The sequence below is a fragment of the Cynocephalus volans genome, chromosome X (genome assembly GCF_027409185.1).
Source record: "Cynocephalus volans isolate mCynVol1 chromosome X, mCynVol1.pri, whole genome shotgun sequence".
Classification (NCBI taxonomy): domain Eukaryota; kingdom Metazoa; phylum Chordata; class Mammalia; order Dermoptera; family Cynocephalidae; genus Cynocephalus; species Cynocephalus volans.
The window spans coordinates 17,619,938-17,764,116 of NC_084478.1; the positions used below are offsets into that span (position 1 = coordinate 17,619,938).

The window sequence follows — 144,179 nt, forward strand, 5'->3', positions numbered from 1 at the left end:
CCTTCAACATGATTTCCATTCCTCTGGGTATATACCCAGAAGAGGCAATGCTGGATCGCATGGAAGATCTATCTGTAGTTGTTTGAGAAACCTCCATACTGTTTTCCATAGTGGTTGTACTAATTTAGTCCCACCAACAGTGTAGGAGTGTTCCCTTCTCTCTACACCCTCATCAGCATTTGTTATTCACTGTCTTTTTGATTATAGCCAGTCTAACTGGGGTGAGGTGGTATCTCAATGTAGTTTTAATTTGTTTCCCTGATGACTAGTGATGTTGAAATTATACTACAAAGCTGTTGTAGCCAAAACAGCATGGTACTGGTATAAAAGTAGACATTCAGACCAGTGGAGTAGAATTGAGAACCCAAAAAATCACCCCTCAGGCTTATAGCCATCTGATATTGGACAAAGGCAACAAAAATCTACATTGGGGAAAAGACTGCCTCTCAACAAGTGGTGCTGGGAAAACTGGATATCCATATGCAGAAGAATGAAACTAGATGTGCATCTCTCACCATACACTAAAATCAACTCAAAATGGATTAAAGACTTAAGTATAAGACCCGAAACTGTAAAATTACTAAGGGAAAATATGGGTGAAACACTTCAGCAATTAGGTCTGCACACAGGCTTTATGAACATGAGCCCAAAAGCAGAAGCAGCAAAAAAGAAAAACAAATGGGACTATATCAAAATAAAAAGCTTCTGCACAGCAAAGGAAACAAGAGAGTGAAAGGACAACCTACAGAGTGGGAGGAAATTTTTGCTAACTATGCATCTGACAAGGGATCAATATCCAGAATATACATAGAACTCAAGCAATTATACAGTAAAAAAACAAATAACCCAATCGAAAAATGGGCAAAGGAGCTAAATAGACATTTTTCAAAGGAAGACATACAAATGGCCAACAGATAAATGAAAAAATGCTCAACATCACTGGACTTTGTTTTTTAAAATCAAAAGTGTACCGTCTTGTAACTTGCTCTTTTCTCTTTATATATCTGGACATATGTCTACTATAGTAGACCTTCCTCATTTATTAGCCATATAGATGTCTAGCTATTTATTCAAACCATTCTCTGTGTAAATTGATCTAGCAGTAGTATATATGAAAGTGCCAGTTTCCCACACCTTGATCAACAAGGGGTATTAGGAAAATTTTTATTTTCTAGTTAACTTTTTGAATAGTTACTTGGTTCGAAATTATAAGGTACAAGGGACAAATATCTCTACCCTAGCCACCCAGTTCTTGTCCTTGGAAACAGCCATGTATCAGTTTCTTGTGTATTCATCTAGATATGTAGTATATAAGGAAAGCATACTGTATTAGTTTGCTAGGGCTTCTGTAACAAAATACAGATTGAGTGGCTTAAACAATAGAAAAATTTTTTTCCTTATAGTTCTGGAGACTGGAAGCCCAAGATCAAGGTGTCAGCAGGTTTGGTTTCTTCTGAGACCTTTCCTTGGCTCACAGATAGCCACCTTCTCCCCATTTCCTCAAGGTCTTTCCTCTGTGCATGTCCAAATCCTTCTAATGAGGACACCAGTCAGATTAGATTAGAGCCCATCGTAATGGCTTAATTTTAACCTAATCCCCTCTTAAAGGCCCTGTCTCCAAATATAGTCCCATTCTGAGGTACTGGAGGTTCACTTAATCCTTAGCTTACTGTCTGAAGGAAAGGAAATATAAGAACATAAGGTGACAGAAGCAACACATTTCACTGTGGCCCATAACTTTAGTCCCAGTCTCATTTTATAAACATGGATCCAGGATTCTAGAATTATGGCAGGATCACTGTTCTCATTCTCTGACAGAGGCAGGCATATGACATTTAGCACGCAAAAGCTGTTTTTCTTTGGCTTCTCGGGTAGTGCTGTGTATAATGCCTATAAATTTTTTTTTAAATTTTAATTTATCAATATACAATGTAGTTGATTTTTGTGTTCCTTTACCAATTCCTCTTTCCCCCCTTCCCTCTCCCCCATCAACATCATATCTGTTCACTTGTCTTATTAACAAGTTCAAGGAATTGTTGTCTTCTTCCCTGCCCCCCCCCATTTGTTTGTATATTTATTTTTGGCTCCCACAAATAAGTGAGAACATGTGGTATTTCTCTTTCTGTGCCTGGCTTATTACACTTAATATAATTTTCTCTAAGTCCATCCATGTTGCTGCAAATGGTAGTATTTCATTCTTTTTTATAGCAGAGTAGTATTCCATCGTGTAGGTATACCGCAGTTTCCTTATCCACTCATCTGATGATGGACATTTGGGCTGGTTCCAACTCTTGGCTATTATAAATAGTGCTCCAATAAACATGGGAGTACAGGTATCCTTTCGACATGATGATTTCCATTCCCCTGGGTATATTTCCAGCAGTGGAATAGCTGGGTCGTATGGTAGATGTATCTGTAATTGTTTGAGGAACCTAAATTTTTATAACAACATTTCTAAATGTATAAATAGGCAATGTATGTGCTACCAATTTCATTCCCTACTGCAGAATCCTTTAGTTTTAAATGTGTTACCAAATCTTGACTATGACATTTGATTCTAGATTGTTATATCAAGAGCAAGCTATCTGAATTAGGAAAATGGAAGGCCTAATTCTCAACTTTTTAAATAAAAATATTTCAAGATTACTGATAAAGAACTTTTTATAAATAAAACTGTTCACAGGCAAATACTGATCTGTTGTTAAGCAACATGAAACGGAATGTACCACTTTTAAATATAAAAGGAATTTCATTAGGTTTATATAAATTGAGACCACAAATAAAAAAGTTTTCCAGGCTATTTAATCATGTTACTTACAATGAACACATTTCTGAGTATACCCCACTGTGGTGACACTTTATTTCGGAATTTTTCTGCATTCAGCTTAAAAGGTGTTTCTTCCCAAGAAACTGAACTTTTCTGTCAAATGCGCTTGATCGAATAGGAGAATTGGGTTCATAAAATGGATTCATTGCAAACTAGGAAAGAAGAAGGTATTAGAGAGCTTGGCAAAGCAAAAAGGCTGACAAATCATAGGTCTCTAAATGGAAATTATTTGAGTTTTAAATTAAAAACAAAGAAATTCAATACAAAGTCTGAAGACCACATTTTTAAGTTTCACTGAAAACACTCCATTGTTAAATACTAGTGTCCCCTTTAGGAAATTTTTGGTTTTGTGTTTTAGTTTTGAGAAGTACCTATGGCAAAATTAATGGTAGTATGGTGTGTGTTGCCTATATAAAGCTAAATTAACTTTCAGGATTCATCCTGTGTGTGAAATATTAATCTACTTGTATTAATTATAAATATATGGATTCATCTTTAAGTCCTTTTGGCTACATAAAACAAGTGAAAAATCTGATATAAGCTCAGAGTTAAAAAAAAAAAAAAAAAAAAGAGTCATACCACACTGCTATTAAAAGGTACTCTTGGGCTGGCTGGTTAGCTCAGCTGGTTAGAGTGTAGCCTTATAACCCCAAGGTGACAGGTTCAGATCCCCGTACCAGCCAGCTACCAAAAAAAAAAGGTATTCTTTGAGGTAACTTTTTTTTAACAATCACATTTTTAATACCCTCCTGTAACGCAAGGCTAAATGATCAGTTTCTCAGCTATACGTGAGTGAAAATTACTCATATTAAAGGGGAATCACTAACGAGAAAAGGAGTTACTGATTTTTACACCTTAATAACTTGATACTGTCCATCTTTATAAGAGTGCTTAATATTCTTGCTACCTCTGACTAGGAATATTGATTGTTAAATTTTATTACTGTGCTGATATGCAAGAAATCCTGTCCAAATACAGAACACATTTAAATTATTAAGAATACACTATTGTTAGCACTGCAGTTTAACCATGACGTCCTATTACGATTTTATTTTTCAATTCAATATCAAGAAATGCAGGTAGCACCACTGTCCTTGAATGACTATTTGATAATATAAGAACTACTTCTTGCCAGTTTATAATCTATATTCATTGCATTGCAACTTATTTGTAAAGTAGATGGAAAACATAAGATTAAATTACAAAGCAATTTTCCTTTATGTAGGCTGCTTCCTTTATCTTTTTAGGGTTCCTAATAAAATCAACTATATGCACCAAAAGGGGAAGAATGAAACCAATTTACCGTCACAATCAATTAAAAATAACTACCACGAGTTGTTTTCCTAAATATGAGGGTACTTCAAAATGTTTGTGCAAAATGGAATTAAAAAATAATGTGAATCCCTCCATGAACTTTTTGAAGTACTCTTGTACATATTAACTTGGTGGTGAAGAGTGGCCTGCTGAAGGAGTTTCCAGAGATAGTACTGATTGGGGAAAAGTTAGTCTGAAATGAAAACTGTACAGCATAAGGGAGTTACTTTGATAGGCCAGTTTCCTGTTGATGTTATCCTTTTTATAATCAGATTTTAAGAATTATAGAATATACCATACCTTTATATATAAATCATAGACATCAGTAAAGAAGTTCTTTATTCCATCTTCTTGTCTTATGTCATGAAGCATAATAAACCTCATATGTAGAATAATTAAGGCATAATCTTTCGTAGAAATGAAAAATGAAAAGCAGTCACTTGATACAATATTCTTCAAATTAGCCACATGCAGTATATTTTGCAATGGAAAAGCTGAATACATAAGCTGGGTTTAAAATCAGTATAGTTTTATCTTAAAGAGAACATAATCTAAAGTTAGAAAATAACTATAAAATTAAGTACAATCATCCTCAATATGGTTCAGATAAATCTTGGTTTTATATACGAGACTTAGTTTTAAATTATCTGTTCAACAAAAGTAGCCTCATACTCTTTGAAGTCTACAGTCTCAGAGCCTGGCATCTATGTTCCATGCTCTTCTAGTCTGTTAAACCAACCTTTAGTTAGGTATCTACTAAAAACGTAAGGATATGTCCTGCGGTGACAAATGCTGACACAAACCACTCGTTGAACTTGTCCACAGTTTTCAAGTACATGTTGTTTGACAGCCACATGTTCTCATCTACTAGGTCAAGAGCAGCATGAGCTATGAACTGGTTCAGATGACGATGATCGTCCTGGAAGACAGAGAGCAGCAACAGATAAACATTTCCATATGGCATCAAGAATGCTGACACTTCATTCTGTAAATTCTATATATGGTTTTCTTTTGGGGAAGAAACATAAAAGTCTGCTTTTACTTCATCTGTAATTGTCATGAGACATACATCTTCAATGTTTTTATATACTGTATTTTTAAAATTTGATATGTAAAAATCAACAAGAAGAATAGCCAATTACTTAATAAATGTAATGTGTTCAAGAAACTATACAGAAAATTATTTTTTAAATGTTGCAAGATGCTGTGACCATTTTGTAACCACTTAGGCACGTGAAAAAAGAATACATTTAAGCAGACAAACAAAAAAAAAGGTAAATCCTGCTTTTAAGAAGCTCACATCTTATTAGAGGAAAAGACATGGAAAAAAATGTGTAAGTGCATGCAGATCAAGGAGAGCACTTTGGGCAGACCAGGGCTAAAGAGGCAGTGAAGGACAGTCGTTTGCACCAGGCCTCAAGGTCACGAGGAAGATAGCGCCAGGTAAGCAGTAGAGACAACTGAGGAGGTTTCAGCCCCAGCTGTGAGCAGTCACCTATGTTAAGAGTAGGAGATGGTCCTGTCAGAGCTGGGAGTGTCCTTTTTGTGGACTGAAATGGCTTAACTGGAAAAAAAGTGGGACTGTCCCACCATAATGTAGAGAGGAAATTCACAACTTGGAATGCAGACTTAACTCCTGTGGAATTCTTTCTCACAAAATTCATTTGTCAAAGAATACCTCTGTTATGTTGAATTATGTCCTCCCCAAAATTCATATGTTGAAGTCCTAAGCCCCAGTTCCTCAGAATGGAAAAAGGGTCACTGCAGATGTGGTTACTTAAGATGAGGTTATCCTGGAGTAAGCTGGGCCTCTAATCCAGCATGACTGGTGTATTTATAAAAAGGGGAGATTTGGAGACAGACACACAGGGAGAATACCATGTAAAAATAGGAATTCTGCTGTCATAGCCAAGGAACATCCCGGAGCTAGGAGGCCTGGAACAGATCCTTCCCCAGCACCTTCAGAGGGAGCGTGGCCCTGCCAACACGTTGATTTCAGACCTATGGCCCCCAGATCTGTGAGACAAATTTCTGTTGTTCTCAGCCACTCAGGTTTTGGTACTTTGTTACAACAGCCACAGAAAACTAATACAACCTCCTTGCCAGGAGGTTGTTCCCATGAGTGGTCTGGAGGAAGGTTGCCAGTTGCCCTGGAATCCCTCACACAGCTACACTGTTTACTTCACTTACGTTGCCATGGCAAAGCTAACTGAATCCTTAAAGAAATGGATGTATTTTGTGTCTGGCTCACAGTAATGTTTTCCTTTACACCGACAATAAATCTTCAGTGATTAGGAGCAAACTGTTGAAATGCTTTAAGAAGGTGAATGGTAGCAGGAGAAAGAACTAAGATCAGGTTACATGACAAAGCATTTTTATATGCTTATATGCTATTTTTATATGCTTATATGCTATTTTTATATGCTGCTTTGCCCACCACAAGGCCATTGGAGTGCACAGAAACTATATTTAAGTAGCCATATCCCACAAAGCAACTATTGCTACAGAGATACCTCAAAACAAAGTTTTTTTTTGTTGTTTTTTTTTAAAAGATGACCGGTAAGGGGATCTTAACCCTTGACTTGGTGTTGTCAGCACCACGCTCACCCAGTGAGCAACCGGCCATCCCTATATAGGATCCGAACCTGTGGCCTTGGTGTTATCAGCACCACACTCTCCCGAGTGAGCCACGGGCCGGCCCTCAAAACAAAGTTTTAATGAGCAATGTTATCATAACAATGTGGGAAAATAGTGTAGTAACACCATTTCTATTTCTACCTATTTGTGGTAGATAATACCTTAAATTTCTATCTTATTTTTGTGGCAAGATCTGAATAGTTGAAGAGTATCATACACTGAACATTATGCATTACAATTGATTTTAAAAATCAATTCCTTGTCTTAACAGACATTACAGCCTATTTTTGGAGTCAGGAGAAACAGAGCATCCTTGTCAGCAATTTATTAGGAACAAAGACTAGTACAAAAAGATGGAGGGAACCAGGCTATTCTCATCTGAAGACTCTATGGCTCTGTTTACTCTGAATGGCAACATGTTCTTAAACCAAGCTTGCTTTTCTGGAACCATCCTTGGCAACAAGAAAGTTGTATGGCATCACCTCTGGTGCTGCTTTCGAGTTTCCTGCACATAGCCAGGGCGTCACTGGGGAGGACAGCACACAGTCACCACCCAGCCAGGAAATGTTCTAGAAGGCAACTCAGGACAAGGTGCTATATACCCATTTGCAGCAGAAGGACATGGAAGTAAGGGTCTCTTTTAACCCTCGCAAGTATAAATTGATCTACTACGTATGTCCTGACGAAAAATGTGATTCAATGAAACAGAATAGACTTTCATGGCATTTCAATGCAGAAATGACTATTCTTCCAGACCCACTACAGGTAGATTCTGCTTCTATGTGCTTTCACAGTGGGTGGCACAGTGAACTGAATGTCATGGGAAAGAGACCCAGAGCATCACGCTTGTCCGTGTGACGAAAGTGTGTGCTAAATTAAAGGATGAATAAACAACTCCAAGGACATTCCCTGGCTGGCTTCTATCAGTCTGTGGGACTCCAGAGCGAGCCTCATTTAATTGTGGTGGATTTCAGTCACCTGATCTGTCCAGATCTCTTCCAGTTCTAAAATCATATTATACCATATCATTACAACGGCATAAAAATTCTTATGGAATTTAAGTTTCCATACGCACTTTGGATTCCGCTTTCCCAGCTGGCAAAAACTCCATTTCAAAAACAGGATTATCATGGTGGCCAACAATTACAAAGTAGAAGCTTCCAGACATCGTCTTCAATATATGGCTCCTAATTAAATAAAAAATAACACACATTTTTAGTATTCAATACTGAAATCCAAAAATGACTAACAGGAAGTCTAGAATTCATTTTTTTTTTTAACTTAAACCTTACATCACAGAGGAGGATGCCACTAAGCTTGGCATGCCTTCCAGTATACTACCATAGTTATATGGCTTTTGGACTGTACAAATTATATACTGTGATATGTCCTGTAGAATACAATGTACTGTATTTTCATAGAGAAATTGGAAGACCTCTAATATGAAATCATAAAAACAACATTCTTGCTCCAAAAGTTTGGAACATTCAGCTCAAGGGTCCCTGTGTCTGGTGGAGTAAGCCAGGCTTAGCTTGGACTGGACCAGTTAGCACTAGCAATAACATCTGGAAAGATTGATAGAGGGTGCTGATTAATTAAATACAATACAGAGTGGTGAAAAGGCAAAGGAAATAATTAGCTTGCCGTAGAAATTTCCAGGAGGCATCCTTCTATGGAAGCTAAAAACAACTGTACCTCATGTCATTTACACAGGAGAGACACTGTAGCATTCGTCTGCAGACTGTGTGCTGTGTTTGTCTTCTTCCTACCTGAAGAATGTGTGCTACAGATGTTAAGTCTCCGCAAATGCAAGAGCTTATGATATCCCTCTTTGTACACCAACTTATAAGGAAGGAAAACACAGTTTTGTATTCTAGAAAAGATAGAAGAAATAATCCAAAAAGGAAGACATTCAGAGGTATTGAGAGATCTTAGGCTGGCTAAAAAAACTAACAGAAACGGGGGGGGGGGGGGGAATAGTGATTCCATGGCTTCTAGCACAGATAATTGAAATCTGGATGGAGAGATGGGTGGGTGGATGGATGATGGGTGGGTTTACGTATGCATGTATTTTTAGCACAAGGGCCTTGGAGTCAGACAAAGCTACGTTCTAGTCTAGCTCTGCCACTTACTAGCAATGTGACCACAGGCAGTCCTTAATCTCCCAAAGTCTGTTTCCTCATCCGTGAAATAGAGGTAACATTGTAGCTACCTTAAGGTATACTTATAAGGCTTATACAATCTAATGCACATAAAGCACCTGGCATGGTGTCTGGCTCACAGTACACGGTCAATAAATGTTATCTAGAATAACATGCAGGAGCATAAGCACAGCAGGATGTGGGGGCTAGTGACTTGTCAACATGGGGTGGAAATCTAGTTACCTGGGAGTGTCCAGTCTCCCAGAATATACAACTGACATGTGTTAGAGCCCACGACTCATCAAGCCTCACTGTTCTGCTGATTCACACACAACATGCAATGAAATCAGAAGAAATCTGAAATATACTTCCTAATGAATGCAACATTTTGTAAAGGAAACCAGGGCACAGCTGACACTTTTAACTCTAGAATCAGAAGGCTATCACTGCAGAAGAAAATTCAGATAGGAGACTTTTCTGGCATGATGAAGTACTATTTAAAATGTTATCTGGGCAGGGGCCAGCACAGTACAGACTGCAGGCCCAACCTAGCCTCACCTGTCCTCTACTGTCTAAGGCTGCTTTGGCCCTTCAATGGCAGAGCTGAGCACCTGGGAAAGAGACCATCTGGCCCTTTACAGAAAAAGTTTGCCCCTGTTTTAGGGGAAAGATGAGAAAAAGATCCAAATAGTAAAACTGGATAACAAAGATAAGAGGGATAATACAAATGCTATGCAAAACTGGGAGAATTGGCAATAATTCTCCAGAACAAGTGAGGGGAAGAGGGATGGGAAATTGAAATTTCAACAAAGTAAACAATGATATCATAAATCTTTGCTGAAATAGGTTTCAGAGCTGGGATTTGCCAAGAGAAGTGCTTACTTTCTTCAGCACACTCAGGCAGCAGCATAAAAAAAAAAAAAAAAAAATTATGCAGCAGAGAAGAAATATATGTGTAAAGAAGATAACCCGCTCTCCCCACCCCACCCCCACTCATCCCTATATGGAAATCCATGAATGAGAAGCCTAGTGCTAAGTACAGTGTGAAGATAAACAGAAAGGGTACTCAAAGAAAGACTGCATAAGGGTTCTGTTACAAACTACCCAGCTGGGCAGAAGAGGAGACAGAGCTTGCTTTATATACATTCTGTCCTTGACTTGAGCTGCCAACAATTTGATTTTCGTAAACAGCTGAAGAAGCAAGAAGGGCTGTAACTCTCCATTCAATTCTGCCAAGGAAAAACTGACAGGTGAAGTGGAAGAACTGAAAACCCTGGGAGAAAATAACTCCATTGTCTCTGGAAGGGAACGCCTGTAATCATTTAGCAAATACTTGAAGGCTTACTACACGCTGGGTATCGGGCCAAGGTGAGGCACACTCATAAATTCTGCACTGATATGGCAATTTAAAATGTGGCTAGTGTGATTGTGCAACTGAATTTAAATTTTTTTTTAAATTTTAATTAATTTAAACACAAATAGCCACATGTGGCTAGTGGCTACAGTATTGGACACTGCGGCTCCAGATCAATGATTCCAAACTTTTTTTTTTTTTTTTTATATAAAAGTTTTGCAACCTCCTCCACCTTCCCTCCACCCACAAAGCACGTATTACTTAGAATTCCAATATCTAATACAAATAATACAAATAAAGCAACCACTGTGGTTGAAGTGCCTGTGTTGGCATGACTCTATGTCTGCTCAGTTTTCCCACCACTTTAAATAGGGGACCTTGAGGCAATACGAGCAAAGGCTAGGTCTGGAGGTGCTGAGGAGGGAGCTACCCAGAACTTGGGGATAGATTAAACTGAGAAAAAGAGAAGAATTTAGGATGGTTTCCAAATGTCTGGCAAAGGTGAACAAGCAATGCCCCCTCTCCCAAGATGTCTCCAGAACCTGTGAATATGTTAGGGTTCGTGGCAAAGAGGAAATACGGTTGCTCATCAGCTGACCTTAAAATAGGGAGATGATCCTGGATCATCCAGGTGGGCACAATGCAATTAGAAGGATCCTTAAAAGTGGAAGAGGAAGGCAAAAGAGGGAAGTCAAGGGGAAATCTGACTATGGAAGGATGGTCACAGAGATGCAACATTGATGGCTTTGAAAATGAAGGGGCCACAGCCAAGGAATGCAGGAAGCTTCTAGAAGCTGCAAAGCACCAGGAAACAGATTCTCCCCTAAAGCCTCCAAAAGGAACACAACTCTGCTGACACTTTGATTTTAGCCCAGTGATACATATGTCGGACTTCTATGCTACAGAACTGTAAGGTAATAAATTGGCAATGTATTAACCCATTAAATTTGTGGCAATGTGTGAACGGCAGCAGTAAGAAACTAACACACATGTCAAAGCTGAAAAACCTGCGGGTGTGAGAAAAAGGAAATCCTCAAGAACTGTCAGCAAATGGGTAAAAGGCACATTCTATGAAGTGACTGTGGACAAAAAAGAGTTCATTTACGTCTGGTTACAGCAATAGCTACGCTAATTGTCTGGTTGGGGTTCTTGTTGGACTCCTGCCAACGTAGCCAATTGACTTGTTGGGCTAGGAGCTCACAGATGCTTCAAACTTGTTGTACAGACTGGGTCACCAGACCCCTCACACGCAGGTCCACGAGCTAGGTAACAGGGAAAGATCCCAGGAGCCGTTGGCAGATGACATAAGCTCAGTCCTCAGCTTCTTCAGCAGTCACAGCAGAAGCAGCAGTAGCCTCTCTGAGGGTCCCAGGGACCCTGGCAGCAACAGCCTCCAGCAGCACTAATGGCCTCCCCATGGCCCCCCAAGGAGTATCCCAGGGGCGGGGGGGAGGGGCACCATAGATCAGAGCCACTCATCCTTCATAGTTAAGTCCATAGCCCAAGACACCTAAGTGCACATGCACAATTACATCAGACAATAACCAAGTAACACCTGAGCACACATGTATATTTACATCAAATGCTCTGCAAAATTCTGAACATCTGAGGGGCTCTGACCATTTTCCTATATTTTCCCTACAACCTACCCCTTCAGGGTCCCTTGCTGTACAGTCTATGCATTCAGAATCTTCCACAGTGTTCCCTTAGTAAGGATAACTGACCCTTGCATTCACATATTACATATTCCATCCCAACAGCCTTTAGCTTGTTCCAGCACCAACTCAAAAGTCCAAAGTCTCATCTGAGACTAAAGACAAAACTCCTTTCAGCTGAGTACCTGCAAAAAGATCAAAAACAAGTTTATCTACTTCCAAGACACAGTGGTGGGACAGACATTGGGTACACATTCCCATTCTAAAAGGGAGGAATAGACAAGAAAGGAAAAACAGGCCCCAAACAAATCCGAAACCCACCAGGGCAGACATTAAGCACACTGAGGCATCCGGGTTCCCAAAGCATTGGGCAACCTCACTCCTACAGCTCCACCAGGTGCAGCCCATTGAGCTGCCCTTATGCCTGCAGCTTTTCCAGGCTGTTCCAAGTTGCCAGCAGCCTCACAGTTCTGGGTTCCTGGCGGCAGTCCCGCCATCCTGACTCCACTAGACATTTCCCCAGTGGGGGATCTCTGTGGGGCCCCAACCCCACTTTTCTTATTATTTTTTTTTTTAAAGATGACCGGTAAGGGGATTTTAACCCTTGACTTGGTGTTTTCAGCACCACGGTCTCCCAAGTGAGCGAACCGGCTGTTGGGAAATATAGGAAAAATGGTCAGGGCCCCTCAGATGTTCAGAATCTTGCTGAGCATTTAATATAAATAGGCATATGCGCTCAGGTGTTCCTTGGTTACAGTCTAGTGTAAGTGCACATGTGCACCCAGGTGTCCTGGGTTATGGACTTTATAAGGATGAGTGACGCTGGTCCACGGCGCCTCCCAGCCCTGGGATGCCCCCCCGTGGGGGGAGGGGAATGGGGAGGCCACTACTGCTGCTGCTGGAGGCTGCTGCTGCTAGTGCCCCTGGGACCCCCTGTAAGGCCACTGCCACTGCTGGACCTGTAAGCTGATGCCGCTGAGGAAGCTGAGGGCTGAGCTCATGTCATCTGCCAACAGCTCCTGGAATCTTTCCCAATTACCTAGCATGGACCTGCGTGTGAGGAATCTGGGGACCCAGCCTGGCATGTGAGGGGTCTGGTGACCCAGTCTATACAATGGGTTTGGAGGGTCTGAGTCCTAGCTCTGAGAATATAAATGGAAACTTAGTACAACTAAAATAATGAAACATTTTGGCTTTAGTTATGATTTGCCTTACTTTACACCAGCCATCCCTATATAGGGACCCGAACCCGTGGCCTTGGTGTTATCAGCATCACTCTCCCAAGTAAGCCATGGGCCGGCCCTCCAGCCCCACCTTCCTGCTCCACTTTGCTCCACAGAGGACCTCCGCAGCGGCTCCACCCCTCCAGTAGGTCTCTGCCTGAGTCCCCCAGCTTTTTCATACATCTTCTGAAATCTGGGTGGAGGCTGCCACACCTCCACTGCTCTCAAGTTCAGCCTACAAAACTTAACATGACGTGCTCTCCAGAGCTGCTGGGGCAGGGTTGCTCCAGCCAGTGCAGCCGGAGTGCAGAGAGCAGTTTGCTAAGGGCAATGATGCCTCAGATCTGTCCTCCGGAAAAACTCAGTTCTCCTAGGCCTTGGGGCTGTGATGGCAGGGGTGCTCTCCCAAACTTCTGAAGTGCCCTCAAGGCCTTTCTCCCATTATATTGGCTATTAGCATCTAGCTGCCCCATCTGTGGCTCCTGAATTACTTGAATCAGCTCGGCATACGCCCACCATTCACTCAGTCTCAGGCAGTTCTCCAGTGTTCTGCCCACACAGCGCGAACAGCTGCATTCACCCACTCCATCAAGGAGTGGCTGCCCTGCCCCTGTGCATATCTGCAGCGATTCTGTAACCACTGCCACAGAGACAGGCACGTGGTAATGGAGGCAAACTTTACCAGCTGAAGACATACTTGAAATTCTGCAGGGGCACCTGTCTTCAGGTCATCTGCCCATTTGCATCGGCACTCTTGGCACCCAGCGAGCCATCTGCTTTCTCGGGTTTATACGGCACCAGGTGAACCATCGGGTTTAAGTGACACCCTGCAAGCCGTTGGGTTTCTCGGGTTTATGTGGCACCCTCCAAGCCTTCTCAGGTTTAAGTAGCACCCGGTGAACCATCTGCATGTCGGACAAACGTCACATGCATTTACTACATCGTCTCGAGCATATTACACCATCCACCCCTAGGTCCCATAACTGCAGCAGCCAGGAGCTCTCCCTGTTTCTGCCGCTTTACTGTTTCCCCAAGCCAACCAATTTGACCAGGGTATATGGGACATAGATAGTGAACTGGGTCACCTGAGGGTTGCCTACAGGTCCGCCCGGTCCCATAGGCTGCTCATGCTTCACTTTCTGATGAGCAACAGGTCATTCCAGAAAATGCACAGTACCCCCCAGCTCACCATCGGGTTTGTCATCGTCCCAGGTGTAGGAAGCAGGAATGACCTGTTGCTGTACTTCAGCCTCCGGGGCATGTATTGCGTTTTCAACCTGTCTGCTTTCTGCTACAAATCTCAAAACTGTGCCGCTTCATGGGGCTTCTGGTCCATGTTGGCTCGCAGTACAGCGAGCAACAGCCAGACTCCGGTCAACAAGAAAGGGGCCACTGAGCACCACGCACTCAAGGGTAGCCACATCTCCTCTCCCTCCCAAGGGGCTTTCTGCTTCTTAGCCTGCTTGGCATCCTACCCATATCGACAATTGCTGGGCTCTTTTACCTGCCCAGAATCCTGTTATGACTACACCAATTGTCTGGTTACAGCAATAGCTACACTAATTGTCCGGTAGGGGTTACTGTTGGACTCCTGCCAACATAGCCAATTGTTTTGTCAGGGTAGGGCTCACAGACCCTTCAAACCCGTTATACAGGCAGAGTCACCAGACCCCTCACACACCTGGCTGGGTCATCAGACCCCTCACATGTAGGTCCACGAGCTAGGTAATTTGGAAAGATCCCGGGAGCCACTGGCAGATGACACGAGCTCAGTCCTCAGTTTCTTCAGCAGCAGCAGCGACCTCTCAGAGGGTCCCGGGGGCCCTGGCAGCAACACCCTCCAGCAGCAGTACCAGCCTCCCCGTGGTCCCCCAGGAGCACCCAAGGGGCGGGGGCACCGTGGATCACAGCCATTTGTCCTTTATACTTAAGCCCATAACCCAGAACACCTGGTTGCACACGCGCAATTAGACAATAACCAATGAACACCTGGGTGCACGTGCGTATTTACATCAAATGCTCAGCAAGATTCTGAACATCTGAGGGGCCCTGACCATTGTCCTCCACTTTCCCTACAATGTACCATGGGGCATGGGTTTCAAATCACTGCAGAAAAGGTGTCGGGGAGGTAATGAGGCATCAAGGTGAAGCTATCTGGAGCAATACGGGGACAAGGATGTGGAAAAGAGCAGGCGCTGTGTTTTTTCCAGCATGTATCCCCAATGCCCAGCACAGAGCCTGGTGCATAATAAATAAGTGCATAATAAATAAGTGCTTGCTCAACGTTTGCAGAATGGAACTGCAGGAAGGGAGCTGTAATTTGGACAATGTTGGCAGATGATACTAGAATGCTGGAATGAGATACAGGGGGGAATTTCAGTGTTAAGTAGCCTCAACACTGAAAAGGACCTTCTGAAAGCTCTAGTGCTGAGGTCCGACAATGAAGTTTGTGTTCAGGTGGTCAACAGCACTTTCGTGAGAAGGTGCTGAAGTTTGCTAAGGTACCTATGAAGATATCCTCCATGACAAGGGACTAAACTCGGTGGCTGATGAGAGGGGAACAGAATTCTCACTTGTGAAAACAGCAGCTGTCCCCAGTGGCTATGATGACTTGGGCTCCCTTTGTGAGGGAAAGAAAGCAATTTGGTGACCCAAGGAGTTCTCTGACCACCTTAAATAGGACACATATAAGATGTACTAACTAGTAAGGCACATAAAAATAGTACCACAAATTTGTGAGGCTAGGAAGGGCAAAAGCCCACAAGGTGTGTGAAATATGTTAGGGAAAAACAAAGCCTTTTTAGGCTATGATCAGGAAAAAGCAGGGAAGAAACGTTAACTGCTTCAAGCGCTTGGTACACACTGAAATAACAGGATGTAGATCTGCTTAACTTCATTTTCCCTGTTACAGGCAATGACTTTCAAACAGTGAGTGTGGAAGAAACCAGGTTAGGCAGGCTGCAAAACTCAAGATAGGCATGTTAAGAAAATATACAGACATTTCAATAAATCCAGGTCTTCAGATCCTGGCAAATTACATATCTTGGATTAACAAATGTGATTATATAACTACCAATAAGTGACATTTGAGAAACTGCAAGAACAGTGTTGGAAAAATAGAATAATTTGGTCAGGCCCCCTCACCTCAGTCCGGTTGGGTGTGATGGAGCACATTCTTTGTAAACAAAGTGTGCGTGGGTGGAGTTAGTGCACATGTGCACCAACGTATCTTTTTAGTTCTGTTGCTATTCTTGTGTTCTTGAGAGTGTGTGAAGCAGTGGCCCTGAACTGCTAGCTGGCAGAGAGCTTGCATCTAAAAAAGAGAGCATGTTTACTTTGCTGGCAGCTGCTCAATTTTTCTTTGGACTTTGCCGGTAGCAGTTGAGTTTTGAGTTTCTTTTTGGACTGCCTAGCTCTCAGACGTGTGTGTGCGTGTGCGTGTGTGTGTGTGTGTGTGTGTGCGTGCACGCACACAATAAAGACTACTCTTTCTTCAACCAGGGCTCCAAGGACCTTTTTTCCAGTTACATAGCTCATAGACCTGTGTTTCAAGGGTTTGTGACCCAGTCCGGACAATGGGCTTGAGGGGTCTGTGAGCTCCAGGACCCAGCCCTAGCTCTATAAACACAAAAGTACCATACCATCAGAAAGAGGTAAATGTTATTCCTATTTTCAGAAATAGGAAAAGGGCTTATCTTCTAGTCTATAACTGGGTACATTCAAAGAGACTAAAACACCAACAGAAATATGTATTAAATGCCTGTTTTCAGTCAGACACCATGCTAGGAGCTACTCATTTAATGTGAATCCCTAGACAAAAATAGAGGTTATTATTTATTCATATACTCATGGTTATACTAAGAACAAGTCAGGCTGAACTTACATTTTCTGTTTTAGAAGGGAAATACCATAGGTAGACAGTAAGTCATTTTATGAAGTGTTTTGGTATCTACCTAAGAACAAACTGGAGATCTGAAGCCTCAGCAATAATTCAGTCTTGCTAGAATGGTGCCCTCCACGAAAGGAAATACATTGTTCATCTTGTTCACTGTGGTATCCTCAGAACCATAACAGTGCCAGGGTCCAGTAAGCACTCATTGTTTGCTGAATAAGGTACAACTCATAGCTGACTTCAGTGTCAATACTCGAAGAACACTGAGTGCTCCATGTCAATTTATGGCATGGTCTGTTCACAATAGCCAAGATATGGAACCAACCTAAATGTCCATGGATGGATGACTGGATGAGGAAACTGTGGTATATATACACCATGGAATACTACTATGCCACAAAAAAGAACGAAATTCTCCCATCTGCAACAACATAGATGAGCTTGGAAAAACTTATGTTGAGTGAAATAAGCAAAGCAAGGAGGAACAAATACCATATGTACTCTCTCATAAGTGGGAGCTAAGAGATAAAGAAAGGGGTTCCAGTCAAGATGGGGGAATAGACGGTTCCCAGCGTCACTCTCTTCCACAAATCAACCAATTTACAACTATAAAAATGTACATCAACCAAGATGTGGCCACTGGCACTCACGGGAAGAGGAGGAGAGACCTACAGAGTTCATGAAGGCAGGAGATACCATAATGAGAGAAAGAAAAAACTGCTCTGAGTGTTTCGGGCCACGGCCGCTTTAATGGTAAAACTGCAGAGCACATGGAGCAGGAGCCGGCAAAAGCCACAGCTGTGCCCTTTGGATGGAGTTACTTGGAGTCAGCAGGGGCGAACAGAGCCTTGGCCGCCCCCAGGACAGCAAGACCACTAGTAGGGTTCCCGTGGACCCACGCAGGAGTGAGGAGCCAGAACAGCTGAAAAAAGGGAGCCATTCAGAGGCTGGTGAGTCATTGCAAGGGACCGGTGCTGGGCCCGTCCCATGGGAACTGTTTGGAGCACGGGCAGTGGGGAAGATGGGCCCACCAGGAGAACACTGGGACACAGCAAGGACAGCTGGTCTGCCCCCCAATCAGCATAGGACCACTCAGAGGAGACTGGTCGGGAATGCAGAATTGCATGGGGTGCAGTTTGATGAAAAAACTCAGGCCCAGATCAGAGATTCTATACAACCCAGATCCACCAGGTCTCTGGAGAGCTGGAAGTACCTATAAGATCAGCTATTAAACCCTGAGCTGCACAAAAAGCCTTCCCTAAACAGCAGCAAAGCAGCAATTTAGCTCAATCACACAGCTCAAGTACTGGTTCCCACAGGAAGTTCCCCCATTTTAGAAGTAAGCAAAGGGCAAAAAATTAGTTCTGGCCCTGGCACACCACCAGCATCTTGGGCCTGCCTGGAAACCGGAGGCTTGGAGCTGAGGACCAGACCCCACTCCCACAACCAGGCACACCATGCCAGCACCTCAGGGCCCTCCCAGGGAGCCAAGGCCTGGAGAACGGGACCAGACCCCCCTCCCACAACCAGGCACACCACACCAGTGCCTTGGGTTCCTCCCAGAGACCCAAGGCATTGAGAAGGTGACCAGACCTCACTCCCAAATCCAGGCACAGCACCAGTGCCTTGGGGCCCCACCCAGGGGACAAGGGCATGGAGAAGGGGACCAGACCCCCCTCTCATAACCAGGCACACTGCACCAGTGCCCCTGGCCTGCCTGGGGACCCAAGACACAGAAAAGGGGACCGGACCCCCCTCCCACAACCAGGCACACCACCAGTGCCAAGGAGCTTGCCAAAAACTTCACCTCCATGTGGGTGGCCCACTACAGCCACCACAATAACCACAGTTGCTGCAAAAGCAGCTAGATGCCACAACCACCATGCGGGTGGTCCAACAACCACTGGAGTGCATTGACACAAGGAGAGTCACCAGCAGAGATAAAGAAGAGAATGTCTCTCTCCACAAAGCCCATTTCAGAGTGACAGAAAAAGCATCTCGTCTATGATAATACTGGGGGACCTGATCACACCTCTCAGCATTGCACAGATCATCTAGGCAACAAATCAACAGAGTAACCATTATCTTTTCACAAGGAGAGAAGAAATCTAGGGTAGAGGGGGGAAGGGGGAGGGAGAGGAGGATGGGGAGAGATTGGACAAGGGGCATAAAGAATAATTATGATTTGTAACAATATATACGCTAGTAATACTGATTTGATCAACATATCTCAATATTGAACCCCCAAAATATGTATAATCAATTTTGATTCAATAAATAAAGTTAAAAAAAGAAAAAAAAGAAGACGAAGAAAGGAAGGAAAGACCACAGTGGTACACTGGACTTGCAGAGGGAGAGAACATACCTAGGGATACAAAGTGGAGTAGGGAAAGGGGGATGGGAGGGGAGGTCAGGGATAATTGAGAGGATAACTGGGTGGGGGACACAGGGTATAATCACAATTTGTGGTAATGGACATGCTGCCAGTATAGATATGGCCATCATATCTTAGGCATGAATGGTGGCAATTTGCTTTGTACCCCATGAATATTCATAACCAATAAAATAAAAAAATAAACAATTGATGGCATGGGGTCTCTAGGGAGGCTTTCAGGTTGAACTTAACCTAGTCTAGCTCAGCATTTGAATCAGTAATTTGGATGAAGACAATTTATCATATTTACAGATAATGCTAAAGTTAGGATTCAAAAAGATCTACACAGCTAGGAGAGTTAAGTGAAATTAGCAAGATAGAATTAAGAGGATGAGAAATAAAGCCCTGTATTTTATAAAGAATCAACGGCACAACAATAGGATGAGGGAAACCTAGATTAAGAGTAGTTCATCTACATGAACCCAGAAGTTCTAATTTGTTGCAAGCTCAGCAAGAGGCAGCAGTCTGATATGATGTTCAAAAAAACTAATGCAGTTCTAGTCTGCATTAAGAGAAACACGATATCCAAGCAAGGTCGAGAAAGTGCCAATGTCCTCCTTACTAATAATATCATCTTTGGGAAGGCACTCAGTTCTGGGAATCACATTTTAAAAAGATCAATAACACAGAACTGTGTGTGTTGGGGAGAGTAAGAACTGGCAAGGGAATGCTCTAGAAACAAGACAAGAGCAACTGAAGGAACTGAGGATGTTTAAACTGGAGAGGAAAAAAGACCTTTCCGGGGCTAGAGGGAGTGGGGTACCGCACAACACTATCTTTAAATACGATATGCTGTCTAACAGAAAAGGGATTTGACTAGGGATGGTAAATGAGTTTCTCCTTGTGAATGAATTCTAGTTAGCTGGTAGTGACTGCCAGGAACTGGTACTGAGAACGATTCTGAGACTGAGTGTGGTCAGCAGGAAAGATGGCTGTTATCAATTATCCATGTCTGGGGAACTGCCTGACAGAACCCCCGCTGTGTGTGTATGTGTTTGTTCCCTATCCAGGAGAGCAGCCGCCTGCTCACCCATCTCTTGGAATCTCTTTTCACCCTGCGTCCTGCAGGGGAGGAAAGGGCAATCCCTTTGGCCCTAACCCTCTAGGGAAAGGAAAAACCTATTGGGGTCCCGTGTGGCCACTGGAGACAACCAACAGCTGGTGCCCCGTGTGAGGACGGTGCCTCATACCACTTTCACCTTTTCCTTTCCATGCGATGGCCAAAAATGCTGCACGATCCTGAAAGACGGATGACAAAGAGGCCCCGACCTACAGTGCGGAGCTTCAGAAAGAAGGACGACGTTCAAGAGACATCTGCTATCGGGGTGAGTACCAATGGCCTCAAGGTCGTATCTTTCCTTTTTCCTTTTCCTTTCATTTCTTTCTCTGTCTTCTCCTTTTTAGTTTTCGGCCATGGGGAATTCTCAAGAGAAACCCAGCAATCCAGCCTTGAGGCTCTAAAGTATTTGTTAAACAGTCGGGGGTTAGAGCTTTCAGACGCTACTGCTGCCACAACTCGGGCGGCTGTTCTATCTATAGCACCTTGGGCGCTCTCGGCTGATTTGTTCTCATATGATACCTGGGACCCTATTCAGGCCCTGGCTCAGAAGAGAGAAGTCCACCAGGGAGTTGAGCCACCCTTAGGCTTTTATCCCACTGTATCCACCCTTAAACTATGTTTTAAGCCTAGCACTACAGACGACTTAGACTCCCCGCATACAGAGTGCATTTGGACAGCTTTTGCTGAGGAGGGAGCACAGGACAATACAATTAGTGAAAAGGGTTATCAACAGCCTGAGCCAACGGCCAATGGGGCCCCTTGTGCAAAGCTCTATTCCGACCTTTCCCCTTTTGGTGATAGGGTAGAAGAAAAGCAGGGTCATAAGACTCTGCTCCAAAATACCAATTGGGCTAAATTTGAAAGCCCACCCCCGCCTTTTTCCGAACAACCCCAAGCTTTCCTGGTTTCAGCTCCTCTTTTCAGTAAACCTGAACCACTTGAAGATACATGGGGAAATCCCATAGATCAACTAAAACCTTCATTTCAAGCCTACCCTGTTAATGTTAATCCGGGGGGCAACAGACCAGCCCCTTGGAATCCTTGGGAAGCCCAAGATTCAAAAGAACTAAAAAAGGCTATTGCCGAGGATGGCCCTAATTCTCCATGGGCAGAAACTATCCTTCAGGGACTAGCCCATCAGCCCTGCACCACCCAGGACTGGAAGATATTATGTAAGGCAGTTCTCTCCCGAAATTTGTTTATTAAGTTCTGTGCCTTTTATAAGGAGGAGTGCCATGCCCAAGCGGAAAGGAATCAAGCAGCCAATCCTGTCATCCCAGTTACCTTTGGCATGTTGTCCGGAACTGCAGATCAATATAGTACAGGAATCCAACAGGTGGCAATCCCGCCTCCTTACCAAGACCAGGTCAGGGCTGCCGCCTTAGCTTCCTGGACAAAGCTCGCAGAGGGCCCCATGGAGCCCCCAATTGCTGGAATAACCCAGAAGCCCAATGAAGACCTCCCTTCCTTTATTGTTAGGGTAGAGCAAAATATACAAAGAACCCCCCCACACACACTGGCCCACTCAGAGATCAGTTTGTTAAGATGCTTGTATGGGATGGAATGACCACCGATCATAAGTTGGCTTGCACAGGTTTAAGGGACCGATCCATGGAAAAGTGGGTTATCGCTTCCAAGGAGGTACAGAGTCAACATTTTCAAGCCAAGACTTTATCCACAGCCTTGCAGGCTCAAACACAAAACTTAACCAAAGCCTTCAAGGCTTTTACCACCCTGATCCCCTCGGGAAACAATACTTCCCCGCCCTTCAAGGGACAATGACTTTGTTGTGGAAGACAAGTCCATTTTAAAAGCCAATGTCCCAAGGATAAAGGCAAAAAAACCTCTACCACACCTTGCCCCTGATATAAAAAAGATTACATTGGAAAAAGGACTGTAGGCCCAAAGTTGACAAAGATGGCAATCCTTTAAACTAAGCCAGGGGCAACCCCTAGCCCTGTCATCCCAAGGGGGTCATAAAAGTAACCAGCCGAGCCCGTGGCGCACTCGGTAGCGTGCTGCGCTGGGAGCGCGGCGACGCTCCCGCCGCGGGTTCGGATCCTATATAGGAATGACCAGTGCACTCACTGGCTGAGTGCCGGTCACGAAAAAAGAAAAAAAAAAAAAAAAAAAAAAAGTAACCAGCCAAAAGGGCCCAGGGCTAATTGGACAGTCCCTATAGTCCCCGGAGTAAGGCCAAAAATGGACATCACCATCGAAGTTCTGATGCTTAATTGATACAGGGGCAGATAGAACTGTCCTCCACCAAGGGGAAGTGCCTCCTAGCTGGGATGTCATCCCTGGGCCTCAAATCCTTGGGGTAGGAGGTGAAACACCATCTTTTGAAACAAAAGGATGGTTAAAATGGAGAGATGCAGATGGCACCACTGGGGAGGTGAAGCCCCTCATTGCTTCCGGACTTAATGCTAATCTTTTAGGACAAGACGTCCTTAACCAGGTCTTTTATGATGAGCAAGAATACCAACAACAGTTCAACACCCGCTGTCACCCTAATTACAAAATGCGAGCTCAACAACCCCTCCCCAGAATCAGGGTTCTGTAAGAACCCAAACGCCCCCAAGGGATCACACCGAGGAATGTAAGAACCCAAATGCCCCAAGGGATCACACCCTGATCACATAAGTCCTTCTCAGCCACACCCCATCATGGCGCTGGTTGCCCTTCTCTTCCGTACTCTCCTTCCTGCCGGCATGAATCGCACACCAATCAGCTCACCCCAAGCCGCATGCGGTATGCTAAGTAGGGATTGTATTTTAAGCCAATCAGCCTTCCCTAAAAGCCCTATATATTTGTGTGTGCCACCTAATAAACGAGCTCTCTCCGGTGGATCATCAACTGGTGTCGACTCATCCTTTCAGATTCACCCCCAATTCTAGAGGCCACTGCTCCCCTGGTCCCCCAGATTAAATGGAGAGACGGACCTCCAATATGGATGGAGCAGTGGCCACTCCCTTCTCACAAACTACAGGCTTTAAGAGATATTATCCAAGAACAACTTAGATTGGGACACATTTGATCCTCTGTCAGCCCTTGGAACACGCCTGTTTTTGTAATAAAAAAGGCTTCAAGAAAATGGAGAATGCTCCAAGATCTTAGAGAGATAACCAAAAGGATGATTATTATGGGAGCTCCTTTGCGGGGCCTACCTTGGGCCCCTGCCATCCCCAGCCACTTGCATCTCATGATCATTGATCTCAAGGACTGCTTGTTTTTCCATCTCTCTCCATCCACTTGATTGTGAAAGATTCGCCTTTCGGTCCCATCTACCAACTTCCAAGGGCCTGATGAACAGTATGAATGGGTGGTATTGCCCCAAGGAATGGTCAATAGTCCTTCTTTTTGCCAAAACTTAACTCATGTTAACTGGAGAGGGCTTCAAGCCTGATTCCCACAAATCCCAGTTTCACGGTTAAAAAGAATTGTTCATACCTGTAAATCTTGCATACTGTATTTACAGGTACTGCCTTTATAACCCCCCGGTGTAAACCCTAAGGGGCTCAAATCTAATGTTTTATGGCAAACTGATGTCACTCATTATCCAGTACTTGGAAAATTAAAATATATTTTCATGTCTATTGACACTGATTCTCATGCCTGTTGGGCTACAGCCCACACTGGGGAAAAGGCTAAACATGCACAAAGTCATTTACTACAATGTTTTGCCACACTAGGCCTCCCCAGTCAACTTAAAACAGATAATGGCCCTTGCTTTGTTAGCAAAGCCTTCCAAGATTTTTTATCCACTTGGAACATACGCCACTCCACTGGCATCCCTTACAATCCTCAGGGACAAGCCATAATAGAACGTCACCATCAGAATCTAAAAAACCAACTTTTAAAACAAAAAGGGGGAATTATCAGCCCCCACCAACAGTTAGGAATGGCATTATTTACCTTAATTATTTTAAATTTTCCAAAACATGAGCCAATAACTGCTTTCCAAAAACACTGGTCAACCTAATCCCCATGTCCTGCCATTCAGGTGTGATGGAAAGATCCCCTTTCAGGACAGTGGAGAGGCCCCGACCCGCTCTTAACCATGGGCAGAGGATTTGGATGTATTTTTCCTTTCAACGAGCCCAACCCTATGTGGGTGCCAGCCAGAAATCTCAAGTTCTCACCCACTTCCCAGGGCAATAATGACCCTGAGGAAAACCTTTCTTAGGTTTTCCGGGAAAGTCCACAATGAAGCAAGCTTATCTTCTGCTAGGGGTCTTCTCCATGATTGGTGAAGCAAGTCCACCCTCTTCTCCACACACTCCGGCTAACCAAACATGAACAGAAGGGGCTTGGACTTGCTGTTTCTGCAACAAGGAGGGTTATATGCAGCCCTCAAAGAAGAACGTTGTTTTTCGCCATTCCGGCGTTGTTAAAGATTCTTTAGCTAAATTAAGAGAAGGATTAGAAAAACTTAGGAGGGAAAGAGAGGCCAATTCTGGCTGGTTTGAAGGCTGGTTTAGAACTTCCCCTTGACTCACCACTCTAATATCCACCTTAACAGGCCCTCCATGCATGTGGGGCCGGCTAACGGCCCTTATAAGGCGCAACCTAGGGTCCCTCACCATGCTCACCCAGGTGGTGGAAAAGGTACCTAATGAACAACACCCCCAAGACCAATACAGATTCTTTCAGCTTTGGCTTGGTTGGATAGTCAACAACGGATAAGATCCCCTAACGGGGGGTGGGGGACAACCTAAGACAGACACAACCACACAAGGCTTCTATTAAAACAAAAAGGGGGAACTATGGGACCACACCCTTTTTCTAAGCAAAAACAACAGATGGCCTAAATGGATAAAAGGTGGCACCCAGGGAAGTTAAGGGGGAAGGCTAAGCATAGAGAGGCAAGGCACATGCACATATGACCTTTTCAAGGATTGGCTTAAGCTTGGAAATCCCCACCTGCTAAGCATATAATATGATCTCTTGTGTTACAATAAACGGAACTGCCTGACAGAAAAAAAAAAATATATCCATGTCTGATATGGGTTTGGGGGAGTACAGTGCCTACATGAGGGCCAAGTATTTGTTAGTCTGGACTAGACGGACTTATTCCAAACTGCTGCACTGGGCAAGCCCAAGGCCACTCAAGGAAGGAGTTTCCTTCCACTAGAAGGAAACTAGAAATGTGGAAGGGGAGTCTAGAAGACCACCACTGCTAGACTGGGAAGGTGAAGTCAATGAACTTTGAAGGCTCTTCTAACTCCTAAGAATTTTAAGTTGCAGGCAAATGCAAGACAAAACTCATGGACCAGTTCCAAAGCCACCCATCTATATAGCAAACCTCCTTATAGCCTCTACAGAGTAACTTCTTGAAAACTGTCCTGTGCTCCTGACGGCAGTGATTTCAGTTGTTCCGTAGACCTGAGGCTGCAAGACTCAACTGGCGTGACACAGGACATGTCTATTGCAATTACGAGCAGTATGAATACTATTGATAGGTCTCTAATGTGAAATTTTCCTGTTAATATTATAGGCAACTCCCCCACCCATAAGTGAGGTTATGCTGGCTTTTAGAGAACATTTTATCTAATTCTATTCAACTATAGGATCAAAAAAAAAAAAAAAAGGTGGAAGTGAGGGGATCTTCAGGCAAAGATGCTTTTTGTCTTTTTATTTATTTTATTCTTTTTTTTAATTTTTAAAAATTTTTTTTGCTTTTTGTCTTTTTAAACAGAGGACAAGTGATTCTACTTTTCAACAGTATTTACAACATATCAACATCTTTTTAGAACACTTTTTATCATTTTACTATTTTGCTAAAAAGCATAATGCTTCTCAGCTACAGGATCATGTACAGTACTAGTACTCAAAACAGATTCCCACGTTGCTCCACATGTCTTTTCTCAACCTCACTGCTCCACTTCTGCTAGAGTTGACTGGTCTACTTATTTTTTTCTCCCAAACTCTGATTGTATCCACTCCAGAGGTACTGTTATGCTTGGAAGGCTTTCCCTGATTCTGTGTGCAACAGTTACTCATCCTTTAAAGTCCAACTAAGTCCCTCCTCTTTCACAATGATTTCCAACAAAAACCTACAGGTTCTCCACCTTCTATGAAGTCCTGTCACTCTTGCTGCCTCTTAAATACTTCAAGCTTTTCACAGCCAAGGATCAAACTCATTGTACTCTTCTTCTTTGGCCCTGTGCACAAGGCTGACACTACCCCAATTTTGTCTTCATAGGACTTACACACCTTATGTCCCCAGCACACAACTTTGGAGTCAGGACAGATTCCTCATTGCCCCCAAGAGGGTCCTGACATTTCTTTCCCTAGCTCATTTCCCCCCTTCCTGCGATGCTTTCCTTTCTGCACAACATCTAAATCCTACCCAGCAAGGTCCTGATAAAGTTACACTTTTTCCATAGAGATGTCCTTGATTACGTCCAGCTTCAACCACCTTTCCTTTTTCTAAACTATTTACCCAGTCTATAATGCGTCTTAGTTCTTGTCCAGTTCTCTGGCTGTAATGATTTTATCACCGCTTCTGTGAGACCGACTCCTTTTCTTTCGAATTTCATTTAAGCATCTTGGGGACCAGACTCACCTTTCTTTATCTTCCTCATTGCACTCAACGATGGGTACTGTAAAAAGTCTAGCTCCGTAGATGTCAACCAGAGGCGATTTTGCTTCCCAGAGGACACTTGGCAACCTTTTTGGAGACATTTTTGCCTATCACACTTGATGGAGGGGTGCTACCGGCATTTACAAGGTAGAGACCAGGATGCTGCTAAAACCTCCTACCCTGCACAGGGCGGCCTCCTACAGCAAAGAATTTTCCAGCTCCAAATGACAATCATGCCGCGGTGAAGAAACCCTGGGTTAGCTGAATGACGTAGTGAAAGAAAGGCAACGGCAGCAAAGCCCCCCAGAGGGTGGGCGTTTGCAGGCCCAAACGCGGTGTGGACTGACCCGCTGGGCTGTGCCTGAGTCAGGCGGCCGCGGGCTGGCCGGATCCGGCTCAGCTATCCCAAGCCGGGGTGGGGTGGAGATACACGGCCGACATCCCCCGAGGACCTGGAGCACCCGTCCCCCACTCGCTCCATTCCCTACCTGCAGCGACACGCCGACAACAAAAACACCCCATTAACCACCGGGCGGAGGCACCCCGCTCCGGAGCCGCAACTGGAACTACCAGCAGAATTCTCGCGAGACCTCGAGGGTGCGCTCTCGCGAGATGTGGGCGAGGCTACCGGTCGGCGCTGCGCAGCCGTGCGCATGCGCCTTAGTGCTCCACAGGAGGGTGGTTGTTTGGGTTTGCCTCGGAGGAGTGGAATGGGAACTGGGCTGTGAAACTCTCTGTTCCGTTTTCTCTCGCCACTTTCCGCCACCTTTCGCCACCTTTCGCCACCTTCCGCCACCTTCCGCCTTTGAGAGTCGCGCCTGGCTCACGGCTCCGTCCACCCTTCAGAACGCGGAGAAAGGAAGTGCGCGCCTCTGCCAGAGTTCCTAGTTCGGAGTGCGTGACAAAGCGTTTAATCCCCCTGTTCCTCCCGAACCGCCGGGACAGAGGCCGGGCTAGGCCAGGGTGGGACGGGCAGGGCGGGCTCGGGAGGAAGCTGATCCCTGGTGACGATGGCTCAGGTACCTAACACCCGCCGCTCCTCGCGGACAGGCAGACGTGAAGACTCGTTTGTGTTCGTTAAAGCCCCTTTCCCCGCTAGACTTCTTAGGGCTTCCCCGGAGCCCACTGGTCTCTGCTTAGAAATTCGGGTCCCCTCTGGTCACCTGTAACCATTTTCTCTTCCAGTCCATCATGCCCCCCGACTTTGATGTGTTGACTCGGGATGAACTGCGCAAAAAGCTGTACCAGACGTTTAAGGATCGGGGTATACTGGATGCGCTCAAGGTATCACATGAAGGCATATTTGTGTCATAGCTTTTACAAGTGTAACCTGTAACAGGTAGTCCACATTTAAATTAATCCATTTAAATTAATCCAGGGCTTGGGTTTTAAAAATAGTATGATATGTAGATTGTATTGGTGAATTACAATTTTATGTTCCCGTGTAACTCTTTAACCTGGAAAGAGCATATTCAAATAATTTATTGAACTGACATTAAGACAGGGAGTGGATGACATTTAAATAATGAATACTTTTTGTAACATTAGGCTTGTTTTATAAATCTGGTTTACAGGTTCCTGAATTACGTGGTTTTGTAATACTCACGTTTGGATGAAGGAAGACATTGATGCCACATAGCAAATATTAAGTGTACTGCTTACTGTAGAGTAGTTTTGGAAATGAAAAATTTCTTCTTGAAAATATATTGAAACGTATGAGTATTTAATTGGGGCAGCAAATATTTGTTAGTACACTTTATATTTGGATTAACATTAAGGAGTAGAACTAGCTCAATGTGTTTTCACTGTGATGTACATTTCAGAAGTATATTTTACATTTAAAACAGGAAATTAAGGAAAAGTGAGCTTGGTTTTTCTCCTCTCCTCCCCCATTGCTTTTGTAACCTCATAAAAATACTTCAGACTCATCTGAAAAATACAGAAAAGCATATGGAAGAAAAATCATCTCTAAAATAACCACTAATTGGTATAATATGTGTCTGTATCTTTTTTTATTTAAATTATATGATGAGCATTTTCCCGTTTCCTTAAAAGTTTCTTAAGTCCTCATTTTCAGTGGTGGCAGGCTTATCTTTTGGATGTATGGGTAATTTATGTAGCAGTCCCCTGTTGTTGAATGTTTAGGTTATATCCAGGTCTACACATAGCTTTGATTGCATCTCTCATTTTTTGCCTAGCATAGATTTAATGGCATTACCAAGTCAGGGAGCTTGAGCATTTTTAAGGTTCTTTGCTGTATGCATCTTGTTCTGGAAAGATTATAATAGTTTGTATTATACCAGCAGTTGAGAATGTCTGTCTCACTCCAATATTTTTATCAGTACATTTTTTAAAGCAATCTAAGATTGGGAAAACTATTATTTTAATATTTCTTCCCTTTGATTATTAATGAGGTTGTATATATTTTCTGGCCATTTGCATGTTTTCCATTGATTAGCAGTTCATGTTCCTTGCTCATTTTTTTTCTATGGTCTTAGTGTTTTCTTACTAACATGTAAGAGCTCTTCTAGTAGAAACTATTCATCTTTTTTCCATTTTTGTTGCAATACTTTAGCTCGGTGTTCAATTTTTAGTTTGGCTTTAAAGATACTGATGTTACATTTTTATATGGTCAAATCTATTGGGTTTTTATGTTTGTTTGGGGTTTTGTTTTGTTTTGTTTTTTTCTTTTTTTGCTTTTTACCCACAGTAAGTTCTCCATTAAGAGAATGAATAGTCACTTTTTAAATTTTAAAAAGGCTTTATCGTTTACACTTATCTCCTTAACTCACTTGGAATTAATTGTACTTCATGAATACACTTTCTAATGTTGAATGATCTTTGCATTCCTGGGTATGTCCTATTATGAATTAGATTTGATAGTATTTTACTTCATTTCCGTAGTCACAGTTGATATTGACCGGTTGTCCTTTTCGAGCTATCCTCATTTGCCTTTGGTATCAGGATAATGCTAGCCTTGTTCACTTTACAGCTGCAGCATAGCCCCAGAGAAATATTGTTCTGTTCATTTTGCTATTTGGTTTCTATTCCAGCTTGATCAATAGCAGGGCAGATTTTTACTTTCTCAGTCTGAGCTAAATTTTACTTTCTCAGTTCAGTGACTGTGGTGTGGGTAAGTTCTAATTTTCAAAGTTTACTGGATTTTTTAGTGGCCTAATTTACATTCTATTGGGGTGTTTGAAAAGAGTTTATATTTATAATTAAGTACAGAGTCATGTAAGTATTAAATGAAACTTGTCAAATCTTCTAAATCTTCTGTTCCCTCATTTGGTGTCTACTAAATCTGTCAGTTTCTAAGAGGTGTGTTGAGGACCCACAAGTCTCTTCTCTCCCACTTTCCCTTCTCCCACAATAATTGTCTTCCTTTCATACTACTCTTTGAGTTTTATCTTAAGGACACTGCAAAATTTAATTCTGAATAGATTTCTCTCTTGAATTGACTGCTGGAAGTTCCCAACCCAGTTTTGTGATTCCTTCTAGCAAGTGCTGAATGGCACTGTTTTTGTGTTTGTCAGGATAGGAATTCATTTATAATATCACTTCATTTTTTTCTACTTTTCTCCCTGCTTGTATCACCCATTTTATCCCTTCATTTTTTTTCTGCTCTTATTTTCCTCTCACCTTGCTTGTATCACTAATTTTATCCTGTTTCAGTACTTGTATGCAAGATACCCTAAATCCTTTTATTTATTAAACTGTGTCTAAATATATTACTTCTTAGCTTGTTACAATTCTGATTAAACTACCTCTAAATTTTACTGTTGGAGAATGCTGTGGTTACTCTTTTCTTGTTTTATTATTTCAGTTACTGAATTGTATTGGATGAGGCTGAACATGTCTTCTGTTCAGCATGAATGTCTTTTTAAATATAGGATTTTAGATGTATAATAAATCCTGTTGTATCCTGGTAATTATATACCATTCTACTCTCAGTTAAAGGGTAGAAGAGAGAGGTATAACAAGAACTTTATTTCTTGCTTGCTTGTATTCTATTAATATGAATTATTAGATATTATTTCCTGCTGAACCCCACAAATCTAAGCAGCATATTCTTAAGCCCAGCCCAATTGTATGTTTCCAAATCATATGTAAAATAGATAAAAACAGACATCTAGTAGTCTGATGTAGGAGATTTTCTTAAAACCCAAATGAATAATAATGCTAGTGTTGTAACCTTGAGAAAATTATCCACTTTGAGCCTTAATTTCCTCATTTATAAAACGTGAGAAAATTGTTGTACGTACTTATGTCTTGAGATGTAAATACTCTATGTGAAAGTGCATTCTTAATAAGCCTTCTTTGGGTATACTAATTTCTGTCTTGCATGTGTTATTTCCCTTTTGGGAACCCAACTTTATTTTGATCAGTATGCCAATAAACTGGTTTGACCCAATATTATTTTCATATCCTCCAACAGTTCACAGAGGTGTGATGAACTGGCAGAATTTTCTCTTATACTTGATAGCCCAAACATAGCTGCTGAAATGGTTCTTAGGGAAATGAAGTTAGAGTCCACCAGTGGTCTGGCTAACCACCAGGTCACTTGGAAGCTGGGGAAAGAAAGCTTTTTCCAGAACCCACTGGGCTGCTTGTCTCACAGGGTAAAATGAAGTATGCAGGGGAAGGTTTCTAACTTTTGGCCATGGATCTAGAACCATGCTGGAAATAAGAGGAAGGATTCCACTTAACGTGACAAATCTGTGCATATCTCTAGTGAAACAATCCTGCTGAAATTTTGTCTTTTGTGTTTCTTTCTTTATTATTATTATTTATTTTATTTTTTGCACTAGACCCAGCTCAGAAAGCAGCTGATTCATGAATTGATGCACCCTGCATTGTGTGGAGAACTACAACCTCAGTCCCTTTCAGTGGAAGGGAGCGCCCTCTTAATAGGCGCCTCTAACTCTCTAGTGGCAGATCACTTACAAAGATGTGGCTATGAGTATTCACTTTCTGTTTTCTTTCCAGAAAGTGGTTTGGAAAAAGAAAAGGTAAAGAAAGTCTTTTTCTGTTTTTGATGTTTCTGTGAAGTTTCTTTCTCTGATGATTGTAAAGTGGTGCATAATAGCTAAGTGCTGTTTAACTAGCTAGGTCCATTTCTCATTCATCTTTAAATTCATGTCACGCCTGCACACAATATATTTGTTATATAACAAATGAGTAGTAAACTCCTTGGTATCTCACTTCTTTTGTAAAACAGTAATGTATAGAATCACCAAATAATTTGGAGCTACAATTGATCTTACATTTCATGTAGTCTAACAGGACGTGTAACTACCATTTCTGCTCAATGTCTGCTGTGAGTTTGGCACTGTGCTACTCACACTGCAGGTGTTACGTGTGTTACAGATAGGAACTACACTCTGGAGAGGTGAAGTGACTTGGCCAAGGTCATGTAACTTGTAAGTGGCAATGCAGGGCAGTAAATCTAGATCTCTAAAGTGTGCTCTTTTTATTATGCCACAGTCTCTTCAGATATTTCTCCTCTTTGTAATAACATAGAGAAGTGAGAAATATGTAATTTTAAGGTATATGTAAAGTTCTCAAATATTGCAACACATTTTATGTTTTACTACTTCTCTAATTATTTTAACTATATTTCTTCACCGTTACTGTTGAACAAATTAGTCACACTTTATTATTTTAAAGGCAGTGTGGCAAACTTTCCATATGTGTGTTTTTTTAATAGACTTTATTTTTTCAGAGCAGTTTTAGGTTCACAGCAAAATTGAGTGGAAAATACAAAGAGTTATCATATCCTGCCCTCCCACTGCTGCGACAGCTTTCTCCACTATCAACATCCCATACCGGGGTGGTACATTTGCTACAATCAATGAACTAACATTAATAGATCATTATCACCCGAAGTCCGTAGTTTACATTACGGTTCACTCTTGGTGTTGTCTCTATGTCTTTACTCTGTTTTGTCTATAGTTGTTCACAAGTTTCATATTTCAAAGTTTTAAGGAAACAAGAACATTAGTATTTGAATGAATACTTGAAATTTAAATATACTTTATTTCTTCATTAACAACCAAATTTTATTTATCAACATTAGGAATTCATTTTTGCTCCATCATTCTCCAACTTTCTAATTATACATATCACAATTTTGCTTATTGTGAAAGTAGTGGTCAATTATATAATTATTATAGGAGTAATTAATCTAGTTCATACACTTAATGATTTCTATTAATATAAAATGCCATGCAGAATATTTTTTTAAAGAAAAATCAATTGAAAACAAATTATATCAGTGTTCTCAGAGTAGAAATAGTAAATGATGCATACTCTAGTAGAATTATATCTTAAGCGTAGCTACCCAAAATGTCTCTTTAAAAATATTTTAGGTGTACCTTAGTCATTCATAGTTGTAAGGACAGTAAAAATTTAGTTTTTTTTTAGCAGCTGGCTGGTATGGAGATCTGAATCCTTGACCTTGGCGTTATCAGTGCCAACTCTAACCTTATTTACATTTTTTTTTTTAATTTATTTTTTTTAGAAGATGACTAGTAAGGGGATCTTAACCCTTGACTTGGTGTTGTCAGCACCACGCTCTCCCAAGTGAGCAAACCGGCCATCCCTATATAAGGATCCGAACCCATGGCCTTGGTGTTATCAGCACCACACTCTCCCAAGGGAGCCATAGGCTGGCCCCTCTTATTTACATTTTTAAACAATGAGTACTTTAAAAAAGTAATTGTAATTGAAAGACCCTAGAACTCACTCATATATTCATTGGTTCATCAGATATTTGAGTGTCATCTGTAAGGCATTACCATTTCTGTCATTTCTGTCAGGCATATTATCTTTGATGTGAAATATTTGGAGGTTAATTACATGATTAAGAAAGGTATTTTATCCTTTCGACCTCAATATGTTTATCATAATGTATCTAACAGTATAAGGAAGAGCTTCAACTTTGCATTATTAGCATAGTTATAATCTTATTTAATCTGAAGCATGATTCTTAATCTCATATTTAGAAACACATCCTAATTTATCATTTAAACATTGATATAAAAATATGTCTACCTAATTATATCTTTTTTTCTTAAGGTATTTACTATGCAGGATCTATTACAACTCATTAAAATCAACCCTTCATCCAATCTCTACAAATCACTGGTAGGATTATTTAGTTTTCATAACCTGCTTTGGTTTGTTAATTATAACTGAATAGTTGAATAAAGGTGAAATATTTTCTTTTAACAGATTTCAGGATTTGACAAAGAAAACCAAAAAGGTAGGAACCTTTACCTTTGTAAAGAATAACAAAATTTTTGGGTGTGCTTTTTCCTATAAAAGTATGAAGTTAATAATTTTTAGGTGGAAGAGAAGGAAATTTATTTTGAATTAAATAATTTCATTTTCCTTGCTAACCATACCTTACCTTTTTAAAAAAATTTATTTTATTTATTTTTTACCTTACCTTTTTAAATAAACAACAGTTCATCTGTCATTCTGACAAATGCAGGTCATTTTCCTCATATTTCCATCTTTTTAATAAGTTAGATACTCGGAACTGCTCGACAGAACCCCCGCTGTGTCTGAGTGTCCTTTAACCGGGCTGGTTGGGGCCGGCGGTGTGCTCACCTCTCTTCACGGCTCTCTTCCCCTGTCTCCTTCCAAAGGGAAGAGGAGGGAAAGAGGAATCCCAGGCTATTCGCTCGCCCACCAAAAGGAACGAGGCTAGGGCTGTTCGGGTCGGCCAGCGGCGGACCCGACAGAGTGGTGCCCGGTGTGAGGTTTTTTAAAACTCATGGGTGAAAGGCGAGCGAGTGAGGCCCCTGGCTGCTTGGTCCTGAAAGAAGGTCGACAAAGGGTGATCAACCAGCGGAGTGGCCCCCACAACCGCAGTAGTCACCATGAAGTAATCCGCCTGTGTGTCAGGAACCCTTTGTGGATGCTCCAAGTGGCTGCCCTCCTTGAGTCAACAAGGTCATACAAGCTGCTACAGAACCGACGCGGATTGGCTCTGCTATTTCTACAACAATTCCACAGGTCTGTATAACGTCATGAGAAGTAGAATCCTACTGTTCAGGGGGCGGAGCCTGGCTCAGGAGGTCAAGATGGAGGAAGAGGAGAGCTGCCTGCCGCTTTCCCGCCACGAGTAGAAGCAGCCTGAGGCCCGCGCGAGATGCAGCTGTAGCAGAATCGGCGCAAAGGAACGGCTTCGAAAGGGTGTCTTTACCCTGCCGAGAACCGGGAATCTTCCCCCAACCCGCACGCGCGACCTGCCGGTGCACCAGGGCCCGCGTCCCAGCCGCAGCTGCAGATGTGGAAACATGGAGGCCTGAGCCGGCGTGTGTCACTCCAGGCTGCAATGGTGACCGCGGCTTCTGCCCCCCCCGCCCCCACCCGCCGTCCCTGGAGCTGGAAGCGAATCAACCGGCAGCCGAGACAGGGAGACGTCCAGCGGGAGAGGCAGAAGCTCCGCAGAGACCACATGCCCTGTGGGCCGCCACTGCCTGATCCAACAGGTAGGCTTCACGGCTGCCACCCGGCTTCATTCCGAGCCCAGCCCAGTGCACACAAAGCAGGGAGTCGTCCGGCAGGGGAGGTGGGAACTCCACAGGGTCCATGCTGCTGCCGTGCAATCCAGCAGCAGGTAGGCTTCACCGCTGCCACCCGCCTCCATCCCAAGCCCGGCCTAGTGCGCACAGAGCAGGGAGACATCCTGCAGGGGAAGGGGAAGCTCTGCAGAGACCAGACGCTCTGTGGTGCCTCGGCGCATCCCAGGAGCCCGGGCCAGAGCGCAGGGAACAGGGAGTCACTGAGGTAGCGATACCAAATTGGCAGCCACAGCAACATCTTAGTCAGTCAATAGCGTCAAACCTGTGGACTGTGAAACCCCCTGCCACAATGAATAAACATCAAAGAAAAGATACCAGAACTATGAAAAATCAAGAAAGTACACCACCAAAAGATAATAAATCTCAAGCTCTAGATCCTATAGAACAAGAAGCCCTTGAAATGACTGACAAGGAACTTCGAGTGATAATTCTAAGGAAACTGAATGAGATACAAGAAAACTCAGCTAGACATCATGATGAAACGAGGAAAAGTATACAGGTCCTGAAAGAGGAAATGTACAAGGAAATCAATGCCGTGAAAAAAAATGTAGCAAAATTTGCCAAACTGAAGAAGTTATTCAGTGAAATAAAAAACACAATGGAGAGTTTAACCAACAGGCCTGTGGAAGTTGAAGAGAGAACCTCTGAACTTGAAGATGGGCTGTTTGAAATAACACAAGCAGACAAAAAAAAAAAGAAAGAAAAAAGAATCAAAGGCATTGAAGAGAGAGATATCAGACAACCTTAAGCGCTCAAATATCTGAGTCATGGGTATTCCAGAAGGGGAGGAAAAAGGTGATTGCATTGAAAACATATTCAACAAAATAGTGGCAAAAAACTTCCCAGGTATAGGAAAAATCACAGATCTTCAGATCCAGGAAGCTCAACGATCTCCAAATGTATTCAACCCAAAAAGGTCTTCTCCAACACATGTTATAGTCAAATTGGCAAAACTCAAAGACAAAGAGAGAATCTTAAAAGCTGCAAGAGAGAAGCATCAAATCACCTATAAAGGAGCCCCAATCAGGCTAACATCAGACTTTTCATCACAAACCCTAAAAGCCAGAAAGGAATGGGATGATATATTCAAAATACTAAAAGACAGAGATTGTCAGCCAAGAATACTCTACCCTGCAAGGCTATCCTTCCGAAATGAAGGGCAAATAGTATATTTTTCAGACAAACAAAAACTGCGGGAGTTCACCACCACACGACCACCCTTACAAGAAATTCTCAAGGGAGTACTGGGTTTGGTTCCTGAAAAATAACAACCACTGCCATAAAAACCCAAGAAAAATCTAAACCCACTAGTATAATAAAAATGTCTTTCATGAAGAGAAAACAAACAAACAAAAAGGCTATCTACAACCTAAGGAACCAACAAACACGGAAAACAAACAGTAAATCAGAAAGCAAGGAACAAAAGACACCTAAGACAACCAAACAACAATCAAAAAAATGCTAGGAAAAAATCAACACTATTCAATAACAACTCTTAAGGTAAAAGGCTTAAATTCCCCAATCAAAACACACAGACTGGCTGACTGGATTAAAAAGGAGGACCCAAATATATGCTGCCTTCAAGAGACCCACCTCACCCATAAAGACTCACATAGACTAAGAGTGAAAGGATGGAAAAGGATTTACCATGCAAACAGAAAAGAAAAACGAGCTGGAGTAGCTATTCTTATATCTGACAAAGTAGACTTTAAACTAAAAACCATAAAAAGAGACAATGAGGGACACTACGTAATGATAAAAGGACTGATCCATCAAGAAGACATAACAATCATAAATATATACGCACCCAATGTTGGAGCAGCCAGATTTATAAAAAAACTCTATTAGACCTAAAGAAGGAAATAGACACTAATACCATAATAGCAGGGGACCTGAACACCCCACTGTCAATATCGGACAGATCATCTAGGCAAAGAATCAGCAGAGAAACACAAGACCTAAACAATACTCTAGTCCAATTGGACTTGGCAGATATCTACAGAACATTCCATCCAACAACCTCAGAGTATTCATTCTTCTCATCAGCACATGGATCATTCTCCAGGATAGATTACACATTAGGTCACAAATCAAGTCTCAACAAATTCAAAAAAATTGGAATTATCCCATGTATTTTCTCAGACCATAATGGATTAAAACTAGAAATCAAGAACAAACGAAATTCTGGAAACTATACAAACACATGGAAATTAAACAGCATTCTACTTAATGACATATGGGTCCAAGAAGAAATCAAGCAGGAAATAAAAAAATTTATGGAAACTAATGAAAATAATGATACATCATACCAAAACGTGTGGGACACTGCAAAAGCAGTATTAAGGGGGAAATTTATTGCATTAAATGCTCACCTCAGAAGAATGGAAATATGGCAAGCGAACAACCTACCACTTCACCTTAAAGAACTAGAAAAACAAGAACAATCCAAACCTAAAGTTTGCAGACGGAAAGAAATGATTATGATCAGAGCAGAACGTAATGAAATTGAAACCCACAAAACAATACAAAAGATCAATGAATCAAAAAGTTGGTTTTTTGAAAAGATAAATAAAATTGACAAACCATTAGCATGGCTAACAAAAATAAGAGAGAAGATTCATATAACAAAAATTAGAAATGAAAAAGGCAATATTACAACTGATTCATCTGAAATACAAGGAATCATTCGAGACTACTATAAACAACTATACGCCAACAAACTTGAAAATCTGGAGGAAATGGATACATTTCTGGACAAACACAAGCTCCCAAAACTGAGCCATGAAGACGTAGAAAATCTGAACAGACCAATAACAAAGGAGATTGAAGCTGTTATCAGAAAGCTCCCAACAAAGAAAAGCCCAGGACCAGATGGATTCACAGCAGAAGTTTACCAAACATTCAAAGAGGAATTGACACCGATTCTTTACAAACTATTCCAAAAGACTGAAACAGACCCAAATCTCCCGAACTCTTTCTATGAAGCAAACATCATCCTGATACCAAAACCAGGTAAAGATATAACCAAAAGAGAAAAGTACAGGCCAATATCCTTGATGAATATAGATGCACAAATCCTCACTAAAATACTAGCAAACAGAATACAGCAACACATACATAAAATTATTCACCACGATCAAGTGGGATTCATCCCAGGGATGCAAGGTTGGTTCAATATATGCAAATCAATAAATGTGATACACCATATTAATAAAATCAAACACAAGGACCATATGATCATCTCTATAGATGCTGAAAAAGCATTTGATAAAATTCAGCACTCATTCATGACAAAGACCCTCTATAAGATAGTTATAGACAGAAAGTATCTCAGCATAATTAAAGCCATATATGCCAAACCCACAGCCAATATCATCCTGAATGGGGAAAAGGTGAAAGCTTTTCCTTTAAGAACAGGAACTAGACAAGGATGCCCACTCACCACTCCTATTCAACATAGTGTTGGAAGTACTAGCCAGAGCAATCAGAGAAGAAAAGGAAATAAAGGGCATCCAGATTGGAAAAGTTGAAGTCAGACTGTCCCTGTTTGCAGATGACATGATCCTATATATCGAACAGCCTAAAACCTCTACAAAATAACTCTTGGAGATGATAAATGATTTCAGCACAGTAGCAGGATACAAAATCAACACACAAAAATCAGTAGCATTTCTTTTCTCTAATAGTGAACATGCAGAAAGAGAAATCAAGAAAGCCTGCCCATTTACAATAGCCACCAAAAAAATAAAATACTTAGGAATTGAGTTAACCAAGGAGATGAAAAATCTCTATAATGAGAACTACAAACCACTGCTGAGAGAAATCAGAGAGGATACAAGAAGATGGAAAGATATCCCATGCTCTTGGATTGGAAGAATCAACATAGTGAAAATGTCCATACTACCCAAAGTGATATACAAATTCAATGCAATCCCCATCAAAATTCCAATGTCATTTTTCTCAGAAATGGAAAGAACTATCCAGACATTCATATGGAATAACAAAAGACCAGGCATAGCCAAAGCAATGCTGAGCAAAGAAAATAAAGCTGGAGGCATAACACTACCTGACTTTAAACTATACTACAAAGCTATAATAACCAAAACAGTATGGTACTGGCATAAAAACCGACACACTGATCAATGGAATAGAATAGAGAACCCAGAAATCAACCCACACACCTACAGCCATCTGATCTTTGACAAAGGCACCAAGCCTATACACCGGGGAAGAGACTGCCTCTTTAGCAAATGGTGCTGGGAGAACTGGATATCAACATGCAGGAGAATGAAACTAGACCCACACCTCTCACCATATACCAAAATCAACTCAAAATGGATTAAAGAATTAAATATACACCCTGAAACAATAAAACTTCTTAAAGAAAACATAGGAGAAACATTTCAGGAAATAGGACTGGACACAGACTTCATGAATACGACCCCCAAAGCACAGGCAACCAAAGGAAAAATAAACAAATGGGATTATATCAAACTAAAAAGCTTCTGCACAGCAAAAGAAACAATTAACAGAGTTAAAAGACAACCAACAGAGTGGGAGAAAATATTTGCAAAATATACATCTGACAAAGGATTAATATCCAGAATATACAAGGAACTCAAACAACTTTACAAGAAAAAAACAAGCAACCCAATTAAAAAATGGGCAAAAGAGCTAAGTAGGCATTTCTCTAAGGAAGATATACAAAAGGCCAACAGACATATGAAAAAATGCTCAACATCATTCAGCAGCCAGGAAATGGAAATCAAAACTACGCTGAGATCCCATCTCACCCCAGTTAGGATAGCTAAAACCCAAAAGACTGTGAACGATAAATGCTGGCAAGGTTGCGGAGAAAAAGGAACTCTCATACATTGTTGGTGGGACTGCAAAATGGTGCAGCCTCTATGGAAAATGGTATGGAGGTTCCTCAAACAATTGCAGATAGATCTACCATACGACCCAGCTATCCCACTGTTGGGAATATACCCAGAGGAATGGAAATCATCAAGTCGAAGGTATACCTGTTCCCCAATGTTCATCGCAGCACTCTTTACAATAGCCAAGAGTTGCAACCAGCCCAAATGTCCATCATCGGATGAGTGGATACGGAAAATGTGGTATATCTACACAATGGAATACTACTCAGCTATAAAAACGAATGAAATACTGCCATTTGCAACAACATGGATGGACCTAGAGAGAATTATATTAAGTGAAACAAGTCAGGCACAGAAAGAGAAATACCACATGGTCTCACTTATTGGTGGGAGCTAAAAATAAATAAATAAATTCACACACACACACACACACACACACACACACACACACAAAAACGGGGGAGGGAAGAAGACATAACAACTATAATTCCTTGAAGTCGATAGGACAAGCAAACAGAAAGAACATTGTTGGGAGGGAGGGGGGAAAGGGAGGAGGGAGGGAGGTATCGGTAATGGGCCACAATAATCAACCACATTGTATATCGATAAAATAAAAAAATTAAAATTAAAATTAAAAAATAATTTTAAAAAATGAGTTAGATACTCAAATAAGAAAACTACAGACAGTGTCAAGAGCCCTACGAACAGATTGAAAGATATTCTATGTAAAAAAAAATCCACAATTTGGAACATTTCACAAAAAAAACTAACAACATTTAGGCCAAGTATCTTTGTATCGTAGGTGTCTCCCTCATGTATAATTATATTATAGAGTATTAAATGTATTAATATTTGCTTAAGGAATGAAATATCTGTTCAGTAATGTGTTATATATATTTTTTATTCTTAAGTGTTTATACAGACCTGATTAATTGCCTGAATTTTGGCCTCAATAATCACCTTTCATAGAGTCCATAACTACCATGGTTGCCAGACTGTGGGTTAGATTTGATGATGGGCTTTGTAGCATGAACATAAATAAGCTGGCAACTTGCCTTTGATGCATAGTTATTCTTTAGGTCTCTTTAAATAATCTGTGACATTATATAATGGTCCTTTTGTGTTGGTGTGCTCTTGTATCTTGTCTGTTGCCAGCACTGCTGCCATCTGTATAGGACATGTGTGCATTCATTCATTCAGAACTAATTCAGCAAACATTCGAGTACCTACTTTCTGCCAGCTATTAGTTTGTGACTTAATTTGCAGGTCTCTTGGGAGTAATGTTAGTAGAGGATAAGTAAATTGATCACAAGACATTCTGGGATGCCTGCAAAATCGATTATCCCTACTGAAATTCAGTACGGTAAATGGTTCTGTATTCTGTACCCTAAAGTAATGCTGTCCAATATAACTGTGATGATGGAAATGTCTATATCTGTGTTGTCTAAGGTGGTAGTCACTAGCCTCATGTGGCTATTGAGCACTTGAAATGTGGCTAGTGTAACTGAAGAACTGACTTTTTAGTTTAGTCTGAATTTAATTAGCCACATGGGAATAGTGGCTACCATATTGGACAGCACAGGTCTCAGGTATATAGCTAGTATCTGCTGCTTAACTATTATTTCAGAAGGAAATTTAGGTTTAGGGCTCAAAGGGATATTAAGCAATATTCTACTTATTATAAGTAAATTATCCTTAAAAATAGTATTTTACCTTTAAACGTTTTAAGTCTCTTTAAATGTTTCTGGTTCAGAAAGACATCTGTCTAACAGCCCTTACCATCTTTACCTAGCATCCCAGTAAAATTTCTGGAAGTTAGAAAAACTATAAGTAGCCGATTTGTCAGGCATCCTAGTGCCAAAATTTGGGTAGTACCCTTTGCTAACAATAAGACAGCTAAAGTTAAAGTGATCTTAAAAATTGATGGCTTCCAATTAAGAGATTAAGACCATCAGAAAACATGTAGGAAGTTATTTTGTCCCTAACTGTTGTCTGTCCCCTGACTAGAGACCTATGGTCTTATCTAACTATGTTTACACTCTGGGAGTGCTGAGCTGTTGAATGCTCTTTTCACCTAGATTCTATTCACCCATTCTTCCCATCCCTAATTTTTCCTTTCAGAGACAATGATACCCAGAAAATGATGGGCAGAAAATCTGAATGAGGGTAGAAAATTTGGACGTTGGCCTTTTGTTTTCTGGAATTTAAAATCCTTACCTGTGATTGGCAAAAGAATAGACACATAAATCAGTGGAACAGAATTAGAGAGTCCAGAAGTTGATCCTCACAAATACAGTCAACTGATTTTTTTACAAAGGTGGAAAGGCATTTCAGTCTTTCAGGAATGAGCTACCAAGCTATGCAGAAATATAAATGAATCTTAAATGCATATTGTTCTTGAAAGAAACCGGTCTGAAAAGGCTACATCTTATATGATTCCATTTGCATGACATTCTGGAAAAGGCAAAACTATAGAGATGATAAACAGATCAGTGGTTGCCAGGGATTTGGTGGGAAGGGATGGGGAGGTTGAGTAGGCAAAACATGGGATCGCTTAATCATTTAGGGTGGTGAAAGTATTCTGTATGATACTGTAATAGTGGATATGTGACGTTATGCATTCGTCAAAATCTACAGAACTTTACAGTTCAAAGAGTGAACATTAATGTATGCAAGTTTAGGAGGCCAGGTGATCCCAGGATGGAATGCAGGCTGTGACAAAATGATCTAACTGTAATCCATTCACTGGGAGCGGATGGGGAAAAAGGTGCTGAGCTAACCAACTTTGGAAATGAGTAGAAACTGTAAGACTAAAGGCAAAAGGAACTGTACATAACCACTGAGCTCCAGGTGATAGTTATTTCCCATGGGGGGACTGGTTAACAATTCTGAAACCACTGTACGTGTATACTGGAATTAAACACTTAAGTCAATGGGTAGTGGATGCTGGGAGCCAGGTTTCTCACTGTTGCAGTGGGAATTTATAGATAAGCAAGGGGAAGAGGATAGAATGATCCATGTGGTAATGTATTAGTTGGAGACATCAGTGTGAACTCATGTTCAGCTTAATATAGATAATAGATGCTATATAGAGAAATATTTATAGATATCTATGTACACAGGCAAGTATACACGCATATATTTCCTGGTTCTGTCAGCTGAGAGGACCTAGAAGCAATGATACTCCTGTAGCAATGTACACCCCTAGTGCCGAATTTGGGGCACTAAGTTTTGGTATCTAGAACCATTCTTTAATAAAAGGAACCTGGGCTCCTTGGAGAAATAGCTGATTCTAGAACTGGAGCACAGAATATACAAGATGAATCTGGAGCATCTTACAGTGCCAGAACAAAAGGAAGTGCTTTTAAAAAAAATTCACAATGAAAGAGCTCCCAAAAGCCAAAGCTGGAACAATTTGTGCAACAAAATAAAATATTGGATTATATAAATAGAAGTATGGCTTATAATTGTAAGTATAAAATATCTGTGAGTTCGTATTGATATAAACAAATGATTGACTAAATAAATAAATGAGTAGACTAGGCAAATCCTTCTTAGAGGGTGAGGATAGATATGAGCGTGTGCTGGGAGGTGATGGAGGAGGAGCGGAAATAATTAGGGCCTGTGAAAAGTACTGCAAAACTGAGAAAAGGTAACAACCTTAGAAATACTTAGGTGGCAGAGCACATGTCTGAAAATTATCTACTGCAGGATCTCGAAAATTTATACAAAATATTTATCCTTTTCTATACAAGGAGATAAGACATGGCTTTGGCATAACAGCAGCAGAGAGGTATAAGGGGAGAACAGGCTGACTTGAAAAGGTCAAGGGGAGAAGATGGGTGGGTGAGACAAAGAATTGCAAGAAAATGAAAATGAAAGAACAGATTTTATACGTCCATGAGGAGAAGTAAAAACCTTGATGGGATGAAAAATTGAATAAGGGATTTTAGCAGCAACTTGAGAAGCTCTTCCAACATGTAGAAGGAAAGGATAAAGGCATAAAAAATAATATGAGAAGAGACATAGAGAACAAGATCTAACATCTGGGTAATTGTTTCTAAAAGCAACCAGTACAAATAGAGTGGATATACTAGTCAAGTATTTTTTTTTTTTTCCCATGACCGGCGCTCAGCCAGGGAGTGCACCGGTCATGCTTATATAGGATCCGAACCCGCAGCGGCGGGAGCGTCGCCGCGCTGCCAGCGCAGCACGCTACCGAGTGCGCCACGGGCTCAGCCCCAAAGTATTTTTTTTAATGGAAGAGAGCTTTCCTAAGCCAAAGAAAGATATATATTTGTGGATTTGAAGGGGGATACATTTGGTTTAGGCAAAAATCAGTGAACATAGATATGTTCTTAAACTTTTGTGTTAATAAGAGAAAAAAAATGTGAAAGTCCTAAGCTATTATGGAAGGAAAAAACAGTTATCTTTAATGAAACATGTACCAGACTGGCCTTGAATTTTGGAGGGGAAATCATTATGATTAAGAATTTTATACCAAGGCAATTTGGCTTTTACATGCACTGGCTCCTGATACGTCATTGAGTAGCTCATATGTGATTGATGAATAGGGAAAGGATGTCTGCATAAGGGGAAGTTGTAAGGTTTATATGTGATTCTGCCTATGCAGGGGAAGCTAAAGTCGGGAGTAGAATTTCAGCAGAGAAGAAAAAAGGCCTTTAACTTGGCTAATGCAGAAGCAGGAGTTCTTTCAAATCTGTTTCTAGAAAGTAAAAATTTCCAAAATAATTTATGCTCATAGTTAAAAAGTTTTAATCTATTTTAAAGTGAAAGAAAAGTAGCAGTTTCTGCCTATGTTCTCTAATCTCACTCTCCACTGATAACCTGAATTAATAGTTCCTTGTTTATCCTTCCAGAATTTTGTTTATGAGTGTAAAAATCTGTGTATTTGTAATTAAAGTACACATACAATCATAAATGGGATCGTATTGTACTGTTTTGCAATTTGCTATTTTTATCAACCAATATATCTTTCTATGGCAATATATTTAAACTATTTTTAAAGAATGTATTTAACCCCTTGTTGATGGAGATTTAGTTGTTTTATTGTTTGTTTTTTGCCATTGGAAGCAATCAGTGTGCAGTGTGCACCCTTTGTGCCCTTGTGAAAGTATAGCTGTGTGAATTCACAGAAGTGGTAAGACAGGTTCAAGAGCATTTTATATACATAAGCACTAACAAATCTCCCTCCCAACTGAATGAGCATGCATATATCCCCACTCCCTTGCTAACACTTCATATTATCAAAGTTTTAATTTTAGCAGTGTTATAGGGAAAATATAATCTCTCTGTTGTAGTATTAATTTATTTATGATTTTGTTCATGTTTATTCAACTTTTAAAAATTTTGTTCATGTTTGACATTTTTTTCTGTGAACTGTTAGTCAATGTTTTTCCCCATTTTTTTGTCTTCTTTTACTGATTTGTAAGAGCTCTTTGATATAATGAAAATTATTCCTCTCTCTGCATATTACAAGTATTGCTGATATTTTTTCCAGTGTATCATTTGCCTTTTGACTTTATTTCATGCTATATATATTATATAAGTTTAAATTTTTTATGTAGTTAGATTGATAAATATTTCTCCTTATTCCTTTTTGTATCATGCTTGAAAAGACCTTTCCTCAGAAATTATTCTCAAAAGAAAAGCTAATAATGTAAAAAATGATAATGTTATAAAATCAAGATTGTATAAACAATGAGCAATGGTTGAATGAAAGAAAGTTCTGAAACAAAACTATACATTGTGTTTTTTAGGTTTTCTTATGCAGTTTTTAAGAGAATTGGCAGAATACCATCAGGCTAAAGAGAGTTGTGATATGGAAACTCAGACAAGCTCAACATTTCCTAGCAAAGACTCTCTTGGTAATCATAGCTTTCTTTCTTAATTTTAGTTCTGCTCTTTTCTTTTTGAATGAAGGAAATTACCTGGTTTACTGTATTGTGTGGTTATTCCTTGAACTGGAGGGATGCAACCTGTAGGCAGCAAGGGAATTCATTTCTTCTGGAATCATGTTGCTGGAAAGAACCAGAAATTGCTCTCCAGTGTTGTTCCCTAGCCTCACGAATGCCAGTGATACATTGGCCAAATCACGCAGGGACCCAAAGGCCCACCTTCTTCCTTGTTTGTTGGGTTTAATCTCTCTTAAGTGGGAGGTTCTTCCTTGTGTCTCATCTAGGTTTATTTTACAGCCACTGAGTTACAAGATCGTGGACTGTTTGCTTTGCGAAGAACTGGAGAAGACAGTGGCCCATCACTTCATTTTGTGGTTGAGGAAAATGAGGTCCTCAGAGGAAGAGCAACTTGGGAACACCCAGTCTGGGTCACAACTAATATTAAAATCCAAGTTCTCTGGTCCATGATCTAGGGCCTTTTACACTGTGTGGCTTTTCTATAATACCATCCTGCCCCTTAGTTTCATGCTCAGTAGAGATGGGAACAGCTGTTTTAAATGACCTGTTTAGTCAATTTCTTGGCCATTCCTTACTCTTTTTTTTTTTTTTTCTTGTCAAGTAATTTTGGTTTATTATTCTTTGTTTTTATGTTGTTTTTTTAAATTTAATTTAATTTAATTTTGTCAATATACAATGTGGTTGATTATTATGGCCCATTACTGAAACCTCTCTCCTTCCTCCCTCTCCCCCCTCCCCCCCAACAATGTCCTTTCTGTATGCTTGTTGTATCAACTTCAAGAAACTGCAATTGTTATGTCTTCTTCCCCCCCTGGTTTTTTTTTTTTTTTGGTGTGTGTGTGTGTGTGTGTGTGTGTGTGTGTGTGTGTGTGTGTGTGTGTGTGTGAATTTATTTATTTATTTTTAGCTCCCACCAATAAGTGAGAACATGTAGTATTTCTCTTTCTGTGCCTGACTTGTTTCACTTAATATAATTCTCTCAAGGTCCATCCATGTCATTGCAAATGGCAGTATTTCATTCTTTTTTATAGCTAAGTAGTATTCCATTGTGTAGATATACCACATTTTCCTTATCCACTCATCTGATGATGGACATTTGGGCTGGTTCCAACTCTTGGCTATTGTAAAGAGTGCTGCGATGAACATTGGGGAACAGGTATACCTTCGACTTGATGATTTCCATTCCTCTGGGTATATTCCCAACAGTGGGATAGCTGGGTCATATGGTAGATCTATCTGCAATTGTTTGAGGAACCTCCATACCATTTTCCATAGAGGCTGCACTATTTTGCAGTCCCACCAACAATGTATGAGAGTTCCTTTTTCTCCGCAACCTTGCCAGCATTTATCGTTCAGAGTCTTTTGGATTTTAGCCATCCTAACTGTGGTGAGATGGTATCTCAGTGTGGTTTTGATTTGCATTTCCCGAATGCTGAGTGATGCTGGGCATTTTTTCATATGTCTGTTGGCCATTTGTATATCTTCCTTAGAGAAATGCTTAGCTCTTTTGCCCATTTTTTAATTGAGTTGCTTGTTTTTTTCTTGTAAAGTTGTTTGAGTTCCTTGTATATTCTGGATATTAATCCTTTGTCTGATGTATATTTTGCAAATATTTTCTCCCACTCTGTTGGTTGTTTTTTAACTCTGTTAATTGTTTCTTTTGCTGTGCAGAAGCTCTTTAGTTTGATATAATCCCATTTGTTTATTTTTCCTTTGGTTGCCCTGGAGAATGATCCATGTGCTGATGAGAAGAATGAATATTCTGAGGTTGTTGGATGGAATGTTCTGTAGATATCTGCCAAGTCCAATTGGACTAGAGTATTGTTTAGGTCTTGTGTTTCTCTGCTGATTCTTTGCCTAGATGATCTGTCCAATATTGACAGTGAGGTGTTCAGGTCACCTGCTATTATGGTATTAGTGTCTATTTCCTTCTTTAGGTCTAATAGAGTTTGTTTTATAAATCTGGCTGCTCCAACATTGGGTGCGTATATATTTATGATTGCTATGTCTTCTTGATGGATCGATCCTTTTATCATTACATAGTGTCCCTCATTGTCTCTTTTTATGGTTTTTAGTTTAAAGTCTACTTTGTCAGATATAAGAATAGCTACTCCAGCTCGTTTTTCTTTTCTGTTTGCATGGTAAATCTTTTTCCATCCTTTCACTCTTAGTCTATGTGAGTCTTTATGGGTGAGGTGGGTCTCTTGTAGGCAGCATATAGCTGGGTCCTCCTTTTTAATCCAGTCAGCCATTCTGTGTCTTTTGATTGGGGAATTTAAGCCTTTTACATTAATAGTTGTTATTGAAAAGCATTGATTTATTCCTAGCATTTTATTGATTATTGTTTGGTTGTCTTAGGTGTCTTTTGTTCCTTGCTTTCTGATTTACTGTTTGTTTTCTGTATTTGTTGGTTCCTTAGGTTGTAGATAGCCTTTTTGTTTGTTTGTTTTCTCTTCATGAATGCCATTTTTATTATACTAGTGGGTTTTGATTTTGGGGGGTTTTTATGGCAGTGGTAGTTATTTTTCAGGTACCAAACCCAGTACTCCCTTGAGAATTTCTTGTAAGGGTGGTCGTTTGGTGGTAAACTCCGCAGTTTTTGTTTGTCTGAGAAATATACTATTTGCCCTTCATTTCGGAAGGATAGCCTTGCAGGGTAGAGTATTCTTGGCTGACAATCTCTGTCTTTTGGTATTTTGAATATATCATCCCATTCCTTTCTGGCTTTTAGGGTTTGTGATGAAAAGTCTGATGTTAGTCTGATTGGGGCTCCCTTATAGGTGATTTGACGCTTCTCTCTTGCAGCTTTTAAGATTCTCTCTTTGTCTTTGAGTTTTGCCAATTTGACTATAACATGTCTTGGAGAAGACCTTTTTGGGTTGAATACATTTGGAGATCTTTGAACTTCCTGGATCTGAAGATCTGTGATTCTTCCTATACCTGGGAAGTTTTTTGCCACTATTTTGTTGAATATGTTTTCAATGCAATCACCTTTTTCCTCCCCTTCTGGAATACCCATGACTCAGATATTTGAGCGCTTAAGGTTGTCTGATATCTCTCTCTTCAATGCCTTTGATTCTTTTTTCTTTCTTTTTTTTTTTTGTCTGCTTGTGTTATTTCAAACAGCCCATCTTCAAGTTCAGAGGTTCTCTCTTCAACTTCCACAAGCCTGCTGGTTAAACTCTCCATTGTGTTTTTTAATTAGCTGAATAACTTCTTTAGTTCGGCAAGTTCTGCTACATTTTTTTTCAGGGCATTGATTTCCTTGTACATTTCTTCTTTCAGGTCCTGTATACTTTTCCTCATTTCATCATGTTGTTTAGCTGAGTTTTCTTGTATCTCATTCAGTTTCCTTAGAATTATCACACAAAATTCCTTGTCAGTCATTTCAAGGGCTTCTTGTTCTATAGGATCTAGAGCTTGAGAGTTATTATCTTTTGGTGGTGTACTTTCTTGATTTTTCATAGTTCTGGTATCTTTTCTTTGATGTTTATTCATTGTGGTAGGGGGTTTCACAGTCCACAGGTTTGACACTGTTGTCTGATTAAGATGTTGCTGGGGTTGCCAATTTGGTATGGCTACCTCAGTGACTGCTCAGTTGGCCACTAGTGCCTTGCGTGTGTGGTTGCTTCGGGTCTTGGGCCTCTCCGGGGAGCCACCTCTCTGATCAGCTTGGACTTGGCCGGTCTGCTGGGTTACGGGGTGGTACCGCAGGGTGTGTGTTCTCTGCCGAGTTTCCACCTCCCCTGCTGGACGTCTCCCTGTTCTATGTGCACTGGGCCGGGCTGCTGGGATGTTCAGAGGCACCGCAGAGCGCATTCCTTACTGTTAAATAGTAATAGTGCCTTTAACTTGGGAGAAGTCCATAATTTGTAAAGACTGTATTGTATGACTGGGCCTTTAATTAAGTGCAGGTTGAATTGCATTAGAAACATATTAACTGCTTAATATAAAGCAGTGCAGTCCAATAATGTGAACCACATATGAAACTATATGTTCTAGTAGTCACATTTAGAAAAGTAAAAAGAAACAGGTGAAATTTGTTTTAGTAATATATTTTATTTAACCCAGTACATTCAAAACATTATTTCAACATGTATTCAATATAAAAAATATTAATGAGCTATTTCACATTTATTTTTTGTACTAAGTCTTTGAAAGCTGGTGTGTTTTTTGCACTTAGAGCACATCTCAATTTGGACTGGTCGCATGTGGCTGACCAGTCCTGTATTGGACAACACAGTTATAGAGCATTTGGAAAATACAGAAAAGTAATTGGAAGAGCATGTCTAAAGTTATGCTACTAGAGACAAACACTGTCATTTTGATCTACTTCTGTCAGCCTCTTTGTTCCTGCACATACTTGTTTGATAGTGGTGTTAGACATGGTTGAGTTTGTACTCCATTTTCAGGTTTCCTCTCTGCTGTGTGGTTGCTTCTGATGCACAGTTGGTTTGAGGGCCACTGGCCTATTGAAAAGAGCAATGGTATGACAGAGTCAGTAGACTTCGCTTTAGTCCCAGTTATGCCGTTACATACTTGCTTAACCTTCTGGAAGTCATTTAAACTGTATGGGCATTTGTTCCTTATCTACAAAGAGAGAGGGGGTTGAAATACAGGATCTTTGATTCTTTTAAAGTCATTGTTTTGAATGTGTAAATCAGCGTTAATCAAAGTCCATAATAAAATATGAGGGTACTTCAAAAAGTTCGTGGAAAAATAGAATTAAAAAATAATACAGATCTTTTCATGAGCATTTTCAAACATACAGAAGAGTTGAAACAGTTTTACAATGAACACTTGTATACCCACTACCTAGATTCCACCATTAAATTTGTGTTGTATTTGCTTCATCACTGATCTGTCCATCCATTAATCCATCTTAATTTTTTTATGTATTTCAAAGTAAATTGCAGACATCCTTATACTTTCCCCTAAGCATACCCTTTACTTTTGAAAAGAGGTTTGGCCTCTTGTGACCCTAACCATATTTATATATCCTAATTTGATGTGTTATTTTTTAATAGCTGAGAAGCTTCAGCTTATTGATGATCAGTTTGCAGATGCTTACCCTCAGTGTCCAAAGTTACAGTCTTTAGAAATAAAGTTAAATGAATATAAGAGAGAAATAGAACAGCAGCTTCAGGCAGAAATGTGTCAAAAGGTAAGCTTTATCTTGTTGCTGTTAACAAGAGTGGTATCTTTGCTTGTCTTCTAATGTGTTAATCTTAGATATAAGGGGAAATACCTGGAGCCTTTATTAAAGAATGGGATACTAAACTGTTGTGCATATTATCTTTATTTCCAATTGATATCATTTGTTTATGCCTTTTGAATGAACACTACAAATACAGTGAATGAGATAAAACTAAAGATTAACTGAACTAAATGTAACATGTTTGGACAGAGCATTAATACTAAACCTAAATATGGAGAGAGAATTTGTTACTATTTCTTTAGTATAGTAATTGGTATTTTCCATTTTTTTGTGATAAATTTGCAGTTGAACTATTTTAAAGATACTGAAATAGCAAAAATTAAAATGGAAGGGAAAAGAAAGTATGAGAAGGAATTAGCTGAATTACGGAAAGAATTTGAGAAAGCTTGTCAAGCAAAATCTGAAGCCCTCATTTCTCAGGAAAAGATTAACTTTGAGAGAATTCAAAAGCACCAAGAGGTAATATTTAAAAGTCATTGACTGGGTGGCTCTTCCCTGCAGCTGTTAGTAGGTTGGCTCAAGATCCAGGAAGGAGATGGGACAATTGATGGAACAAGGCCCTTGAGGAGCAATAGGGCCAGGGGCCAAGAGTGCAAATAGAAGGATCGGCCTTGAAAAGGACAGCGTACATTCTTCCTCTGAGACTGGAGAGAGGAAAGAACTGCAGAGGCAGACGTCCGTTTCAGGGTTGTGCGAAACTCACACTAATGAGCTCCGTCTTCTCAGGCAGATTTGAGAGTTAGGTAGTTATTTAGCGCCAAGTACACCCCCTCTACAGTTTTGTATAGCACTTCTGGGAGTTGGGCCTGTTTCAGGTGTACAAATAAATGTTGGAAGCACAGATCTTTGAGATGACTGGACTGTGTTTAGTCTAACAACTTCATCTTCAAGATAGGTGACTGACTAGCTCCCCATTTACTTAACTGATTATGAGAAGATTGTCATCCTCAAAATGCACCAGGCCTTTACTCTTCCACCTGGAATGCCTGTCTCCTTCTCTCCCTGATAAAACTGTACTGTCCCTTAATACCCAGCTTGAATGTCACCTCAGTGATGCTTTCCCTGACTCCTAGTGCGTCACTCGGTTAAGCCTCGTTTCTGTGTAAAGTCTTACGTACTTCAGTTATGAAATCCTCACCTCCTAGTGTATTTGATTGTCTGTTTCTCCCTAACTAAATTGTGAGATCCTTAAAGATGGGGACTTTATCTGTCTACCTTTTTATATCCAGCTCCCAGTGTGCTGCTTGACATGTGGTAGGTAGGTAGTAAATTCTTGCTCAATAAACACATACGTGGAAGGATGGCCCATTCATTCACGAGTTCACATTAGCTTGCTAACGCTGAATCAGAATGACCCATGAGCTGAAACATTCAGACAACACTACCACCAGACCCATGGGGGTTTTATTGCTGAACATACATTTTGTTTAATTTTTTTTTTTTTTTGCTGAAGAACTTATCAAAATTTTAACTGAGAGATGTTAAAGAACTAAATAGAATAATTGGACAAAGAATGTTAGGAATATAGGGTAATGTAGTTTCGCAGTCATTGGAAGAATTTTCTTATGCAAGGGAGTAAATTTTTGTGCAACCTAAAATAGGTGAAAAGCAATCCTTGAATTGGAATCTCTTGAAAGTGAAATTGTTGCCCTAAATGTCTGTACTTTGATTGTCTTCTGGAATTTAGGAAGCAGTGTATTAGTTCATATCTGTTTTATTCTTTAGCTTGCTTGCTAAAAATTAATGCTTTCCTATACAGATTGAAACAAAAGAAATTTTTACTCAAAGGCAGCTTCTACTAAAAAATTTGGATTTGCTAAGAGACAGAGAAGCAGAGCTGAAGCAAAGAGTTGAAGCTTTTGAGTTGTAAGTAATGCGTGTTCATTTTGGATATTCAGAATGAATATAAAAGAATTTCTAAATATATGTCAAAATATTCTAATGCTAATTGACAAATAGAGTTCTTGCTGGAAATGGTGATATCACCTAGCTTTAGAAGGTACAAGTTAAGAGAAACAAAGACTAGGGTTTTGCTTTTGAAATATTAGACAATAGGATCAAAAGAGAATGAGACACCCATCATCATGCCAGACAAATCATTTGGAGAAGCTAATAAAGCTTGAACAGATTGTGGGTTTTGTAGTTATGTTCAGTCATTCTAATATGATAGTTACATGTGTGTTTAGTAACTGAACTCCAAATATCCAGGCCTGCAGCATTTACCTGCTCTGAGCTCACACAGGAAATATGGTGGTTGAACTTGACTTACATTGGGTGGAACTATTTCTCGTGGTGTGTGTGTTACTCACTTTTTTCTAAGTGCTCACCAGTGTTCCTTCAAATCTTACCTGGGATTGATAGCAGGCTCACCTGTGAATAGCTTGTGCTATAAACCTTCTTTTTTATTTGGAGTCTGCTTTTTATTGACACCCATAGGTACTCCAGGAATCTTAGTTCATTAAGGAATTTGTCCCCATCTTCATTAATGTTTTCTCACTTCTATGGGGTCACTTTGTTTGATTCCTTCTCTGTGTCTGCCTTATTCTTTTTTTGGCAGTACTGAAGAGGTAAATTGATCAAGAGAGAGAAATGAAAAGGAACAAAATTTGGGCAGGGAGAGTTCCTGATTATATCAATCTACTGCTTCCTTTACTCCTCCCTTCCGAGCATGTTAGCCAAATAAATTGAATTCAGTGCTCCATGGCTTTCCAGATTAGCCAGCAGAGGGAGCTAGTAGTACATAGAGCCGTCACCCTGTTCCTGGACTAGAAAGACTTTGTGGCATTTCTGGTGACCTGATCTCAGCACCTCTGAACCTGATTCCCTGGCTGTGGAATTGGTGTGAAAGTTGATTTAAAGTCTCACTGGGGAGATCATTCCGTTCTTTGGTATTTGGAAGCCCTGATCGATTCATCTATCTTTTGTTCTCTTTTTCAGCACTCTTTCTATGTTCAATCAAAAGATTATTAAATGACAAAAACAGATCTCCTACCTTTGATGTCTGTGGGCTAGTTGATTAGATCCCACAGTTAGAAACAATATTAAAGAAGAGACAAACACATAAGTACACTAACTTTTGTTTGTGACTGATAGTATCATTCTTTCACCCTTAAATTGATTATGGCCATTTATCACCTGTAACCATGGTTTTCAATGTTAATTATCTTCTGTGAGAAACCACATTGATCTTGACTCTTTCCCGCTCCCCACAGCCAGGTGCCTCCATCCTGTATAAGGAGGACTTCTGACTCTCTTTACTTCCCAGTAGTGACAGTCACATACCAGTTTTAGTCTGTTGAATTAAAAACACATGTTCTTTTTTCCCCAAAATTTGTTACCTGTGATTTTGTAGTTTATTTGCTTTATATGTTTTTTCTAATTTTAGGACCCAGAGGCTCCAAGAAGAAGAAAATAGAAGCGTGAGTGAGGCACTTAGGCGACGGGAGCAGAATATAAAGAGTATCGAGGAGACCTATGACCAAAAGCTCGAGAATGAACTTCTGAAGTAATTGTTTGGCATTTTTAAAGAAGTAGTATGTTTGAATCAAGGTGGTGGAAACATGACAAAAAGTGATGAAGCAGATAAGACTAATGTTTTCTTAGTGTCTGTAAAAGTTAGTGTTTGAAAAAATACATTTTCATCAATAGTTCTTTTCCCAGGAATATTTGAGTTAGGATAGTTGTTCAAAGATGTGACATAGAGACTTGCCTCCTCTGTTCTTCTTGCTCATAGCTTTTCTAACATTTATTGAGGGCCTGTAATTTGTTTAATTTTTAGGGCACATTGTGAGTTACTCAGCTTGCGCAGCTAATAAGCTGTAAAATTGGAATATAATCACTTTTAGTTATCCTTTCCTCTGCTTCCACTAAGATGGGGATATCTAACAATTTAAAAATTATTCTACTTAGTGGTTATAGTTTTTGTCAATGAATATGTGCCTTGTATTCCTTCAAGAGACTGCAAAGCCAGAATCAAAAGAAACGAACTAAAATTAACTACATGAAGCAAAAAGTGATATAGGAAAGGAAAATGTGGACAACTGGGGTTACTTTGGCTTTTCTGCAGTCTGAGCGTTGTGTACGAGCAATAAAATCTCAGTGCAGAGGTATTACTCCCATACGGTAACTTTTCTCTCCACAGGCACTATAGCATCCAGCACAAGAGGTGCTCAGTTGACGTTTGCTGAGCAGAGGTGTCGCTGAGATGACTCAGCTTAGCTGCTCTAGGTAGTTCTCAGTCCTTGCTTCTCTTTATTGCTTTGCCCCTAATTTGTCACTGCTATTACATTACGTAGTACTTGCAAAGGTTTCTTGAGGTTGTTTTTAAAATATATTCTGTTAAAAAAAAAAAGAGAGATAGAGAGATATAGCTGCTTTTCCTTTTATCGGTTTTGAAATGATGGATTTCATCCACGTATTTTGTCAGCTCCTGTACTACAATAGTGAACACTGGAATATCTGTAGTTGCTAAACGTTTAGAAATAAATGAAAGTGTGTATGTTGATTTTACATGTTCGTGGAGCTGGAGAACTGTTTGGTGTCATTGTGACATCTTCCATGGTAGGGAGGTCTGTCCTAAGGGCTCCTCATAGGACTTTGGCAAGTGTTGAAGTTGGTGGAGGACGTTCCCCATGGAAGAACTTCTTTTTCCCTTCTCGGAACCAGAAGGGCAGCTAGTGACAGCTGGGGATAAGAAGGAAAATTCCATGAAAATGTGCCTTTGGGTAGCACTAATGTGTACGTAATGCTGTTGGCTCTCAGTACTGTGCTTAGCCCTGGAGTGCAGAAGTTCTCATCCTGTTTGAAGGTGGAGAGATGGGAAAGATGGATTAGAAGCCACTGCCTTGTTATCCTTTGGGATTTAGAATCTGTTGTGTGCTGTGTAAGTTTAACTTAATTTACTTCTTTGCTCTTTGTGTTATTTGAGACCAACTGAAAAGCAGTGCTTTCAGTAAGCTTACAATAAAATGACCCCGTGTTTTGTGCGATTGAGTTTTGGGACCAAGTTTACAGGATCAAGGCAGGGTTTTACTAGACTTTTTTGTTCAGCATTCAGATCCCAGGCCTCAGTACTGAGAGACTTTAAAGTTTACGCATGGGCATATTCAGCACCCTTGGGTGCAACTGCACCATAGATAAGCTCATGTATTGATAGCAGTCTTTACAGGGAGATGTCAAAGAACTCATTTTTAATTCATTTGATTCTCAGGTATCAACTTGAACTAAAGGATGACTACATCACTAGAACTAATAGACTGATTGAAGATGAGAGGAAGAATAAAGGTGATTCTCAGGAGGGGCGGGGGAGCTGTATTTTTCAGTGCTGATATAGGTTATTAGCTTCCTGAGGTGGATCTGTTCTATATTCTAAATATATGAGGGTACTTCAAATAGTTCATGGAAAGATTTGTATTATCTTTTAAGTGTGTTTTTTCCATGAACCTTTTGAAGTACTCTTGTATAGCTTATACTTCATTGTGACTACAAAATTACACATTTTTATAATTTTAATTTTACCAAATTAAAAAAATAATTATTGTCTTTTACTCCATTTTTGGAAACCTTCATGTTTAACATTTTATATATTCCCAAAGGCCAGTGATTTATCATCAGTATTTCATTCAGCTTTATTTCAATATATTTTGAATAAATCTGCGATTGTCAAGAAGGTAGAAGGAACTTATTGCCATCCTGTAAATATTGCTTTTAACCATGAGAGAGACTTCTTACTTATGGAAAATTTTATTTTAACATCTCTGGTCCCTGTGATCTAGTTTCTTATTTCTTTTACTTCTAATAGATTTTTATGCTTTGTGATATTTTTATTTGTCATATAACCTCTTAAACTCTTGTAAACATTAGCTTGAGACTGTGAAAGTTGAATAATTTTTCAATCTTCAGATATTTCAAATTTCAATATATTTCTAGGAAATTGCCTATAACAAGAAGCTGAACTTTGGGTGGAAATTTCAAACAGATTCTTGGGAGTAAACCAGGGCTGGGTACTTGATATTGACCAGGCACCCAATGTGTGGCTGCTGCTTTTGTTACTATCTTGTGGAGACTAACACTTCTTTTATGGATTAGTACCATCATGTATTTAGCAAATTGTTTTGATGGTATATCTACATAGACTTGTGTTAGATGAAGCAAAAAAATGCAAAATAGCAGCTACAAAATAGTAACAGATCTTTTTCTTTAAGGAAATTAAGAGCTGCCAGCACTAGGGTCCTATGCTCTGAGCAGACAGTGTGACTCTGGTTAGCATGTGTAGCAGGTGGAATTTCACCACCTATGACAGTTAGAACTTCATATCACCTGTTGGGTAACAGGGTTTATTCCTTACTTGCCCACTAAATTTTTGACCTGTACATTTGCTATTTTAGATTATGAAATAACGGTCATTAGATCTGACATACTGGCCATTAATTATTAAATGGCTTTTGTATTCAATAGGAAAACATTATGATGTTTAATTGGTGGGCTCTTTCTTTCAGAAAAAGCTATTCATTTGCAGGAGGAGCTAACAGCTATTAATTCAAAAAAGGAAGAACTCACCCAATCTGTAAATCGTGTGAAACAACTTGAGGTAATTGTTAAGCCTGTTTTTTTTTTTTTTGAAATAGATTTTAGGCAGTACATGAAATTTATCTTAAGTCATCCTCTCAATATATCTGGACTGTTTACTATATGACTAAGAAGGTGATGGCTGAAGGGAATTCACTAGTTCAGCATTTCAGTGGAAGTCATATAGGGAAGGGTAGCTAGGGCTTTGGGTCCTAGAGTCCTGTTCAAATCCTGTCTGTCCTTTATGGCTTCTGTGCCTTTGGGTGAGTTCCAGGACCTCAATGTTGCTTTGCCTCCCATGGATTTGTCCTCCCTTTTCCCCTGGGTGATGGAGCCACCAAAGATTACTCAAAGCCCATCTCTTCTGAGCAGTGAGAAGCCCCAGAAAGGGGTTAATCTCCCAGAACCCTCAAGAGTGAGGCATTCCCTCCATTTGGGAAACTAACCATGAATTGGGGTTCTCTTCCCACATTTATTCTTCAGACCAGCAAGTTACAGGAAGAGAACACAGGTGGGGGTTTTGCTAAGTACCATATAACAAGTTTAACAATAGAAGCTGGTAACGTGCAATTAAGTTGATCCACTAACAAAAGCTTGATTTTAGCAAACATTCTCTTCTTACAGCAGTTTCCCAGTATCTTTACATATCAATCAGTAACCTGTCTGTCTTTGAGCCAGCAACCTTGCTGTGTTACAATTCTTTATCTTACAATAGAGACTATATAGCCTGGGGAAAATTTCCTGTCCTTTGCAAGGTCAATATTTGAAACTGCAAGGCTTTGGAAAATCAGGCCCTTTGAAGTACATTTGCTTTATGCATGCTCTACACCTCAAGTTCCTGATCTATGAGTTTGGGGCTGCTTCCCACATCACATGGTTATTGAGGGAATTCAACGCACTAACTTATGCACCTAGCCCATAGCAGGTGGCCAGTACGCGCATTAGCGTCTGCCCCAGCCTCTCCTCCCAGCCCCTCCTCCCAGCCCACCAGCAGCAGGGAAAAATTCCTGTCATTACGTCTTTATCCTGTGGATTAAAACAAAATGAGACGCATTTGTCACATGTCACTGTTACTTTACTTCTGTTTGTTAGTGTGCTTGCTATCTGAAGGACAGAGCTGGCACTTCGGGTACTTAAAATATATTGTATATGTTAAATATATTTTTGCAACTGTGATGGTTTACTTTTTTGAGAACTTTATAGGCTTTCATACCTAACTAAGAGATATACAGACACAAAGGAAGCACTTCACAGCATGCTGGTGACCATTTCTAGCTCACCTTTTTATATTTAAAAATATGTATGTTGTTACAGTGCATGGTTGTTACTGGGTTCTTGCTTGCCTCTGGAAAATGGAGTGATAGTATTCATCAGAAGCACTTGCTTCATAGGACAGGGGTCTATAGAACTCAAGTTACAGGAACTTCCCATAACCCAGCTCTCAGGCAGAAGGTGACTTTCATTATTGTACTCAGGGTCTTGTCATTGCAGAGAACCTGACTTCTGTCTGGCTAATTAAATCTTCTTCTTAATTAAATTATGACACTCAGCTTAGAGCAGCCTACCATCTTTTACTTTTGCAGTACTGTGAAGTCATTATTCAAATGTAAGTTTTCCTTTTTCAATTTCAGTTTGAGTTAGAATCTGTCAAAGCCCAGTCTTTGGCAGTGACAAAACAAAACCACATGCTGAATGAAAAGATTAAAGAAATGAGTGATTATTCACTACTAAAAGAAGAGAAACTAGAGCTTCAGGCACAAAATAAATTACTTAAACAACAGCTGGAAGAGAGGAGAAATGAAAACTTGCGTCTCCTAAACCGTATGTCTTTTTTTCTCTTTTGCATGTTTTAGGAATTCATATTAGGTCAGTATTATAAAACTGTGCTTTGTACCTATAAGGGAGGCTTAAACTGGGAAGATTTTACAAAATTAAGATTCTCAGATTGAAATTACTTCCTTTTTATCTGCTATCACATACTTTATAGCATTAGTGTGAGAAGAAATATTTTTAAGCTCTACAAATATGCCTCTCTGGATTGGCATCAGGGCTCCCCTCCTCCTCTGACTGTTGGTTGGGTCTGGCCAGTGGGGACACCAGCAAACTCTGTGATGGACGGAGGTCGAGGTGGTTGTTATCTCCATCCCCACCCCAAACTCCATATACGGTGGTCCTGGACTGGTCACTGCAAGGTCATGTGCCCACCAGATGGCCTCTTACCAGTGCTTGGCTCCTACACCAGCTCCCTGTCTCCATTGCTGGGAATTTCTTCCTCCGTTAGTCCTTCACACCCAAGGGGTGCTAACAGCATGTCCCTGTCACTAGCCCAGAGAACTACACTGTCCTTTGTGGTTACCCTACATAAGTTGTCCCTTAATAAAGGGTCCTTAGAAGCCCCAAATTGAAGACACCATCTGCTTTCTACCTGGGACCTAACTGCCTCTTACAGATGCACAGATCAGGTTGGACCTTGAGGCAGTTATCGACTGGTAAATCAGATAGCTCATTCCATGCCTTCTGTGCATGGAAGAGGAGAGGGACAGGCTTTCAAGATAATTTGAGGATTTGAAAGAGTTCTTTTACTTGGAGTAGGACTCCAAGAGTAATAAAGTTTACGTTAACATGCACTAAATTCTTTTGTTCTGAAATTTGAATCAAGATTTCTCTTAGTCCACTTAATATAATTAATATAATATTAATTGCATGAGTACAAAGAAAAGGAGCAACAATTTAAAACCTCTTTAGCTGCTTTGTTAAGTGAAATAAGAAAACTTAAGGTTGATAATGACCAGGATTTTTTTTTTTTTTTTTTTTTTACCTTCTTAGGCCTAGCTCAGCCAGCTCCTGAGCTTGTAGTTCTTCAGAAAGAGTTAAAGAAAGCAGAACATGCTATAGTGTGTAAGCAGAAGGAGTTCGAAACCCACAGGCGAGCTCTGCAGAAACAGCTGCAGAGTGAAGTGAGTACCGCTCTCGCTGTCCTGGTGTGCCAGCCCACCCTGTAGATGCGTAAACCTGGCACAGATCACACCAGCATTGGTCAGATTTATTTTAATATCAAAAATTACTCCGCCACATGTTAAAGGTATCTTTTCTCATGTGAGAAAATTCTCTAGTGATTATATGACTTGATATTCATAATAGTAATAAAATTGAGAGGAAAGCAAAGTCACCTACACGTACAACTTTCTGAGTGCCCCATAGTACCCACTGTTACCTCTTGAGTCTCACCCTGAGACTGACAGATATTCACTGTCTTTCTGATTTCTGCCTGCATGTCCTGGAGTAGCTGTTCTTTGATATAACTGGAAAAGATGGTGAAAAACTTGTTTGTGTGTTCTGTTTGTTGTTTTTATAAAGGGACCCTGTTGTTTATTGGTGTGAAGCTTCTCAGAATTGGCAAAACAGAGAGAGAGAATAAGTACAATAAGAGAATTTTTCCTTTGGAAGCAAGCTGTGATTTCCTTTACATTGATTTCTTTTTCTCTGAATCTTCTCAGGTTGAGCATTCTGCACAGCTGAAGGCCCAGATGTTAGATTACAATGCTTCTGTAAAGAGGTTAACCGTTCAGGCTGCTGATTTAAAATTGCAACTGAAACAAACTCAGACAGGTTAGAGACATTTTTAAGCCATAAATATTTTTGTGCTTGTTTAAAGCTTCCTACACAATGTGGAAATGTAATGATCATAATTTATTGAATACTTACTAATTCTCTTAGTATGGGAAAAGCCATAGAACTATGTGCCATCTTGGAAGTAAAATTCCCTATCAATTTCAGGAATACCAGCTGGGTCGTCAGCTAACGTGACTTGCCTTCACAGGTACCCCATGGCTTGGGAGAGCCTCATGTCCCAAATAGGAAAGGCATGGTAGTGACACAGAAGTCCCCAATTTCATCCTAGGCTTTCCTTATTTGTTACGCTGATCGGCTATTCAGTAGTGTTACGTATGCCTTGATAGACACACAAATGTATGAGAGAAGCAGGGTGGATTAGCAAAAAGAGCATTGCCATTGGAATCAGAGGATTGTTTTTCTTTTCGACCCCAATTTTGAATTTAGTTGTTTGACCTTGGGCATGTTACTTTAACTTCCTTGGGCCTCAATTTCCTCATTTGTAATGGGATGATAATACCTACCAGGCCATGGTGAACAAAGATGAAATGAGATGGGTCCCAGTCCAACACCTGGAACATGAAAGACACAGGAAAATGGTTCCTGCTGCTGTTTCATTATTATGTCTTCACTGTGGATGCATATCTGCCCCTTCTTACTTCATAGGAAGGATATTGAAGCTTAGATACTTTCTTCTTTAGCTTTAGCTGCGTTCATGCTCAAAGAACATGAGTGTTACCAAGTTCATCCTGTTTCTTCACCCTGCTCAGTCCCCACTTGTACTGTTTCTTGGTCAGTCCCTTTCTATCTGCACTAGTTTTATTTTTATCTCTTTGCTCATTTCTGTTCTTTCCATTCATTCTTCATTTTCTCTGAAAAGTTTTGTTTGCCAAACTGCCCATAGCTGAAATCATAGCAGTCTTGTGTTATGAAAAATAGTCCAGTGAAGATGGAATCTTCTGCATGCCTGTGTTGCCCATCACAAGTTTCTGTCTTGTAGCATCATAGGGAGGCATTGCAGGAGAGGAGCAGGAACGCGCCCTGGCTTTGCACTAGGAAATCCAGTGACTCTAGGACTAGCTGACTGTGTGACCCAGCCTCAGTTTGCCTCAGTCCCCTGCCTGTGAAATGGGAGCAGTGAGAGTTTCTTGACCACAGGGTTGTTGTGAGTGCGGGTCCTCATTCCCTTACCCAAAACTCAGGCCATGCACTGTGGATTTCGCAACTGCCCTGGGAGTTCTGGGGTGGCATACTCTAGTGAAACACGTTAATCATTCTGCAGTCAAATGTGTGAATATTTAATACTGGGTGGGACAAATAGAGATTATAAATGGATTTACATCAGTTCAAATCAAGCTTTTTAACCAAGTGAGTTCATCTGGTTAGGCTTTGCCACCAAATAAATTATGAATAAATTTTCAGTTCTCAGAGCTTTTTGGATTTCAAAATTGTGCATAACGGATTCTGAAATTATATCACAAGTTACAAAAGAAGACGTGTGAAGATGTAGCTGGTACATATAAGCTCTCAATAAATATTCAGTTATTTTCATTACTGTGGCTTCAGAAACTATTAAATGTGCAAGTTTGTTCTTATCACTTTCTTCTTTCAAAAAATCATTTTCATTTTATTCTCCTCCTTATCCTCTCATTTCTCAAATTTTCTCGTAATGCGCAGCCCTAGAAAATGAAGTGTACCGCAATCCGAAGCAGTCTCCGATCAGTCGTTTCGTCGGCGGATGCAAACTGGCGCCTCATGACATTGATATAAGTGGGGATTTCTTAAACAATCCTCTTGAACAGAAAAAAGTTATGGCAGGTGCAATGACACCAAGGGTCAGACATTATCCAAATGCACGGATGGAGGGCAGTTCCCTCGATTCTGACTTTGAGTTTGTAGCCAATGCTAAGGCAAGGGTAAAAGAGCTAGAGCAAGAGGCGGAGTGCTTGGAGAAAGCTTTCAGAGATTACTATCGGAGAGTTATTGAGAATCCTGCTAAAAGCCCATTGCCAGCTGAGAGTCCACCATCTCTGCACCTGCGAGGAGCTCCCATAAACATCACTTCCAGTGCCCTGGAAAGAGGTGTTTCTGCAGAGGACCGAGTTGTTCCTGGGCAGCCTCCAGTAGGCACACTTAAAGAGAAGAGCGAGGCCTCGGAAGTGCTGACTGACAGCGCCAGGTCACAGCCACACAGGCGCCTCTCCTCCACGCCCCTGCCAAAAGCCAAAAGAAGCTGGGAAAATGAAATGTGTCTGGAAGGTGAGCTGCTGCACAGGGGGTTGCAGGCTGCACTGGAGCTGGGGGACCTGGTCCTTGCTGGCCCTGTCACTAGATTGAGGGTGCAGCCCCTAGAGAATGGGAGGTGGTGGGCATGGCATGCAGTGGTCAGGCAGGGGTGGCCGGTCCCTGAACCTGCGATCTCCTGGTGAGCAGTGGCGTCTCCCCGGGTCACAGGGTTGCTGTGGGAGTCAGCAAGATAAAGAGCATCAAGGTCTAGCATTTGCCTGGCACACACGTTCAGGGAATAACAGTGGCCTTTTCCTTGCTGCTGCTTGGTTTTATACATTGTATTATTACCACTACAGTTTAATTTAGGTGCTTGAATTGTTAATTTTGTGGATCATACTCACCTGTTTGCAAGGATGACGGATAGAACTTATTTTCAAACTAATAGAGCTCTTTAGAAACCACGTTGGTATCTCCTCCATGCAATTTGTAATATTCTCGCGCTGGTTTCTTCTGTCCCTTAGGTCTGGACAGGTCACACATTGCTTCCCCAAGTCCTTGTCCTGACAGAATGTCCCAGCCATCACCTGCTGAGTCTAGGCACAGCCTCTGCCTCCCTCCTTTCTCCCACCCTCCAGAACAGAAGGCGGGGTAAGTGTCATGTTCTGATCCACTTCAGCTATTCATGCTACCTGTGGTCTCAGACTTTGTTTGGTTTTTTAAGGTGATATTAAAGATCATGTGACAGTATAGAATTTGCAGTCAGACTGTAAAATGATGTGTCCTCTTTGAGATTCATCTGAATTACCTGGGGGAAAACAGATAAGGTTCCAATTTGTATCATTGAAATAAATTCTAAAGTGATAGTGGGTTCTAGAGTACAATTGTTGAAGCAGGATGGAGTGGACGTTTTTAGAAACTAGGCCGGTGCGTCGCCTGGGCTGTGATTTGAGTTACAGGCGGACTCCTGCCCATCCCTCTGTCCACAACAGGAGATTCTGACTCCTCAGTTCTGGGTTCAAGCCTGGGCATCTGCGTGTTTATATAGTTCTCCTCTACAGAGTTGAAAACTGCCACATATGTCTCTCATGGTCATAAAGCATTTAATTTTTTTTATATTGTACTTTCTTGTGATAAAGCCAAAAGGAAAGATGCCAAGTAAGGACACTCTGGTACACACTCAGGCTTTTGAGGTATTGCATCGTGCTGATGGTGTGTGGAAGTTGTTTTTTTCAAAAAAGTTTTTGTGGTTATTGAAAAAGCTAAACTCCTAGGCATAGCACTGAGAGTGCAGCATTACTCTTTGTTAACAGTGGTAGCGCCTGCCTCACAGTGCGGGGTGGTTCCCAGGGGTGACTGAGTGGGTGTGGTGAGTGCTCAGCACACTGGAGCTGCTCTTCGTAAGTAGAAGAAAAACGAATTCTGTATAGCATTTTCTTCAGTCACAAAAGGTTTTTTGTCACCTTGTGCTCTTGGGTTTTATGTTATTAAAACTTCATTCATGAATTTTATTCTTCCAATCCAGTCTTTGTCAGAGACAAACTGAAATTCAAGACAAAAGTGAATTTTCAAATTTGGACAAGCAAGCTTTTAAGGATAATGAAGAATTTGGATCATCTTTTGAATGTAAGTTCAAATACAAGTACTGCTTTTTATAAGTTGAAAATGTAGAAAGCTTAGTTTTGGTGAAACCTATGCATTGGTATAAAAAGCAAAGCAGTTACAAATTTGTGCATTTTTATTTTGTGGTAAGATTAGAAATACAGACATAGTGCCTCTTTTTTTATCACCGAAATTTTGAGATGACTAATCATTTAAAAGTTAGAGCTAAGCCAATAAATGAATCCTTAACTTACCAAGTTTGGGATTACCTCAGATTTAAAATAAGTGATTTTCCTTAATTAATTAATTATTTTTTTAATGGAATATGAAGGTGTTATTTTTCTTTATATTGATTCTGTTGACCATCTCAGATCTAGAAAACCCCATTCTTAGTGAAAGAATGGAGGTGAAAGAATACTAAGAGTCCAGAAACTGCTGGGCGTCCTGGCTCTGGCCCTGTCTTAGGCTGTTTCACCTGGTAGCCCAGTTTGTAAGTATAAAATAAGGATGTAGAGGCCATCGTCTCTAAGGCTCTTTCCAGCTTCATGAATCTTTGTATTTGTATATAACCTATTGTTTAGCCTTGTAAACTTCATCGTCAAATCTGAAAGTATAATATTTTGAACACTTAAATGAGAGGGCTTAGTAACTTTTGTGAAGTCTTTTTAACTTGCCAGTTGAAAGGACTTTGTTAAATCATCGATATTTAAATAGAATTCACATGATTATCAACAAGCCAAGTGAATTCTCTGTCACTGAATTGATTTTCCTTTTTTTTTTTTTTTTGCGGCTGGCCAGTACAGGGATCCAAACCCATCGCACATGACCAACTGAGCTAACCATTTAGCCTTCAGATTGCTTTTCCTGTTGGTTAATGAATCCAATTTTGTAAATAGATTTAACTCGTTAAAGTGTAAGACCACGCTGAGAAGCGCATATGTCGGCAAGTGGTTATGTTGAGAACTTCCAGACTCCTAGAAGGAAAGGGCTCTAACCCAGTTGCTTGGCTGCAGCTCCCTTGCTCCCCCATTAGTTACCCCATGCTGCACTGCCCTCCCTCCTGCTATCATGAGGAAGGACTCATGGGATGATTGTTTGTACCTCGTGTAGGTGCAGGGAGCATGCTGAGGCTGTTTGAAGTGGAGGGGCTCCATCCCGCTGGAGATATGCCACATGTGGACGCGGCCACCGCTGCACCCCCCAGACCCATCTCATATAATTACTCAAGTAAGTTTTTTGCTTTTTAGTGGACAGCATGGCCACACACTGAACGCCAGTCTATATGCTCTGAAAATTCTTTTGTGTATCACTGAAGGACTTTTGGTAAGCGGACGTCATTCAAAGTCTTGGGGTTGGGGTGTTACTGTCAATTTCTGAACTAACTTCCAATGTGAACATGTAAAGACAGTGCTGAGGAAAAACTGAAGGAAAGGCTTCTCATTTAGTCTTCCCACGCCAGTTGCTTTTTAAAATAACTCTTCTTTAATTGTTCAGAGTCTGACAGAGCAATTGTACTTTTCCCGAGGACTCTTCTGCAAAAACCATTCCACAGGAACTTTATCATCTAGGAAATCATGGTGAAAATTTGAAAAAATGGTTAACTCCCATTATACATTTTTAATATGATTGTAACATTTTATTTCTTTTTCTATCTACTTGCTTCCTTTGTGTCAAGAAATTAGGCCAGAAAACCTTTATATTGCAGTCTTCAGAAAAGCTGTCGACACTGAGTTAACTCATCACTGGAGAGAACTGGTCATGAGACTTCTCTTGTCTGGCCCACTTTCTCTTTCCTCTTCTCCAGGTTACCCTCTTCCCTCACTGGTGGTGGGAGAAGAAGGGGAGAGAGCTGTGGGGAGTTTATGCTTTGTCCTGGGGCTCAGCCCACAGCCAGGTCCTTTTCTGCTCAGACCAAAGTGGTTAATCCTCAGACTTAGAAAGAAATCTCTCAAGTAAAGCTACCTCTTAGTCCCTCCCAAACATTGAGAAAACAACATCCTGCAAACATATCCAAAGCCTGTTGTTAGCAGTTTCTTGGCTTAAGTTTTCTCAGGAATATGAAGGGTTACTGGAAGAAGTGAAAGGTTTTTGAGAGGGTGGATGTTGCTGATTCTAGAGTCAATCTTCTTTGGAAACCTCTCAGTCAGCAAGACTCGATCAAGAGCCTTCTTTCTGCTGGGCACTTTCCTAAAGGCTAGGCATGTATCATTGAACTAAACTAAGCCCTTGCCTCCCTGGAGCTTCTAGTGGGGCAGTCAGATGGTCAGCAAGCCGGCCCCAGGGGCAGGGAATGGGAGGATGGCACCTGTGGCAGCTACGGGAGAGTGAGTGTGACAGGCGGCCGCTCAGCACAGCCTGAGTGAGGGGATAAACAGAACAGTGGGCTAAGGGAAGTCAGCTGAGGAGCCAGGCACTCTGCCTCTGAGATGCAATGTAGATTACAATAATGGCTTTTAAAATAATTATTAGGCAGCATGGTTTTGGTCATTGAGAAATTCTCTTGTATTCACCATTTCACCTCCTCTTTTGGTCACAGAGGGGAATGAGAAGGGGTGAAACTTGGTGTCTTTGCACTGCCCGTGGATGTGCTTCTTTTCTTTACTCTTGTGTCCACGAAGGTTTCTATGTGCCACCACAGCGCTACAGAATATACCCCAGAGCAGAGAAGTAGCCCCCTTTTTAAAAAAAATTTATTTATTTATTTGGTGGGGGGGCGGTGGCTGGCCAGTATGAGGATCCAAACCCTTGACCTTGGTGTTATCAGCAAGCACCACGTTTTATTTTTATTTTTTTAAAGCCCCCCGCCTTTTTTTAAAAATTGGCACCCAAACAACATTGCCATTTTGAGATCACTATTCCATATAAGAAAGCGGTACTGTTTAGGAGTAGCCCTCCTTCCACCAGCAGTGAGGAGGTTGCATTTCTGCCTGCAGAAATGACGAACTGCCTCCTCTGATAGAGACAGACAGAACAAAAAGATTCGAAGTCCTCTGATGAACCTATGAATTTTTCTGCTGATTAGCATTGCTTGGGTTAAAAAAAAAAATAGGTTACGGGCCAGAGCTGGAAGAGAAAGGTCAGCATAATCATCTGCAGGATTCAGATTTAATTAAACTTTTGAGGTATAGGGACCTGTGCCAAAAGCTAGCAGGAACAGACAGTAATTAAAACATGGGCCTTGCCCAGAAGGCATAGAAGTGGGAGAAACAAGTACACATGGTTTCTGACAAAGCAGCCACAGGACACTGTGAGTTAGGTGTTGGTGTTGGAGTGCTCTCTTGCCACTTCCGGCGTAGGCAGGTGCCACAGAAGAGAGTGGTGTTTGTCGGGTCTCCAATAGCATTTTGGGTTTTGTGGGAGAGGTGGGAGGAATGGAGCACCTCACGCAGAGGAGACAGAGCAAGGCACAGAGCTGTAGTCAGGTGCCCGTGAGTGGGTTGCTACAGATGAGTACCGCAGGTGCAAAGTTAGTGGTGATGCAGGAAATGAGCCTGGAGGGAAAAAGGCAGATTGTCAGAGCCTAGGCTGGATTTGGCCTCTGCAGAGATGTCGCACAGCAAATCCATGTCTTCCCTTCAGGGAAAGCCTGGTGCTGACACCGGCAGGTTGCTGGAAGGTGGAGACTGACACCAGAGGGAGCATTGACTCAGTTGTTTCAGTGGTCCAGGGAAATGGAGAGAAGGAACCTCCTTGCAGCAACAGCAGGAGGAGCTCAAACCTGCAAGCCCTGGTGGCCAAGTGGACGTGGGGTAGAAAGAGCATAATTAAAGGGCCAGGATGGTCATGTCAGGGATGAAGCCAGTGCCATGGGATTTCCATGTGCCAATGGCAGGGAACCCATGAGAAACGTGAGGCTAGGGAGAGTGCAGGACTAGAGGAAAAGATGTGGGAGTGATCGGTACAGAGGCTATCGCCAAAACCCCAGGAAGGGTGGCAATCAGCCTGGAGGAATGAACAGGGAGGTGGCCAGCAGTCGGGGAGGGCAGTGGTTCTGTTCTGTTTGGGGTAGGAGAGACGAGTATCTTTCCGGGAGTAAGAAAGTGTTATAAAACTGCTATGTACATAAATAGGGGCCACTGGTTCAGTCAGGCTCCTAACGTAGGGGAGGGATCATCGTAAGCACACGCAGAGACCTTGGAAAGGAGGGAGGACATGGACAAAGGACGTGAAAATGTCATGTGGAGGGAGGACAGTTGGAGTCGTTCTTGGTGAAGGTGACTTGTATTTGTCTCAGTGAAGTAAAAGGGGCGCGCTGCTAGGAGTGGGCCTGGGGGCTTGAAGACAAAGACGCACAGCAGCTTGGAGCAGTGTGCAGACTCACCTCCCCTCACCATCAGGCACTCTTCCTACGTCTCACCTCGGGCCCTGCAAACCCGTCCTGTTTTCGCTTGCAAAACCTGATGCTGGAACCTACTCACTCTTATTTTCTGTCCCATTAGGTATAGATCAGAAACAAATTGGCGAACAAAGGGAAGAAGAAAAAATATGGGAACAGCAAATGAAAGAACAAAGGCAGAGAGAAGAAAGAAGGCAGAGTGACCGGCTAGAGGCTTTAGAAAGGGAGCGAAGAGAACTGGAAAAACTGGATCAAGAAAGGGTAAGTACGGCTTCATAGGCTGGAACTCGTTTCTCCAGTGTATGCCTTCAGTAAGTGCCCTGAGCTCAGGGAGGCGAGTCAGTGATGTCCTGGGCTAACTTAAAGGTGTCCCTAGCCTCTCCTTGTGTCTTAGGCAGTGAGAAAGGCTGCGTAGAACGCAGCTTATGAGTCTCTTAGTGAAGGATCAATTGTGAGAGCACTTTTATGTGCATTCTCTGATCTTTATTTAAAACAAGCCCATAGAGGAGGTAGCCTGTGCTTTGCTGTAGAACTTCACTTCATAAAGGGGTTTAAAGAAGAGGCTCCTGAGGCCAGCTAGCTGGGATGAGAACTACCCAGGGGAGAGTTGGCTGCCAGTCCACAGTGGCTTCTGGGGGCACACACTGCCACCTGCTTTCCTCTAGTTCTCTTCTTCTATGTCTTGATTCTGGTCCTAGATACATGGATTACTCTGGCCACTTAACGTGCCTGCTAAATCTTGCTTAATCTTCCATACGAATGTTCTTTGAACTCCTGGTTAATTTGGCTCTAAAAAAGCACAAGACACTTTAGGCAAATTAGTCTCTTCCTTCATTGAGATGACATGTGTGTCTCCCTTTGATAGCAGCAATGACTTCAGTAATTAAAAAAAACCTCTGGCATATAGGTTGTACTTAAAAGATCAGGATTATATCACTGAGTTTTTTAAACACTTAAGTTTTTAAAATGTATTTGTGTATTTCCTATTTTGGCACCCATCTGTTTTATAGAGAATGATTGAAGAATCATTGAAGATTGAAATGGAAAAAGAATTAGAAATGAGCATTCAAGAAATGAAAGACAAATCTGCTCATGGTGAAAGTCCTTTAGAGAAATACATGAAAATCATCCAGCAGGGGCAAGAGCAGGAATCAGCAGAGAAGGTACCCGTGCTGTGGACAGGGCAGCCTGTGGGTGAGGGACACTGAGGGCTTCTGTGGTTCATTTTAACACTGTGAGACAGAAATCTGTCTCCTTCATTGAAGACAGAAAGGTTAAAAGCATAGAAAATCCAAAGTTCAAATGGAACCTCGAGTCTCTTAAATATATCACTCTTGAGAAAATTTCATAGCTTTTGCTTAGGTAAAAGATTGAAGAGATTTTGATTTGTCAAAGTTTGTAAAGGTTGGGGTGTCTCTTATTAAGAACAAAAAAGAAATAATGAAAGATCTACCATTGAATAACAAATGCATTGGTACTGAGACAATATATGTCTGAAGTATTATAGGTGTTGAAAATGCATATCATATAGTTTATTTTGATGTGCTTGTTAAATTTCATGTTAAAAAGTCCTCTTTTTTAGACTCATGTTACATATATATTTCAAAAAGTTCTTAGAGAAATCAAAGTGTTTCATAAAATTTAATACATATGTAATTTCAAATTTCTTCTTTCCCCCTCTATCAGAGCTCAAAAAAGACGGTCAGACAAGGCTCAGTAGTGGACACACTGCCGTCTACTGACAAAGACGAGAGGTACGGCTTCCCCAAACACTGTGTTCCTTACGCAAACCATTTCTGCTCATTTTGTCAGCCAAAGGAAATGGTAAGATGTTTGAGGTTGCCTGTGAGAAATTATTGAATCAGTCAAAGTCACTGGCTTAAAAATTGTTTTTTAACTTGTGAAACTGATCTAGATACACATTGTAAGCGAGGGCAGAAACCCCACAGGGACATAATGAGAACATTATGCAGATCCCAAATAAACTTGAGTTTTTTAAATTTAAAAATTTTTACTTTCTTTCCCTGATTTAGTTTTACAGGCTTTTCTCATGAAGAACCAGAGCCAGATGACTTTTGGTAATCATTTTTGCTGATTAGCTTCTTACACACAACAGTGAGGAATTACGTAACAGTTCTGAATATTTCTCTGCAATCAAAGTTCTCAATAAAAATTGTGTAATCCAGTATGTTTTTTTGTAATTTTATTTGGTACTGTAGTGGATGAACCAATAATCATCTAGTCAAGTGAAACCCCTTCTCCAGGCATGGGATTTCTGATTCATTATGCTAAAGTATGTTTGTGTTAACATTTTCAGATAAATATAGCCTATTTTATTGGTCCAACTCCAAGCCTCCCTCTTGGAAGTTTAAGCTGTGTTCCTTTTTCTCTGGAGTTGGGCTAACACCTGTAAAACAGGAGGCCATCTTCCCCAACATTCTCCTGTTTTGTCCCTGAAGGTAAAGACAGATTTTTCCATTCTAGGCTTCGTATCTGCTATGGTTTGACTTTGTCCTTCCAAAATTCATATGTTGGAACTTAAACCCCAATGTGATAGTATCAAAAGGTAGGGCCTTTAGGAGGTAATTAAGAAGTCATGAGGGAGGAGTCCTCATAAATGGGATTAGCAACCTTATGCAGGGGCTGGGAGGAACTAGCTAGGCCCTTTTGCCCTTCCACCATTTGGGTATGTAGCGTTCGTCACCTCTGGAGGATGCAGCAACAAGGGGCCACCTTGGAAGAAGAGACAAGGCCCTCACCAGACACTGAACCTGCCAGTACCTTGATCTTGGACTTCCCAGCCTCTAGAACTGTAAGAAGAAATACACTTCTGTTTATGTATTACCCAGTCTAGTCTATGGTATTTTGTTATAGCAGCAGGAATAAGCAGACATCTTTATTGTGTAATCTTTGGTCCTTATTTTTAATATAATGGACTTTGTTGGTTTTAAAATGAGTAGGCTCCTGCCCTATAATTTTGACTTCATCTCTTAAAAGTTTTATAAAGCATAACTGGAAAAATCTCTATTCCACCCTGTAGTGGTTCCTACATAGTGTGGCAGGATTACTGTCAAGAGACTGCTTATGATCTTATCTAACCATTATTTACATTTATTTGGTGACTCATGTAACTTAAATACCTGCACAAAATGCTACTGACATAGAAGGTACTAAGTAGTGTGACAAATAACACACTACTAATTGGGCTCCTGATTCTTCTCCTGCCGTGCATGAACGAAGGGTGATGATCCAGCATCAGCAGCTCATTTAGAAATGTCAATGTGTCAATAATGAGAAAGGCCGGTCCTCACTAAGGTCAGATGTAGAAAATCCAAGTGCGTGATCATGCTGACAGATAAATAGTTCAGATGAAATCCTAACAAAATTAGCTCTGCTACTTTAGAGAATAACTGTTAGATTTTTTTTTTAATATTCCTGAATAAGTCTTCTTTCAGTAGACTTTTTATACCTTGGGTTTGAAAAACAGCCAGTGGTAGCTGGACCCTTACTAAGGCTCCTCCTTTCTACTTTGCCCAGTTTAAGGCTTGTGTTAATCCATAGGTAAATGGCTTTTATTTGTTGGAGAAACTAGTCAAAAAAAATTCTATACTTTCCACAGAGAAATAGAGAGGGCTAGTGGCACTTTATGTGAAATACAGCCCAGTGCGTTACAATATTTTTTCAAATTGCTCTTGCTGAAAATATTTTTGTCAGAAATAAAACATGGAGCACTCTCAGACTTGATTCCATACAAATGTTAAATATTGATTGTGCATATATAAAAATGACACCATACTGAGGACAGAAAAAGATAGGATTTATGTCTGGTAAAAAGGCAAGCGAATGAAGCTATAATTTTATTTCATTACTGATAGTACATCCACAACTATTTCTACCTAAATAGATCTTTAAAATAAGCATACACAAGTATTGACTATTATCTACAAATATTTATTGTAACACTTGAGTAGAACTACAGGAAGCCCTTGGCACTGATAGAAAATATTGATTCACTGTTAGGTTACAAAAATTTATACATAGCAAAATTTAATGCTCTTTACATAAAAAATATTAGACTACTTAAACAAAACTTTCAAAAATTCCTGGTTATAGCTACCAGAATTAGAAAAGGAAAATTAGGCTTTAGACACTGCCTTTTCTAGAACACTGGACTCTAACAGCACCTCCACTGCTGGAAAAAATATTTAAGTCTGTCATGCAACAGGAAAACAAAACACTAAGCTATTTTGTAACAACTGTTCTACACAGAAAAGAGCTTCTTCCAGTTTAAAAAAAAAAACTCCAAATAGGCATGTTTAGGCATTAACCAAAAAAACAAAAAGAATCCAAATGAAATATTATACTTGATGTTCAATTTTAATAGCATCTTGATAAAGGTATGCTTCCTTTCATTTGAATACATTTCTGCACATGTATATGTTTTAAAATCCAGGAAACAGCCAAACCACAAGTTAACTCTTAACATGAATATACATAGTTAACCCTATATAGTATGCAGCCCCTTTGAAAAGCACTGATGCACTCCACAGTTACATGGATCATTTCATAAAGAACACAAAGTTTACCATCACTAATACCCAGTACCTACAGTTACTTAATGTTCTGGAACATAATGATATAGAAGGCAAGTTTCTTTTGAAAATGGCTTAAACTCAAACAGTTTTCTTGCTGAACATCAAACTTTATTATTATTCCAGGAAACTAAGATTTAGATGAGAAAAAAAAAATGAAATAAATACCAACCCTAATTTAAATTAGGTATTCAAATCTATAAAAGTAGGAGGTTAGAGGTCTGTGGTCAATTAGCAATTAGGTTTTAGATAGTTGGTATCAAACTGTAAACTCACTATCCAGACCACTTAAAAATGGTTTACAATGGTGATCATTTTAATAAGGTAACACTTCTTAATTAAAAACATTTATGGAACAAAATTCTGTGAAGGATTTTTGGGTCTCTGGTTAAAATATAAATTCTTAGAAATTTAAAACAAATACTCATTAAGGCAGAGCTGACATTTATTTCCCAAGAATGATGACAACTGGGTCATTATCCTTTTGTTAAAATGAAATCTGTTATAAAATTGATTCTGGAAAGCTTGTCAATGAGTCAGAATCCAGCTGCTTCAGAATTGTTGTAGCTCATTTTAGCATTATTGAAAAATAGATTTCTGATTGGCTCGGGAAATTAACGGGTCCTGGGCTTGGGGGAGAAAAAGCTAATTAAAAAAAAAACAATTGTAAGAATCATTATCTTTGATAAGCCAAAGTTTAATAAATGTCAGCTGTCAGAAATGGAACTTCATACCAATTCCATTTTATTTCCTATATAGATAACATTTATCTGAGGACAGATGGCAAATATAAATTTAAGGTCATATCCCTTAATGCTTGCCTATCACGGGTCCCCATTAAGGAGTATGACGTATTCCCATTGCCTGTCTTGGTAGAATTGCTCTAGCAGTAAGTGTGAACATGCCACAAATTTCAAAAGGATGAGCAATCATTTTGTCAAAGTGTTGCCTTTTAAAATGGCTAATGTGAAACCTCCAATATTTATTCTAAAGAAAAAGATTTACCCACTGGAAAGTTTTCCTAGAGATACATCCCGGCAGCTTGAGACAGACAGTGAAGTGTTTGTACGTCTACGTTAGTTTGATGGGATACACATCTGTACTGCAGAGCAGCTGTCTGATGATTTGTCAGAACTGTGAATTCGCCGGCCGAAACACTCTGGCAAATATTTATGTGTAAGAATTGAGTTGCTCTTTTGACCGAGACTGGATATCTTGCAGTTCCTGTTCTTCCTTTGCTTTGATATCCTGGTAAGCCTGCATTTTGCTCGCATCCTTTAAGTAAGCCCAGTTAGAAGACAGTATCATGAGGAAGTGGATCTGGAAGAGAAGGGTGAGCACGATGGCTAGTGAGCACGTGAGAAGGCAAAGCGAGCTGCTAGTCAGATTAGATGGACTCGACTTTAGGGGACGAGGGTTACTCGGCACTAATACTCACTGCTAGCAGAGCTGGCAGAGACCGAAAGCATGCTCTACTAGTGTGCTTCATATTAAAAGGCTGCAGAAGAGTTAGTACACAAACATAGTGAAACTTGAAAAAAATGGCCAAAGTTATTGTTAAGAAAAAGCAAAAATGAAATACAAGAGGGTGCTTTTTACCATTTTAAGAGGAATTTTAAAGACTAATGCCAAAGTTCAGAAATACATCGTGTGTTTATTTTAAATAAGTGTAGTGCAAAGATCTTTTCCACCTGTGGATAAAAATCAATTTCCCCCAAAGGCCTAAAAGTGTGAACAGTGTTTATTTTGAGTAAATAATTAAAATACTACATATTTAACATGGAAAAATTAAAAGAATGTCAAAACTAAAATTAAGAACTAGAAGCAAAGCATGCAGTCTCTGTGTTAACAAATATTTAGTAGTGAAACTACATTTTTCATTTTATAACTGCCATTATTTCATTTCACAAAACAAAAATCCTCAGCATCATCCTTTACAGTTGATGTGGCAAACACTTCTTTCCTGTTTATTTTCCTCATACTTCCTGCAAAATAAATCTATATCTCAAGTTCCTGATAGTCCATACTTCCTTCTGAACATATTCGAGACCTTCAGAGCCAGGCCCAATTTCTCTTCCTGTTAAAATCTTACATGCACTTTGAGAACTAGCTGTGAGGAAACAGTTACTGCTCACCAAAACACAATTTAAGATTACCAATTTTGTGAGCTCTAAACAAATGATCATGTAGTGCCAAAAAAAAAAAAAAAAAAAAAAATCCCCGCCCGCCACCCGAGAAAATAAGTAGGTGCCATTTTTTTTTCTTCAAATTTTCCTCTGGCTTATTAGAGGGACATTTAGTAGTGAACCATGTGGTCATAAAAAAATGTTTTAAATCAAATTTAAAACATGTTTGCAAAGTATTTTCCAGAAAGTCTGACAAAACAAAATCCGGTTTAAAACGGTTCTCTTCCATTTCATCTTCAGAACTTGTTTTCATTTTCATCATTGAAACTGGCTATCAAGCAAGCAAAAAATAATAGAAAATGAGGGTATTCCAGAGTGTTAATACTTCATATTTAGAGATACTGCTCAAAGCTGAAGTTCAAGAAAATTATTTTTCAAAAGGATGCTCACCATGTCAGTAAATGAGTCCTTTTTAAAATGTGGAAATAGCCAGATCTCATTATTTTGTAATTTATGTACAGTAAGTCATCTTATTAATCTACCATGCAAAATGAGTTTACTAAAAGCTATTTACAAATTACTGTGACAAAACTGCAGAAGCCTAGACTCTGCTTTAGTCTGGAGTGTCAGTGATATTTCATGCTACAGAGTATTGCTCTCTAAAGCTCCTTAGTGGCCTTATGCAATTTAGAACTTAGTGCAGCAATCTTCCCGACTCTTAAACTTCAAAACCGCATAGTTATATGTGGTAGCCATCATGTAGATCAGCTGGTGGAAGAGAACAAAACAGGACAGTAAGATACAGGCAGTGAGGGCCAACACTTCTACACTTGGGTGGGGACGGTGCCGGCTCATAGTCTAAGGGGTTTCTTCTTTCCCCCGCTTACTATCACGACAGACAATTCTCACATCCAGCACCCACCAACTTGTTCTCATCACACATATACCATATTCCTCCTTGGCTCTGCCCTCAGAAAGTTTATTACAAAGACTTGAATAACAAGATAGAGAGCTGGGTCAGCAGAATGAGAAAGATGAAGCTAAAATGCCTTATTTCCCCCCATCTTTCCAAAACTGCCTGCTCAGCAGCAATTAGTCCTCTTCCTGGCCTGTTGCTCAGCCAAGAGAACAGGTCACCACCATGATTTCACAGGTTGTTTTTTTCATGGACTGTAATGGGAAGGAATGACTTGGTGGTTAGAAAAACAGAATGACTTATTTCTGAGCAGCTGAGATTTCCCCTTGCTTTACCATTCTTAGTTGGTTTTATTCAAATCACAAACCAAGCGCCCCCAAATTATTTTTACACACACACACACACACACACACACACACACACACACACACACACACGTTTCTACAGTTGATCCTTATTTGCAGATTCCATATGTGCAAATTTGCCTACTTGCTAAAACTTATTTGTAACCCCCAAATCAGTACTTGAGGCACTTTTGCAGTCATTAGCACACGTGCATAGTGGTGACAGATTTTAGTTGCCTGATACACACATTCCCAGCTGAGCTGGAACAAGGGGACGCTCCGTCTTCTTGTTTCAGCTCTTAGACTGTAAACAAGTGTCCTCGACATATATTTAATACCATGTTTTTTTGCGTTTTTATGATTTTTGTTGGTGATCTCACTGTTTAAAATGTCCCCCAAGCATAGTGCTGCAGGGCTGTCTAGTGTCCCTATGCACAAGAAGGGTGTGATGTGCCTTATGGAGAAAACATATGTTAGATAAATTTTGTTCAGGCGTTAAGTGATAGTGCTGTTGGCTATGTATTCAATATTAATGAACCAACAATATATATCAAATAAGATGTCTTTAACACAGAAGCACAGTTAAAACAAGGTTATGTGTTGATAGGTTAATGAAAATGTGAGCAGAGGCTCGCAGGAACCCTACTCCATATTTCCCCTAGGAGCAATGGTTCAGTATTCGCTAATTCTGTGTCGGTGGTGACTTTACAGAACATAACTACCACATATAATGAGATCAACTCTATATATACATGTACGTATGTATGCTTAATTCCACTTGGAAGTTAAGATGTCTTGGCAAAGAAGCGGGGAATGCCTTCCGTGAGCATGTGTCCATGACTGAAGTCAGGAAACTAGGCACTAAGCACAGGAAGGCAGTAAGCTTGGGCCTGGACAACAGGTGTTGGTACCCTCTCCTCTTTCCAGACTCCAAGTTACACCTCCTACAAACAGTGCCAAGGCAGCCAGCTAGGACTTCCTGCAGACTAGATAGGTGCTAGGTTTACACAGATGACAGTTCACCAAGGTTGAGTGCCAGGATCATTTGCTTCCGTAGGAAAGCTGGAAGGGAAATCTGTCATTTAGATGCTGGGGGGGCGGGGGGAGGCAGCCTAAGGTGGTCCTGAGGCTGTTACTTACCAGGGCAATGACGGTGGCACCAGCTCCTGCACAGGCCACAATGAACAGGTGATAGGACATGTAGAACTAGGAAAGAACAGGGTACTGACATAAGCATTGCATGTGGAACGAAATGGCCTGTCCCCTTCTGGGGTGCCGCTTCATCTCTCTCCTTTGCAGCTGTTCTCTGCAAGGCTGGGCACAGGCTTGTGTTGCCTTCAAGCTCTGGCCACAATTTGGAATCACTTGGGAAGCTTTAAAATCTTTCTGATGCCCAGGCTGCATCCCAGACCAATTAACTCTAAACACCTGGAAATTGGGTCTCAGCCATCCGTATATAGTAATGCTCCCTAGTAACTGCAACATGCAGCCAAGATCAGGAGCCCCTGCTTTGAGCCAATCCATGCACAAACTGGCAAGCCAGGTAGGGTAGGGGCTGATGATTTCTGTAACTCATTGCCTTCCAAAAGCATGTAAGGATTTCTTAAATATGCAGGCTCTCACCAATACTTTTAAGAATTGTGCTTTATAAACACTTACAAGGGCCGGCCCGTGGCTCACTCGGTAGAGTGCGGTGCTGATAACACCAAGGCCCCGGGTTCGGATCCCATATACGGATGGCCGGTTCGCTCACTGGCTGAGCGTGGTGCTGACAACACCAAGTCAAGGGTTAAGATCCCCTTACCGGTCATCTTTTAAAAAAAAAAAAAAAAAAAAAAAAAAAAACACTTACAAGCCAATGACTGAAGGATATTCTACACCCAAAACAGTTTAAACCAAAGTGTTAGGATATACTGCCAATTAAGGATGAATGAGAAATAGAGAAATAACAGCAAATCATTCAGGAAATATAAATGATTAGGTGTGGCCTCATTAAAAATTTGGTATATACACAAATTCAGGGGTATCTTTTCTATGAAGATTAACTTACATTTGTTCTGTGTCAAGTGTTTTACTTTGAAAAACTTTTGAAGGGAAAGGAGAAGAACCTAGATATATTCTCAGATTTGTAGGTTTGGGATCACTCCTAAATTACTGCCCAAAGGAAAAGCTCCCCAATTCTTAAGGATCCTTGCTGAATGGGCTGGACCATATGAAATGGCTATTTTTGTAACTCAAAAGTAGCTGAACAGTGATGGTTACAAACAGTTCAATCTTAAAATGTCTACAGAAAAGAGCTTTGTCTAAGAGCCTTTTAGCTATCCCTCTTGCTCTTTCTAGCTAGGAAAATCCATTTTCCCAGTCTAATTTTCTAAGCAGTCGGTCGTATATGAGCCCGCCAAATTATGTCACGGGCTTACCTCATTTGTGTTGCAGATGTTCTCTAGGGTGGAGCCACATATTTTTCCTGGGAAAGCATTCCAAGGAATGATACCTGCAAAGTGCATCCCAATAGAATGTTAGTGCAAACTATGCGCCTCATGTTAAGAGACCTCACCACTTTGGATTCCAATTACAATGTAATTGTAGGCTATGTTCTTCATCAACAATTGATATATCCGCTATCTGCAAAACAGACGTTTCATAATTAACAGTGAGCCCCATTTGGACAGTAGGGCAAGAGCAAAGTCAACTAGTCCATAAGAGATTTAAACAGTCTGATGTTTTTTCCCCTGCAAATTGTACTTTGGTGGAGTTGTTTGTAAAAATTAATTTTCAAAACTAAGTTTTCCCTACAGTGAATCTGTTATCTACAGTTAAACAACTGCAGGACAGCCCCCTCATAAAGCATTTGATCATGCTGAGCTCAAATACATTTCCTTATGAATGTCGTGCTCTGTGGCCTTGCTACTCAAACTCTGTTAGAGGTCCACCAGGAGATAAGTTTCAAAATTGAGAGTATATACTCAGAAACTTTCATGGCAATTTGACAATAATTTATTTATATTTGTTGGCATCCAATATAAAACTCTGAATTTGTATTTGTACGTCTTTGTTTTTATATTCATTTTTATTGTGTTTTACAAATGTATTGGAAATACTTTTGGATTGAAAATCAAATTGGAAATTTTTACAAAAGGAAAAAAAAAAACAACACTACTGTCCCTCACCCCGGACGGTGGGACAAGCACAGTCTGTGGTGTCTCTCTCACTGTAATCCTGAGTCCTCTCTACAGTGACGATTGTCCACTGGGATGCTGCTTTTTCCCCCTTTAATGTGCATCATTAAACACAGCTCAATTTACACATCTCCCAGGACGTAAGGAAGTATTTTTTTTTTTTTAAATCTTTATTCGCCTTCCATCCTTGACATGGGCCAAGAGGAAATCTTTATGCCTCAGGAGAATGGGAAATGAGTCCCCAAACTGTCAGTAAAATCAATGATTTCAAGAATAACTAGTTGGGCAGGTACAGAGAATTTAAAACTTTGATTACTGATTACCAAAAATTTGTGATGAAAAATATTCTAAGAAATAGGGAAATGATATACATTTAGATACTCATTTATGAATTCTTTAAAAACCAACTTCAGGCTCTGTTTTTAAATCCATCATAGAGAACAGTGTTATTGAGCCTTGGTCTTTGTGAAAAAAGTCCGACGGGTAATTTTAGGCAAGTTTTATATTATGTTGTAAGATAAGATGTGAAGAATAAGCCACATGAGAAAAACAAGAAAGAAACATGAAATAGGCATCTCTCTCCAGAAAGTTCTGGAAGGACAGTTATTTCCTCTTCAATTCTACTGAAAAGCTCCTTTTCCCCCTAGTTGTTTCTACCAAGAACAGATTTCCTACTATCCTGGCTGGAAGCAGTAATTAGACTGCTTTCTTAAGATGCAAGCTTCTCTTGCTCAGCAGGGAAGTTGAGTCCTAAATTAACTGACAGGAGGAGCCAGTGGCCCCTTCTGTGTCTTGTCACAATGAACCAATCTTAATTTCCTACTGTGAGGATCCCATTCATTAGAAAATATGTTTCAACTGGTTTCCAACAGCTGAAGACAGCATTTATACAGTATATTCTGATGACTTTAAAATAAATCTGTATTTATGTTGCACTTTTCAGTACAAATGAAGTTTAGCAATTGGTCATTTTAAAAAGACTTCATTTGAAGAGTTGGACATGCAAATTAATTAAATTACACAATGTGTGCAATATTATTTTGGATGGAAAGTTGGATGTTGTACAAAACGGAAAAGAAATTAAAAAAATATATATAATCTTTTTATAATGGATATGCAGAAGTCTTTTTTGATTGAACTGCATTATAAAGTAGTTTTGCATTATAAAAAGCTGCTTTTACTACATACTTAATATGAAAATATAACAAAATCCTGAATGACACTCTAGAAAGTAATAGCCTCAGTGGTGCTTCCATCCAGAAAACTGAGCATATTGAGAGAGAGAATATAAACTATTCCAGTAGAATGTATGAAAGAGATCATGATGATTAAAAAGACGCCCATGTAATAATTAAGGTCCAGGCCTATGCACAGAATTAATGGGGGGTGGGGACGGATTAAAAGCAAGTACCATATTGCCGGATATCCACACAGATCTGCTCCACACCCGCGGTCCCATTGGTCTGCGGCGACTTGATGACTTCACAGGTTGACCATATGTTGTAGAACATAAACACAGGCACCGCCGAGAAACCAAACACGCCCAGCCAGGCCACTCCGAGTACATAGGTGAGGAAAACAAACTAGGCCAAAAACGAGAGGAAGCAGAAAGAATCATCACTGAAACTGGCAGATTGAGAGCAAGGATGGTGCATTTCCGAGCCCAAGACAGCCTGTGCAAGGCATTCTGGGGACCCCCACCCAGGCTATGACAGCCAGAAGGAAAAGCCAGCACTGACTGCACAGGGCAGCAGGGGCAGTACAAGCTGGCCACCCTCCCCATAGCTGGAGGATCTAGAATGGTAGTGCTGACCTTGGGATTTATTTTTTCAGGTCCCTCTTTGAACCTGCAAGGACTCCAAACCCCAAGAAGTCATCTCACTCCTCCTAAGTCACAGAAGCTAATTAGTTACAGGGCCTCCCATGAGGTGCTCTTTCTAACCATCACTTAACATCACTTCCGAGAACTCAGAGCATCCTGCTTAACATGGGATAGGCTCTGGATGCTTTCACGGACCACTGAATTATAACCTTATATTGATATCTCAAAAAATTTTTTTTACATAACAGATGGCTGGTAGAACAGCAATTGCTACAGGAAGGCTTCGCTCCAAAGGAACTTCACTAGTTTCCCGTTCCTGTGAAACTACTAAAAGCATTAGATGCTTGAACCTTTATGGAAAGTTTCGAGTAGCTGTGAACAGAAGCTTAATGCACAGTGACCCTGATAAAATTCTCACTTCCCTCCAGTTTTCTTTGATCTCTAAGATTCAGAGCAGCTTTGCAAGCAAAGCAATGGCTTCGGGAAAAAGCTTCCTATCACTTGACTTTCTTCATAAGCTTCTGCCTCGACTACCAATTTTCAGAGAGCTTTGAAAGGCTGCCTCAAAGACGTGGAATTTCTATTCTCAGAACGTACACCCACCACAGAGCGTGTGGGTGAGGGTTGGGAGCTCTCCTAGTTTGGCTGTTATTTTTTAAGCTGATGGTGAAGACCAGAGGATTCCACAGAACTTTCCATACCTCAGGAGGTACTTGGATGGCATGAGGCACACCTGGAGGTCAGGCCTAAACAGGCTACCTCCCATTGGTCACCCTAAGAAACTGCAGAAACAAGGCACTTGTTCCTTTTATTTCGAGGACATTTACACTTTTGGAAGCATTTGCATTTCTAAAAATATTCAAAGCAGCAGCAGATTTTGGCAGTTTTACTTCCCCTCCTTTCTTGATGCTCATGGCTGCTCCAGACCAGGGTTTTTCTTTCCCTTCAGAAGAAAACTTTGCTCCCTTTCTAATAACACCACAGTGACTTCCGAGAGGTCTAGCGGTCCTCGGCTGTGGCAAGCCTCCCCTTCCAAGGGAGGTCAGGGCTCGGAGGTCAGGGCTCAGAGGGCGGGCAGGTGCCCGGCGGTGAGAAGCCCAGCCTCTCCCCAAGGACCAAGGGGAGCAAGGCCTGCAGTGACAGCAGGCTTCCCCACCTCACCAGCATGTGGCTTCAGCACCATCAGCCCCATCCTGTCCCTTGCATCTTCCTAGCACCCCCCAGGCAGGTCAGCATCGCGACCCCCTTGAGCTATAGACAAAACCAGAACACACGAGGCACAGGTGGCCAGGGACGCAGGGGGCGCGTGAACAATCAGTGACAGAACGGATGGAGCAAATAAAGGCAGCCCAGGTCCTCTCCATACCACAGTGGATGTCCCACTTTTTACAGTGGATTCTTTCTCAGACAAAACCTGACACACAGCAACTAAAAGCGGGCTGTGCTCTGCGGGTGGAGAGGTCTTCCAGCCATGGCCTCACACCACCCTGCCCGGAAACAGCTCGAGCCCAGGCCACTTGGTCTCCCTGGCTTGGGTGTACTGCCACTGCCAAGGGCAAGCTCTGCGTGCTCTCTGCCACAAGCCGGGTGCAAGGCCCGAAGCGCCTATCACAGACCCTACAGACCCAGGCTCAGGTTACGAAGAATCCCACTACGATCTGCACGTCCCCTTAAGAAGGACTATTATGAACAGTGGGCTCTCCTGGTGCTTTAATCCAGACCTCACGCCCTCTCCTCCCTGAGAGCAGAAAGCTCAGTTGGTGCCCAGTGCCAGGGAGCCCATGGCCCCGAGGCAAGTGGCTGTGTCCTCCTCAGGAGAGGGTCAGCAGCCTCTTCTGCAAGCCTAGGGGTTCTTCCTCAGCATGAGCACTTCTCTCAACTCCCAGACTGTTTTCCTTACACCTGACCACTCTTTCAAATGCTAGACCAACTTAGCCAGCTGCCTGTAAACCATTTCGACATGAATATACCACTATAAATTCAACATGCCAAACATCAAACTCCTTAAGTGCTTCTTCCCTCCTGGCCTTTCAACCCACCACGATGGCTTTCCTTTGTGAAGCAGCACTTTTTAACCCATTCTGTTCATTAACTACTTTTCAGATGTGTCCTCCTCTAGACCAGAGGTCAGCAAACGTTATCTTACCATAAAGGCCAGATAGGAAACGGATTAGGCTCTACAGGCCACACGCGGTCTCTGTTACAACCACTCAGCTCTGCTGCTGTCACATGTAAGCAGCCAGAGACAGTATGCGAACAAATGCATGCGGCTATGTGCCAATAAACTTTTATTTATGGTCACCAAAACTTGAATTTTGTATAATTTTCATGGGTCCTGAAATATTACTCATTTTTTTCTGACTATTTAAAGATATAAAAACCATTCTTAGCTCTTGAGCTATACAAAAACAGGTAGTAGGCCAAATTTGGCCCACAGGCTGGAGTTTGCAAGCCCCTGTCTTAGACTCCTTGAGGAAGGAGCCTGTGTTTTAATATTTGCACCTTCTGTGACTAGCGAAGTCCAGTGACGTAGGTGCCTGGTACAGTTGGTGCTGGTAAATACTTATAGAAAAGATCGTGATGACTTAACATAACATCCATGTCTTTATGGCCAAGATCCATATTCAAAGATAAACAAAAGGGAACACTGAGACAATATGAAAGTTATCTCCTTCTATAGTAGGAACTTTACATTTGAGAAATTTTTAATACTCTTATCTGTACACTGATAAGGAAAACATCCCATTTACTACTACAAACTATAGATTTTAATTTTTTATCAATAACATTGAAGGTTTTCATAATCCTAACTCTAAACTGGTAGGGCCAGTATTTGTGTCACAGATCCTCCGTCTACTCTCGAATAGCTCATGGTTTTTACCAACTATAAAAAAACACATAAAGGCACGCTTCTGACAGTACATCAGACAATCGGTTAGCAGAGGTTCATACCCACCATTCCACTGATGCACCGGCCACAGGCAGTTGTTTTAAACTCTCCGTGCAGTTCTTTCACTGCACTTGTGGTGTAAAAGCCTTCTGCCAACAGAATGATACCATACAAGAAGAAGAAGGATGCAATTCCATAGATGACATACTGCATCAGTTGTATCCTACGGAAAGAAGAAGAGATCCTGAAACATTAAATTCACTGCGTGCTACAAACTATGGTTTCCAGACGCTGGAGAGAGGACACGAGGTGATATTCCTGTGGTGTTTCCTGCCCCACTGATGGCTTCAGTGGGCTCGTGGGGCATTCTGGGCAGGCCCACCCCCCAGCAACCTGGGCCTCCCTCCCAAGGTGGGCCTAAGTTGGAGTAAACAACTTTCCTAGACAAGGGAGAAGCTCCCTTTGGTCAAGAGCAGGGCCCAGTTATCCTGTGTGGTGAGGGTTCGAATCCTCATTTTACACATAAGTAAACACAGGCATTGAGGAGTTACATTCCTCACCTAAGAATACACAGTGGCAGAGCCAGCATTTGAAGCCTGGTCTGATGGACAGCATGTTCTTTCCACCATATCACAATGCCTCCCAACCAGGCCTCGTGGTTAATGTCATTCTGACAAAACCCTTAAGCACTCAGGGCTCTTTTAAGGAATAACCTTAGCAAGATATTTTGCACGGAGATCCTCAGTACATAGTGATACAGAAAGTTAATCCCATCCCCAGAGATTATGATTTAACTGGTCTGGCTGAAGCATGGGCATGGGGACTTTTACAAGCTTCTCAGAAGTTTGAGTGGTACAGATTGAAATCACTAGCTAAATTAAATCAATATGCTTTTCCCAGATTCAGTCTTGGTAAATATTTCTTCTTTGCACATAGTTGGCACTCAACGAGTCCCTTGTCCGGCTTGATCCCTCCTTATATCCTCTCCCACCCCTGTTCATTTCTTTGGATGTCATTTGTGAACAGATAAAGAAGAATAAAATTCCCTAAGGACTCTTCTAACATAATTCCATTATTGTTCCATAAAACTCCATTCATGCCTTTTCCAGTCTGATGAAGTTTCTTACAATCTCAAGACACCTAAACACTGTGAAAACTTGGGATTCAAGGAAAGAAAAAGAAAACATCGAAGGAAATGGAGAAAGAGAAAACTATTTGAAGGAAATAAGTACGTTGCTGCTGAGCTTGCACAGTTATGAGCTGCTGCGCACGGGAGTTGCTGAGACCACTGGGAATGATTCCACAATGGGAAGAAAGAGATCTGGGGCTAAACCCCTGGAACTGTCCCTTTCCTGCACTGAAGGATGCCGTGGGGTTTGTTCTTCTGCCGGAAGAGTTAACGTTAAGATGCAGCTCCTGTAGACTTGGAGTTGGGGGGTAAGTCCTCAGCAGGGCTCCTATCGTTCCTGTGAGAAAACTGGAGGGTGTCTGCTACTTGGGAACAATGCTAACTCTCTCTGGTGAGATGACTGGCAGCATCAACCTGTCACCTTGTCACAGTCCCCCACACATCCATAGCTACTGTGTGCAGTGTCCTTTGTGTGCACCTTGCCATTCGCAGGTGAGATCCCAGCACATTCTTGGCCCTTCCTTTTCCTTCTGTAACAGAGCTGTTTCTATCTGCATATGGTGAGCTTTAGTTAAAAGCATCAGTTTTCTGCCAGGAGAACACACTATAGCCTTTTTGAAAACATCCTAAGATGGTTGCATTGTAAGTACATTTTTAAAGGGAAGCGGATACTTACACCTCACTCAGCAAGGCGTGGTCACTGGTGTTGGTGGAGAAGTGCTGCTCCAGAATGGCCACGGTGCCCGCGAGCGCCACATGCCCACAGCCACAGAACAAGGCAACTCCAGAGAAGCAGAGGATGGTGGCCACCAGGGAGGCGTAGGGGACTCCTCCCAGACACTTGATGCAGCATTCAAAGCAGCCTGGGCCCAAAGGAGAGAACATGCAGCTGTTATGAGCAGCAGTGCCTTCTGGTCCCCATGAATACCACATGTTAGCAGAGAAGGCGCTACTTTTCCATCTTCCCTCCTCATGCTCTGTGGTTCACTCAACATCCCAAGGGCCAGTGGGGGGTTACCATGGTCTGACGGTCTTCAGTTGAGGACCCTGAGGCTCCAAGAGGGAACCTCACTTAATTTGCTCAGAGTCTGGAAGGGTAGTGAGTGGCAGAGCAGTCAACTGACAAATGGATATGGCACGTCACCATTCTAGAGCTTCCTGATCGACTGGAGGGTGAGAATACCCTTGCTCAGGTGATGATGAGGAGCACGCATTCCACTAACAAAGTCAAAAGAGAGGCCAGCAGTGAAGCTGCAGCTCTGTGAAGAAAAGCAACAGTGGGTTTTCTCCAACCTCAACCTTGGGGTTTCAAGTTCATCTACTGCTGTAGCAGCCAATGGCTTTCCCCAAGCCCTTGACCTCCTGGGCAACTGGAATACTGTCGCCAGGTTCAGGAAAATAACAACATGATCATTTTGGAAAGGCCAGAGGTATTTTGGTCCCTAATTCAGGGAAGTACGAAGTCACCAAAATGCACTCAAGTGGGTCCACTCAAGTTTCATTCAAGTAAGTATCAGAAATTACCTCAACTTCTTAATAAAATCCTCCCCCAGCCCAGGCAGCACAAGCAGTTCATTCAGAGTCCTCCTCCTCCTCCGCCCACCTTCCATCTGCCCCTTCCCTGACACACGTTCAGTCAAAACCCCAAACTGGTGGATGATGTTTAAGTGCTTGGAGGAAGGAGAGGAACAGAAGGGAAAAAAAGGACAAAATGAGCATCCATGAAGTGAAATGAAGGAGAGAGAGCCCAAATTCACTCTTAATCTTAAGATGAGACTTGTATTCATTTTCAAAATAAACTTTTACTTGAGATGTCCATAAAGACCTCCCCAAGGGGCAGAGCTAGGTGACATTTTCAGTTTGGAGACATTTATGTTTCAGTAAAGCGGTGCTGGCCTCAGGATAATGTCAGTCCCTCTCTTGACCTCCCATCCCTGTTGATAGTCTCCAGACCCTTAAGTAAAGGGCTTGTCAGGAGAAATCGAATGTTAAATGCATTATGGTGTTTAATGGCAATCAAGAGCGGTGCATTACCTCAGGGCAAGCACATTAAGCCAGCTAAATTTCTTTTCCCCAAGTGGTCTTCACAGTAGTCAGGGAATGACAACCAACATAAAACACCAGAGATGAACTTTTCCATTTTGATGAGCATCCCATTCTTAACTAGCATTTGCTTAAACCTACCACGGAAAGTGACTACAAACACTCACCACCAGATTTCTCTTTAATTCATTGGAAAATTTAAAATGTCAGGGCTTTGTCAGAAAGCTGTACTTCCTTTTATTGCAAAAGATGACCAGCTGTTTTCAAGAAGACCACCCCCCCCCCCAAAATGGATTTATGAAACTACATAAGACGGGAACCAGCGCATGATATGGTTCAAGTTCACCAGCAAGTCAGTACTTTAAAGAGCTTCAGACACATGAGATTTGTGAACAGGGATTTAGAGCTTAATCTTATTTTGTCACATGACTTTCTGGGGACTGGGGTGAGAGAAATGCAACTAAAAGCCCAAATTCTCTCCAGGCTCCCAAACCAAAAGAAACCAAAATCCTTGGCCTTGGCCTTGATGTGAGTCCCATTATATAAAGAGAAAATAGACCTGGGTGTGTTGTATCATTCACAACCTCCCCCCTTCTCAGTCTCCATGATGGCATTCTAGAACAAGACCAATGCCTGCTTTCCTGGCTAATGAAGTTGTGTCTGGCCATTATTGGATAGAGATGTGTAGGCTTGGGACTGTGCTGTCCAATATGGTACCACTAGCACATGTAGCTATTTAAATTCAAATTATTTAAAATTAAATAAAACAAAAAAATTAGGTCCTCAGTTGCACTAGCCACATTTTCTGTGCTCCCTTATTGGACGATGTAGATATAGAATGTTTCATCATCACTGAATAGTGCTTTGAAATTCACATTTTGACTTACCACATATTTGATTTTCTGAAATGTGAGCTGGGTTCTAACTGGGTTTGACTTTGGATTTCATTAATTCAGTACTTTTTGAAGATATACTAAGTGTCAAGTACTATGCTTGGCATGGGAATACACATGTAAATAACATCTTCTTTGCCTTCAAGATCAATCTAATGCTGCAGGCAGACAAGTAACATAGTTATTCTAGTTCAGCATGATGAGGGCCAAGATCCAGACCACGGGAGAGTCAGTGGAGAGGAGGAGGAGAGTCAAGGACAGAGGGAATATAATTCATGCTGGAAAGGACTCAGGAAAGGCTTTCTACAGAAAGACCTAGGAAGCAGAATACTTAAACAGCTGAGATGGTCACATTGGCATATAACCTGTTAAAATGCTCATTGATTTCTGAATATTTTTGTTGTACATATGTTTTAAGAAACCCACATCCTTTTTCTCATTATGTGGAGTTAGGGTTTGGTGTTATAGTGTCGCGTACTCGCCCTTAATGATGGAACTCATCCTTCCTAATCCACAGTTGCCACTTCAAAACGATCTTTCATCCTGAGGGTTAGAGCTTCTGCTTCTTTCAAAGGATATATCACAGCCAGTCCCAGGCTCAAAAAGACAAGTAGGATTAGAAGAATGATGCTATCCAGTCCAAAATTCAGCACTAGATCAAGGCTACAGTTTCCCTCCAATCTCTCTCTCTCAAGGACTTCATATACCCCATGCTGTGGATCTAGTTTTATAACAGCAAGGAAAAGCAAGGATTCAAGAATCTGGGGGATCACTACAATGAACTGTGCTCTCGCCAGATGCCGATGCTCTTGTTTTCAGCAGATGACTTGACTTGTGGCTGTAGGAACCCTGGCTCCTGAAGAACAGAAATCACCATTATTGGTCATCTCTGTTCCCTACACACGGATAAAAACCATCTGTAAGTGGATCACTCCCCACTGTACCTTCTATGTCAGTCTAGAAGCCTCTCTATCCGTGGTGTGCAAGATATCTTTGAACATTGGGCAGTTTGGTTGCATGGCACACACTCAGCCCAGACAAATCAAAACTGCTGCAGAAAGTAAGAAAAAGCTAAATATGTTTTCTAAGAATGGATATCACTACCATTAGTGCCTTCACATAAACAGCATTTCTGTCTTGAAATCCACATAGGTGTGTATGTGGTAGAGGTAGCAGCTGAGGCCATGATGGTGACATAAGTTCAGGCCGGCCTCGTGGGCATGACACTTGTACCGTCACTCAGGGCTCTGTACTTGGTTTAATGTCCTATTGCCATTTTGAAATTCTGAATAATTTTTGAACAAGGGTGCCTGAATTTTCATTTTATACCAGGTTGCAAATGATTAAGGCGGTCCTGGGTGTATTTATGTGGGAGAGGGCAGGAGGGGTTCTTTTTCCTTGTATGTCCACAGCAGCATTCTGTTTTATTTCACAGTGTCAGACAGAAACACAGCCTAGAAAGGTGGACATCACCTCATCTACCACATCATCCTGAGTAGAGAAACCAAACTCTAGCTCAAGTGACTAGCCGTGCATGCAGTATCCCCACAGGAGAATCGAGGACTTCCCCTTCACTCTCAAAGGCAGCAGCAACCACCCACCATAGTACCCATCACAGAGTCAATGCTCAAAGGGAGAAACAGGCAAACTACAGCCGGTGCTTCTGTAAAGGAAGTTAGACTGGAAAACAGCCGCACCCATTCGCGTACAAATTGCCTGTGGCTATTTTGCCCTAAAATAGCAGAGTCAGAGTTGAGTAGCTGGGACAGACCACATGGTTTGCAAAGCCTGATATATTTACTATTTAACTCTGTACAGAAAAAGTTTGCAGACCCACATCTGGAAGCGCTGGTTGATGCTCAGAGTGTGGTCCCTGGATCAGCAGCAGCATCTAGGAACATACAAAACCTACAAATTATCAGCCGCCTCCCCCACCCTGAATAACTAAATCAGAAACTCTGAGGGTAGACCCAGCAATGTGTTTTAACAGGTCCCCTGGGTGATTCTCATGTATGCTCAAATTTGAGAACCACTGTCCTAAAGAATCACGTAAGCTATTTACTACGTCAGTTCCATCTGATTTCTTTTATCACCAGCCAAATGCACTACAATAAAAATCCAACTCCACAAAATGACTCCTGGCTTCTGCCTAAGATGGAGGAATGGGAACCGAATTTACCCTATCTGCAACATCTAAAGAACTGGACAAAGTATATGAAACCATGATCTTCAGGATATTAGACATCAGGCTAATGAGTCGATTATTAAAATAAATTCTCAGCAGAACCAAAGTTAGAAGATCTGTACCTCATTTCAAAGAAGCAGTTAGCATAGGTATATCTGAAGGCACAGCTCAGCCTCTCTCAAACAAAATAAACTCGTCCCATGACCTTGCTATTACCAGCACCTCAGGTGCTGGAGTCACTTAGAGGTCTTGTTTAATTACAGCTGTCAGGTCAGCAGAGTACCAGGTAAGGATGACAGCATGGGGAGGTGGGGAAGAGGAAGCTGTCCCTGCATTCCATTTCATTCAGCAAGTGCACAGTGTTCACGGAGTGTCTCTGATGTCCCCAGCACTAGACTGGGGACTCAGTGGTGAGCTGAGACAGGTGTGGTCTACACTCTATTTGAGTTTATAGTCCACAGGGAAAACAAACATTAACCAAGTGGTTTTAAGCTCAGATGTATAAGGAGAGCAAACAATGAAGGCTTTCTTAGGTTTCTGCGGGTGACCAGGGGAGGCTTCCAGAGCTTGAATCTAAAGGATGATTTCGAGTTAACTGGGTAAAGGGAGAGAGGGATGGGCAGGGACGGTGTTCCAGGAAGCGCCGGAATAAAAGTTCTACGGTGGAAGGGAGCAGGGTGCATTTACAGGCCACCCGCATGGTGAAAGACGCCAGAACACACAGAGTTCCCAGTAAGCGTGGGACGAGGAAGGCAGGAGGGGTCTGTAGGAGCTACACCAGCTAGGGCTTTCCAGGAGCCTTAAAGATTCTGGACTTTATCCTCAGAATCATGTGAAGCCATTGAAAAGCATAGGGAAGAGACTGGGGATGGAAAAGATCCCTCTGGCTGACATAAAGGGATACGTGGGTATGCAGCTCAAAAGAGCTGAACTTGGATGCTGGCAGCACCTACTGAATAGCAGTGAAAATTTTCAGAGGTCAAAAAAAGATGAGTGGACCATTCATCAGTTGACAGTATTTTTGCAAAGTGTGGTCCTTGGACCAACAGCATCAGCTTCAGCAGGGAGCTTTTAAAAAATGCAGAATCTTGGGCACCACCCCAGACCAGCAGAATCAGAACCTGCATTTTAACAAGCCTGCTGGGGATCTGTGTGCACATGCTTTGAAAAGCCCATTTCTAGTCACCAGTCCCATCTTCCCAGTCTCAGGTGTGGCATCCTGAGTCCGTCTGAAGTGGCCACTCTCATGTTCAATGGTGTTTGGTATTTTCTCCCTAAGAGGTGGCCCACTGGGTTTGGCCACAACACTCTAGCCACTTGCAAATCAAGTAGCAATTTCCAGTGGCCACAGTGAAGGAAAACAAAATGTTCCAAGTTGTTCAGCTTCTCAAAAAGAGTACAACTAGAGTGCTTTTTTCCGAGCCAAGCAAGTACTGTTAACCTCGGAATTTTTTAATTTCACTGTTTTTAAATTCACTGTTTTAAAATTTTTAAATTCATGGTTAAAGTCTTGGAACCAAGGCTTTAGTGCCTTGCCAGAGACAGGGTCTGAGAAGATAGGTATATAGTCACTTGCGAAAACAGACTTACACCCTCCTGCCCCGCATTGTGCTGGGAGTACCAATACAGACAAAGAAAGTGGATCTCTGATTCAAGTTGTCCCCAGTAGTAAAGTCACACACAGGCTGATGTTTTCAAAATACGGGAGTGGTGCCAATTATCAGCAGAACCATGCTATTAAAAAGTGTATGCTAGCTAAGGAAGATCAATGCTTTTCTTGGATATTCCTATAAATCCACATACTACGTTTTCCCAAGCTTCAAAGCAGCAATGACAACATCAGTTAACATAAACCAGAAAGGCAAGGAAAGCATTTTTTGGATGACTATGATCTATTCACGTAAAAAAAAATATAAAATAAAATAAAAAAACCAACACCAGACTTTCTAACACATTTTACTAGTAATTCTCAATACCTCTCACAGTCCCCCAAAACCTCTATTGGGCTAATAATGTCTTAAGCCTTCATTTAGCTGGTCTCTGACTAAAGAGAATTTTAGGTCTTGATTCACACAAAAACTCCAGTGTACATTAGCCTAAGGCAGTTTAAATATATACCACATGGTAGAGAGAAAAAAATACACACCAAGGCCTCTAAGTCTCAGTGGCACTTTGTCTCCAGCGTCCTAGAACCTTTTGTGCGGAACCACAGAATAAAACACCTTTTGTCCTCAGGCTTGCGGATGGCCGTTGCCATGGCTGTGAGTTCATAATGGCCAAGTGATTTGCCCAAGTGGTCTGTGATCCTGGTTGCAGATTTAATGCTGGCTCAGAAGGAGGGCCAGCGGGAACAAGGGCCCAGATTCTTCCCCAGGGAATGAATGTCGTGCGCACGCGCGCGCACACAGCCCCCTCCACACAGGGCCTTCCTCGCTACTTTACTGAGTCCTAATGATCCACAGAATTAAAAGAAAAGGAGCAGGAACCAAAAGCTTTACGATGTTTAAACAACCAGCAACAAGAAAACAGCGGTGGCTGAAATCCTACTTAAGAGAAGTGAATGTCAGGGGCAGGAGATGGCTAAGGAGCAGTTCTCAACAGGGATGACTGTGGCCCTCCGGAGTCATTTGGCAATGTCTGGAGATATTTTTGGCTGTCACAGCTGGGGGAGGGGTGTTACTGGCATCTAGTGGGCACAGGCTGCTGCTAAACATCCCACAATGCATAGGACAGCTCCACAACAAGGAATTATCTGGTCCCAAATGTCAACAAAGCCAAGGTGGAGAAGCCCTAAAAGAGCATAAACAGAAAACCTATTTGTTACTGAGAGCAGTGGTTCATAACGAGGGGCAATTTTACCAGGGGGCAGGTGGCAGGGTGGGAAGGAGGATGAGGTATGTTGCCTCCCCCAGGAGACATTTGGCAATGTCTGCAGACATTTTTGGTCATCACAACTTGGAGGGTGCTTGTGGCATGTAGGAGGTAGCCAGGGATGCTGCTAAATATCCTACAAAGCACAGGACAGCCACACAAGAGAAGGGCAAGAAGCCAAGGGGGAGAAGCCCTGCTCCAAGGTTACGATGTACAATCCTGGTCTCAGACATCTGGTGACGCTGCCAAATTCTAGAAGTTTTTAAGAAATGCTTAAAACAAAATAAACTTTGTTTCTTTAAAAAAAAAAAAAAAGTCATGGAAAAGTTCTCAATTTTTTCCTGCACATTAGAGCAATCTGGAGAGCTTCTGAAAATCCCGATGCCCAGGCTTCACCCCAAACCAATCAAATCAGAATTTCCGGGGATGGGACTCGGAAATTAGAGGGTTTTTTTGTTTTGTTTTGTTTTAAAGCTGCCCAGGGGCTTTCAATGAGCACCCAAATTTGAGAAGTAGTGGTACAGAGCAGGGGTCAGCGAACTGTGGCCCATGGACCAAATGTGGCTCTCCAGGTGGCCTGCAAACCAGGAATGATTTTTACATTTCGGTGTGGTTTAAAAAAAATTCCAAAAAATATTTCGTGACACGTGAAAAGTACATGAAATTCAAATTTCTGTGTCCATAAATAAAGTGTGATTGGAACACAGCCACGCTCATTCATTTACATACCATCTAAGGCCACTGTCAAGTGACAAAGGCAGAGGTGAGTAGTTGCCAAAGGTATTCACCACCAGGCCCCTTGTCAGACAAGTGTGTAGACCCCTGTGAAAGAGCAGTGGTTCTCAAACTCTAATGTGCATATAAATCCCCATTCTCCTTAAAATGCAGACTCTGTTTAGGCAGTCTGGGGAGAGGACTGAGCTTCTGCGTTTCCCACCAGTGCCCGGGAGGTTCCACCCTGCTGGTCCACCTGCCCCACTCGGCCAGACAGGCAGAACACAGGGCTTCTCAAAGGAAGGTATGTGCAGCCCTGGGAGCCCTCGAGACCCTTTCAAGTGGTCTGCAAGGTCAAAACTTTTTTATAATAGCGCTAAGATGCAATTTACTTTTTTTGCCATATTGCCATCTGCATAGCAAACTGCTGATCCTGAGTGGCAATAAGACAGTAGCACCTAAGTGTACTCAGCAGCAGCACATTCACCACTCCGTGCACTCACAGTAAGAATAAAAATAAAAATAAAAATAAAAAGGCCCTTTCACTTAAAAGCATCCTAATAAGCCCAAGGTCCAGGGTTCGACCTTGAAATCGGTGGTGATACCAAGAAATGGGATTTTTTATACGGTTTTATGAAACATGTCAATATCTGGAAGATCTGCACAACTCAGAGAACCAATATTTTCTAAATGACCAAGGTATGATATTACAAAATTATTCTTGAATATAAGAGTCAAAGTGCAACGGATTTTAATGGAACAGATACAAAAAGTTCGCCAACGTGGTTTCAGATTCCACATTACAAGCAGTCTTTAAGAAACCACTATGTGCTGAATCTTGGTGTATTACCAAGGAAGAATTCCACAATTATCTGAAAAGGAACTTCTCGTCACCTACATCAACCAAAGTGAGATACCCCAAGGTGCCTCTAAGTGAAGGCAGAGGCAGATGTAACAATCCAGCCCTCTAATACACGGGTGCTTCAGAAAGTTCATGAACAATTTGGATTATTTTTCAATTCTATTTTTCCACAAACTTTCTGAAGTACCCTCGTATTATTCTAGATGTTAGATTTTCAGAAATGTAAAACAATACTACTCTTCTCACTAAAGCATTATTTTGTTTTGGAAAATACTTATCTTTCATAAACATTACTTATATTAACATATCATTGGGTTTACTATTATTTTAAAAGTTTATTATGAAGTAAATTTCTAATTTCTAATATACAAAATATCTACAGGTATAACCCACATGAGCAAAAGCTTTTTGGGGTTCTCAATTATTTTTAAGAATGTAAAGGGATCTCACACCCAAAAACCTATGAATCGCTAGTATAGCGCAAAGTACAGAACAGTACATTCAAAAAGCTAAGTACAAAATCACTTAAATGATAGGTTGCTTCTCATTTCTCTCGACTTCCTTACAGTCCTAGACATAAAATTCAATTACATAATGCTAAGAATGCTGAAACTATTTCTAATGGCATAAAGGGGAATCGCTTTTTGGCAGATCTTTTTAAAAGGTTGTCCTCAAATCTCTTTAATGAGGAATTTTCATTTTTGTGGCACACCGTGAAAGTCTAAAAACTGATTAGCCTCTAACATTTGCAATATGGCTGGAGCAGTAGAAGATGAGCTATTATGTAAAAATAAAGATACGCTCACATGGCTGGGAATAAAATTCAAGAAACTTCCTTTGCCTTTTGTGGGAACTGGCTTTGGTTTTCCTGAAGACCAGATGTGTGCTCTTAGCCTGGTGACGTGGAGGAGCAAGGAATCAGGGAGGCCCACGGAGAGTGGGGGAAGCTAGCTCTAAGTCCAGGTGACACAGATTTTAAGAGCACGGAGCTCTGTGGGGTGCTCCAGAAATGTGAGAGCTATCCGGAATGTTGAGCATTAGTGGCACTCTGTTGCCTTGACCATCTGGGGGACGGCACCTCTGTTCTCGTGGATTGGATTCAGTTAATCGAGTGTCTGCAGAATTGCTGCTGCGTGCAAGGCATTGTGTGGGGCTACAGGTGGCCCTCCTGGCACTGATCCTTGGGGGTAGGGTGAGGGAGCAGTAAGACAACAAACATATGTCAGTGAAGAGAGGTGACACAGGGACACAGGGTAGTGAGGTAGGGACAGATCCCCTCAGTTAGTGTGGGGAGCTAAGGAAAGTGTCTGTGGGTGGCAGGAGTGTGGACAGGCTGTGAAGGACAGCAAGATTCCCAGGAAAAGCATGAGGGAGGGAGAGCAGGGCCAAAGCTGTGTGGGGCCCATGGGGAGAGCCCAGGTGCAGCCAAGTTTATCAAGGACACAGGGCAGTGTCGGGGAGAAGCTGGAAAGGCAGATACCCCCCGCCTCACCCCCCTGCGCCCTGTGGGAGGTAACCAGGCCAGCCTGAAGCCTCTGGGCTCCACTTTGCAGGCTGTGGGCAGAAGGGGATGGTTTGTGAGTAGGCAAGTGACGTGATCCGAGATGTGCTTTTAAGAGATTAATCTGGCACTGGTGTGTAGGCTGGATTGGGGTGGTTGTGTACAAGTCTTCAGCTGTAGGTGGTGGCGGAATGGGCCTGAGTTCTGTTCAAAGGGGACAGGGCGTCTTCAGTGGAGGCGGGAAGGATAAAAATCAAAGCCGTGGAGTTATTAAGCAATCAGCGTCACACAACATTTCATAAGCATGGATAAGTGAGAAAGGGTGAGAGAATTTATGTGAACAAATCTTCATTAGGGCCTTTCAAGAAAATGCAAGCTCATCCAGACAGACAGACAGAAAGTAGATCAGTGGTTTCTTGGGGAGGGAGGCAGCAGGGAGGGTCTGAGAAACTTTGGAGTGTGACAGGCACATCACCATGCTGCTGGTGGCCTAGTTTCACGGGCACACATGTATGTCAAGACTCATCAAATAGACATTTTATATAGATGCAGTGTATGCATGTCAATTCCACCTCAAAAAATTTTTTAAAAAGACCTGTTTGTGAAGTTTGATTTTTTACAAAAGACAATAGTAGTTTAAAAGAGGTGAGGACCACTTTTCAGAGCTAAGGATTGGTGCCAAAAGGCAGTAGCCACATCAAGCCAGGTGGGGTGGGCTGGGGGGACATATCCTGTGGCTGTAGAACCTGCAGGCTCCCTACACCTGGTGACAGGAGCCCGCAGGTCAGCGAGAAGAGCAGGGGCCTCCTCTGAGCTGAGGGCTGAGGATGGCAAAGGGTCAGGGACGACTCAGGACCTTTACTAGACAAGCAGAGGACAGGAGGCCAGAGTCAGAGGAAAGAAAGGTAGCAGGAGCTAATTAAAACATACCTGTTCCTCTAGCCAGAATAATACACCCACACACCCCATGCATGTGTCTATACGTACAAGGTGTTCAAACTCATGTACACATGCATGCACGCGTGTGGCATAGATTGCATAAACATATATTTGTAGGTTTAAATGTATTGTTTTATGCACGGTGTGCCTTTTAAAAGCACGTATTTCTCTTTAGAAATCACTGACAAGCAGATTGCATATAACGTTCCACACTTACCGAGCCATCCGTGGCTGCAATAAGCTTACCATCCAGGACACAGCTACTCCATGAGCTTCCACTGCTACTTCACTTATAGCCAGTTTCCTGACTCAAAGTATAGGGTCTCGGCCAGGGTTCTCAACCATTGGCATGATTTACATCTGGGGCTGGATTGTTCGTCGTCGGACAGGGGCTGTCGTGTGCACTGTAGGAAGCTGAGCAGCACCCCAGCCTCTACCCACTTGCTGCCAGGAGCACCTCCTTGGCCGTGTGCATTCTCAGCACATCCCCTGAAAGGCAAAACCTCCTGACTAGGAAATGCTGCTCTGGCATGGTGGCTCTCACTCTCACCTACACACAGATCACCTGGGGCACTTTTGCTAAGGCTGAGGCTTGGGTACACCCCTGAGCTTTTGACCCAGTCAGTCTGAATATGGTCTCAGGATTTTAAGACTTCCCTTCCCCGCAGGGCTCTACTGTGAAACCCAGGTGGAGAACTTCCTACTAGAGAACAACCCTATTTCCATCCTTTCTCCTAGTTTAGACTCACATGCAGATGATTCTGGAGACCTCAACTAGCCAGTCAAGCCTTGATTTACTGAACAAATGCCTACTGAGCTCCTATGCAACTCAGAATGCAAGGTCTGGACCAGCCTGACCCAGACCAGCCACATACGTGATGGACACTAACACTGTATGATGTCTCATAAAGCCATGCGTGTCATTAGTGCTAAAAAGGAAGTGACCGTCATTTGACACTATGCAGAAGTGCTTTCTTGGTCCCAGGTACCGAGCCAGGCCAAAGCAGAATGCGAAGCCTGAGGACCTCTACTCTCAAAGCGTCAAGAGTCGAGTGCCTCAGGAGAGCCAGCAAGCGCCTGCCAGGTGGGTGCCCAGCACTGTAGCTCGAGGGGGTGCTCTCCCAGAGGTGCAGCTGTGAGAATGTGAGGAGGTTAGTATCATTAAACAGAGAAGACACTGCTCTCAGGAGACGGAGGATGCATTTCCACCATGAAACGTTCATCCAGCCAGTGGCAGGCAGCCTTCTAAGATGCCCCCAAGGGTCCCCACCTTTTATAGTCATGGCCTTGCATGATTGCGCTTGAGTGTGGGCTGAACCCAGTGACTTGCTTCTGAGGACTAGAATATGACAAAAGTGATAGGATGTCCCTTCCCCAAGTAGGTCTCAAAAGACTGACTTCTGTCTTGCTAGCACTGTCTCTCCTCCTGGCACACCCTCTCACTTCCTCTCTCTGATAAAGCCAGCTGCTATGTCATGAAGTAGCTCTGGAGAAGCCCCACATGGCTTAAGACCTCTCTTGGTTCCTTGCCAACAGCTTGTGAGGAGCTGAGACCTCAGTCCAGCAGGCTGTGAGGAACCAAGTCCTGCCAACAACCACGTGAGTGAGCTAGGAGGTGGATTCTTCCCCGCTCAAGCCTTCAGATGAGACTGCAGCCTCATTAGAGATGCTGGCCAGATAAGCTGAGCCCAGACTCCTGACCTACAGAAACTGAGATAATATATGCTGTTGTTTCTAGCTGCTAAGTTTTGGAGGAATTTGTTATGCAACCATGATAACACAGCCTCAGCCCTGGTGTTTGCCTGCAGCTCTACAATAGAATGTTTTTACAATATTTTTATACACAAAGATTCAATGACAATATAAAACCATTACTTCAAGAGGAGTTTGCTTCAAACTCAATAGCACTGGCAGCTAGATGTGAGAGGTTTGGCTTTGGGCATCTTGAGCATAAACATATATATAGTTTGCCTTTGAATTTCAAGTGTATTTTGTTTGGAAAGGTATTTTGAACTGAAATAATACTTTACCAAATAGATGTTATAATGAAGAGCTATTTTCTTAGCCAAGGTTATGGTTCTCTACGTATATAGCAGTGGTGATCAAATCTTAGTGTGCCTCTGAATTGCCTGGGAGCTCATTAAAATGAGCCAAATTCCTGGGACCCATCCCAGAGGTGGTGGGTGGGGCTGAGCATCTGGATTCTTAACCAGCATCTTCGGTGATTCTGATTCAAGGCACTGCAACCCCATGCTTCAAAAAGTCACTTAAAGAAATGACTCCCAGTACTATGTTTAATAAAACATAGTCTTTTATATATCACAGAAAATAAAAGTTGCTAACGTACACTGAATGGAACAATAGCCAAAAGTAGCTCGTGACAGCCACTTAGCGGGGCTTGGTTTACTATGGGAACATGAGGGACCTGGAGAGAGGAGGGTGAGGGATGTTTGGTGAAGATGATTTTAGGAAACTGAGTGTCTAGCAAAGTTTTTAGGTGTTACCTAATCCAAGCAGATAGAATTTTCAAAGTATTCTAAGAACATGATTCCTCTAAGCTGGGCTGGCCATTTTGTTTTCTGTAAAGGCCCAGATAGTAAATATTTTTGACTTTGCAGGGCATACAGTTGCAATTTCTCAACTCTGCTATTGGAGCATGAAAGCAGCCACAAAACAATACATAAGTGAAAGAGCGTGGCTGGTTCCAATAAAACTTTATATACAAAGACACAGGGGGTGGCATCACCAGCCTGGTCTGAGGCAAGTCCTCACAGGAATCTCCATTTATCACCACATTGAAACAGCACATGAATGTAAACAAGGTTGTTTTAAGACACAGAAAAGCTTGTTTCAATCTCATTCTTTCTCCTCTCAGCCTGACATGTCATCACGAGGGTTATTCCTCGGGGTGAAAGCATTGTCCATGGAAGTTTCCAGATAAAATGCAAGCATAATGATCTCTAAATGACTCTCTGACACCCAGAGCATTCCATTTAGTACAAAAGCCATTGTATATAAGCTTTTCATAGACATGGAATCACATTGGGGGTGTGTGTATGGCTTATTTGGGAGTGAAGCTGGGCATCCAAAAGGACACAGCCTGGGGAGGTGGGAAAACTCAAGTGACCAACTTCAGCTACTTCCAAGTATCTCCAGTTACCTCTAAGGGTGGCAAAAGATTTCAAAACAAAATTAATTTTAAGTAACTCTAATTGAAAACATAGTGCAAGGGGTATCACAAAGGAAGCAAAGACCAGATATCACTACTTGTAAAGGGCTGAGAATTACTCTGTCTTAAATAATCCAAGTTGTGTTCCTAAAACCAGACATTGTACCTGACAGAAGGCTCCAGATCAACACTCAATACTGATCGATTTGCTTTTCATCTCTACTTTGCCTGCCTACTCTGAGATGAGGAGCAGACACAAGACCCAAAGGCAGCAAAAGGAGCTGATATATCAGACACAGTAAGCCAGTGTTACATAACCAAGTGCTAACCATATGCTAACAATATTGCAGACCAAAAAACTGAATGTTTGTAATCAATCAAGAAATCCTTTATGTGTATGCATATATATATATATTTACGTATATACATGTATATATATCATGGCTGACATAGCAGTCTTTGGTAAATAAACTATAAGATAGTTAACTGTTTGATATGGCACAGTTTGTAATAACTGCAGGTGATTTGAAAATAAAATAATTGATACATAGCAGATAACAAAATGTGAGGAACTCTAAAAAACTCAGCAACTTTATAGCATGAACCTGAGCTACGATACACTCGCAACATGTTCACCATTTACCTCCACTGAACCAGAAGCACCTTGAGTAAATGGAAGTCACCAGACGCACTGAGAGCTTCCCCCAGATTAGGTCACAGAAGCTAAAAAACTTCTCCCACCAGATGCTGGGGAGCGGAGAGGCACCACCATCAGAACCCACACAACACGATCAGACAACATCTGTTCAATGGTGCATACAAAAAGATTAAGGGTTTTTTTTTTCCTCCTTAAGATACATTTCAGGGCCAGCTGGTTAGCTCAGTTGGTTACAGTGCAGTGTTGATAACACCAACGTCAAGGTCATGGGTTCAGATCCCCATATTGACCAGCTGCCAAAAAAAAAAAAACCCACAAAAAAACAAAAAAATACATTTCAAGTGTTTTGAGAAAAGACTTCAAACTCAGTGGCCTTACAACCTTAGGTTAGGTAAGAGTGACACTAAAAAGCAATAACAAAAATCCAATAGCATCTCCCAGGACTTTACACCCACAGATGTCACTCAGACCACCACCTCAGGCCTAGGCCCTCAAGGCAGCATCACGCAGGGTTGCCCATGGGACCACCCATCCTTTGATACCCTGTAGGCCTAGAGAAGATGTGGACACTACCTGCCTAAAGAAGCTAAAAAATTAAAAGGTAAAAACAAAGAAACAGATGGTGAAAGAGCAACTAGTAATTCTACTGGGAAGTTGAGCAAAAACAAAGAAATACATGAAAAGGTCAAGGCAAAGGACACTGGAACCACCTTTATCTTTCCAGTGGGAAACAAGGAACTTGCAGGGGGAAGGCAGTCTCTGCTAGAGTAACTGCATGGTGGGAGACGCATTTTCCTTTGACAAAGATTTCCTGGTCAACCTATATCAAAACTTCTTCTCCCCCCACCGTGGAAAGAAACTGAAAACTCTGCAGGGGAAATAAAAAAAAAAAAAAAAAAAAAAAAAAGGACACAGGAGCCATATGGAATTCTCTATTTTTTCGCCTTACACCATCTGGTTTGGGACTTAAGTACAAAACGCAACTGCATTAATTTAAGAGCCAACAAAATCTCTAAGCAACTGGGAAGGCGATAACATGGTTGTGTTAGGTCCCCTCGCTCTGTGGCCTGTGCCGTGGTCTTTATGCTATCATGCCCAGGGTCTCTGCAGGGGGCTCTGGTCCCGATCTTTTGTGCCACAGCAGCACCTCAGTCAATGCACACAAAAGGTTAAAACTACGTGTGGGTAGAGACCACCTCAGGAGGTGGAAAGATAATTCTTTAAGTTCAGTGATTTTGTTTCCCCCCCTCAGGCAAGAACCTGCTAGTTCAGGGAATTCTCGCTTGCAGTATCACCAGCAACCTAGTACTAGTAGAGTTCTACAGTCTCTCACCATACCATTCCAGAATTCCAGAAAACCTGAAAAGTAAGGATTTGGGGGCAGAGAGGGCGGAGCTAACTCATCTGGCAGCAAAACCTGTTCTGACCTGAATGGACAAGGGGCTGTTGTTCATCTTACCTGGGCTCTTCAGAAATACTAACGGATGGGATTTGCAGGAGCACCCAGACCTTGCTGGTGGCAGCACCATATTATCTTTTGAAAACTCCAACTCTTCAGGATTTTGACACAAATCTGTTTTAGAAAAGCAACTGGAGCCTTCCATTTTTCTTCTCAGCTGCCACTGCTTCTGAGAATGCCCACATACTGGTATCTGGTTGTAGGGCCAAAAGCACATGAGTCTCATTCTAACACTCTTCCAGGCACCTGCCCAGCAAGTGCAGAAAACTCTTCAAGAGCACCTGACAGAGGGTTTTGTTTCCCAAATGAAATACTCGTGTTTACTCTGCACCACATAGTTTATGAACTAAACCCCAGGAAAGACTAAAGTTTTTCTCAATTTCATTGGCCTGGTGTCACCCAATACTTATTCTTAAAATGAAGACCATTTTAAGAATGGTCTACCTCCTTCAAGCAGTAGTTTCTAATAACTTGGGGGCTTTCTTGTTATGTTAACAAACACCCCTCTATTGTCCCCTCTCTCTCTCTGCCCTTGAATTATACACATACAGCTAATGACTTTCGGAAGTGGGTGTTAAAAACCATTTTATTGAGATACAAGTTACACACCATAAAATTCCCATTTTAAGTGTAACAATCCAATGGTTTTGAGTAAATGTAAGAGGTGTTTAACCATCACCACAATCTAATTTTAGAACATTTTCATCACCCCAAAAAAGATACCTTGTGCCCATCTGGACTCACTCACCATTCCCTCCTTCCCCCCAGTCTCTGGCAGCCACTAATCTACTATTCGTCTCTATGCATTTGCTAATTCTGGAAGTTTAACATAAGCAGAATCATACAACATTGGTTTCTTGTGTCTGGCTTCTTTTACTTAGCATAACGTTCCTGAGCTTCGTCCGTGTGGTAGCACGTATCAGTACTTCATTCCTTTTCATTGCTGAATAGTATTGCACTGTATGCATTTATCATGCCCAGTGACAATTTATCAAGATTCCAGAATGCCCCCAGTCTTTGAGGGATTTATGAGAATGGATACCTGATGTCACCTCTTGCTCACCTTTTTTAACCAGCACTGCCCAGGCACGCACAGAACTGGCACCTAAGAGCCATACAGCGATGAAAAAATGCACAGACGCAGAACTAAACCCAAAGTCAGATTTCATGTTAATTAACCTGACCCCACAATTTAGGTCGTAAAGGAAAAAAGAGAAAGTTGTATGAAACTAATGATGGGGTTTATGACTTTGGAATTCAATGGGTGCCTTACATTGTGCCTCAGGATTCTCTTTCTAGAGTTGTACATGCCACACTGCCATTTCTGATTTATACCTGAAAAAGCAAGCGGCCATGTGGGAGAAATGACGTTATGGGTTGACACAAAATCACAGCAATACTTTAAGCCTGTTGTGTTTATCTGACCCACCGCTAGCCCTTATTTCCACATCTCAAGTAGCTTCAATTACAGTTCTGCCTTGCAAATCACTGGGTTTTAGCTAACCGAGCTGAGCATTAAGCCACGTGGAGACCTTGGGGATGTGGGAGGGCGGATGTTCACATTGCTCAGTGCTCTCCCCCTCCTGGGTCCCCAAATCAGCTGACACACACCCAGCCCCTCGTGGTTCTGAGACACTGGTGTCCCTCACGAGCCAGGAAAATGGAAACCGGACCCAATGGACCTACCTGATGGAAACTGAGTACACAATTATCCGATCCTAACTTCACAGACCTTAGGTTTTCTTTCTCAAAGACAATGATGTTAAGAGAGGATGGTGCAAAGCAGTGGGTCTGGGAAGACATCTGGGGTACTCGCAGAGCCAGGGCTCCTCGAGGGCCCTGGCCCAATTTTTCACCCCGTGGTGGACACGTGTGCCCCACGCCCCCATTGGTTCAGACATTGGAAATTCCATGGTTAACCCAAAGTCATATCTCACTGTACATGGCTCCCTTTGAGAAAAGAGGTGAAGGTGAGGGAAGAGGGAGAAGAAAGTGCAGAAAGATGGGTGGAATGGAGAGGGGGAGAGAAAAAGAAAGATGATTTAACAATTTTTTCAGGGCCAATTCCTCCCACGCCCATGTGTGCCAGTTAATGCATTCAGCAAAACAGAAAATATCAAACTGAAAGCACCATTGTAAATATTATTAAAGATAACAGTTGACTTGCTATTAGAATTCACCCCGAGGCTGTATTTACCTGGACTGCTCAAGCGGCCAGCCCTGTCCCCCAGGGTTGGCACAGGATGGTACTGGTGGTTCTTTGAGCCTGGGTACATCCAGTGGTACCTGCCAATTTCCATTTCAGCTCTGCTGTTCACTGCCAATTTCAGGTGGCAAAGAGTCAGTGTCTCTATCTCCAGCAAAGATTCTACATCAGCATTTTTATTTATTCTTTTTACCATATAGTTAAAGGAAATGGGGAGTTTAAAAAATAGCTATTGAAATGCAACTCTTCAGTACCAGCTTATCAACTCAGCACGATAAATCGAGAATGCTGGAGTCTTAATCAAATTTAAGATTACATAAATCACCCAGATTACCTTTTCTTTCCTCGTTTCCTCCATCTCCCCCTTCCCACCCCACCCCTTAAAATGCTCGTTTTGGAAAGATACTATTTATAGTGAAAATTTGGCTTCTCACAATAATATTTTTCTTTGTTTATTTCCTTTACAGACCAAGAGAATGCTATAATTACTGTCAGCTACACAGGCAAAGGTGAACACAGGCTCACTCTCCATAATGCTACCCAGAGTCCAGTCCTGAAAATCTGGCAAATAACCCCATGCTCTGCTGAATCATGAATGAAACACCTGTCCTCCCACTGATGTATGCGGTATTCTCTGTCACCTCATCTTAAACTCAGTATGTCAGAGTCCAGAATGTTCTGGATTAAATCCTATTCCAATTATCTCCCAGTGTGTTATAAAGGGCTTCTGGTCTTGGGCTCAAATCACTGCTTACTCACATACAGTGACAATTGGCCCCCCCCAGGAACTCACATCTCTTATCTGGTAATATGACTATGTTTCCCTTTCTTAGGGGATTGGAGAGAAAAATAACTATCAATTTGCCTGGCACAGAGTAGGCTTCCAGTAACTGTTTGTTGAATTACACTCCTGAAATCCCTGAGATACCATAAGGTCACTGTGGCCAGCTTACATTTGAGAAACCCATAAAACCCAATAAGGGGTATCACAAACCTTTAAGGATTAAAAAACTGATTCTGTCACTGAAGCAGGTGATAATGCTCCATTTGGCCTCTCCAATCACTGAGGATAAGGAACCAGTAACTAACCACATCGTGGGGCAGACAACTCCACTCTCCACAATCTCAGAAAACTCTCAAGATATTTCATACTGCGAAGTGGAGCCATATGTACTTTTCCAGGTGGTATTTGAGAGAAAACCTTTTTGGCTTCAAGGCAAGATAAAAATACCATATTTAAAAGGAAAAAAAAAAAAAGAGAGAGATGCTGGGATAAGATCAGAGCTGCACAATGAAACTTCACTGCTGCTGTTGTCCATGATGATGATAGCTAGGATTTATGGAGTGCTCACAATGTGCTGGTCATCACGCTACCTCATTTGTCACAAGCACCCTATGAAATTAATAATAAATAGTAACTATCTTTAGAAATGAACAACCTGGGGCTGGCCAGTTAACTCAGTTGGTTAGAGCGTGGTGCTGATAACACCACGGTCAAGGGTTCAATCCCTGTATCAGCCAGCCACCAAAAAATAAATAAATAAGTAAATAAAAATAAAAAAGAAATGAAGAACCTGAGGGCAATGAGAAGGTAATGATCACTTGCCCATGATCACTCAGACAGGGGGTGGAGAAGCCCAAGTGTGAACCTGGGCAATCTGATTCCAAAGGGCATACTTTTGAAACCACCTTATTACCCTACTGTGTCCTGTGCATCTACCACCATTTCCTAACCTTTTGCCAAGGCAGTGGTTAGCTCAGCTAGAGTTTTTCTGAGGTCCATTTGGAGGTGAGCTGTGCTTCTGTGTCTCCTAAAGAAATGGTCCAGGTCTTGAGCTACTGATGTTATTTTAGGGTTCTTAAAAGTGCTTCCCTTCCCTGGATTTAGTTCTCAGCCTTCCCTGGATTTAGATTTTTGCTTCCCTGCTCTAGAAAATTCTCTCAGATGGGTTCTGCTACATTCTCTGAAAGCAAAGAAACCCAGTGGGGCTGGTGGAAAGAACCAGAAGAAGGTCAGGCCACCTCATAGTCTGATACAATTTCCTCTTGGTAAAGTGGTTGTGAGCCCTCCATATCAACCCCCAAGCACGAGGATTCTAAGTAGCTCGATTGCTTTTGATCTGAAAATTTTCATCCTCCTTTAAAAAAAAAATGTATCTCTACATGCTCAGAACACAGTAAATCTTTGCTGAATAAATTCTGGTTGAAAGCAAGGGTCCACTCTGTGGACGCTAAAATGGACCTCCTGGTACCCCACCATGCTGACTTCCACCCAGGCCAGGCCAGGCCAGGCAAGTCAAGGAATCTCTGCAAAGGACTCATCCATGCTCTGTCATTATCTCCTCATGTGGATGGGGGAGTCTCCAGACATTCGGGCAATCAGGGACAGGCTGCTAGACAATGACAATGAACAACCACGGACTGCCCAACATTAACGTGTTTTCTGAGAAAAACATGGCAGCCATGCCTGAGATGCTTAATTCAGCATAAAAACATGACCACTCCAGCAGATGCAGAAATGGGATTAGCCATTGGATGGATGTTTTCCAATCCCCTGGACTAATACTTCTGAAGAGGCCTTGTAATCTTTAGATATGTACAAAAATTATTTCTATTCTATATGTTTGGGCCAAACTTAAATAAAGACATTAAAGATATTTATAAAATTTCAAAGAGCACATATACATTTTAATTCCAAGGACAGGATCCCAACACCTAGAAGGGAGTTGCATGATTCTGAGGGGAAACCTCAGCTTGAATGGTCTATTAGAACACCCTGTTGACTCTGGCTACCCGGCAAGAAATGGGAAAATGGTTTATGCCTTACAGAGGAAGACTGCAAAACGTCCCCCTTAGAGAGTAGAGGGTAGAGATGAGGTGAGCGGTGGTGGCTTATGGGGACAGACACACAACTGTGAGTGGTCATCACCCAAGGTGGGCATGAAAGAAACAATGGGAAATTGAGGAAAGGAAAGGAAAACAATGCCTTGTTCCTTTTTTTTTTTTTTTTTTTTTTTACCCCCACGTTTACTTAGATAGTATGATTCAGTGACAAGGCTGAACAACTGAACTGCAGACAGGTATGCTTTTTAGTATCTAGGAAAACTCTCACAAACACTGAGCTTCCTAGAAAGACCATATTTGCTGGGCAAGGTCTTTCAAAGATACATTTGTCATCCTTCATTCTTAGCTATTGTTTAAATTGGTAAAGGAAAGCTCTAACAATACTTTAGAATATACTAAAGACTGGCAAATGATGGCCATCTGTTTTTATAAATAAAGTTTTACTGGAACACAGTCACACCAATTAGTTTACGTACTACCTATGGCTGCTTTCATGCTACAATGGCAGATTATAGCAGTTGCTACAGAGACCATGTGGCCTAAAAAGACTAAAATATTTATTATCTGACCCTTCATGGAAAAAGTGTGTTGACCCTGATATCAAATATAGCATGGTAAAAAAAAAATTAAAAAAAAATAGCATGGTAAGGCGTGAATATATAAAGTGGTTAATGTGATTAATAAAATCATCCTACAAAATAAGGAATTATTTTATTTTCTCTTATTAAACACTCTCTGAAGAGAAATATCACTGGGCTGGCTAAGGATCACAATTCTTTGCTATGGCATTGTTGTCTACTATTTAATGTGCCACCAATCGGCAAAATTATGGTTAAAACCAAGATTCTTCTACTCCTAGTGGTCCCCTTGGACTCCTATAATGTGAGCTGAGAGGAAAGAGGAAGGATGATGTTTCAGAGGAGAACATTATTACATGATCAAATGAATGGACAAATGAATGGACAACAAAGCACACTTGTGAAGCTGGGATTGTAGCCTCTCTCTCTCAAAAGCCAGTGTGTACCATTCTTCCTCCATCTCATCGCTATCCCTACTGCTGGCCAACCATCTCGTATGTGTGTGCATTTGTCCAAAGGAGAAAAAAGCAAGAGAGTATCTTTGGAACAAGCCAATTCATTACCAGTCCCAGTGAGGGGAAGTTTACATCATTGGGACACTGGCTACTTTTCATATTCTTACATATATCAGGACTAATAAGTCATTTTATTAAGATGTAATAACTCTAAATTGACCTGTACTTCCTAATAACAGAGAAATGGAATCTTAAAAATTACAATCTTAATTCAATTCAGGGTTTATACTCAATTTCAAGGAAGGCAAATCTAAATTTCCAGAAATGGGCCAGGATTCTTTTCCTAATGAAATGGCAAGGCCAAGTCCTGAAAAGTATCCTAATGGAATCAATAAAGTAGGAGATGCACCAAATGGCTCCCTCAAATCTTCTCCACATTTACATTTTCTAAAGAAAAAAAAAAAAAAAGAAGAAGCCATATCATACCTACCACATATGGCCTGACCATCTGGCTAGCCACTTTTCTCTACAGCCTATTCCCAAGACACAATCTCTTCAGATGGCCACCTTGGCGAATTCTTACAGAAAATAACTGCCTCTAGAACTTTCTCTGTACTATATTCTTGTAATCAAGTTAGAAAATGTCAAAAAAATCTCAAAATCTAATAATTCATAGAGCATCAGGAAGAGTGTAACATGTAAAATGTGTTCCTTTGGGTTTTTAGCATGTAAGTCATACACTCAAGAGGAGAGATCTTTACCTACACAAAAAAGAGCCAAAAGTACATATATTTTGTTAAATTAAAAAAATAAACACATAAACTATTTAATCAAAAGATTAAAATAGATATGTTAATTTTTTAAACAAGTCAATAATTTGAACTCTGCTTACTTTGACTATATCCTGTAATTTATTTTAAATTACACATTGCTTTCAATTTACTATATTTTTTTCCTATGTGGTTAAAAACTTAATTTGAGACCTGTAATTCTGGAATTTATTTCAGCAATGATTCATAGGAATTTAACTAGCCTGCCTATAATTGTTTCAGTAGATTCCAGTTTTCTACATATAATAAAAATAATTTTTTTATCACAGATACTTAGACTTTTTCTCACATAATAGAGCATACAGAGTTATGATTCAACTGTTTTCCTACCCAGTGATTATGCAGTCCAATTCCAGACACACTTGTTTTCACAAATGAATTCACATCCAGTCATACTCCACTGAAATCAATAAAAACCGGCTCTCCATCTTTTTATTATTGGGTCCCATGATCTATTTCCTTTGATAGTCTTATTCATTTCCTCCACTTATTCTATTTCAGTTAATCTGTTTACCCAGTCCTTACACTTTGATTTAATTTAACGCTTTCAATTCAAAAACTGTCATTTGTAATAATTTGGCATTTCTTACATCCGCCTGAGAAAACCTGCTTGCTTTCCATAAAAATCCCTGAATATCTGCTAAATACTTCTTGTGAATACTGGCCATCCAGTAGTCTTCTGTGATAAAAACTAACAGTCTGTTTCAAAAACACAAATGCTTTCCTTTTGTAAGGACTTGGATTATTTTTGTCTAAAACAGAAACAAAATCACTCTGATTTAGTTTAAGGGAACAGCTCTCTTTGGAGTTAGTGAATCACAGTAGCTGGGATACACTGTCCTGCCGAAACTCCTGGGAAAGAACCCCAACTAGAAAAGCTGAGCTCAATTTATAAAGCTAAGTTTAATTCACATTCTTAACAGACACTGTAATAATTATCCAAAACTATTAATTCCCAAGTTATTGGGTCCTAGCCACTGGGCAATCATACCCCAAATTAAGAGATAGGCATCGCCCCTATCACCAACAACTGAAAACAGATGAGAGAGGAGGAACAGAGGGGGAAATAATACATGTGCATAAAAAACTGTGAAGTGACAGAATGTATAAGTTAAATTTAGTAAATAAAATCCCTTGCTAAAAGGCTTAAAAGGAAGAAGAAAAAAAATCCAAATCTACTAGCTCAAGAATTATAACAGGTTCTATAAGTAACTATGTCAAATTTTAAAATATTAATTTCAATGAAATAAGCATTTATTTTATAAACTTAAATCAGAAGGACTACTGGAGTACCAAGCAAGCACAACCATTTATGGCTATTGTTTTATGCCTATGTGTGCCTTAATGACAATGCCCATGCAACTGGGAAACTACAAAAATACTTGTGAGTTTTGACTCTGTGAGGCTGGCATGTCAACCCGCTCATCTAATGAAGATGAGTAGATAGGCCACCCTCCAGATCTGCATTTATGGTGGGTCACATAATGTTCACGTAAGCTGCGTATCAGGAAAAAGACATGCCTTGGCCCATATTCTTAATCAAGCATGTGCTATCATGTGACACTAGCTTTTGGCAGCCTGGTATTTTTAAGTTATTTAACAAGCTAGCATGTTTACATTTGGGTAATTTTAAAAGTTCTTCCAAGAATGATCTTTTGTCTCTAAAACCACAGCTAATGAGTTTTCATAGACAGGTTGTCAGGGATGTAGTGACAACTTGGAGATCTATTAAATAATATTTCATTGACATATTAGCAGTCCATAAGACTAAACGATGATGAGACACACAATTGTGCAGTAAACATTTTACAGCAGTTCTAAGCCCCTTGCTTGTTTCTGGAGAAAAAAACAAAACGTATGTTTTTGCAGAGACCAAAATGTCTTATGTCTTGCAAAGATCAAAATGGTTTTATCTGCCATGGGCAAACACCATATTAATTTAAAAGCATGGACTAAACAAAATCATCTGTTTTATTAAAAAATTGCTATAAACTGTGATAGGATCTCTCAGGACAATGCTATCATATTATAATACACCCCCCTCCAACATGCAATCAACTTAGTCTCTAATCATCATGGAAATGAATCTTTCAACTTTTGTCTCACTTTTCCTAAGAGCTCCTCTTATTGCTATTTGGTCATTCATGTAGATTTTTTTAAAGGCACATACAAGAAAAGACAGGGTAGTTTTTTGGTGGGGGAAGATAAGTGTGATACAAGGGTTGAACTAAACTACCAATTTTAAAATTAAATTGCTATGTACTTAATGCCACTAAACTGTATATTTAAAAATGGTTAAAATGGCAAATTTTATGTTGTGTCTATTTCATAGTTTTAAAAAATTTTATAAATAAAATTGCGCTGTTGGGGATAAAATGTTATGTGTACAGAAGAAATTCTATATAAAAACAAGCAGCCTGTACCCCAATGTGCTAAGTCGAGTTACACATAATTGCTGTTTTTGTGGGTTTAAGATGGTTGACAATCAGCACTTTTCATATGGTTCAGCCTAAATATTCATAAGTAAAATGAAGTTGTGCCTCCATCCTGGAGAATTCATATCGTTTAGTGACTCAGTGGACTCAAGGGTTGTGAGAAATAACCTTAGCATGCTGGCTTTTGATGTTAGAGCCACTGAGGTTCCAAAATACGTTTTTGTGCATTTATGACAGTCTACGACTTTCAGCCAGGGAGATGGATTACATCGCAGTGCGATGCCATTAACCTAAGGGGGCTGAGCTGACTCTTAGGGGCATCAACATTGATGTCAGTCGTTATTTAGGCAAAGGGAGAATAATTTTAGCTTCTATTTTCTGTCACTTTCTTACCGCAAAAAGACATATTTCTCCATATATCAAAACTGGGGTATGTTCCAAGACTCCCTTTAAGGAATAGGACCTTGACCAGTTTTCCTCCCCCAAATCTCCAAGGCATAATTAGCAGAAGACCACCCCGGCCCCGCCCTTTTCTCAGTACCAGGCGACAAAGCTCATGTCCCCTCTCCCAAGCTCTAGCTGTAATCAATGATTATTACATGTCATAGCCAGGGCCTGATACACAGAAAGAGCCATCACATTGGAATAAGAAAACTGGACAATACCCAAATCACGACTGGACTAGCGGAACCAAAGCAAAATTCGCGTGCATGCTTCTCCAGTTCCTCCTCGGCATTAGCAGAAAACAGCACATTCCTCGTCCCCGGCATATAACATGCAAAACATAGGACCTAAATTATGATTAAGTCTATTCATACAAGACAGTTTCCCCAATCCCTCTGCCCAAGGTGACAAACTACAGTCACCCTTCTCTGAAACAGCACGTTCGGTAGAAAGATTTGGAACGGGGATGGATCGAAGAGAGGCTGCTCTAGTCATTTCACATCAGCCCACAGGACCAAACAACCCTGAGAGCAAGATCCTGCCATAGGGATTGTTTCAAAGTCATCTGAAAAGAGAAACAAAACCGGGCTAGCCCTTTTTCAGCACCCCCGGGAAAAGCTTGAAACAGGCTATTAGAGCGCCGGGTACCTTTTCTCTCTTGGCTTTGTTCAGTATTTTCCTCAGCTGCAGTTTCCATGGCTGGCTTCATACCATCCACCAAAAATGCTCTGCCCCGCTCCCCCCAGCACACACTTTGCTCCCTCCCCTTCCTTTCCTTTCGGACTCCCCTCCGTCTCTTATTTCCACCCGCCTGATTGAGAGGCTCTGTTCTTCGCTACAGTGGATGACAGTCCCTTCCAAGATGCGAAAGTCTTGTCAGCGTCAATTTCGCTCTGCCTGCTGGTCCATAAAAACAGCTGCCAAGGAGCGGGCAGCCATACGTCACCGAGGATCCCGGCTATAAAACAGCCACTCTGTGCCCAATCGTGCCTCCGGCCTCAGTGCGGGTCCCCCCTGCTCCCCACGGGCTCCTCCCCTTTGCTGTCTTAAGAGCTCGCTCTCCCCCCCCTCCCGCCTTCTCTGCGCCCTTCTGTCTTCTCACCAACTGCACCCAATGAATGCTAATTAATTCTCCCAGGGAAGAATAGATGGGTGACATCAGAGGAGGGGATGTGGAAGAGAAAGAAAAGAGCCCCCTCCCACCATGTGACTCAGTTGGTTGGCCGCAATCGACAGTCTCCCAGGAGAATGTGTGACTTCGTGCAAGCACAACACTGTCATTCCCATGCCGTGTGACCCTTTCCTAGCACATCCCAGTTTGATTTCGTTTACTTCTGACCCTGGCAAAATATATTCGAAGGATGTGCTTTCTTTCATATTTGTCTTTCATACAATTTCTACATAGGTAAGTTGATTTTTGAAAATATATGGTAAAGAAACACCAAGGTCACAGCTGCTGATCCCTATAGTGGCCAGCTACCAAAAAAACAAAAACAAAAAAGAAATAAAATATATATTAAAGAAGGGAGGAAAAAATACGTAAGAGGGAAGAAAACCCAAATACGGATTTAACAACAGCAATGTAGCACTTGGGTATTAGAATCCACTCCCTTGTCTACAGTTAATATATGTGACAGAGAAACTTTAGCTCAAGACCAATTTTTTAAAAAGGCATCCTTACTTATTTCAAAATAAGCATAATGTGTTACAAATATATCTAGCTGACATTTTGGTGATTTCTTGGGATGAAAATCAAAATAGAGTGGTTTTTTATTGGATGTGATTATTTCTATATGAAGATTCATTCATTAGAGACCCTCGTTCAAAATCAAAAGGATGTTTTCAAGAGCATTCTAAATATTCAACATGAATAATGATTTTGACTGCTGGTTTCACAGGCTGCCTTCTATCTCCAGATACCACTGGACCAATGTTCTCAACCCATCCCAACATATAAGCATTTATCACGGTTATGAGCCATATGTTACCAAGCATCACTAATTTCTTTCTTTCCTTCTTATGAGATGGTGACTACTTTTTAAAAAATCATTTAAAACAAATTTTTTTAATAGACTGAGCAGCACTAATTTCTGCACCATTTTTTATGCATTTGGCTGACCCACTTACCTTCAATGGCCCTATAAAAAAATTATAGAAACTCACATCAAATAGAGGGATGATCATTGATAGCCACAGGGTGAAAGATTCCCTGATCAAGAATAGTCTGCTAGTTGGTTGGGGTTAAATACCCCCAATCTTGGAAGCAAACATAAAGACAAGTTACAGGCCACCTTCTTCTAAAAACACTCTCCCCAAGTTTTGACTGTTTTTCAACACCTTGAACAAATTTTGTAAGATCCTGAATCTAAATCCTCCAACAACTTGATCTTTTAATGCATTCGTTTAAGATAATCCCCCAAACCTTTTTACATTCAATACCTCTCTGATTGTGTTAGACTAGAAAAGATTTTGAAAACCAGTTTAGCCTGTTTCAATATTTTCTTTTAATTTTACATCTCAATTTTTGCTTTCACCATTGTCCTAGAAGACCAACGCCCACAACCAACTATTGTCTTTAAAAAAAAAAAAATTACCTGGGACCATGATTAAATCTCCCAGTGAGGGAACTGAGAAGCATGACAGTCTAAAACTATAGACTTCAGAAAAATGATTCGTTTGTGATATAGCCAGGATCCATGGAAAATCCCAATGACGCATCTTAATAGGACAGTCTTCAACATTTTCTTGCAAAGACTGCTTAGATCCATTCAGGAAGGTGGCAAGTGCTGGTGTCACAGGCTTGTTCCCCTCAGTAGTTCAAATGAGAATTAAAACCAAACAAAATTCAATTCAGTCCAAAAGAAGACAATTGTGATTAGCTATGTTACTGGCTTTCAAAAAGTGTCTAGCAAAGTCATTCAGTTATAGAACTGGCACGGTAGAATAATTTTTTTGGCTATTGCTTAAGATTATTATTTTAATATTGATACAAGTAGGAAGGCAGAATATGGAAGACATTCTTAATTTAAGGACAACTCTACTTCTATATCATAGTGACAGAAATCAAAACCAGTGGGCAAAATATTCACAACATCTACTTTTACCTTGAAAAGCTACATGTAAATGAACAATTCATCATTTGTGCCTTATTCATAACCTTATCATTTCTTTCCATTAGGATAATAATGGACAGACAACTCTAGAAATTACCATTGTACCATGTTATAAAAATTTCACTCAAAATCTCACATTTATTATAAACCATTTGAATCAGAAAAAAATGGGAAAATTGTCAACAGCAAGAAAGAAAACAGTGTATGTTATAACATTTCTATGCCTCCATTTTTAGCCAGAAGCATCACTAAGGAGAACAGCGGTTTCACATGGTTTGACTTATATAATATTTGCAAGTCTTCGGTAGAATTCCAGCCAGCTCAGTAAACATGCATGAAATAGCCTTCCAGGTGCTAACATCTACCAGCAGCACAGACATGCACGAGCAACAGTGCCGGTTTCCAGACAACCCACAGGCTGATGGGACACAGAGAACTCTCCTAAACCAGGGTGCTTCTACCTGCTACAGGCACTATGGTATCACAACAAAGAAAATGAGGGGACAAGGAGAATTTGAGAAAAGCTTTGCAGGGTTGAGTTGGCTACTGCAGTATGGTTAGAAACCTGCCAGGTAGGGTAGGGAAGGGGTGGGAAGGGAAAGAGTGTTCCAGGAACACACTTCCACATGAAGAGCATATGGAAGGGGGAAAAGAGTATCGTCAAAGGGTTGGGGAGATGATTTTTCTGCCATAAGGTCCAGAGCACGGGGGGGTGGGGGGTGGGGTGGGAGGGCACTGAAGGAAGATGGCTGAGCCAGTAGGTTGGGAGCCAGTAAGCTGAACACCTTGCTACCGCTTGAGGCAATGCATGAAGAGCACAGGCTTCAAAGAAGATCTAACCTGTGCTGTGCAAAGGTCATTCTGTTGGTAACAAGGAAGACAGGGTGGAGCAGGATGAGACTAGAAGCTGGCAAACCAGTCAGGAGTCTCCTGAAATAGTACAAGCAAGAGACAGGCAGGGCCTGAGCTACAGCATGTGGAGAGTAAGGACCAGGCTGACATCTGATTGGATACCTATGCGTGAAGTGGGAAAGGGGAAGGGTTCAAAGGGCAGTTTGGCGTTTGGAGCTTGGCTGAGTGTGGAGGTCATGCTGTGAACCAAAATGGGGAACCAGAGGGGAGGAAGGAGTTTGGTAGGAAAGAAGCACGTATAGTTTAAGGTGCTCTTAGGACATCCTGCGGGAGCCATCCACGAGGCATTCAGGAATATGGCTCCAAAGGAGACGGGCTTGCCAGAGACGAGGATCTGGACATCTCCAGTACAGAGGTAGCCTTGGAAGCACGAGAAGTCCAGCTCTGCTCAAATGCCACCTTCTTAGGAGACCCTTCCTGACCCTGTCTAAAACAGCAGCCCTGACATTCCTGGTCCCTTGACCTGGGTTTGATAGTCATCATAACCTTAACCATGACCCAGCCCTGATCTATCTATTCACTTGTTTATTTATTGTCTCTCATCCTCTTAGAATAGCAGCTCCTAGAACAGTTCTGGGCATAGTAAGTCTTTGACAAATGTATTTTAAATGAATGGTAAATTAGCAGGGAGAGATGCAGATTCCAAGCACACTAAGATTACAATTTAGGGAGCATTGACTTTTAAATATAAAGTTAAAGGAAAACCTTTAAAAGGAGGGTAAAAGAGACTAAAAAGAGAAAATTAGAAAAGCAGACAAATAAGAACAAAGTGAGATTACAGAATTAGAGAAAGGTTCCATGAAGGACATAAAGTTAAGAGGGTCAAACAGTGTCAAATGCTGTAAAACGAACAGAAAGGATGAGGAGTGACAAGGACTAAGTAGCTTTTACCACCAAATAGCCATTGGAACTTCCGTGAGAAGAGTTTTAGTTGAATGAGGGGGACAGAAGCAAGACTCCCAAGTCTCTTTCACGACTGTTACTCTCAAAATAGGAGGTTCCCACGGTCCAACTGGAATTTTAAACTCGTACGTAAGGCTTCATGCCTATGCCTGTACATCTTGGCCCAGTTTCCAACCTAGCAAGATAATCCTGAATTTCTCTTCTGTGATCGATTATCTTCCCAGTTTGTACTGTCTTCAAGTACAGTAAATATGGTTTATGTATCTTATACATCTGGGATCCAAATCATTCCTAGAAATGTCAAACACAACAACACCAAGGTGACAGAATACTGTGTAGGCCACAATGGACATCATCATGCTCAGCTGACTGGTTCATTCATTTGTTCATTCATTCATTCAGCCAAGATTCATTAAGCACCTACTGTAATGCCAGAAATCAAGTCACTATTCTATATGACTGTGATTATTTAGCCAACTGAGAATTCGTCAAGTTGCACAACAACCTACCTACACGTCCTCATCCGAGTCACATAGCTGTCAAAGATTTTGTCAAATGCCTACTTCATCTAACTTTCTGCAATTATATTTTAGGTTTCTTCTGGTCTCAGAATGACTTCCTAGTGGGGAGTTATTAATCACCAAGAAGGGAAGTTCCAAATTCCTTCCAACTACTAATTCATCTGCATTTTTCATGTTTCATGGAACATTTATGGAACATGAAACACGCCCTGGCATAATCCCTCCTTACTGCCCTTCACAGGAAGTCTACCCAGAGCAATAATCCCAAAACCCAAAAACCTCACTTCACACTCTAATACAAGAATCCCTCACAGCTGGATGAATTTTAAATAAATCATGTCTTAAAAGAAGTTTTAAGTGACTTTTATTTTTACATCACTCTCCATGATAAAATCAAAGAGGTGTTCTAGTAGCAAACATCTGGGCCTTCTCTCTACTTGAAGAGAATTACAAACACAGCAAGAATTCTTAAATAGTACATTTAAGGCAGTAAAGATTTCTTTATATAAAGTAGCAATAATATTCAAAATATTAATAGTTCTGTGCTGTGTTTAGAGTGCTATATAAATTTTTAGAGCACAGAAACCAGAAATAAAACATAGAGCTGGAAATTTAGAATATGATTGTCTACAAGTGGGTTCTTTCCATAATCAGACTTTCCCAAAGCATTATTATTTGGCAGAGCCTTTGTGCTCCATTACCAGAATTAAGTTTCTAATTTTTCATCCAATGTGGGTTTTGTAAAAATGCCTTTTCCTGATATATTTCCTCAGGACCTCCTGTGCATTTGCTATACCTTTCTTTATAGGAAATGACACTGAAATGACAAGTCAAACTGGATGATGTACATGAGCACTTATAAACTGTAAAACTCCATAAGTATAAGCCATCATCGTTTGTGTTTTTCTTTAATGGTAGGCCGCCGTCACAAAACTGGTTAATGTCCGTAATGATGAGCACTTGAGGAACCCCAGTTAGCCAATCCCTTCCCAACCTAATCAGCTGCTTATTTAATGACAGGCAGTGTCCTCATTAGGAGCTTAGGAATCATCAAAACAGCGACTGTTGAGTTTGGCAAAGGCCAACCTGAGGTGCGATGAGCCTCTCTCTTGACAAAGAAATTCCACTGAAGCTCATTTTCAAAAGGACAGCAAGAGAGTAAGTCTGACAGGAGCAGGCTGAGGCTTCACATGATGGAAACAGGTGTGGTCTGAAAAGTCTCAACACACAGGGCTGACGAATAGGCACAGCACAGGCAGTACTGCAGCGCAGGCAGGGTGTGCTGCATCTACCTGTGTCAAGGTCAAGAAGCACTGCTGCTTCACTCCTGTCTCTTAAGTCAGGGCTGCTGTACCTCAGCACTAGTGACATTTGGGGCCAGACATTCCTTGTTGTGAGAGCTGCCCTGAGCATTGTGGATGTTTACCAGCATCCTTGGCCTCTGCTCATTAGATGCCAGTAGCACCACCCAACTTTTGACAACCAAAAATGTTTTCAAGGGCCAGCCCATGGCTCACTCGGGAGAGTGTGGTACTGATAACACCAAGGCCACGGGTTCGTGTCCCATATAGGGATGGCCGGTTTGCTCACTGGCTAAGCGTGGTGCTGACAACACCAAGTCAAGAGTTAAGATCCCCTTACCGGTCATCTTTAAAAACAAAAACAAAAACAAAAACAAAAATGTTTTCAAACATTGCTAAATGTCTCCTAAGGGTAAAATTCCCTCCAGTTAAGAACCACTTCCTTGAATCTATCTTGCCCAAGTTGCCCCCAGCTATTATGACATGCTGTCAGCCCATGGTTCTCAAGCCCAGCTGCATGCTGGAATCATCCGGGAAGTTCAGAAAATACTGGTGCCGGTTCCCCCCACCCCACCCCTGAGATTCTGATTTGGTAATCAGGGGTGCGTGGTGGGCATGAGAGCTTTAAAATCTCCCCAGGTAATTCCAATATGTAGCCAACTGCTGTGGGCAGTGGGGACACCCAAAATGTGTGCTACAATGACAGTGACACCATTGGTGCTGCTTCAGGAAAATGATAGAGGGCAGTTTGTTGGACAGGAGACCAGAGAGGCCACAGGCAGGGTGACAACACTCAGCTGGGGAGGAGGTGGAGACCACACTCAGCTGAGGCAAAAATGAAAAACTGGGTATCAAGGCAAAGAGGGAGATTCAGGGTTAACCCTGAGCCTTTTGGCTTGGACCCCTAAAAGGATAGTGAGTGCCACAGGGAACATGGAAGACCAGGCGACATACTGGTTTCCTAGGGCTGGCATAAAGCACCACAGACTAGGTGGCTTTAAACAACAGAAATTATTCTCTCACAGCTCTGGAGGCTGGAAGTCCAGAGGCTCTTGGAGAGGATCCTTCCCGACCACTTCTAGCTTCTGGTGGTAGCAGCAATCCCTGACGTTCCTTGGCTTGCAGGGGCATTACTCCAACCTCTGCTTCTGTCATCATGTGGTGCTCTCCCTGTGTGCCTATGTCTGTGTCTCTTCTTCTAAGGCCAGTCATACTGGACTAGGACCCCCCAATTGAGTATGGCCTCATCTTAACTTGATTATGTCTACAAAGACTATTTCCAAACAAGGTCATATTTGCAGGTAAGGGGGGGCGGGGGGACAATTCAACCCACACCAGGTGAGGGGAGTGAGAAAGACTGTCAAGTCTGGAAGCCACATGGGCCACATCTGTGCAGCCACTCAGTCTGGGCAGTCTGGAAATGAAGACTTGGGCGTTAGCAGCAGAGAGGAACCAATGATCATCTGGGGGCTGGGTGACATGCCAAGGGAGAAGGTACAGAGGAGAAAGCTTTGGGGAAGAACCACACTTGAAGGATGCAGAGGACATCAGAGAAGATCCAGGACAGGGCCCTTTCACAGGGGAGGAGAGAAAGCTGAGAAGGAGGGGCTGCTCCACAGCCAAGGCAGCCAGAAGGCGAGGCTTAGCAAAGACCACTGAAATGGAAAAATCCCAGTTTCCTTGCCAGTGTCAGCACAAAGACTGGAATGGGAACCAGTTTATAGGGGGGCGACAGAAGGACTGAGACATGAAAAAGAGGAAGTAGAGGCAGCCTGCTTTCTAAAGAAATTTGGTAGTGAGGGGAAGGCGACAAAGATGCAGGCAGATTAAGGAGAAAAACAGGAAGAGTCCCCAAAATGTTTTATGCTGAAAAGAAGGAAGCAATTAAAAGAGATTTAAGAAGATCTGAGTGAAGGTGGGTGATAACAAACGGAGATCACAGGACAGGCAGAGGGCCAGCTGTGGGTGGCAGGATGGGACACTTCTCCCTCTGAAATGGGAGTAAGGAAAGAGGAAATAGAGGGAAAAGGAAAAGTCTATCCAACTCCAAGATTTAAGAACTTTCATCTTACAAGAGATGGTGGTGACGGGGAGGTTAAAAGAGCAACCTGTCCAGCACTTAGAAGAGTATATTCGTTACCTGATTTAGTTCCACGTCCCAGCTCTAAGAGGGAGGGATTATCAGCCCCATGTCACGGGTGACATCTTGGTCTTAGTAAGGCAGGCAGCCTGCTGAGGCTGGATTGCTTGGGGAACTGAGTGCGGCTGAATTTTCAGGGGATCAGAGATCCCAGGGAGGTAGCGTGCAGGAGACACAATATCCTCACTGTATGTCTCATCACATGGCAGGGGGTATCCCAACGTGATGTAACCACATTTAATAAACAAAGCCAAAAAAAGAAACGAGGACCACATGATGGATATTTAAAGTGGTTTGGATTAAGAAAGGAAAGATCCCACTTCTTCCTGTGCAGACAAGGCACACATCAGGAGACAGACAGCTGAGCTGACAACGTGCTTCCGGATTAATGACCACATCCCATGGGGAGCTCAGATTCTCTCATTACGAACAGTACACCATCGATGAGTCTCCCTGAGAGGGCTCATCAATTAACTCATCTACCCAGCATGTACCAGGCCCACGTGAACAAGGGCAGGCCTGCCAAAGCCCTTTTTGTTAGCTGTCGAACCACGGCTATTGGGATCCCAAGTCATGTCTCCAGAGAGGTTCTTTCTCGGTTGGCCAGAAACCATGGGGGCTGGAGTATTCTCATCCAGAGAGAATTGGTAGCTCAGCTACAAAGCTGGGAGAACCTGAGGTGCTCTGCTGGCGATTTTCCTTACATCATCTGCCAAAACCCCAATCGTGATGCCTCCCCAGCTCCAAATCCCCTCCAGAAAGGCATAGCCCAAAGCCCTGCTCTTTAGGAAGCCTGGCTGGTGAGCTCCACCCACTTTCCCCTCAGCATTCACTCTCTCTAACCCAGCCTCGCCTCTCAAGGCCAGCAGCCCTCTGCCCTGGAAGGACACTTGCCTGCCTGGCCCTGCCTCCCACCCTGGCTGGGGACAAAGGCTGGTGCCAACCTGGACCAACGCTAGCCATCAACAGTGTGCCCAAGGTAGGTGGGTCTCTGTATCTTCAACCTGCTTTGCTGAAGGAAGACAGATGTGTTCACATTCAAAGTTAAACCACAAGACATCCGGGCTGTAAAAATTCTCACAACAGAAGTTGAAAAATTGAGCGATGAGCCCAGCAGGGAAGGGATAAAGATGATGTCCCTCTTTAAGAACCCTTCTGAGACCTCGGGGTGCATCAAGGAAGCCTTATTCTTGCCTAGATGCTATTTCAGCTGCCTCCCTGCCCTCAACATGCTCTCATCTTTCCCTGAAACAGAATCAATGTGCAGATGAAGGAGTTGCTATCTGTTGGGTTGCCACGGAAAGGTGCTTTCTGAGGCAGGCACATGACCCCCACGTGCCTCTTGGGGAACTGGACCCCTCCAGACCCACCCCCTACAGTGCTCACTTCACATTGATCTGAGCAACAAAAAGCATCAAACAGCCCCAGGGGCCGCTTATATTTACCCAGTCTTTGTACCTGCTCCTCTGCAACTATCACCAAGTCATCACAAGACAGCATAAGTACCAGCTACCAGGGACACGTGGCCAGTTCCCATCAAGTGCTCTGTTTCCATTTGCTACAGGCGAAGGTACTAGCTGTATGTGGAACCCAGGGACTGGGCTCAACGCTGTGTCCAGAGGACCCACTGCACATACAATGTGGCATGAGATGTGACAGCAGTTCAGGAGGTGTAGACAGAGGCCAACAGACGATGAAGCTCAAGCTCAGGAAGGTCACACAGCTGGTCAGAGGCCAAGCTAAGCCTGGACTCCTGAGCCTCGGCCATTGGATGCCAAAGCTGGGAACTCAAAAGTTGGGTAGCCATGACAGTAAGAACCAAAGCTAAACAAGCGCCCTGGTAAGTAGGTGACCACAGTGTCAACTATAACTCAGCGAGTCCAGGTCACCACCAAAGACTGGCTCCGAATGGCTTTCACCTCTTGCTATTTTCTCCCCCAAACATGGTAATCTGGAGCTCCCCCACCCCACACCCCTGGTAAACCCGGGGCTGCACACCTCCCCAGCTCATAAGTTCTCACGTGTGCATCCCTGCCAACCATCCACTCCAGTCCAGCTCCACCCCTTACCAGCCTTACGTTGTTACTTGACCTTCCTGAGCTTCAGCTTTGTCATGTGTTGAAAGGACTCATGAGAGAACTTCCCTCCCCAGGCTATCAGGATAGTGAGATGCAGCATGCAGAGCACAAAGCCTCCCATGCAGCACTCACAAAATGCTGTTTCTATTCTGTCAGGTCTTCATGTTCCCACCACCATCGTACAGGTCCAAGGGGGAGAGAGAGAGGAAGGAGTAGCCATTGATTTCATGTCCTTCCAGAACTTTCCTGTCCCTGAGGGGTTCGCTTCTATACCCTGGCCTGGATTTCTGGATTTCTCAGGGCACTCGCCACCCCCATGCCGACCCCACCCCAGAACTCCCTGTGTTGTCCTCTAAACGTCCCAGAGCCCTCCCCGAGGAGGTCCAGCTTGGAAGTGATGCCTGAGATGAACCAAGCTGCAAGTTAATAAATAGAACTGAGATGAATAAGGCAAGGGGATTAAAAAAAACATGGCTTCAAGAGCACTCTTTAACAAATGGACGAAATTGGTTTCTGGAAGCTGGAGGATGTTGCCAACACCTGGGTACTCAAGACCAAATTAGATTTGCCTCTGATTTTTATTTTAAAAAAAACGACAAAAAACAAACCACACAATGGAATACCTTCGTGTCAGAGAACCAGGCACGCAGAGCCCTGCCCTCAGAAGCACCTCAGGCTTGCTTCAACACTCTCATGCCGCTGTCTTGACATCCTCAAACATTTTATCTTTGAACTTGTGTTTTGCCAGTGAAGTCCAATGGGACAGTGGAGCATGCCTGTGAGCAGAGGAGCCACACCATTTGCATGTGGCATTCACGACACCTCATGAGCCCAAAATTCTGCTGAACCTACAATGCATGGCCACTGCAGTAAGACAAAGTCAGTACCAGGTAAGCATGTTATGTCTACCACTGAGTAAGCACCGGCGGTCCTAAAAGGTCACGCTTTCATCAGAACCACAACTTGCCTTACTCATCAGAAAGGAGAGAGGGTCAGTAGAATGTGCTCATATCAAAAAGTAAAATCAAAACAGTTGAGTTCGTTTCAGGCAGCATTTCCACTGTTCTCTTTAGAAAGACCTACGCATGTACTAGCAACAAAGTACCAACTGTACAATTTACACCTGTAAAATGCTGTTATGTTTGCATCTAAAGCTTGCACTGCGCAATATAAGGATGATTGGTAAGATTCATACTAATACTTTTAAATTAATAAAATTTTTCCTTTACTTAGAACAAACAAAGCGAAAAACAAAAATACCCTGACAAGTCGAGAGAGAAACTATGGAGGAAAGGAAAAAGCTTTTAGTATTTTGAATACTTTTTTTTTTCCCCTGCCTTTTGAACAAGCGGCCCACGTTTTCATATGTAGCTGGCCCTGCCTGCAAGGCCTGACCCAGTAAGTTGTCCCCGCAGAGGGAAGGGGCAGGGGCTGCTGTGGCATGGTAATGCAACTTCAGGGGGGCCGGAGGGGCGTTTGATTCTACAGGCTTCTGCTCTTTGTGCAGCTGGAGTTGTTGACAGGTGCCCTCCTCTCACTGGCTTGACTCCGTTTCATAAGTAGACTTATGGGTGCAGAAGAGCAATGCAGGCAAATGCCTACTGTCCAGTATACGGCAAGCAAAGGGAACGCAGAAGAGCTCAATACCAACAGCACGGAGAGAGAAATGGTTCAGGGAAACTGCGTGGAAACTAATTTAAGATCAGGTCCTGCAAAAACATTTAAGGCCCCCCAAAATTGTTCAGACCGTTGGCTCCGATGGTCGAAACCGGAATTGGGAGGTCTAGGTCCTCGTCTTGCCTGTTTGCCTGTGTCCCTTGCCAGTCACGAGGCTTTGAGTAACTTGCGTCTGAGGCCTCCATTTTCTCATCTGCAAGAAGACTGGGCAAGACACTGTGTGAAGCCTGCCCTGGCTCTAAGTTCCTCTGGGCCTTGTGACCAGTTCAGCAGGATGGTTACAAGGAAGAAAGGAACATCAGGCAAGGAGCCCTACAACCCAGCAGGTACAGCCCCAGCTCCATCGCCGTTCCCACTGACCTCAGTCATCCTCTAACTGTGCAAGAAAAGTGACTTTTCACCTGCCCTGACATCGGAATGCCCTGGGACAGACGTGCCAGAACCTCTTTCTTTGGAACTATGTGGTGCCATCAAGTTTTTCTCAGCTTTGATCTCAGTAAACTGTGCCCTTTAACCTCTCAAAGCAGTTACAATGAAGTTATTATCTTCAGATTGCTGAGAGCAAAAAGAGAAAATGGAAACCAGTAAAACCATTACAAAGATATTTGATAATAAAATTTAGGCTCTGCTGCCTGCTTGAAAATATATAACAAAATGGATAAATTTTAGTGCTATCCAACAGAATATATAAAAATTTTTGAATTTCATATTCTAATGTGTTCCTCCCAGCCCCCAACAGAAATCTGGTAGAAAGAGTTTTAGGCCTGGCCGGTTAGCTCAGTTGGTTAGAACACAGTGCTGACAACATAAGGTCAAGGGTTCGGATCCCCATAACAGCCAGCTGCCCCCCCCCCCCACAAAAAAGAGTTTTAATTTAAAATCAGTTAAGATCTGTTCATGAACTGGGAATTATTTTTAATCCCATTGGAACAATATTTACGTACTTTTTACAATTAAAAAAAGCTATTGAAAGGCTAGGACAGGGGAACTATGATATTTGTCAGCCCTCTAACCGCCAGGGTGGATTCAGGTAATGTAGGTGAGCACACGGCTGTTACCTCCTGTCTTTATTACAAGTGTGACCTTCCGGAAGCTGCCTACTCAGATGAACATCCCAGAACAAGCAGTCTCACATCAGGTGATTGTGATATACACCAAAAGTCTGAAAACCATCAATTTACAGAACATGACTATCCAATATGTAGCTTGATGGAGTACTTGAAATTTACTCTCTGACATTAGCATGCCGGCTCTTGATAGTTCAGGAAAGAGCCCAGGACTTGTAGATATATAATTCAACAGCCCTCAGACAAAAGTCTACAGAAAACCAGTGCCTTGAGTCACAGGCTGGGTGGTCCAGGGTGGGTACAAAATAGAAATTGCACAAACATGTGAGCTGTTTCATCTGGTCTATTGCTGATGAGAAGCCACACTAAAAAAAGACAAAACCACACATTTTAAAATATTTATTCAAATACAATCTTTATTAAGTGCACATTCATTCAAATGCAATCTTTTATTAAATTGCCTCATCTGTTTATATTCTGGGATGGAAATTAGGAGAAGTAAGATGAAGTTGTTTAGGTCCTTAGCTCCACTAAAATAGTCAGTGGGCTTTGAAAATTGGAAACCACTGGGAAAACTTGTAATAATCCCTGCCCAGACAGACATAAGATATTCTATTGGGTAGAAAGGGCAACCAGTGAAGAGTAAATCTTAGTGATCTCACTGGAATCTACCAATAACATTTTAAGTCATTAAATCTCACACGATGTCTTCATATCAGAGAATCTGCAGATTCAAAGCATCTCGGAGGAAAGGTCAAAATGTGAGGACTGATCTCTGTCTAGTCTGCAACCTCAGGAATGGATGTGGGAAATGAGGCCAGCACCCTGCTGGGTGTGCACAGCCAAATGTGACTGTAGTTATGTTAGTCATGGCAAAAAGTGAAAGTTTGTGATTTTGCTGAAACTTTTTATAAAAGTTGTCTCCAGGCCCAAATAATGTATAGCAGGATCCTCAAAGAACCTTTAGGTGTGACTGCACAACTGCTGTAGATAATCACTGTGAAGCCAGAGAGATGCTGGGAGCTGAGACAAAAAAATGCCCTAAATTTCTAACACAGAAAAGAATTGCGTGATCACTGGAAAAACTCTAGAAGAGATTTTTCAACAGACGACTCCTGAACACTTCTAACAGGAAACTGTGATATGTGGAAGCCAGCATAGGTTCTTCAGGAGCAAGTGATATCAAACTAGCCTTTCTTTTTCTATATATTTAATTTGTAAACTTAACATATTTAAATAACAGTAAATTAGAAAAATTGCTTTCTTCCTATAAAAATTTCATGGACCAATTTTATTCAAATTCTTCTCCTGCATCTTCACAATTATTCCTTCAACCCATCAGAATCTTTGTCATCTCCAGAGCACCTTGGAGTCACCTAACAGTTTCCCAGAGCCTGTTCCCTTTCCTTCTTTCTGAGACGATATCCACAAGTCCTTAAAAATCTGTTGATGCTGAGATTTGCACAGCACATGACAAGTGCCCATTCACATAACGCGTAATAACTTAAGGTAGGTTGGGTAGTTTTAGTTTCTCCTGCAGTTTTACATTCATACATCGACGACATACTGTATTGCTAAAATGAATCTATTTTTTAAAAAAAGAATTAGTAAATCAGGTGAATGCTATTGTCTATGCTGACCTCACAAGCCATTTGATAAAATGCCTTTCCATGTTTTGTGAAATAGGATAGTACGATGTTGGCAACATACCAGGACACTTTAAACAATTGTGTTCATTCTGTGCTTTCAATCAACAAACAACTTGAGGTTACTTAGTCATCCACTCAAGTGGAATCAGAATGGGGTAATGTGCTCTCAAGATGGTTATTAAATGATGGCCGTCAATTCAGAGAGGAAGGTTTCTGGTGCTCCGCCATCGGACTTTGTCCTTAATGGCATCCAGGGTCCTGAAAAAGCAGGTGCACACCTTCATTTTACCACCTAGGCATTGAAAATGAAAGCACTGGAGTCAAACAACCTAGAACTACTTCACAGAAACGGTAAGAATGTTGTTCACTTCTGATTTTCTAGTCTTTTTAAAAATAAACGTTATGTGCATGGAAATCTAAAGCAGCAGGAAAATTTTAAAACCATTTAGCTCTTCTCTCCTTTTCCTGTCTGTAATCTGAAAAGACAGGACTAAACAATTCAAGGCTCTTGATTCACCACACGTGCTCTTGTCTTCACCTGATCCATAGTTAGCAAAGCAAATATTCTGTTAGGATAAGACCCAAATGCCAGATCTCCAACGTACACGCTAGACATAGATAATTCTTCCTTTAAAAATGTGTTTTGTCTTTGCAAAAACGCCTTCATGTATTTTTACAAAATACCTTTTAAAAGTAAAATCTTATTGGGCCAGGACAGAGCATAATAGAGAAGACAACATAAATCGATGCTTGTTAACATCAATTTGTCTTCTTAATGAAAAGCCACTGATATACCACACCACAGGATTGAGTGAGCTAATGCACGCCATGGGCTTTGCACAAGACCTAGAACACTCAATAAAAGGTAGTTGTTATGATTAACAGGCGGCCAGAGTGGGCTTTGAAATGCTTTTTCACAAAGGCAATAAAGCTCTAGGATGGAGCTTGTCAACCTGCCTCCACCAGAGCATAATGGATGGATAATGGTCACCTGCTCCACCCACTCTCAGGGGACAACCCTGGATTACGGGCAATTCCCAGCTCCCAAGCTGAGATCCCGCTCCTTCTTGCCCACTCAGGAAAGCCTATCAAAGCCCAAGGCAGTGACAGTGGTGTATGACAAGAATAAATGTAAATACTGATAAAAACAAACAAAATCAGTGAACACCTCCATGCTCTATGATGAGTGACAAATTCTTGTTACCCATGACCATTAATTGTAGCATACAAGTGTAACAAGTTCCACAGCTGAGAATGGCTACTTTGGGGGGGAATATAAAAATGATAAAGCATTAAAAGAATCTAAGCTGTTGTTATTATATTGCCCAAGAAGAAATGCACACTAATGTTTTGGATAACATAACAATAAGCAAATTAATGATTTGGGCTAATTCTTCAGATTCCTAAAGCCAAATATGAGTTTGTAGCTTTTTTTCTTTTTTTATTAAGAACCTATTCCTAGGCATATAAAGGATAAACTGAACACAATACTGTACTATAAAATGAAACTCAAATATATTTTTAAATTTTTTAATATTTTATTTCTAATTGGCCATCCTGACAATTAGCTTGTTTAAAGTATCAAATATCTTACTTGAAGGATTTGCTGTATATAACCTTTACTGCTTCTTTATCAGTTTCACAGATGAAACTGACAGAGGTAATTTATGTTCACACCAAATAGTTGATCAGTCAATATGTTAATTATCCGATATTTATTCCTTTTTAAAAAGCAATTTATTTTCCACTAATTACTGCTAACCCTAGTGAAAGTATTCAAAAGAAATGAGATATGAATTTTAAACCTGTTAACCTTAGACTTGTTTTAATACGTTTGGTAGAGGGAAAAGACAAATTATTTCACAAAAATAACTACCCATGATTATTTTTATCATTGTGAATAAAAAGCAATTAGTATATTTGCCTTAATACATCTCAACTAGGCTGCCCTAACCGTTCTCAATCTAAAACCCCTGCTTAAAATTATCCCTTCTGAACTCTTCAGCCAGAACATTTCCATTCGCTTCTCTTTGCCCTCCCTCCTCCTCACTCATCAAAAATATGGATATCTCTTGGTTTCTTGATTAAAAACATATTAAGATTCGCAGTCAGAAATACACAGAAGGTGATGAAAGCCAATTCTTTTTTTAAATACCTGTAATCTACTACTAGGAACACCTAGAACCAGTTCTAAACATTTTAACTATTAGTTAATGACTCATCTGCTTACTTAATGCGTACTTTATCAAGCACCGGCCATTTGCCAGGGATTGTGCCAGGTACTATAGATATAAAGAGAGAGTAGAGATTATTTCTCATCGGTGGAGCTATGAGGCTCAGAGGAGAACAGGACACAAACAATGACTTCCTACTCAGCAAATATTTACCTATTTACTTGTGGGGGGTTGGGGGGTACTGTCACGGTAGCTAGAATCACAGAGTGTCTCAGCAGATTGGACAGTCCATGAGTGCTGGGTCCATGACTCATTCATTCAGGCCCAGCATCTAGCACGGGACAATTGTTACCAGAGCTGCTGAATGGCCAACATGAGGGAGCTGGTCCTCAGCCTCCCTGAACTCACACAACTCATGAAAGGATGGGTAGAACCAGGGGGGCAAGCACATAGCAAAGCTGAACTCTGCCTGTAAGAGTGGCAAGGATGTCCTCATAGAAGAGATCCTATTTGAATGGGTACCTGAAGGATGAGGGGCTCTCTCACTCTCTCTCTCTCTGATACTTTTAGAAATTCCAGTTTCTTCAGGAGTCCCATCCCAGGGGAAAAGCTAGTAGTTGAAGATTTTCCCCAACTCCACCATGGAAATAAGTTACTTAACTCCTCCGTGTCTCAGATCCTCACCTGAAGAGTGGATATTCAGTTGGACTCACCTTAAAGTGATTGGGAAGATTAGATTGGAATGTGGTAAAGTGGTGACGCAGTTCTGGGCTATATGAAACATTAAATACATGTTAGTGTAGATAAAAGCTAGTCATTTACCTGGCTTTCTAAAAGCTGTCATCATATAAGACCTTTTCCAGTTGTAGCACCATCATCAGTGGCCTGCTGGAAACATCAAAAACTCTACGAGGGTCTTTGTGTCACTGAGTTTCAAAGCATCGTGAGAAGTCTCCCTTTCAGGGTTTGCTTAACTCCCAACTTCATTCCACTTTAACATTTTTTATAGTGAATTGTGGAAGTGCGCAATCACTGCTAGATGTGAAAAATGTTCGACAAGACTATGTATTAGCTTCTAGCTTCTGGAGATATGAACAGAGCAGCAGCTCAGCAGCGTGCCAAAGCTCGCTCAAACAAATGCAAGATGTTACTCAGAACAACGTGGCTCTTACTCTGATCGTATACCACCTGTTGAGGTTAAACGAACAAGCACACGTGTTAAATCATTGCTTGGTGATCTGTATGAATTTGAACGAGACAAGTCTCAGGTTTGCAACCAGTAGCAGTAGGAACTATAAATTACTAACACGGGTGGTTGATCTGCTTCTTCACTGTACTCTTGACCTGCTATGATCTCAATCAGAAAAATAATCTATGGTAGCTGTTGCCAGGCTGTGATTCTAATGCTAGAGTGTGCTTACCATACCAGTGAACAGACCCACCAAATAGAAGACTCCAGAACTTAATTTAAGGAAGAAACAAAGCTACTTTGTCTCAATTGTTTAATACCCAGGTGCATATGGACACCTGAGCTACTTCTCTGTAGAGGTAAATGAACAAGCTAGCTTCTATCCAATGAAGTTCTGCGGGTATAAATAACTTCCCATTTTTACACTGCAAAGATTTATCATACTTTAGCTTTTCAGAATTTAAAATCGAGGGTAGCAAAAAGGCAACATGTCATTTTTTTAAAGTATCACATTAGAGACTATTGCAATAAAGACATCCTATATTTGTTTCACACTGAAAGCATACCACCATCAGTACCTTAAGTACTCAAGACAAACCTAGAATTCAATCAACATTCCTTTTCTAGCTTCAAACGGTTCATTTTCGTGAACACAGAATACTCTGTGTATCCACGACAAATATACAAGTTGCCTTCAATGAGTCATGTGAAATTTTAACTTGGAAGCCCTTCTGCAGGTCTTAATGGCTGTTTGATAATACATGCATAATTCTTCAGTTATAAAATTCACACATTTAAAAGGCTGAGCGAAAATGTGCCCACAAGGAATTAAATCAATGCACTTTCCTGTGTAAAAATCAGCCACTCAAAGCAGGAAGAAAAACGTTTTTCTTCCTATTGTTGAACATAGGAGTCCACATCCAATACTGTCGTCTCATCGTATAGAAATCCTGGTTAAATTTGCCCCCATAAGAATCCAAGTTTAACGCATACAAATTTAGCTATATACTTAATTATCCAGTGAGAGCGCCAACGGAATGAGCTGAAATAAACACAACCCACATGGTATTAAACCGTGACCAGACATGGCTTTGAAGGCACACGTATCTAGATACCCCTTTGATCATGGCCTTAGCATCATAAAGCTGTTACTGCCATTTCACAACACTGATTTCTGTTTTTCTTGGCTGTGGTTTGTCTAGAAGGTGGAAGCGCCCCCTCCCCAGTTCCCTTGCAGAATTTCACCACCCTGGTGCATTTATGAATTTTAAGCACACAGCCTTCCTTCGAGGGGGCTGGCTGAGTCCTCTGCAGAATGGGGCTATCTAGCAAAGATGACAAGAGGCAGAGCCTGGGGGGAGGGCAGAGCATACCCATGAGAACCCACTCAGCTCCAGGCAGCCCGCGGACCCGAGGGGCGTCATGGGTGACAGGAACGGCCGCCCTATTCATCTCCTTTCTCCCTGCACAATAACAAACGGCGGAACCCTCATAAAGCCACCCTCTCCTCTCTTTATCATCATTCATATCTCGGCTATGACAGCCCTAAAAAAGACTCTGATGGGAAATGTGCCTCAAATTAGCATATTTCCCCCTCCACACAATAGAGGCTTTTAAGCTTCTGCTTTTTAAAAGCAAAGGGTGGGGGGAGGGGGAAGCAAGGCTGCTCTTAGCAACAGTGTCTGAAATCCAAGCATTTGCCTCCCTCGAAGCGGCTTGCGTGTTTTTCAGTTTCCTTAAAGCAAGCCGCCTCTCAAATGGCTTAACTTATTAGAAAGTATTTATTGGACCACTGTGTAATAAACATCCGCCCTCTTGTCATTAAATTGCAATTAAATTCTTTGACTAAAGAAATAATTACAAACTGTAAACCGTTCCTCCAGTCCTGCTATGGAATGACATTGTCCTCCTGGAGAAATTGACAAAATGGAGAAAGCCAGTTATTGTAAATTCTTATTAAAGGGGAATCCTCAGGGGGACACGACACTGCCCTGCTTATTTATGTTTTCTACCTCCACTAATAAAGAGGAAAAAACAAAGTGAAAGGCAACGTGGATGCTTTGATTATCCTGAGACTTGACTATGGGATGCGACAATCACTTCGTGTTCACCTTTCTCGAAGGCTGTCCCCGGCACCCTTGTCTGCTAAAGGAGAGTCATAAAAGTGCAACAGGCTCGGGCTAGCAAACCAACTGGGGACATGTGAAAGGTGATAAAAGCAACATCATTCTAGGAAATCTCGAAGAGGCCAAGAAAAGAAATGATTTGTGTTCTACGCCACTAAATATTAATTCTCCAAAGGATTGAGTCTTAATTGAGGAGGAGAAATTCAGATTTATCTGGCTCAGGATGAATTCTTTGAAAGGGCTTTGAAAGTTCCCTTTATCAGCAATTCAGAACCATCAGGGATACTTAAAATGGCACCTTCTTCATACAAGAGCTAATGTCTTATTAGGTACCGCCCAGGCTCACTGGTTTCCAAGTCCCCTACGACAAGGCAAGGGAGATTCAGTGTTGGAGCTCTCTTAAGGGCAAGATGGAGCCAGGCGCCAGCTGGGGCTGCTTGGCATTGGAAGGCCTGTGTCTTCCTACCTTCCCCTCCCCAAAGGGAGGAGGGGGACGAGGCTGAAAGTGATGGCGAGGGGCTATGTGCTTTGCATCTTCTGTACCTTTACTACATGCTCAGATGCTGTTCCCCCTCCCGCAGGCCTTACTGCTCATCTCTGCCCCTGTCCCCCACATTGGCACCAATGTCCCTCTCTGTGTGATCGAGTCTCCGCTGGCTGATCCTGGCTCAGCTTCTATCTTTGTTTTCTCTAATTCACCCCCAACCCTAGTGTATTAGTTCGTTTTTGTTGCTATAACAGAATACCTGGAACTGGGTGATTTATGAAGAACATTTATTGCTGACAGTTTCTGAGGCTGCGAAGTCCAAAGTCCATCTGGTGGTGGTGACAGTGACCCAGAGGTTTCATGTTGCAAGATGACAAACCCAGCCCCTCTTTCCCTGGTAACTGATGTTTCATGGGCCTGGATCATCTCTCAGTTTGGGCCTCACCTAATTTCAAGTCTTCTAGGAATTAAAGCCCAACTTAAACTCGCGACGAGGTGGCCGAGTGGTTAAGGCGATGGACTGCTAAAGCCCAACTTAAAAACTGATGTTCAAACAATAGTTTTGTTCTCCCCAATTTCACCTATAGATTCAATGCAATCAAGTCAAAATCCTGGCAAGCCTTTTGTAGATACTGACAAGCCGATTTTAAAGTTCTTATAGAAAGGCAAAGGAACTAGAATAGCCAAAATCACTCTGAAAAAGAACAAAGCTGGAAGACTTCCACTACCCGATTTTGAGACTTACCATAAAACTATGCTGATCGAGGCAGTGTAGTATTGAGGAGAGGACACTCTCATAGATCAGTAGAACAAAACAGAGAGCCCAGAAATAGACCCACACAAATACCGTCCCCTGACTTTTGACAAAGGTAATTTGACAGAGAAGGAGTAGACCTTTCGACAAATGGTACTGGAACAACTGCATGTCTATATGTAAAACATGAACTTACACACATACCTCCTACAAAAAAATAACTCAAAATAAGTCAGACAAAAACATGAAACACAAAACTATGAAACTCCTAGAGGAAAGTGTAGGCTCAAATCTGCGTGACCTTGGGTTTGGCAATGAGTGTTTAGGTACAACACCAAAAGCACAGTACGTGAACAAAAAAGTTGCCAAGGTGGACCTTATCAAAATGATAGCTAAGAAGGCATGTGATATTTGGCTTAAAAGTGTTAAAAGACATCTGCTTCCTTAAGCTAATGAATTTATGTGAAATACCTTATTCTGGACGAGGCCACAGAAGGGTTGGGGTGCTGTCCTCAAGGAGGAATTCCTGGCTGAACATCACGCCACCCAACCCTCCAAGCTCAGCACTGATGGTTCCTCTTCCGAGGCCCCTGCAGCCAGCCGGTCACCACAGCACCCTGAGCTGCCTCACTGTTATGCTAGGAGTTTCTACCCGATCTCCCTGCCTGCCTGAGGGCTCCAGGAGGGCTGGCACCACATCTGAGATTGCCTGGTGTATAGCCGAGGCACAATCAATATCCCGAAAACACTGACAAACGTTCAGATGACATGTGTTGGGCTCCTACTTTCAAGCACTGCCTACAGCAGGTGCCCAAGTAAGAAGAAATTCCTCCTCCCCCCAGCGCTGCCCTCAGTTGTTCTGGCTACACCTCCTCCTAGTCTCCCTACCCAGGAATGTTTAAAAGGCTTCTCTCTCACAAAAGTTAGCCTTCCTAATAGATTCAAACAATCCCTTCACATCAAAAACCCTCAATTCTAAATCTCAGACCATGATTTCTAAGCCCCAGTGGCTCATTTACAACACATATGTGAGTCTCTGTGCATACATAGATACATATGTATGTGCATATACACATTAACACATATGTATATGTGTATATATGTGTATGTACATACATATGTATGTATATGAAGGGAAGGACAAAGGAGTTGTCCGATGGGGACAGGGAAGATGAATTCAGCTAATAATATTTTGAATTTAGAAGGACGTAAGATATTTAAGTCAAAGTATGTGGATATATATGTGTGTGTGTATATATGCATATATACATGACAGATGCACATACCCATGCATGCATATATATCCACACACATGCATAATATATACATCCATACATGCCTATACAGATAGAAATATATACACATGCATAAATGCACACACTACCCAAACACATATATGTCCGTGCATACAGAAATACGTGCACACATGACGCATGCATGTCCATTCATACACATATACATACACACGTGTGTAAACATACATATATGCATACTTCTCCATGCATATACTTTCACTTGAATATCTCACATCCTTCTAAACTCAAACATGCCAAGGTGAATTCATCCTCTCCATCCCCATCAGATACCTCCCTCATCCTTCCTGATGCTCTGCTTTCTGTTTTGTCAAAGGCATGACTACACTCCCACCGTCTTCACTTCAGGACCCCAGAATGCCAGCTCTGCCACTTATCAGCTAAGTCACCTTGGGAAGTTACCTAACTTCTACTTCTCTGGACATCCATTTCTACAACTGTATAATGGTCTTAGTAACATATTCTCACATCACCATACTATTTGGAACAGTCATGCAAAGTCAACGAAATCCCTCTATATACCACGCACTCATTCTATATAAAACACATATTACAAATTTGATGAGTTACCAAATATGTGTGTATGTTGTGTTGGGGAAGGGGTTTCAGTAGTTCAAATCCATCCTTGCCCCTTTCTTCAACCTGTCCTAGCCTCAGGCTTGGGTGGCTGTAATGGCCATCTACCTGGTTCTCTCTTCTCCATTCTTCCATCTCAAATCCCAGACCAAAACTAACACTTGCCCTGAGCTGTTCCCCCCATCTACAGTAGAACCCCTTCCTACTAGATCGAGCTGGCTCTCACCAACCCACGTGGACCACCCTCCTCTCTGCCCACCCAAGCGCCCATGCTCGCCCGCCATGTTCTTCTCCATTACCTGCGTGTACCTTCTTACCTCTGCTTCTTGGGCCAGTTTCCCTCTCACTCTTCCTCCCTTTCCACTTGTTCTAATTCTAATCTATTCGTTTTCAAGGCACAACCCAAGGGCTACAGGTGGTTTGAAACCCTCCCAATGATTCAGTTCTCCCCACATCTCAGGTCTATGTCCCCCCAGTTTCCCACATTATGACATTCTATCTTCTTCTCCAAAGCATCCATGTGTTTAAGTCTTACATTCTAAAATGACTTCAATCTCTGGTGGGACAGGGACCCCATGTGTTAATTCTCTGGTGCCATGCCATAACAACTAACCTGGGTTTAGAAAAATATGGTCACGTTCAATGAGAACTCACTGGTTTTTCAAACTGTAATTCCTAGAATATCTGCAATGTTTATACCCTTTGGCTTTTAAAATAAGGGTATAATTTTTCTATCTTAAATAAAAATGGACCATCTTTTAAGAAAGTTAAGTAAGCAGCACTTCATTACCAGGGAGGGAAAATATGGCAACAAATACTATAAAGTGCAAATTTACACATCTAATATACTACACTGGCAGGGCTCAAAACAGCGAAACACTAAGTAGTTTTAATTCTCCACCTATGCTTTGTGAAGCCCAGGGGCCCAAAATGACCTTGATGTTGAACAGGAGGCATATCCATCTGTCAGCAGTAATTGTTTTACTGACCTGAATAAAGAGCAACTATTTCTGTGGTCAAAAAAATCTATCCAAAAACATCAGCCGTAGGCACACAATGACAGTAATTAGAGATGCATTATTTCCTGAATTAAAATAAAAGTCAATGGGCACAGCATAACATAATGTATTAACATTTACTCAGCATATTTCTTTCACTGGTTATGATGTATGATTAAACCAAAACCCATTTTTTAAAAAACAGTTTTGAGATATCATTGACATATATAATTCACTCTTTTTAAAGCATATTCCCCCCCCTTCCACTTGTTCCAATTATATTGTTGCGACCATCGCCACAATCTAATTTTGAACATTTCAGTCCCCTCTAAAAGAAAGCCCGATTGTAACAGCATTCAAATGTAATCCCCCATTCCTCCCCACCCTACCTCACCCCCAAAAATCTACTTTCTCTATAAATTTGCCTCTTCTGGACATACAATATGTAGCCCTTCGTGACTGGCTTCTTTCACTTAGCATAATGTTTTCAAGGGTCATCTGTGTTGCAGCATTGCATATTTCTTTTTATTGCTGAATCATATTCCATTGGAGGATATATTACATTTTGTTTATCCATCAGTTGACTGACATTTAGGTTGCTTCCAGGTTGGAGCTATTATCAATAACACTACTATAAATATTTGTGTATAAGTTTCTGGGTGGGTATAAGTTTTCATTTCTCTTGGGTATATAACTAAGAATGGAATTGCTGGGTCACAGGGTAAATGCTATGTTTGACCATTTGAGGAACTGCCATACCGTTTTCCAGAGCAGCTACGCTCCTACCAGTAGAATGTGAGGGTTTCATTTCTCCACATCGTCACCAACGCTTTTGTCTTTTTGATTCTAGACTCCTGATGTGTTTGAAGTGGTATCTCACTGCAGTTTTGATTTGCATTTCTCTGATGACCAATGATGTGGAACATCTTTTCATGTGCCTATTAGACATTTGTATCTTTTTTGGAGAAACGCCTATTAAATCCTTTGTCTATTTTTATTTTGGGTTGTCTTACTGAATTTTAAGAGCTTTAAAAATATATTCTAGATGCAAGTCCCTTAGATATATGATTTTAAAATATTTTCCTTCCGTGTTATGGGTTGTCTTTTTACTTTCTTGATGGTATCCTTTGCAGCACAAAAGTTTAATTTTGATAAAGTCCAATTTATCTCTTTTTCCATTGTTGCTTGTACTTTTGCTGTTACATTTAAGAAACCACTGTCAAACCCAAGGTCATGAAGATTTATTCATGTTTTCTCTAACAGTTTTCCAGCTTTAGCTTTTACATTTAGGTCTGTAATCCATTTTGTGTGAATTTTTGCTTATGGTGTGAGGTAGGGGATCCAACTTCATTCTTTTGCTTGTGGATATCCAGTTGTCCTCACACCATTTGTTGAAAGGAGTATTCATTCCCCAATTAGTTGTCTTAGTACCCTTGCTGAAAATCAATTGACCATAAATGTAGGGGTTATTTTTGACCTCTCAATGCTATCCTATTGATCTATATGTCTACTCTTGTACCAATACCACACTGTAGAGCTTTGTAGTTTTGGCTATTTGGGGGTCCCCAAATTCCATTTTGCTAAAACTATTTTTAACACAAATGTTGGTAAAATTGAAAGTGACTGGAAAAACCTAATTTCACATCTGACTGATGCTCATTAGATGGCAAAAACTCTTACTGCCTTAATCTTCTGACAGTTAAAAGGTGCTTTCATCAATCATGCACAAATCCTATGAGTCAAATGTTCCATTTAACAATTTTATCAATTTAGCACATTCCAAATTATTAGGACAGACTGTCAGATTATTCCAGCTGGACACAATAAGGTGATTGCCAAGTCCTGGACACAAAGAGACTTGGAGCCCAACTAAATAGAGAATATCATTATCAAGGTCAACACTGATATAGAAGGATCTTCAAACTTAGGTGAGATAAAATATTTCATGGTGTGGTCCAGTGTCTTCCAGTTGTTTACAGCTACAGGTGGTTCCCCTCAGAGCCTGCTAACATATTTCCTAGTATCTGAGCTATGTGTCTTAGAATTCCTGAACCATGCTTTGCGGCTGACAAAAAGAAGAAAACCAAAAAAGATAATTCACTGTCTTTAATACAAAGTAAAACCAGGAAAGCTGGGATTTATCTTGCCTCACTTACTCTAATAACTTCTAACATTTGCCAGAATGTTTTCTTTTCTACAGTGGAAATGTGAGCACCTGAAAGGCTTCCAGCTCTTTATTTACTTAGGATAAACTGCCAATTTCCATCTCACAGAATTTTTGTTCATTTGAATGAAATGGCCTTCCATCTAACCTATTCCAACGACCTATTCCAAAAACAAAATACTTCAAATACACATAGAAGACAGATTTTATTTTCATATGCAAGAGTAAGTTGAGAGTGAAAATTCTCTTTCCGCTAATATTTTATATTTTTTTAATCAACTAAAAGATTTCCGCATATCACTGGCTATGTATTTACAAATCAATATCTAGTATTTTGTTTAAATCTTTAGCATTCCACCACATCTATGGGATTGCTTTAGTCTCTCAAGACTAAGGACAGCCAGCAACTTTGCATGGAAGCCCTTCATGAGCAGGTATCGAATTTTCAGCTACATATTCTGTAAGAGGTATTAAACCCAAACAGAACCTTGTGCAACCTCCAAATCAATGATCCTCACGTGTTTTCTCTGAAGCTCCTTCCACCCCCAACATAGGTGGTTGTGTCCTGAGGATCCCGGTCAGGCTCCAGAGGGGCACTGTATCCAAAGTGGTGGGTTCTCCATCTTGGGCAGAATGGTTAGGGAGTCCTATTCCACAGAGAAGAATGCCAAAAACCCTACTCCCACCCTCTGTTCCTCTCTCTTATTTTCCACGTTTCCCTTCCTCTGCCATTTGATGGCCTCCCTGTAAACTCTAAACCTCTGAGTTTTCCAACTGAGTACTGTCCCTTTTCCCTACTTCCATTTCTTTTTTGGAATTCTGAATTCCCACACGTCTATCACATCTCCCAAGCAATCGCAGAATTTCTGGACTCAGTTGTCTAATTCTGATCTATGTTTCTGGGTACTATGCTGGATACTTCCCAGGCTCTCCTTGAACCAAAAAACACTCATTTAAAGTCCACTACCTATAAAAAAGTCTGCCTTTACACCCTCCATAGGCTCGCATTTCTATTTTCTTATTCTGTATAAGGAAGTGTAAAGAAATCTACTCCACACAACCAGAGCAAATATGGATTTCTTCCCCCCCCCCCCTTTTTTTCTTTGCCGAATCATCTTTTCTCTTGCTGACTCAGGACAGTACCACAGTGGGCCACCAACACACACAGGAATCACTCATTTTTGGCTTCATCTGATACATGTACGATAAAGGTGAGTGCTTTCGATGATCTGTACCAATGAGACTACTACCAATGCACAAAGACAAGCAGATGGTTTGGTCGTTCAGTCAACATGTCTATTTGTATTAAGCTTTCCCCCCAGCATTTGTCATGCTTCCATATGTTAAATATATAAACATGGTATTATCGATCCAAAATCCAAAAGTCAGTAATATAGAAATGAGACCTTATTAAACTATTTGTAATGACGAGAAATACCATCTTATATGTCTGCAAACATCCCTCCACATGAGCTGCTGCCAAAGTTGTGAATGCTGAATAGAAAAATTTGGGGCCGGCTCGTGGCTCACTTGGGAGAGTGCGGTGCTGATAACACCAAGGCCACGGGTTCGGATCCCATATAGGGATGGCTGGTTAGCTCACTGGGTGAGCGTGGTGCTGACAACACCAAGTCAAGGGTTAAGATCCCCTTACTGGTCATCTTTTAAAAAAAAAAGAAAAATTTGGTAGAATATCAGTTGAGAGAAATAAGGCAATTTTTTAAAAATCCAAACAATCTTTAATATAATTAAATATTGAGAGACTAAATTTCAATATTTACTAATGAGTTTCTCTCTCAAAGTCTACTTTAAACAAATAGATATCAGTGTTATTTCTAAATGCAGTGCATAAATATCTCCATTTAAACTCTAACACATTAATCCTACTTATACTTTTGCATAGTTTGAATACATGAATTATGATTCTATTCAGCCTCCTTCTCAGCAGCACTCAGGCCCTCGCAATATCCATTTCTTTAGAGAAAATGGAAGTGTTTGCTAATCCGTTAACCACTCAGCTATAAGTGGATTAATGCTGGTGCATTAGAAAATGGCTCCTATATATCACATCAAATGAGTAATTCCTAATATTGGACTTTATAATAAAACCCAAAAGGCCCTCCAAATTACAGCTTTAACACTAGCTTAATAGCAAGGCCCTTTATCAAGCAACTTTACATACAGTGATTTAAACATTAACTGATTTCTAAAATTCTCTGTCACTTTTTAATATTTGTTTCAAGATATAAAAGGTGAAGGAGAGAATAAACACCTACATTTTCTTACTATAGCTTAAGCCTCGAACTACATGAATATGCAATGACTATTATAAAGATAATAAGGGAGATACCAAAAATCAATTAAGAACTTCCAACACTTTCTGACTCACATCACAAATGTCCCTCACCCGGCTCCTCTGCACCTCCAAACATGCTCACACACACTTTCTACTTGGCATCTCATCTTTTCCATTGTGGACCCTACCCTGCCTGAAGAGGGTCTTGGAAAATATATATCAAGTTCCAAACAACTGGTAAACAAATAGGTTTAACAAACAACACTCACTCGAGTGTGGAAAATGGCTTGTAAGAGAAGGGCAGGACTGGCAGAGCATGATGGAAATTTAACAGAAATGTGCAGACAATGTGATCAGAATAAAACGAAAAAAAGGTTGTGAAACAGAAAAATAGAAGAAAGTTCAAGCCCACCACTGACTGTTATTAGTACTTTGAGCTAATTCCTCCGAGTTATCTTTTTACTTATATATGCATTTACATAGCTATATATACGCATCGATTTCTGCTTTTTCACTGACCATTGTTTTATGAGCAAAATTTCCCTTGCCAGCAAAAATTT

The 144,179-nt window shown here is 41.5% G+C and overlaps 3 protein-coding genes across 13 annotated transcripts; 1 reads left to right on the forward strand and 2 right to left on the reverse strand.

Annotated features, from left to right (window-relative positions):
• Positions 1-4,483: 4,483 nt before the first annotated feature.
• On the reverse strand, positions 4,484-27,707 carry TRAPPC2 (trafficking protein particle complex subunit 2). Of its 3 annotated transcripts, none has more exons than XM_063083548.1 (4): positions 27,612-27,707; positions 7,854-7,965; positions 4,881-5,060; positions 4,484-4,548 (listed from the first exon to the last, which is right to left on the reverse strand). In XM_063083548.1, exons 2-3 carry the CDS (start codon positions 7,944-7,946, stop codon positions 4,887-4,889), a joined length of 267 nt encoding a protein of 88 aa, XP_062939618.1. In that variant the 5' UTR covers positions 7,947-7,965; positions 27,612-27,707; the 3' UTR covers positions 4,484-4,548; positions 4,881-4,886. The 3 variants fall into 3 exon arrangements, with proteins under 3 accessions (XP_062939618.1, XP_062939619.1, XP_062939617.1); XM_063083549.1 differs by lacking the exon at positions 4,484-4,548 and adding an exon at positions 27,106-27,210 and having other exon boundaries at positions 4,560-5,060; XM_063083547.1 differs by lacking the exon at positions 4,484-4,548 and having other exon boundaries at positions 4,560-5,060.
• A 93-nt stretch (positions 27,708-27,800) lies between these two features.
• On the forward strand, positions 27,801-72,274 carry OFD1 (OFD1 centriole and centriolar satellite protein). 6 transcript variants are annotated; one of them, XM_063083543.1, is made up of 23 exons: positions 28,067-28,142; positions 28,309-28,407; positions 31,935-32,135; positions 34,204-34,272; positions 34,360-34,390; positions 46,381-46,488; positions 51,564-51,700; positions 52,040-52,213; positions 53,514-53,620; positions 55,140-55,259; positions 56,964-57,037; positions 58,252-58,343; positions 59,953-60,142; positions 61,148-61,278; positions 61,819-61,930; positions 63,611-64,192; positions 64,684-64,810; positions 65,685-65,785; positions 66,872-66,988; positions 70,201-70,358; positions 71,108-71,260; positions 71,784-71,851; positions 72,131-72,274. In XM_063083543.1, the coding sequence occupies exons 1-23, from the start codon at positions 28,134-28,136 to the stop codon at positions 72,177-72,179; spliced, it is 3,009 nt and encodes a 1,002-aa protein (XP_062939613.1). In that variant the 5' UTR covers positions 28,067-28,133; the 3' UTR covers positions 72,180-72,274. The 6 variants fall into 6 exon arrangements, with proteins under 6 accessions (XP_062939612.1, XP_062939613.1, XP_062939611.1 ...); XM_063083542.1 differs by lacking the exons at positions 28,067-28,142; positions 72,131-72,274 and adding an exon at positions 27,801-28,017 and having other exon boundaries at positions 71,784-72,122; XM_063083541.1 differs by lacking the exon at positions 72,131-72,274 and having other exon boundaries at positions 71,784-72,122.
• Positions 72,275-75,556: 3,282 nt separating this feature from the next.
• GPM6B (glycoprotein M6B) lies at positions 75,557-114,890 on the reverse strand. 4 transcript variants are annotated; one of them, XM_063083438.1, is made up of 8 exons: positions 114,830-114,890; positions 106,587-106,706; positions 87,772-87,958; positions 86,033-86,189; positions 82,666-82,837; positions 80,496-80,569; positions 79,216-79,281; positions 75,557-76,009 (listed from the first exon to the last, which is right to left on the reverse strand). In XM_063083438.1, exons 1-8 carry the CDS (start codon positions 114,888-114,890, stop codon positions 75,860-75,862), a joined length of 987 nt encoding a protein of 328 aa, XP_062939508.1. In that variant the 3' UTR covers positions 75,557-75,859. The 4 variants fall into 4 exon arrangements, with proteins under 4 accessions (XP_062939508.1, XP_062939510.1, XP_062939509.1 ...); XM_063083439.1 differs by lacking the exon at positions 75,557-76,009 and adding an exon at positions 76,956-77,583; XM_063083440.1 differs by lacking the exon at positions 106,587-106,706.
• Positions 114,891-144,179: the final 29,289 nt, after the last annotated feature.

What these genes read in the sequence shown, in the direction of transcription:
- GPM6B (XM_063083438.1), bottom strand. Translation starts at nt 114,890, where the DNA reads ATGAAGCCAGCCATGGAAACTGCAGCTGAGGAAAATACTGAACAAAGC. An exon ending in ACAAAGCCAAGAGAGAAAAG is followed by an intron (nt 106,707 to 114,829) that starts GTACCCGGCGCT and finishes TGAAATTGGCAG; the next exon opens with TGAACAGCAGAGCTGAAATG. An exon ending in GTGCCACCGTCATTGCCCTG is followed by an intron (nt 76,010 to 79,215) that starts GTAAGTAACAGC and finishes CTTCTCTTCCAG; the next exon opens with ATCCACTTCCTCATGATACT.
- TRAPPC2 (XM_063083548.1), bottom strand. Translation starts at nt 7,946, where the DNA reads ATGTCTGGAAGCTTCTACTTTGTAATTGTTGGCCACCATGATAATCCT. An exon ending in CTGGGAAAGCGGAATCCAAA is followed by an intron (nt 5,061 to 7,853) that starts GTGCGTATGGAA and finishes TCTGTCTTCCAG; the next exon opens with GACGATCATCGTCATCTGAA.
- OFD1 (XM_063083541.1), top strand. An exon ending in ACTGAAACAAACTCAGACAG is followed by an intron (nt 61,931 to 63,610) that starts GTTAGAGACATT and finishes CGTAATGCGCAG; the next exon opens with CCCTAGAAAATGAAGTGTAC. An exon ending in CATCTCATATAATTACTCAA is followed by an intron (nt 66,989 to 70,200) that starts GTAAGTTTTTTG and finishes CTGTCCCATTAG; the next exon opens with GTATAGATCAGAAACAAATT.